General features: G+C 43.7%; 1 protein-coding gene across 2 annotated transcripts; it reads left to right on the top strand.

The window, feature by feature from the left end:
- The first annotated feature begins 25,937 nt into the window (after positions 1-25,937).
- Positions 25,938-143,773, top strand: CREBBP (CREB binding protein). 2 transcript variants are annotated; one of them, XM_031447613.2, is made up of 31 exons: positions 25,939-26,255; positions 47,011-47,723; positions 74,353-74,529; positions 90,712-90,952; positions 92,265-92,378; positions 99,691-99,933; positions 101,499-101,601; positions 101,966-102,112; positions 102,954-103,071; positions 103,588-103,759; positions 104,062-104,106; positions 106,319-106,443; positions 107,046-107,234; positions 108,628-109,044; positions 110,459-110,638; positions 111,615-111,804; positions 116,131-116,249; positions 118,392-118,631; positions 119,060-119,148; positions 124,474-124,554; positions 126,074-126,130; positions 129,032-129,109; positions 129,426-129,493; positions 131,927-132,077; positions 132,439-132,585; positions 133,208-133,321; positions 134,416-134,581; positions 134,873-135,040; positions 136,757-136,918; positions 137,162-137,443; positions 139,036-143,773. In XM_031447613.2, exons 1-31 carry the CDS (start codon positions 26,171-26,173, stop codon positions 141,211-141,213), a joined length of 7,359 nt encoding a protein of 2,452 aa, XP_031303473.2. In that variant the 5' UTR covers positions 25,939-26,170; the 3' UTR covers positions 141,214-143,773. The 2 variants fall into 2 exon arrangements, with proteins under 2 accessions (XP_064334468.1, XP_031303473.2); XM_064478398.1 differs by lacking the exon at positions 124,474-124,554 and having other exon boundaries at positions 25,938-26,255.
- Positions 143,774-144,179: the final 406 nt, after the last annotated feature.

Below are 144,179 nucleotides of genomic sequence, written 5' to 3'. Positions count from 1 at the left end.
GCGAAGCTGAGTCTTGGCGCATAGTAAGCGCTCAGTGGGCGTCAGCTGTCTGAATTCATCGTCACCATTCAAGCGGTGGCCCACTTTGTACACCTGGTCATAGGAATGTTTTTATGGGGCTGACCTGCTCTCCCTCGGCACTAGAGCTAATCCAGGGATGCTGCGATCCCGTCAGTGTTGGCTCTTACTCTAGTTGGCCTTGGTTTGCACTCTGAAGTCAGACTCCTGGGTGGTCTGGACGCAGAGGGAAGGAGGAGGTTGGGGCCCTTGCCGGGGTCAAGATAAGATCCTCTGCAGGTCAGGAGAAAGTGGGGCCGACCTGCATCAGACCTCACTTTACGTCCTGAGGGCCGGTCATGATTGTTTTCTGTGGAAACATAGCCACCCTGCAGGGAGCCTCTCACATCTAAGCAGGCCAAGCTTCTTGTCACCTGTGGGAAAGCGCATGCGTCATGGTTTACCTCTGGGATAGCTGGGAGTGTCAAGAGTAGTCAAGAGGGGACAAAGGCACCCGGGGAAGTTCATTGCTAGATGGCGGGGGGGCGGGGGGCGGGGGGCGGGGGGTAGGGAGAAGTGCTAGAGGATCCAAAGGACATAAGGAAACAGAGAGGCCACCAGGCAGCAGGGGAGCGTGACCGAGGACATGGGAGTTCTGGATCCTGGTCCGGCTCCGCCTCCTATGGAGAAGTCAAGCCCTGGGGAGACTGACTCCTTTCTACAAACCCCTGAGCAAGAAGAAAGAATGCAGCTCCACTCACACCTGATCCCCGCAAGAAACCAGCCCTCCAGCCTGAATCTGGGGCGCTGAGGCTTATCATGCCGCTAACCGAGTAGGACCTGGGCAGTCCCTGCTCCTCTGCTGCTTACCATGCAGCGCCCACTCTCCATCGCCAAGACGTGGCCGCCTGTGCGTCCGTGCGTGGACGTGTGAGTGCACAAAGCCACGTGTGCGGCTTTCTAAGAGCTTCTGCGGGTCATGAGTCATGTGGACTAAACGTAACTGTGTCCTTTATTTAGAACCTCAAGTAGACAGGACTCGGTGGTTTCAGCTGGGGCTGGCCTGAGGTAAGTTATTAAACACCTGTGTGCCTCAGAGTAAAAACCACAAATACACAGTGAAGTCATGATCCAGGCTCCTCTCACGGATTCCCAGACCCACCTGGATGCCTTGCAGCCACCCTATGGCTTCCCACCCCAGGACATGAAGACAGTACCTCCCTACTCCCACAGAGCCCTCCTGTGCTACCCAGGGGCCAGCGACCCTCAGGGAGGGAAGGAATTTGCACCCAGCTCCCACTGGGTGCCATGGGCTGAGCTAATTGCTCTCCACGATCAGGACACGCACTGTTCAGTGATGCTCTTCTAATGCACACAGCAGAGGCTCTGAGAACCCAACTTGCCCCAAGTCACCTGCGGGTGGGTGATAAAGCCGGGGATGAGCTACCCAGCCCTGCCTGAATCCACCCCCTCACCCCCCGCCACCCCCATCTCCATCACCTCATCTGTGTCTCATGACAGCCCAGGGAAGACATGGCCAGAGTGGCCTCGTCAGACAGGAGAGGAGCCACAAGTCCCAGGCTGGGGCTCAGGCTCTAATTCCACGATTCTTCCACCACCACCCCCCTGCCAATACCCGCAGACATCCCAGAGTGGGAGCGGCTGTGGGGGAGGGAGAGGGCGCCGCATACCTGACTTCACACCCTCAGTACCTCTGAGAACAAAGATTCTCTGGGGAGCCGCCTGTTAGTAGCCACTGCACCCACGTGCCAGAACACATCTCACTCTCAGCTGTCACCCTGTGTCCTCCCTGAAGGGGTTTGTCCCCCTTGCTTATTGCCGTTTGAGATCCCAGTATTTCACCTCCCGTGGCCGTGGTCCTGGGCCACATCATCTTGCTTCCTTGGAAGAAGTAGGGTCAAAAGGCCTATCTTGGCTCTGAGTTGCCCTCTGAGCATCTTGGGGTCCCTGGAGCAGAGCAGAATGGCCAGAATCCAAATACCAGCCCAAATGAGGCCCTGTTCCAAGACATCCAAGTACAGATCGACAGGGGAGGACATCCCAAGGGATAGTGCCCAACGATTCCTTTAAACACAGGTTTACAAGAAGTGGCTGGATTTACCAGGGGGTCTGGCATTGCCTGGTGCAGTCTCCCAGCTGGAAACTTCAGGGCTGTGTTACCAGGGAGGGTCCCTGAAACCAGCTAGGTCCCATGGAAGCATTTTGAGCTTTAACCGGCAAAGCGTCCCTGGAGACGGTTATTCCTTAACCTCAATGGGAAGTTCTGAAAGATGTGCAAACTGTCACACCTCCTCTCTCTCCTGTGACCACTGTTGAGGTCTCTGGGCTCCCCAGCGCTGGAGTGCTGGCACAGGTGGGACACGCTCTCCCAGTGGCTGTCTCCGTGGGGTTGCCGGCCGGGGGTAGGTCTGTATCTCCTCCAGCTCTCTGTGTTGACCTTGTGGCCACCATTATAGAGCAGTGGCGGACAGGGCTGCTCATGCTGCCTCCCAGAGATGAAAGCGACAGAGATCCTTGCCCTCCCGGGAGCTCATGGTTTGCTCTTACCGTTGTCATAGAAATGGGAACCTGGCAGCTGCAGGAGCTCTACTGGGGCCCCCCAAAAGTATGTCCACCTGGCATCTCAGATTGTGACCATATTTAGAGTAAGGATCTCTGTGGATATCATTAAGGTAAAGATCTCGAGGTGAGGTCATGCTGGATTATCCGAGTGGGCCGTAAATCCAGTAACAAATACCCTTGTAAGAAAGGAGAGGGGGATATGAGACACAGCGGAGATGGCCATGTGAAGATGGGAAGATGAAGGCGGGGATTGGCGTGGTGTGGCCACAAGCCAAGGGATACCTGGAGCCACCAGAAGCTGGAAGAAAAGGAAGGGTCCTCTCCACAAGCCTCTGGAAGGAGCATGGCACTACAGCACCTTGATTTCAGACTTCTGGCCTCTGGACTGTGAGAGAATCCATTTCTGTTGCTTTAAGCCACCCAGCTTGTGGAAATCTGTCACCAGCAGCCCCAGGACACTGACCCAAATGCTGCTGTCAGAGGCTGGGCTCTGTGGGAAGCAACTACTGAGACAGAGGGTAGCACCCAGAAGGTTTGTCAGGGATGCTCTTGTGGGGAAAGTAAGGATGCAGGACAGGCAGAGGGGCAGTGGGGCTGCGATGGTGGGATGGCAACTCAGAGTTGGGCTGGGGTGAGCGCTGAGCCTCTTAACTCGGCATCCATGCCCTTGGGTGCAGACCCCCAGGAAGGGGCGGGACCTTGGATGAGGCACATCTCCTCAGTCAAGTGGAATTCCCAGGGCATCTCTAGCAGTTGGAGGACTAGATCCTTCAACCCCAAAAGGGAACAGGGTTGGGGATTGTCGGTGAAGGATCCCTGTGGCCCTGACCACTTTGAGGCCAGCAATGGGCAGAGGGCTCCCCTCCTTCGGGAGGTGGGGACTGCCTTGACATGACCCAAGTGCAGCTTTGAACTCAGCATCTATCTAGTGCCTGTCCTAGCCCAGGGGAACAGGCCTGACCATCAGCATGAGGCTTTGGGGTCACCTGGTTTGTGGGCATCCCCTGAGAGGGTGGAGACTGAGGCCTGAGTCATACTAGGTTATAGCCACTGGGACTTAAGAGGGGCCTCAACACAAATTCCTGCTCCCCACCCTTCCCCCTCCCCATGAGTGGCCATGGAAATGCTTGGTCAACATGGCAGCAATGTCACTGATTATGTATGCTTGCCACAGATGCCAGACGGCATGGTGCCCAGCGAGGATTATGCATGGTACCAGGTAGGTGTCAGGAGAGCCTTGCCACAAGCGTGTTTGTTCATAGCTCAACTCCCTTACACGCTCAGTCTCCGTGTGTGTTGTGTGGTCATCTGCTCTCAACAACGGATGACAGGAAGCCCTGATGACAGGAAGGCTCCACTGGACCTTCCTGGGTCCCAGTGGTGGCTAAACAGAGCTGAGCCTCACGCTGGCGTCTTTCCTCCACCACTGCAGGCCCTGCGCACATGTGGGTCATCTGTAGGTGTGCGTGTGACTCCTCTGGCCCTTCCTGAAGCTTGATGGTGCTCTTCAGTACCTTTTAATCCTTAACAGACAATAGTTCCTTTGGTCATTGAGTTTTTCTCATGATTTTTAAAAATTTTTAATTTTCTAAAATTATGCAAGGGATACATCAATTTGTTTGTGTTTAGTCTATTTTTTCCCCCTTAAGTTTTTGACCCAAGCACAGAGGATTAGGTGACCCATGCTTTTTTTTTTGGTGGGGGGTGGTAATTAGGTTTACTTATTTATTTATTTTTAACGGACGTACTAGAGATTGAACCCAGGACCTCATGCATGTTAAGCATGTGCTCTACCACTGAGCTACACCCTCCCCCCGACTCATGCTCTTTGGTTCATTGTTACATCTCAACACTGGTCTGCTCAAGGCCTTTCTTTAATTTTGTAAAGATGGAGCAGACATGCAGCCTGTGGGCAGATAGCAGTGCCTTCTGCCTCTGAAGATGGTTTCCCCTTCCCCCACCGCAGAAACCCCAGTGTGGACGGTGGCCAAGATGGTGGCGTTGGCCTGGCTCCTGAGGCTGAGGCCTGGCAAGGAGGCCTGTTTCTGGGAAAGTGAGGTTCCCAGGCCACCTTTCCTATCCAGGGACTCTGACTTGACCGGGTCTCTGGCTTCAATTACCCCAGCCTGGCTGTAGACAGAACTCTGAGCCTGGCTTTCATGGTCTGTGTTGCCAGAAAAACCCCAAATGTGACAAAAGAAAGTGGATGATAACTCGTATTCTGTGCTCTCTCTCGTGCCAATAAGAAGTGGCCTATTGAAGGGACAATCTCCTCAGTACCCAACTCGGATGTTTCCACCATGGGCCATACGACCAGGATCTGAGCGAACCAAGGCTGTGGCCGATCCTTTCAGAGAGCAGAATGGGGGGTGAGGGGCAGTGAGGCCAGACCCACTGGCCAGGGCGATGTGTTGGTGAATAGTTTTAATGATACCTCCGCAGTATTTTTTAATAATTGCTCTAGGGAGTGCAATACGCATCCTTAATTTTTCCCAGTCTACTTGGAGTTAGTGTTATGCTACTGCGCCCAAAATGTAGAAACCTTGTAACTATACGGGTCCCTTAGCGCCCTACCCCTCCTTTATGCTGTGGCTGTCATAGGTGCTATACCTACATCCATTGTAAAGCTTATAATCAATCCAACCCTTTAACTTTTGCTTCAAACACTTATATGTGTTTTAACAGAATTAAGAGGAAAAGTGTTCTTTTGTAATTGCCCACATACATTCCATTTCAAAGCCATTTATTTCTTTCTGAAAATTCAATTTTCTGGGTGGTATAGTTTCTCTTTAGTCTGAAGACCTTCCTTCAGTACTTCTATAGCAAAGTGCTGCTGACAGTAGATTCTCTTAGCTTCATCTGAAAGTGTCTTTATTTCACCTTAAATATTGAAGATTTTCTCTGGACACAGAATTTGTGGTTGATAGATTTTTTTTTTCCCCTCTTAGAAATTTAAAGATGTCGTTCCATTATGCCCTAGCCTCCATTGTTTCTGATAAGAAGTCAGTATAATCCAGATCCTTGTTGCCCTGTAATGATTGTTTTGCTTTCTTTCTTTTTCTTTTTTTTTTTTTTTTTTTTTTTTTTTCGGTCTGCCTTCAAGACTGTCTCTTCATCTTTGGTTTTCAACAGTTTGACTACGAAGTGCCTGAATGCAGTTTTCTTTGTGTTTATCCAGCTTGGTTTTTCTGAGTTTCTTGATTCTGAGAGAGTCTGTCACCAAACATGGGTAAGTTCCATTCATTATTTCTTTGAAAAATTTCTTCTGTTCATTCTCTCTTTCCTCTCCTTCTAGGACTCCAAGTACTCATGTGTTAGACCATTTGATCTTGTCCCACAAGTCACTGAGGGTTTTTTTTTTTTTTTTTCATGCTTTTCTCTCTCTCTCTTTCTAAGTTTCAGTTTGGGTAGTTTTATTGTCCTGTCTTCTAGTTCACTGCTTTTCTTCTACAGTGTCTGCTCTGCTCTTAAGCCCACCCAATGAATTTTTAATTAAATTATATTTTTCTAGAATTTCCATTTAGTTCTTTTTATTGGTTTCTGTATCTGCCCTCTGTCCTGAGATACCTAAATGTCTGTGTATTTATACGTCTATATCTACCTATAGGCATCTATCTCTATCTCTGCTTATCTATCTATGTATACATATTGTCCTTGAGAACAATAATTTTGTAGACTGTATTGTGCCCCCTAATTCTTATGTTAAAGTCCTAACCCCTAATGTGACTATGTTTAGAGATAAGACCTTTAAAGAGGTAATTAAGGTTGAATGAGATCATAAGTGTGGGATCCTAATCCCGTAGGACTGGAGTCCTTATAAGGAGAGAAAGAGACATCAGGCATGTGCATGAACAGGGGAAAGGACACGTTGGGACACAGCAAAGAGGAAGTGGCCATCTGCAAGCCAAAGAGAGCAGTCTCATGAGAAACCAACCCCACTGGCACCTTGATCTTGGACTTCCAGCCTCCAGAGTTGTGAGAAAATACATCTCAGTAGTTAAAATATCCAGTCTGTGGTGTTTTGTTACAGCAGCCCTAGATGACTAATACAAGTTATAATAATTTGTGTAGCATCCTTGTCTGCTAATTCTAACGTCTTATTTGTCTTGGAGTCAGCCTGCACTGATTGCCTGTCTTTTCTCTTACGTGTGTCACATTTTCCGATGTCTTTGTATGTCTAGTAATATTGAGTTGTGAGTGATATATTGCAGAGACTCTGAATCCTTTTATCTCGCTCCCAACAGTGTTGATTTTTTAAAGCCAGCATTAACTTGGCTGGATTTTGTTTGCAAATTCTGTCTTCCCCATAGTGAGCAGCAGCTGAAACCTCAGGTCAGTTCTTTTAGCCTTAGCTTGGTGCCAATGCGTGTATTGTTCACAAGTCAGCCAGAGATTTGGGCAGTTTATACACAGAATTTGGAGTACTCCATCTCTGTTTCTGTTCTTTCCAGGTTTTCTCTCCGTTTCTCTCCAGCAGTTATGCTTATCACAAGTCATCCTCTAGTTCTTCAAACCAATAAAGCTATGAGTTTTCTACTGGAATTTTAGCCATCTGGAATGATGGTTGCTGCAGCCTTCCCTCAGGCTAGAAACCATAGAAAATGTGAAATATCTAATGCAGCTCCATTCTTTCAAGTGTTGATGACCCTCCAGGATTGCTTTTTGTTTCTCTCCAGGGCCTTTAGGTGGTTGCTTTTTAAAATACCTGGTCCAGAATTTTCAGAAGCAGTCTGCAGAAGCATTGGTCCAATAGGAGCTCCTTGTCCATACCGGGAATAGAAACCCTAAATATCCTTGGAATCAATCCAAATGTCTCTGCCTTGACTCCCTCTACCTCACAGCAGCAAGACTAAAGCAGTAACTTCCAAACCAGTTTCTCCTAATACTTTTCCCCATTAAGCTCATTCTCCGTGTGCTTAGAACACTTCCCTGGGTTGCCCTTGGACCCCCTGATCCTGCTCTGCAGGCTTCCTGGAACATTTCATCCACTTCTGTCTTCAGTTATCATCTCTTTGGTGATGAAAGTGTACCTCCAGCCCAGAGTATCACCTATATATTCAGCTCCCTGCTGTGTGTTCTTTTGTTTATGTCAAAGAATCCTTTAACTTCCCATGCTCTAAGCTGGCATCATCATTTCCCTTCTCAAGCTAGTTTTCTTGTGTCCTCTATCACAATGAACACCCCTACCATCCGTTCATTTTCCAAAATCAGAAGTCTGGAAGCCATTCTCCCCACCCCCCCCATACTTAATCTCCAAAATCTCTTGGTCTTTATCTCCTTAACCTCTCTTAAAACTGCTCATTTTTCTCCACCTTCATTACTACTGTTCCGACAGTTTCTAACGGGGTTGTTAGCAATAGTCTCCTAATTGGCTTTCCTACTATTGATCTTGAACCTCCCCTCCTTTCTCTGCACATTGGTCAGAATGACGTTTTGGCCACTACTGTGTCCCCTTACTTTTTCATAAACGTTGTTACATAGCTTGTGAGGTTTTGGGGGTTTTTTTTAAGTCCTGCTAGGATTGCACTGAATCCAGAGATCAATTGGGGGAAGATGACATGTTAGCAATATTGAGTATTCTAATTTTTGAACATGGTATCTGTTTTAGTCCACTATGTTTCCTATAACAAAACAAAAATCACAGATTGAATGGCTTATGAACAACAGAAATTTATTTCCTATAATTCTGGATGCTGGAAGTCTGAGGTCAGGGTGCCAGCATGGTCGAACGAGGGCCCTTTTCCATTTACAGACTTCTCATTGTGTCCTCACATAAAAAAGGGTTAAAGGAGCTCTCTGGGATCTCTTTTATAAGGGCACTAATCCCACATATGAGGTCTCCACCCTCATGACTTAATCACCTCCCAAAGGCCCCACCTCTTAATACCATCACATTGGGCATTAGGGTTTCATCATATGGATCTGAGGGGGGAACATTCAGATCATAGCAGTATCTCTCCTCATTTATTTGGGTCTTCAATTTTTTGGAGATGTTTTGTGGTTTACAGGGTATAGGTCTTGTACATCTCTTGTTCAATTTATTCCTAAACATTTCATATTTTAATGCTATTTTAAATATTATCATTGGGGGGAGGGTATAGCTCAAGTGGTAGAGTGCATGCTTAGCGTGCATGAGGTCCTGGGTTCAGTCCCCAGTACCTCCTTTAAAAATAAAACAATAAATAAACCTAATTACCTCCTCCCCCAAAAAATATTATTATTAATTAATATCAATTTCCAATATTTTTGTTGCTAGCATATAGAAATGCTATTGATTTTTATATATTGACCTCGTGTCCTGGAACCTTGATGAACTCACATATTAGTTCTAGTAGTTTTTCCTAGATTCCTTAGGATTCTGTGCAGAAGCAGTTATGTCGTCTGTGAATAGTTTTACTTCTTCCTTTACTATGGGTTTGCATTTTATTTCCTGCCTGTGCTTTTTTGCATTAGGTAGGACCTCTATTGAAGTGTTAAGTAAGATGGGTGAAAGTGGACATCTTTGCCTTTTTTAAAAAAAATAGAGGTATTGGGGATTGAACCCAGGACCTTGTGCATGTTAAGCATGCACTCTACCACTGACCTATACCCACCCCACCCCATCTTTGCCTTTTTTCTAATCTTAGGGAGAAAATAATTCAGTCTTTCACTATTAAATGTGATGTTAGTTGTAAGTTTTCTATAGGTACCTCTGATAAGGTTGAAGACACCCTTCTACTTCTATTCTTGTTTGCTGAGAGTTTTTTCTTTTTTAAAAAATCATGACTAGTTACTGAATTTTGTCAAACAAAATTTGGCATCAAAAGAGATGGTCTTAGGTTTTTCTTTCTTCGTCAGTGTTTGAGTTTCATGGGGCTGCCATAACAAATCACCACAAGCTTGGTGGCTTAAAACAACAGAAATTTATTCTCTCTCAGTTCTGGAGACCAGAAGTCTGAAATCAAGGTATCAGCAGGCCCACACTCCCTCTGAAGGTTCTAGGGGGGAATCTTGCTTCTTCCAGCTTCCTGTGACCCCAGGTGTTCCTTGGCTTGTAGCCATGTCAATCAAATCTCTGCCTCTGTCTCCATACCAGTTTCCCTTAGGTCTATGTCTCCTCTTATGTGTGTCTCAAATATCCCTCTGACTTTCTCTCATAAGGATGCTGTCATTGGATATAGGGTCTACCTGAACAACCCAGGATTATCTCTCCATCTCAAGTTCCTTAACTTGATCACATCTTCAAAGACCCTTCTTCTAAATGAGGTCACCTTTACAGGTCCCAGGAATTTGACGTGGGTATCTTTTAGGGAGCCCTTTTTAGGCCCACGTAGTCAGCTAACATGTTAATTGCAAGGACTGATTTTTCAAATGTTAAACTTGGCATTCCTGGGGTAAATCCCACCTGGTCATGTTGTATTAAATTTGCTTTTTGCATCTAAGTTCACTAAGAATATTGGTCTGCAAGTTTTTGTTGTTGTTGTTTTGTAATCTTTATCTGACATTGGTGTAGAGGAATGTAGACCTCATAAAATCAAGTAAGTGTTCCCTCCTCTTGTTTTCTGGAAAACCTTCTATAGAATTCTTTTTTTTCTTTAAATGTTTGGTCAAATTCATGAGTAAGGCTACCTGGGCATGGAGTGTTCTTTGTTGGAAGGTTTTTAACTACAAACATAATGTCTTGAATAGACATAGAAATTAAACCTATTTCACCTTGAGTGACCTTTGGTAGTTTGTGTCAAGGAATTTGTCCATTTCATCCAAGAGTTTTGATTTGTTGGCATAAAGTTGTTCATAATATTCTTTTATTATCCCTCCCGCTAGGGTATTTTGTTTTCTCTCTTTAATTTCTGATATTGGAAATTTTATTTTTTTCTAGCAGTTCATCAATTTTATTGATATTTTCAAAGAACCAGCTTTTGGTGTCATTGATTTTTCTCAGTTGTATTTCTGTTTTCTTCTACTGATTTCCACTCTTATCTTTATTTCATCTCCTTCTTTCTGCTTATTTTGGTATTAATTTGCTCTTTTGTTTCTAGTTTCTAAACATGTAAACTTACATCATTGATTTGAGACCCTTTTTCTTTTTTGTAAGTATAAGCACTTAATGCTAAAATTTTTTCTAGGCACTGCTTTAGATCTATCCCATACATATTGATATGTTGTGATTTTTTTTTTCACTCAGCACAAAATATTTGCAACATCCTGTTGCTTCTCTTTTGAAACAGTAGGTTATTTGGGATTGTGTTATTTAATTTACAAATGTTTGATTATTTTCCAGATATCTTTCTGTTATTTATTTCTAGTTTCCATGATGGTCAGGAAACATGCTTTATGTGATTTAAATCCTCTTATTCTAATTCAAATTTGTTTTATGACCCAGAATACAGGCTCTCTGGGTGAATGTTTCGTGCGTGTTGTAAAACAACGTGTGTTTTACAGTTGATAGAGACAGTGTTCCATAAATGCTACTGTAGTCAAATTGGTTGGCCATGTTGAATCTATATCCATATTAAGCCTCTGTCTACTTGCTCTAACAGTTACTAAGAAGTGAATGTTGAAATCTTCATGTCTAACTGGATTTTCTATTTATTCTTTCTGGTCTATCAGTTTTTGCTTCATCTGTTTTAAAGCTATGCTATGAGGTACATACACTTTTAGCTTTATTATGTATTTTTAATTAGTTGACCTCTTTATCAGTATAAAATGTTGCTCTGCGTCCCTGGTAATATTCCTGGTTCTGAAGCCTACTTTGATTGATATTAATACAGTCACTCTAGCTTTTCTTTTTTCTTTGATTTGTTTTTTTGGGTTTTTTTCCCCTTAGACATTCTAGCTTTTCTTTTGATTGGCGTTTGTATACTCTTTCCCCATTCTCCTTATTTTTAATTATCTTTGTCTTTATAACTAGAGTATAATTAGAAATTTGAAAGAAATTTTATAATTTTTGGTAGATAACATATAATTGTACCTTGCTTTTTCATCCAATATGTTAATTTCTTCCCTTTAATTGGCGTGTTTAAGGCTATTTACATTGATACAGTTATTAACATGGAGCAGAGGTTAATGAAATAGAAAACAAAGAACCAATAAAGTGGATTAACAAAAATTGGTTTTATAAAAAAATACAATAGAAAAAACTCTGGTGAGACTGATGAACATACACAAAAAAGGGAGAAAACACAATATAGCATATTTTTTTTAAATAAGAGAGCTTTGTGAATAACTTCATACTCATATTTTTTAAAAACAGGTAACAGGCAATTTTGAAAATAATTTAATACATGTATTACTTACAACCATAAAAATATTTGATTCAGTAGTTAAAATTCTATCCATAAGAAAAAAAACCAAATACAAAAACAATGCACACACACGTACACACGCACACACACACACACAAAGTTTGTCATATAGGTGAGTTCTAAATTCTCAAAGAATGAATATATCCTGTCTCTGACAAACTATTCCAGAAAGAAAAACAAGTGAGGGAAAGCAGCTTATCTAATTCTACGACACAAGGACAATTTGAATAGAAGAAGTGACAAGCCAATCTCATTTATAAAACTTGATGTAAAAATCCTGAATAAATATTAACAAACCGAGGCCAGCAATATATTAAAAATGATAACAACAGGAAAACAAATAAACTCACAATCAAATCATGATCATGTAAGGTTTATCCCAGGAGCGGAATGAAGGTTTAACATTAGAAATTTTACTTGTGTATTTCACGGCATTAATAGATGAAAGGAGAAAATGTATTTTCATTTCAAATTCAGAAAAACTACTTGATTAAAATCAATGCTCATTTGAGTAACTCTCCGTAAACAAAGATGAGATGGGTGACCACCTTAACCTGGAGAAGTAGCTCTACCCAAACCTAGATTGGTATGTTGAGACCCAAGTCCTAACAGCCACTCCCAAACTGCTTCACCTTCAGCCATCTCCATCTCAGTTGACAGCAGCTCCCATCCTCCCATTGTTCAGAATAAAATTTGGAGTCACCTTTGACCTCTCTCTTTTTCACTCACCTCCCTTCCAATTCTTTGATGTGTCTAGTTGGCCTTCAAAAGATGCCTAGAATCTAGTCATGTTTTGCCATTTTCACCATTAGCACTAGACCATGCCACTACCATGTAGCTTAAGTGTCCTTCCTGGAATTCCTACTTCTAACTCTGCCACCACCCCACCCCCATGTCTGTCCTCAGTGCAGCAAACAAAGAGATCTTTAAATACACACACACACACACAGAGCCCTATTGGTATATCATTCATTTGTAATACAATTCACTCATATAAAGTTTACAATCCAATAGTCGAGGGTGTTCACAGAACTGCGCATCCACAACCACAATCAATTTTGAAACATTTTCATTACTCAGAAAGAAACCTGTACCCCTAAACCAATAACCACTAATTTGCCATCCCCCATAACTACTGATCTACTTTCTGTCTCCATGTATTTGCCTATTGTGGATATTTCATAAAAATCGGATCATATAATACATGATGCTATGTGATCAACCTCTTTCACTTAGCACATTGCTTTCAAAGTTGATCCACTTTGTAGCAGCTATTACTATGTCATTCCTTTTATTGCTGAAAACTGTTGCATTGTATGAGTAGGCCACGTTTTGTTTACCCATTTATGGGTGGTGGACATTTGGGTTGTTTTCACTTTTTGACTATTACAAATAATGCTGCTATGAACATTTGCGTACAAGTTTTTGTGTATAGACATAGATTTTCATTTCTCTTGGGTATATATATATATGTGTGTGTGTATATATATATATATACACATACCTAGGAGTGGAATTGATGGGTCATGTGGTAACTCTCTGTTTCACCTTTTGAAGAACTTCCAGACTTTTCCAAAGTGGCTGCATGATTTTACATTTCCACCAGCAGCGTACAAGGATTCCAATTTCTCTCCATCCTCACCAACACTTGTTATTATCTGTCTTTCTGATTCAAGCCATCCTAGCGGGTGTGGAGTGGTATCTCATTGTGGTTTGGTTTGCCTTTTCCCAATGGCTAATGAAGCTGAGCATCTTTTCATGTGCTTGTTGGCCATTTGTATATGCTCTTTTCTAAAGAATTGTTGATTTAGAGCCTTTGTCCACTTCTGATTTGGATTATCTTTTAATATGGAGTTATAATATTTCTTTATATGTTCTAGATACAAGACGCTTATCTAGTATATGATTTGCAACTAAAGGGATCCTTTTAAAACTTAATTCAAGTCACATCATTATTCTGCTTTGGGATCCTCCAGTAGTTCCTATCTCAGAGTAAAAGCCAAGGTCCCCATAATGCCCTACAAGACCTACAGGGTCCATCATTATGTCTCCAACCTCATCTTCTAACATTTCTCTCTCACTTCTACCCAACCACTTGTCTCCTGGCTGCTTCTTAAACATGTCTTGTCTGCTGCTGCTTTGACCTTTGTCCATCTGTTCCCTCTGCCTGGAGGTTCATTCCTCCAGCTTCCCTCATGGCTTCCCTCCTCCTAGTCTCTGCTCAAATATCACTTTCTCAGTAAGGTCTACCTTGATGATCTTGTTTTAAAATTACCCTTGCCTCCACATTCCCAATCTGGTTTTACCCTGCTCTATATCTTATCTCAGCAGCCACTTACCCTCTTCTGAACCACTGGAGAAGTTATTTGTTCTGTTTATTACTTATTAGCTGTCTCCCTACACTAGAATCTCTCTATAAGGGTGGGTAGGGACTTTTTACTACTTTTGTTCACTGATGTATTGCAAATGCCCAGTACAGGGCTTGGCCTATAGAAAACTCACAATAAACATTTTTTCAGTAAATGAATGGATGATTGTAAAAATGGAAGAGCCATGGTTAGTTTTGAGCAGAGGAGTGTCAAGGTCTGATTTATATTTTTGAAAAGTCATTGTGAACATGGTGTTGATTATAAACAATGGTGGGGCAAATGGAAGCAAGGACACCAGTTAGGAGAGAATTGCAATAATCTAAGCAAGAGATGCTGGTGACCTGAAACAGAGAGGTGGCAGTGAAGTGACAAAGAGGGGTTGGATTTTTGGATATACTTCCAAGGGAGAGCTTAGAGGTGTTTTTTCTTGTTTTTTTTTTTTTTTTTTTAAGTTGGATATGGGTGAGAGATGTAGAAGAATCAAGAATGACTCCAAGTTTCTTTGGTCTAAGTAACTAGGAAGACTGAGTTGCAATCAACCAAGAAGGAGAAGACATTGGGTGGAACAGGTATTGTTGAGGAAATATCAGGAGGTCATTGTTGGAATATGCTCATTTTGGGATATCCTTTGGGCTGTATCTGGAGTTCAGGAGAGAGGTCTGGGATACAGATAGCAATTTGGAAGTTATGGGCATGTAGGTGATATTTGAAGCCATGGGACCAGCTAAAACTGCCAGAAGAATGAGTGAAGATAGAGAAGAAAATGAAGGAAAAACATTGAGCCTTGTGGCATTTCACTAGGAACTCAGAAGAGGAAGAATCAGCAAACTAGAAGACCAGACTAGAAGAGGAAGTCCCTGAGAAGGAGGGACTAGTAAAGCTAGGAAGCAAATGAAGACAGCTTAGTTTCTGGGAGATAAGTAAAGAAAGTAGATCAAGAAAGAGGGAGTCACTAGGTCTGTCTGATGCTGCTGACAGGCCGAGAGAGATGAGAAATGAGGATTCGCTATTGCATTTAGCAGCTTTAAGGTCATTGATGTTCTTGACAAGTGCAGTTTTCAGAGGAATGTTGGGGAGTGAAAACCTACCTGAAATGGGTTTAAGAAAAAAATGTGGAGCTTCTGCTTCCTGCCAAGATGAGGTAGATGTTTTCTGGACTAGCTCTGCCAACATAATGGACAATAAAGCTGGAGAAGTATGTGAGGCAATTATTTTCAGGCTTTGGACGTCAGGCGGTGCAAGGCTATGATCCTCCAGAGGAGGGAAGTTCATGAGTGAGCCCCACAGTTGCCCAGCTCTCTGCCCTCAGGACTGTTCCTCAACCCAGTTAAAGAGCTGGATTCTGAATGAGCATCATGGCCACACTAACATGAGGAGGCAGAATTAGGGCTCAGCAAAGCCAAGGTAGCTGAAATCTGTGGCGTGAGGCATGGAGAGGAGGGAGCTCTGGAGAGAAGGGGCCCTGTAAGTCTTAGGAAGGAGGACCCCCATGAGTCCATGGCTGAAGGCTGGGCTGTACCTGTGTAGAGTGAAATGACCCCAGGCTTATCAGAGGGTGGCTGCTCCAGACGGGGGTCAAGCAGAGCTGGAGGAAGAGAAGTGCTGGCAACACTGGAGTTCTGGCCTTGCTAGAGTCAAGAGACCACTTTAACATCTCATCAAGAGTCCTGGCATCCAGCTGAAGAATATCCTTAGGAGTAAGGACCATGCCCTAGAGCAGGTACCAGCAAAATTTCTGAAGAAGGGCAGATATTAAACATTTGAAGCATTGTGGGCTATCTAGTCTTTGCCACAACTACTCAGCTCTGCTGTTGCATTGTGAGAGCAGCCAGTGGGACACATAATGACTGAATATGGTTGTGTTTCAATAAAACTTAATTTATATGACACCGGTGATGATGGAGGATTTACTCCACAGGTTGTAGTCTGCCGAACCCCGCCCTAGAAGAATGTGTGTTCTGGACCTATTCTAACAATGTCTGACATCAAACAACAAAAAAGACCCACAGCAGAGGCAGGGTTTGAAGGTTGAGTTCTGCCAAGTCAGAGGGGCTGGAGATCTACACGAATGAGTGTGAAAAAAAGCCTATTTAAGTTCAAAGTGATCGACCAGTAGTAGAAGTGTCTGCCAGAATAAGAATCAATACTTTTCAGAGGAAGATAACAGAATCCATTATCTCTACAGTGTGTGAACCACAATATCTACTATTCAATCAAAAATTGCTAGACATACAAATAAACAGGAAAACATGATCCAAAGTCAAGGGGAAAAAAGCAGTCCACAGAAACTGAGCAAAAGATGGCCCAGATGTTTGACTCAGCAGACATATATTTTTAAGCAGCTATTATAAATATTTTTAAAGGAAAATATGTTCAAAGAATTAAAAGATGTGGTCTTAAAGAGTGAACCAATAGAGCATTTCAGCAGAGAAACAGAAAATATGAAAGAACTAAATGAAAATTTTAGAACTGAAAAGTAAAATAACTGAAGCAAAAAAAAAAAAAAAAAAATCACTAGTTGGCCTTACCAGTAGACTGGAGATGGCGGACGAGTCAATAAACTTGAAGACTCGTCAATAGAAATTATTCACTCTGAAGAAGAGAGAGAAAAATATTGAAGAAAAATGAACACAACTTTAGGGACAATGTCAAGCAATTGGACATCCATGTAATTGGAATTCCAGAGAGAAAAGAGAGTCATACTGAGATAGAAAAATTTAAGAAGTTAATGGCTGAAAATACCCCAAGTTTGATTTTTTAAAGTACCAATTTCCAGGGATAAACTTACATTTGTCCCAAGCGTGGATAAGTGAAAGGAAAACTATACCTAGTGCTCATAGTCACACTGCTAAACACCAGAGATAAAGAAAAAAAATTCTTGAAAGCATCAGGAGAACAAAAGCACATTACACATTTGGAAACAGCATTCCAAATGCCTGCTGAATGACTTATGAGTGATGACGGAGGCCAGGGTACCATGCAAGACTATGCAAAGACATCTTCAAAGGGCTGAAAGAAAAAAAACCCATTAGCCCTAAATTTTATATCTACAAAAATATCCTTCAAAAATTGAGGGTGAAATAAATTTATTTTCAGGTAAAAGCTCAGAGAATGCCTTGCCAGTAGACCTGTGATTTTAAATGCTAAATGATAACCTTCAGACTGAAGGAAAATGATTCTCATTGGGAAGTTGGATCTACAGGAAGAAACGAACAGTAGAAACAGCAAATAGAGCTTGTTTTCTTCTTATTATTTACTTAAAACCAACTGACTATTTAAAATAATAATAATAATCTTGTTGGATGAGGTCTAGTACATGTTGAAGCAGAAGATATGAAAATCACATAGGAAGGAGGGGGTGAGTAAATGAAAGTGTTTTTTTTGATTGGAGGGAAGCCATAGAAGACTACAGGAACAGACAACTCTTCAAAGGAGTTTTGCAGTAAAATGGAGCTGAGACCTGCGTAGTAACTGACAGGGAAATGGGATGAAGGGAAATGGGACCTTTTTTAAGATGGGAGAAGTACAGGGTTTTTTGTTTTTGTTTTTTTTTTCCCTTTTTTCTTCCTCCCCTCCCCCACCCTTTCCCCTAAAAGGGTTTTTATGTGCTGAGGATGATCTAGTAGAGAGGGGCAAACTGATGCCGTAGGTCAGAGGGACTTCTTGGAAAGAAGTGCTCCAACAAGCAAAAAAGAAGGTGGGTCTCGTTCAGAGGTGGAGGGATTGGTTTTTGATGTCAGCAGCAGCCAGAAGGCCAATCAGTGTTCAGACACTCAGCCATGTTCATAGGCGGATGTGTTTCAGGGAGTGTGTGCAAGTCTCTTGTGATGGGTTCAGTTTTCCCAGCAGAGTAGGAAGCAAGTCATCAGCTGGGAGTGAGGATGGGGAAGGTGGTGGTGGAGTTTTGAGGAGAGGAAAGCGGGAGTGGCCGACTATGGAATTACAGTAGGATTGCCCAGCAACATGAGTATCCCGTTAAGGCTGGTGGTCATTACTTAAAGGGACACAGGTCAGCGTGGTCATGTGCTTTTCTTCCCCAGCCACTTTCAACTCTCGGGTGCACATGAAGCATAGGCAGGGAGTTGGATTTAACCCAGGTGATGGTTTTGCCAACAAGTACAATAACGTGAGTGAGGGAAAGAAAGCGTGTGTACAGGGCAGCATTTGTGACTGTTGACTGTGGAATTTAAGCTGGGTGAGAGGGGGAGAGAGGCATCTAAGAGGATGTGGGTTGGTTGAAAGGGATATTATGGTCATGCACTGAAGGTCCACAGAGAGTCGAGATATTGTTGAAGCCAGAGTATTATAGGGAATGAGAAAAAGAAATTGGACGAGGCTCAAGAATGGAGTGAGCACCTCCACCATGGGCTCCCACCTTCATCCATCTCCTCTTCATCGCACCTTCTTCTACCTCAGCTGCTGCAGCTGCCCCAGCCTCACTTGCCCGCTTCTCTGCGGTGGATCAGGAGAGCTCTTCCTTGGATATTGACACACTCACTCCCTTCCTCCTTCAAGTCTGCTCCAATATCATTTTCTCAGCTAAGCCTGCCTCCATCACCTTATTTAAAATTGCACCTGTCCCCACACTAACACTCCAGATTCCTATTGCTTTTCTGCATAGTGTTTAACACCTTCTAACATATGCTATAGAATTTAATCATTAATTATATTAATCTTCCGTCTCTGCCTACTGGAATGTAAGGTCTGCAAGGGCGAGGACTTTTGTTTTGTTTGCTGTTGCATTCCAAGTACCTAGTACAGAGCCTGGCACATAGTGTTTGCCCAGTGAGTATTTATGGAATGAGTGAATAAACCTACAAAAAACATAATTTTTACTCCGGTTGGTAACAAGACATAGATGCACTGTTTGTATTCAGCATTAATCTGGAGGTTCTAGATGGCAGTATATAACAGGACAAAGAAATGGAAGTCATAAGCATTGGACAGGAGAAACAAAATTTCACTTTTTAAAACATGTGACCTGATGGCCTACATAGACTATCCAAGAGATTCTAAGGTGGGGGAGGGTATGGCTCAAGTGGTAGAGCGCATGCTTAGCAGGTCCTGGGTTCAATCCCCAGTACCTCCTCCAGATATAAATAAATAAATAAATAAACTCAATTACCTTCCCCCTCATAAAACAAAAGAAAAAAAAAGCAAAACGTGTACCAATTGGTGTGGACAGGAGATTCTAGAAAAAAATTACTAGTGTGATTAAGAACTAATAAGAGTTTAGTAAATTCATTGGATCAACCAAAGATGTGCAGGGCCAATTATAAAACTTTGCATGACAGAAGAAAATTCAAATAAATGAACAACTATACCATGTTTGTGAATAGAAAGACTCAATATTTCAATATTTGAGAAATGTTTTATTACGGAAATTTCAAAATACACAAAAGTATACAGAATCATATAATGAATCCTCAAGTGCCCATCACTCAACTTCTGTGACTATCAATTCTTGGCCAATCTTGTTAATTTCTTTTTCCATCTACTCCTCCCAGGCATTGTATTATCCCATCTACAAAGATTTCAGCCTATGCCTCTAAAATATTAGAGAACTATTTTAAAACATGTAACTGAAACATCATTATTACACACAAAAATTTAACATCAGTTTCTTAATATCATTTCCTTACCAGTCAGTATTTCAATTTCCAGTTGTCTCATTATTTTAATTTATTGGAATCAGGGTCCATACAACATCCACATGGCAATGGGTTGTTATGTTTCTTAAGTCTCTTAACCTGCAGGGTTTCCCTTCAACTACATTATGTTTTTTTTTTTTCTTTGAAATTTATTTGCTGAAGAAGTCCAAGTTGCGTGTCCTGCAGAGCTTTCTGGAGTTTGGATTTTGCATAGTGTTGTATGATATGCTCCTCTGTCCTCTGTTTTGCCAGCTAATTGGTAGGAGAACTCACTATTAAAAAAAAAATTTTTTTAATTGAAGTGTAGTTGATTTACAGTGTTAGTTAGGACTCACTATTTTTAAAATGGCAATTCCTCCCAAATTAACCTACAAATTCAATGCAACTCCAATAAACTATTAAATTCTTTTATGGTCCTGGAAAAACTTACCCCAAAGTTCACATGGAAGAGTAAAGGGCCGCGAATAGGCAAGACAACTTTGGAAAGGAAGAGGAATGGTGGAACTCTCCTTACTAGATATCTTCAAATTTGAAACAGTGTAATAGTGGTGGGGGACCCTTAAAAATGTAGGATGTTAGGGGTGCCCCTATAAAAAAAGACCCCAGAGAGCTCCCTCACCCCTTCCACCATGTGAGGACACCATGAGAAGACAGCCACCTGTGAACCAGAAAGCATGCTCTCACCAGACACCAAATCTGCTGGCTCCTTGGATTCGCAATAGCCAAAAGGTGGAAGCCACGTAAATGTCCATCAGTGGATAAATGGATAAACAAAGTGTGATATATAACTACCATGGAGTATTATCCAGCCTTAGAAAGGGAAGAATTTCTGATAAGTGCTACAACAAAGATGAGCCTTGGAATGGTAAAGCACCACAGATGAACCACCTAGAATGGCAGTGGCCAGGAAAGGGCAGGAAATGGGGAGTTATTGTTTAATAAATACAGTTTAAGTTTGGGAGGATGAAACAGTTGGGTGCAGATGTCATATTTAGGTGAACCATACTAAATTGTCATGGGGGGTGGTCAGAAACAGTCACATGTTGGCAATTTCATTTGGCTCAACTCAATAAAAATACACATCTTACATGGTAACCGTATACACCAACTTCAGGAAAGTCGTAACTTTAGGGGAGAGAGACAGGAAATGGGAGCTTTAGTTCTATCTCAGACATGTAATTTCTTAAATAAATAAGTAAAATAAAGATCTGAAGCTGATGTGGTGAAATGTTACTGTCACCTACCTTAATAACGTAGACATGAATGTCTATATATTATTGTCTGTGATTTATTTGAAAATTTTCACAAATAAAAATAAAAGCAGTGAGTGGGAGAAGAAAAGTGAGTCGAGCCAGTGTAGACAGCTCAGTCAAGCAGCTTGCCTGGGAATGGAAGAGATGGGGCAGGATCAGGTTTGACTGTGGGACCACGTGTTTATGGAGGAGTCCCTGGGGGAGGGGATGAACAATTAAAGGTTCAGGAAAGGCGACGGTAGGAAGCTACCCCAAGTCCTCCAGGAGAGAATCGGGGACCATTCCTGAGAAGAGGAGTGCATGAGGAGGGGCCTGAGTGGAGAGAAGGTTGTGGCCTGTGTTTGGGACCCCCTGGGGTCCGAGGCAGGAGGGAGCTGAATGTGCACCCGGAGCCTGAGTTGAACATTCCTCAACTCTCCCCCATCAAGTTCCTCTCGTTCCAGTTCGGCTTGTGAATCCGGGTCTCCGTTTTCTTCCTGCCAGCTCATCCCTCAGCCTCCACTTGGGAAATCCCAACTACATCAAATCCAAGCCCCCAGGACCATTTCTTTTGGTGCCACCAAGCAGATTCCTTTTTCACTCTCTTAACTGGACCCCTGACTTGTTCCTTTCTGCTGGGAGCACCAGCCTTTCTCCCTCCTTCCTTGTCCCTTTTCCTTCTTCCCAAATCAACCTGTTAAGAACCAGCTTGGTGGGGGAGGGCAGAGCTCAGGGGTAGAGCACATGCTCAGCACGCACGAGGTCCTGGGTCCCATCCCCAGTGCCTCCATTAAATAAATAGATAAATACTTAATTACCCCCCCCAAAAAAATTAAGAGAAAAAAAGAGAAGAACCAGCTTGATTGAGAGAGGGTTCACATACTATATAATTCACCCAAAGTGTCGATTTCATTAGTTTTTAGTATGTTCAGTGTGGTGCAACAATCACCATCAATTTTAGAACATTTTCATCACCCCAAACAGAAACCCCATATCCTTCGGCTACCATCCACTCTCTCCCCCTCTCTCCAGCCCCCCAAAACTGCTGACCTACTTTCTGTCTCTATGGGTTTGCCAATTCTGGATGTTGCATATAAATGGAATCATACAGTATGTGGTCTTTGGTGACTGTCTTCTTTCACAGAGCATCGTGGTTTTCAAGGCTCATCCATGTTATAGCATGTGTCAGTGCTTCATGCTTCATCTGGCTGAATAATATTCCATCGTGTGGCTAGAACACATTATGTTTATCCATTCATCAGTTGATGGATTCAAATGGACTTGTCTCAAGAAGTCTCTTCTGATGTATTTCTATCTCTTGCTCCTCTGCTGGCTATTGAGCATTCCATAAACGGGCTTCCTTGGTGACAAGGCCTCTGAGGCTGGAAAGAGCAGGCAGCCTTATGTTTGCAGTCTGGCAACCCTTAGTGGCTCTCCTCTGAGCCTTGTTTCCTCATCTATAAAATGAGGACAATGATATCTCCTTCCAGGATTGCGGGAAGTGCTGATCCAAGTGGAGCATGTGGCAGAGTGGCCTGGCATACAGAAGGCGCTCAGTCGTGTTGGATCTCTTCCGTCTGTGTTGGCCTTGATCCCAAGCTAAGGGTAGGCAGGCAGGAACCACAGTTTCTTCCTTGCTATTCCCCCATCAATGTCAGACCAAGGGGAGAAGACATAGAAAGGAAAGAAAAAGCAGGGATTAGGAAAAGCAGAGAAACTGAACAAAATGATACAAATGAGATAGAAGAAGGAACTCTTGAGCAGGGATGTTTTAGGGTTGAGCTTGGTGAGTGGTTTGGCATTTGAAGACTTGTGTTTCAGATCCAGTCCTGGCACGTCCATGTCATTTACCACTGAGTCATAGGGACTGGTCCCCTCAATTTCCCCCTCTGTAAAATGGGGCATGATCTATGTCATAGCTGCCCCTTGGGGGGCGATGGCATGAGCTCATGTGCCCACTGCTTTGTAAACCACTCACCCAGGGACCCCAGAGCCAGATGGTGGCCCTACTGACCCAAGGCAGGCCCTGCCTGAGGCCTCTCAGTGACCTGACACATTGTCCCCTCTGTGGAGGAGTGGCCTGGAGCTGCCTCAGGCTGAAGCCCATCCTTCTCAGTGTCCTGAGGCCTCTAGGACTCAGGGGAAGCTGACAGAGATCATTCATTCATTCATTCATTCATCAAATTTTGAAAACCTACCTCTTGCAGGACACTGTACTATGACTAAGACCTGGCCCTTGCCCTCAAGGGGCCGGCAGACTTCTGGCAAGAGGGACACACAGGCACATTCATATACAGGATGCTACTGGCCCTGTGTTACTCTGTGACTGCAAACACCTCCTGCCTTCTTGTGCAAACTGACTTCTTGAATGCTTCTTTTTATGATTTCCAGGGCTTGCTCTCTGGTCTCTTTGAATATAATAGGGGTTTCTTTCTTTATTCTTTGCCCAAGATATTAGCACACTGGCAATGCCCTCAGGAGATTTTCAAGGGATTCTGATGGATAAATAAAAACACGAAAGATGACAAGAAATGATAGTGTGTGGTGTGTGGTATGCCCTCCCAGAAGTATGCCCACAAGTGCTGTGGGAGCCCTAAACTGGGCCAAGAGGGCTTCCTGGAGTAGGTAATATTTGAGCTGGGTCTTGGAGGATGTGTTAGAGTTTGCCAGGCATATGTATTCTCAGCACAGGGAACAACATTTGCAAAAGTACGAAAGGGTCTCAATGGTGAGAACTTCCTAGCAGCTGCGTGGGTGTGGGGGAGTGAGGGTGGGATGGAAAACGGAAGGGAAGGACGCAAGGGGGGGGGCAGCCAAGATTTTGAACACTATAAATAGAAAAAAAAGTAAAAATATCACTCAGTCTTGACACTTGAAGACAATAACTCTTTTGACGTACATATATATTTAAAACAGACTATACATGTTTTTCCCCCCAGACTGTATCTATCTATCTATCTATCTATCTATCTATCTATCTATCTACCTACCTACCTACCTATCTACCTATCTAATCTATATCTTTCTTTCTTTTTCCAGGAAGTTAACTCTGGTGCTGCGTGGGGAGAAATAAGGATTGCAAGGGACACTTAAGTGGGAAGCTGCTATCTAGCCACCCGGGAGATGCGAGCCGACTTTGGGGCAGTGGGATGAGGAGGAAGAGCCGTTTGCACAGGTAAAGGACCAGGGGAGGCAGGTTGGTTGGTGGGTGGAGAGAGAGGGAGGAGCCGGCGCTGACTCACAGGTTTCTGGCTTAGGAAACAGGTTGTTGGTGATACCTTTCAGATAAGGACTTCGGATGAAGCGCCTGGCAAGTTTTGAGAAGCAGATAAGAAACTGAGATGTGTGAACACCTTAGATGTGGGGGGAACTGGGAGTGAGTGGCCGCGCGGACCAGTCACCCCGGGACCCCACACCTGTCTGGAGCACCTGCGGGGGCCAGGTGATCGTCCGGGGCGGGGAGCGCACTCAGACCGTCGAGGTCGTAAGCCCTGATGTAATAAGGGGCCTTCTGGGCCTGATGCAGGCTGAGCGCGGCCAGCTGGGGGGCAGCGCTCACCACCTCCCGGTGCAGGTGGGGGTGTCGGACCTAGGGCCCCGTCACATCGGGCTGGGGAACAAGGGCTCAGGAGTCTTGCGTCCCCCTCACTTCACATGGGGGGAGTTCGAATCCCTGCCCTGTCGCTTCCTGCCTCAGTTTCCCCATCTGCATCGCTCTCAGACGGACCCGGCAGCAGTCTGTAAGCAGAGGACACGACACATCGCTGGATCTGGCGAGGAAAAGTGGCCAAGCCTGACTACCGAGGAGGGTCGCGGGGCAGGGACGTGAGGAGTCAGGACCCCGCGGAGTCGCCCCGCGGGACAGGCGGGCCTACCCGCGCCGACTCCGTGCCTGGGGGCCCGGCTCGCGGCCAGGCCGCAGCCCTCGAGCTCGCCGCCCAGTCGCCGTCAGAACAAAAGTGGCGGCGGTGCCCAGCGTCCCGCAGGCCCGGCCCTAGCTGGGCAGCCCAGCCTCCCCACAGCGGGGCTGCACCGAGCACAGCGGCCGCGCCTTCGGTCCTTTCCGCCCGAGCGCGCTCGGCTCTTTCCGCCGCGGCCGGCGCAGGTGGAGGGGGCGGGGCGGGGGCCGTGCGTGGTGACGCCGCGGGGGGGTGACGCACCGGCGTGCCCCGCCCCCTCCCCCTCCCCGTTCAGGCTCTGGAAAGAGAAGAAAAAAAACTTTCTTTTTTTTTTAATTGAGGAATCAACAGCCGCCATCTTGTCGCGGACCCGACCGGGGCTTCGAGCGCGATCTACTCGGCCCCGCCGGTCCCGGGCCCCACAACCGCCCGCGCACCCCGCTCCGCCCGGCCGGCCCGTTCCGCCCGGCCCTCGGCGCCCGCTCCAGCGGCCCCGCTCGCCTCTCGGCTCGGCCTCCCGGAGCCGCGGCGGCGGCGGCGGCAGCGGCGGCGGCGGCGGCGGCGGCGGAACGGGGGGTGGGGGGGCCGCGGCGGCGGCGGCGGCGGCGGCCCCGCTTCGCGCATTGTTTTTTCTTACGGCGACGGCGGCGGCGGGCCGCGGGCGGAGAGCGGAGCCCGGAGCCCCCCGGTCGTCGGGCCGCGAGCGAATTAATTAAGTGGGGCGCGGGGGGGGGGAGCGAGGCGGCGGCGCGGCGGCGGCACCATGTTCCTGGGGACTGCCTGAGCCGCCCGGCCGGGCGCCGTCGCTGCCAGCCGGGCCCGGGGGGGCGGCCGGGCCGCCGGGGCGCCCCCGCCGCGGAGTGTCGCGCTCGGGAAGCGGGCAGGGGATGAGGGGGCCGCGGCCGGCGGCGGCGGCGGCGGCGGCCGGGGGCGGGCGGTGAGCGCTGCGGGGCGCTGTTGCTGTGGCTGAGATTTGGCCGCCGCCTCCCCCACCCGGCCCTGCGCCCTCCCTCTCCCTCGGCGCTCGCTCGCGGCTCGCGGCTAGCGCTCGCTCCTCTCCCCTCGCAGCCGGCCGGGGCCGGCGCCGACCCCCGCCCCGGAGCCCTCGCCGGCCCGGCCGCCCGCGCTTGGGGCTGTTTTCGCGAGCAGGTGAAAATGGCCGAGAACTTGCTGGACGGACCGCCCAACCCCAAACGAGCCAAACTCAGCTCGCCCGGCTTCTCGGCGAATGACAGCACAGGTGAGGAGGGGGCCGGGCGAGGGGCAGGGGCCCCGGGGGTCGCTGTCAGCCCCACCCGGAGGTTAGTGCCGCCGGAGGACCCGAAATCGACGGCGGGCGTGCGGGGCCCCTGGAGCGGCGGCCGGCGCAGCCCCTTTCCCGGGACCCCCGCCGCAGAGGGGGAAGTTTGTCGAAAGACTGTCATGGGGCCCGAGTAGGGCGGCATACGCCCGGGTGCATTCAGATCTCCCGGAGTTGATGAGCCCTCCTCGCGTGGAGCCCGAGCGGTACTTCCAGGGAGGAAAAGTAAAGTGAGTGGAGCGTGTTTATTCTGCGTGGTACTTCCATACGCCTCCGTTCGCCGTCGTGTGTGTCCGCACACGCGTGGCTGTCTGGAGGGATGACAGCGGAGGGTACGTTTGCTAGTGAGAGAAGGAAATCATCCAGCCGAAAGGGGACCCGAAGTGTTTTCGGAATCGGTAACACATTCTCAAGGCTGCGACCAGAAGGCACTCATAGCAGCAGGCCCGCCTATGAGTTACGACTTAGAAGTTTCTTGGAATGTGCTCCTTGGGAATATGCTTAGTAGTTATTTTGAAAACTTGTTGGTCACCTAAGTCATTCCACTTTTCACAGCCCAAAACTTAGTTAGCAAGATGTCATAAGTTACTGTGGTGTGTTTAATTTCACGTGTTAACTTCGGAAGAAAGTTAAATAGCATATTTCATCTGGGCTGCAGTCTCCATGTGAGCTTGTGTTGTTTCTACCGTGTAGCAGAATTAAAAAATTATGTTAAGGAATGTAGGAATTAAAGTCCCCCCCCCCAATTTTTTAAAGTAGGATACTGAATAAATCATTCTTTCAAACAGCTTCCCCAAAAACTTTCTTAGGTGATCGTATCAGTTACCTAAGAGAAGTATTTTAGTTCTCTGTTTCTTTAGTAATCCTAGGTTGTTCTGGGCTGGTTCATGGTAGCATTATGAACTAGCTGTATTTCCTCTCAGAGCTCTCCTTTGCAATAAAAACTTGTGCGCTGCCGCGAACGAATGGATCTCCAGCGCAGCTTGCATTGCTCTACTACAGTCTTGCAGTCGCAGCATCTGAAAATCAGTTTCTAATGAATGGGTCCAAACTGAATTATATTGCTGCAGCAGTGCCTTCAGATTTGCAGTAGACACACACAGCTGTTCAACTTGTTCACATATTTCTGTGACTGACCACTAGCATTTTTCTCCTAGTTGTTTAAAAACCTGTTTCTACTGTTGAAACAAAACTTGAATTTTGTGGCTTCAGTTTTAATACAGTTTCTGACTAGTAGTTAATGTAGAAGTGAGATAATTTTTAAAAAATCAATCATAAGGAGATTCTTGTCTAGTTGAAATGAAATTTCACAGTGGAGAGGAGTCAGTGGCAAGTCATGTCAAGTAACTAATACTGCTCTTTTTAAAAAATTGATGAAGAGTTGAATTTGATGTTAATTTTGTAAAAATCAGCTCACCAGAAGTGAGAAATGTGGAAACAACCATAATTTAAATACCCTGATTTTACAGCATGAGAAAACTATAATTTTAGTGCATAGTAGATCTCTTTTGCTTCATTAGTCTTGGCACTTTTCAGTGAAAAATCTCTAATCATATGAAACATAGATCACACTCTACAAGTTCAGCGTTGAAGCTTGTCCTTTGAAACTGGTAACTTTTGAATGGCTTTGCAGCTTTGCTATTGTTGAATGAGGTTATTGTAGATTTTGTTTTATAAAGAGGTACAAATTAGTAACATGAGACTTACCAGAAGGGCTTGTCCCACTGTATACTTTTAGCAGTTTTCAAGATAGCACCCAAAGGATGGCTTTTTTGACAGTTCCATTATTGGATGGTCAGATATTTACTTTATGTGCTGCTAATCACAGCAAAGTTTATCAGAAGGGATTTTCTACTTCTGACCACTTTTTCCCCTTTCCTATTCTGATCCTTGTAAAGCACTGGGGCTCTTTTACTTTTCCAAATGTTCAACAAAAAACTCAGTTTTTAATAGCTGTGTTTAAATAATCCAAAGAATAAATTCACCATTATATTTATATCGGGTCCTTGGTTGCACATTCATCGTCATCACGTTATTGCAAGAGGGTCTGTTAGTGTGGGGGGGCCGTGGACGGGATCATCATCGAGCATGTTAAACAACGTACAGCCTTGTCTCTGGTAACTACTAGTCTAAAACAGATCTTAAGGATGTATAGCAAAGCAAAGAAAGCACTAAAGGAATTACATTGCACACAATCAAAGGAGTGATGGCATTTGGTTAGATGGAAAAGTGAGGAGAGACCTGGGAATAATATTTCTTGAGAGAATAAACCTCATTTTAGTGAGGGGATGTTTGTTTCTGGCTTCTAGGGTAAAATTGGACCAGGCAGAGCAAGGTGTGTTCCCTGCTTATGTGATAAAATTTGAAGGGGGCGGGGAGCACTGTTCATGGGAAGAGCTGAGGGGTTAGGAGGAGGCCTTGGTGGCCTGAGAAACAGAAGAAGTGACTTGGATTGCCACGATGCAGCACATATCTCTGGGGACTGGCCTGTGGAGCCATCGGTGTCAGCTGAGTGTGCGGGGAAGGCAGTGAGCCCAGAGAACAGTACATCAGATGCTGGGGAGTAAGTAACCAGCTAGGATGCTGCCTGCAGGGCGCTTGCAGTCTAGCAGGGGGAGCACTGCTGTACATACACTCCAGTGAGGTTGGTGGCCTCTTTGATAAATGCCATCGCCACCAGTGACAGAAGGGACAGGTCACTGCAGGCTGGGGAGATCATGGAGGGTTTCTGAGGAGAGCGTGCAGAGGTGATGCCAAAATAGGGAATGCACCCCAAAGAAAGATATCAAGGGGAAGAAGGAAAAACGGTACTTTTCCCCCAACCCAGGCTTTTCTTCTGGAGTGGCGCAGAATTTGATGGTATCAGATGTTGTTGAAGTAGCATTTTCTTGTTTTACATTGAAGGCATAAATGCTTTCTTACAAATGTCATCTTCCTTTACTTGGCACCCTTTATAAGAAGTAGGACTTAGTGTTACCAGTGTATAGCTAGTTGTGTGTTTTAGAAACTTTTTATTTAATACGTCCAAATTAAAACAGCATTTTCGTGTCTTTTAGCAGCAGAGATTCATGATTTAGCAGTGTAGGAGAAATAAATATCTAGGGAAGTAGGGTTTTCTTGGTCAGCTTTATTGAGGCCAAATTTACATTCAACAAATAGACTGTAAAAAAGTTTTTTAATGCTGTCTTCTGAAAATTGAACATGGGTATATTTCATCCTGTGCCCTAAGCAACTGTGATTACATTTTATTACATAAATGTAATATGCAATAGAAAACTGTACTTACATGCAATAGAAAACTGTACTTAAAGAAACTTGGTGTTAAATAAGGTTACCAAGCAAAATGCCTTTTACAATAAAATGATGACATTTTACATTTATGTATCAGAGTGCTTTTCTCCCCATCACTTCAGTTTGGTCCTCACAGCATCCTGTGAAGGTAGGAAGGGAGGATACTGTTCCTTCCAATTCGAGGTAAGGAACCAGACTTGATAGAGGTGATCTGCCCAAAGTAACGTAAAAGGTGAAAACCAGAACCAAACCTAGATCATTAAAGTAAATAGTTCTGTATATTCATTATGTAAATCTACATCCATAAAATGGGATTTACTTGGATCATGGACCAGGAGACTGCATTACTTAGCAAGTTTCAATAGTGTCACTCCAACAAGTGAATTAAGTTCCTATGGGGAAAGTTTGTCAGCAGCTATGGAGGGAGACGGGAATGTGTTCTTCCTATCAGGGGCCTGGGGCAGGGACTCTGCCACTTCCATCTCTTTCTGATGCAGCAAGTGTTACCTGAGGCCTACACTATGTGGTCTCACCTTCCTGTTTATGACAGTGGATAGTTCAGGACCAGTCAAGTTATTTTTTTTACTGAGTTCTGGCTAAATAGGAAATGTGAGTTTTTGTAGAGACTTCTAGGGCTGGGGCTTTTCATGACTTTGCTTTTTTTGATAGAAGAATAGAGATTTTTGAATAACCATGAGAAGTGTGATAACAGTGGCCGCGTTTGAAGTTCCTAGGGAAGGTGGTAAGTATGAACCCCACCAAGAGCACCTTCACAGTGGATCAAAGGATTGAGAAGCATTCCTGTTTGGCGTTTGAATTTGACTCTATAACTCTTAAATGTGATTGGAAATGACTTATAAAGGGGCTGAGGCTTTATCCCACAGCTGGAAGTTGATGCTTAGATTGTTAGCCTGTGTCTTTACAACTTTTAACTTGTGCCACTGTAGTTATGTGACAAAATACGCGGTTACTTGGGGCTACGTAAGTGCCAACTTTGTATTTTTACTTAATGTGTTTGAAAACAAAATAGTTAAAAATGATTTTGCCGAAGTATGCCTTCCCTTGTTAAGATGAAATGTTCCTTACTGTGAGTTGTTCAAGATTAGGAAAGCTTGCTTTAAGCCACTTTTGTTCTTGGGGTAACATTAGTCAGGACCACCTCTTTTTCTCATTCAAATCAGCACTCCGAGTATATTCCAAGAGCACGGGAAGAGATGTTGCTCAATAAAGTCGTCTTGCTCGAAAGAAGTTGGGCAGAGGTGGGGCTGTTCTTGGGCCCTCCCCGAGCCTTAGAGTGCTGTTGGGCTGCGGGTCTTGGAGAGAGGGGCTGCAGTTTGCACCATTCCCAGACCGTTTTTATGTAATACATGGGTCAGCAAATTTCTTTCTGTAAAGGGCCAGAGGACATATTTTCGGCTTTACAGGCCATATGGTCTTTGTCGCAGCTGCTCAACACTGCCGTTTTGAAGGGAAAGCAGCTCTGGACAGTACTTAGGCGGGTGTGCACTGCTGTGTGTCAGTAAAACTAGTAAAACCATTGCTACAAAAATCAGCAGCCGAGGGGGTTTGGCTCTCAGGCCACAGTTTGTGAGCCTGATGTATGTGGGGCTAAGGCTTTGAGGATCCTCAGTTTTCTCATCTGAAAAATAGAGATAATGACCATTCCCATCTCAAAGGGCAATGACGAAGGTAGAATGAGATGATGAGTGAGAAGCGCCTGGTCTGGAGTGGATGCTCGGTGCCTGGTGCCTGCGCTGTCCTGACCAGGGAAAGTGGGTGCACCCTTGTAGGCCAGACCTGCTGAGAGTGCTCATCCAATTGGACCGGGACACATTTGCTGATGATTCTGGAAGTGGTAGTCATGGTGTGACTTCATGTAGGCCCACAGCAGGCTGACCTGCTGTAGTGCAGCACACTCAGAGTGTATAGCCCGGAATTCTTTAATCAATACTATTGATTATTTGCCTTTACTTTCACTTGTATTTTTTTTTAATACAAACGTGATGGCCGTGAAATTTTAAAGTTTAAAAACTTAAGGAGTGTATATGTTCTGAAAATTCTTACTCATTTTGAAGCGTATTAAGCAGTGAACAAATATGTGATTCTGTTTCTTAACTGTGTGTATTACGGTTCAGTCCGAGGTACCCCTTCTACAGCAGCAGTGTGCAAAGGATTCTGGTGATGCGTCTAAGTAGTTTAGAACTGTGTTGACAAGATAAGACTTAGAGGCAAAACTTGAGAAAAGAATACAAAATGCAATCAAGTGCCAAAATGCGAGTCAGAAAGGGCAGTCCAAGAAGATTTCATTTATCCACCTGCTGTTTACTGACTGTCCTGTGTGCAGAAGCCTATGGCTGTGTGTCCAAGTGGATGTGGCACCTGAGGCAGGCCTTGGGGGTGGGCATGGGGCCTTGACTGGGGGGCTCTTAGTGCTTCTGTATCCTGGTGCCCCCTGGGGTTCCGTCGCTGAGCCAGAGCGGGGAGCCAGACAATTGGGGAAGCTTGCTGGTTTTCTGTGCCTCTGTGTGTTGGGAAGAGCACTCTGGCCACTCAGAGAGTTTCGTCTTTGTGGGTGTGATCTCGGCACGTGGCTTGCATCTAAGTCGTTTCAGATTGTTTCAGATGGTCTCTCATAAGCTCTCCAACTCCTGGCCATGCCCTCCGTTTTTCATCACATTTGCCCCATGTTCCCTGAGCCCACTCTGCAGCCTTGAGAATACTGTCCCATACCTGATGGGCTGCCCTGGTCTGGTGTGGGTGGCATCCACAACTCCTGCATAAATCTAATTAATTACATCTAAGCTCAGTTTTCAGGAATTGTCACATTGCAGCAGATCACTGATGCAGCACATCAGCACTTGCACCAGTGCCTTTTGGGGGCTTTTGCGTGTTCAACTTTACATAGGAGCTGTGATTCGCTGACGGGAGGGTGGGAAAGAGCCATGTGCAAGGTTGTCCACCTGGAGCTTTGACTTGAGACGTGAATCAGAGATTGGGGGTGGGGGGTTCTTTAGGAAAGGCATAGAAATAAGCAAAAGTGGCTCTTTTTTTTCCCAGATTCTTAGACAATATACAGAATGATTGTTGCTGACTTAGAAAAATCTGCCTTTAGGGTGTTTTCTCGTTCTAAATTTGGGAAGCAAGGCTATTTTTGAGCTCTGTGTCTAAAAGTCAAATTCCTTTCTTTTTAAACCTTACCCTTAGAAAGACTTGGATATCATCCCGTGTGACATTTTCCCCCGTGTTTCATTTCCATTAATCAAAAGAGTATTTAGCTGAACTATTGCTAAGAATAGTAAAATCTAATGGTGAAAAAATTTTCACTTGGTTAAATCGACTTTCCTATTTCTAGATGTCCCGTCTGCTACTGTTTGAAGATGTCTTAATTTGCCAGTCTTTCTAATACACCTGTGCCTTACTGTATATAGTAGGTGTTTCTTAATAGTTGTAGCTGTTTAATGGGGTTATACAATTCTGTTGTAAGGCAATATCTTTTTATTTTTCAGAAGCTTCCCTTTGCACTGCCCCCACATATTTTGGATTTTTCTTATCAAAACTGTACTACCTATATGAGTTTTGATTTTGTAGTTAGAATAACCAGTGAAGTAGCAAGAAATAAGTTCCTATTCTTTTTTCTAGCCTATAGAGTGAAGCTTGGGCAGTGTTTAAGTAAATGGATTTTGGTATTTGATTACAAACTGAATGCTGACACTTAGGAACTGTAGAACTGTATCAAATAATTAGGGTTTGCTTTGACAATTATGGACCATACAAGTTTGACCCAGTTTCTCTGGATTAAAATATTTTGAGTATTTGTCACCTGCTTAAAAGTAGAACCTTTTAACCATGACTCAGAGTTGAAGGAAATGTCAGAGCTTTTTATACAGGGAGGCAGGCAAAGTGGTAGTAAGGAGCCTGACCTCCAGTCAGAGTGGACGCTGAATCTTAGCTTCCAGCTCATCAGCTCTGTGACTTGGGCCAGTGACTTTACATTTGAGCTTTGTTTGGGAGGGTGGATCTCATCTCTAAAAGGTATTTTTTTTTCCTCTAGAATTTTCCATTTCTTCTCACTTTGATTAGCTTTGTATATTGGGCCCCTGTGATTCCTGGCATATAGCAGGTTGTGGCAACTATTATTACTGTTTCATTGTGTGGGAAAATACTAGATGTCACCTGCCTCTTGGGCTGGTGAGGTTGGGGTTGATGTAGGGGAGGGGTCTGACTCAGAACCAAATCCATGGATGTTTCTCGCTGAGTCCATGGGAAGATGTGGCCCCTGACGGATCTGCTTCGAGCACCAAGGGCTGGTACAGTCTCAGTACCAGCTTGCAAAGGAATGAGTTAGAGGCTGAGATTCAGGAATCCCATAAAACAGGTGGTAGTTTGACACACTTTCCTCAGTTTGTGTTTGAAGTTAAAAACTGTTCCTCATTGGAAAATTTAAGTCTAAATGGAACTGTTTTTCTAGTATTGTTTCAGAACAGGGACTTGATTTAGGTTAGGACCTGCTGAAAAAAGAAAATGAGCATGGAGAAATTATAGTCTTTTCTTTTTTAGAAAACAGAGTTTGGGGAGAAGATGGCCTTGGGATCTCTATCCTGTTTGGTCAGGTTGATTGGTTGAAAGAAATACCAGTGAAGTTTAACTTCCTCTTTGGCTCAGCGACCACTGTGCTTGGAAGGAGCAGGCTCTACTCCTCACTGTACTGAGGGGATTTTCTCTTCCTGTGGATTTTCTCTTCCTGCGTTCACTGTTTTCCCGTTCTTCTGGATATTTTAGGCATGGTGATTTATGGGTTTTACTAATAAAAATGGCCCCATGGTGGACAAAGAATGCCCCCTCCCCATTTGTGGTTATCTTTACATTAAATCTTACTTACACTTTATTTAGTTGGTAATTTTTATTGAGAATAACAAAAAGGCATAAAGTATTGGTAGATTTTCTGTGTCATTTTGTTTGGGCCTCTGCTGCTGTTGTGACTGGCGTTTGTTTGAAGAGCACAACCTGCCCACAGTTGAACTTCTCTTTTAAACAATCTCTGGTGGGATTATTCAGGTTACTGAGAGAGAATTCAGTGTTTGGGCTCGCACTGGTGACTTTCTCAATCTTTGAAAGTTTAAGGAAAAATTGGTCCCATCCCAACAGTAAGAGTGGACTTGGACATTTCCTTTGAAACACCAGCATTCTCGTAGTAATCTCTAAGTCAGCGCTGTCAGTGAAACGTTCTGTGATGATGGCCATGTTCCATATCTGCGCTCCCACTACTGAAACCATTAGGCTCTTGTGGCTATTGAGTACTTGAACTGTTGCTGATGTGACCAACTGCGGGAAGTGACCTTAACCCTGAGACCTGAGGATGAATAGGAAATAGGGGTACTGTTCCAGGCACAGGGAACAGCATAAATAGCAAGTGTGAAGGTCTGGAGGTATACACTTTTGAACATGTAAAGTTTTTGCAAAAGCCAGTTTTGTTTTTGGTTTACATTCAATGGGTACCATTTAGAGGCAGTGTGGTCTTGCCTCTGGAAGGTGGAGACTGCTAGTGTCACCTTGCTCTGGGGAGTCAGGTGGGCCCGGGCTCCATCTCAGCTGTACCACTGTCCATCTGTTCTTTTGTTCAATAAATATTAAATCCTTATGTAATTCAAATTATATGTGCTTATTATGGGCGGGACACTGCAAGGCTGTGGTGATAACAGGGGTGGCTCTGACCTCTTGCAACTCAGAGTGTAGTGGTGTGGGCAGACAGTCTAGCAGTCTCACCAATGCCTGTCTAATTGCAAACTAGAATAAGTGTTGTGACGGGAAGGAACCAGGTGCTTCAGGCTGGGTGGTTAAGGAAACTTCTTAGAGGAAGGACGCTGGAGCTCGTTGCAGGACAGACTATCAGGGGGAGCCAGGCAAGCCGAGTGGAGAGCCTGCAGTGTCAAATGAGGGAGTCCAGACCATCCTTTTAGGGCTTAAAAAACAAAACAAAATTTTAATAAACCATCACTTCCAGGGTGATTGGAGGAAGCGACTGTGATTTGTTCTCCAGAAGTCTAGATCATCTTTTTCCAAGCTGTATTTTCCTGCCCAGGTTCATATCTGCAGGCAGAGTTGACACCAGCCTTCTCTCCCCCCAGCCCCCATTTGTGGGAGGAAAAAGACCCCACAGAAAGCAGCTTAAGAATCAGAACTACCATTGAACAATGCAGGAGTTGGGGCACCAGCCCCCCCCCCCAATCCACATATACTTTGCCTGCGTATAAGTGGACCCATGCAGTCCAAACCTTTGTTGTTTGAAAGTCAACTGTAGTGTTGTTATTTAAAATATCAGAAAATTTTTGTACAAACAGGAGAATTTTCTTTAAAAAGTTTTTTTTTTTAATTTTTTTGACTGGGTAACATGTTCATAGGGTTCCACAAAGTAAAAGAGAATGTTCAGTGAAAATCCTTCCTCTCCTGTTTCCAGAGCCTTCCAGTTCCCCTTCCCACAGGCAGCTAATGTTTCTTGTATATCAATCTAGAGATACGCTGTGTGTATATAAGAACATGCTTTCTCTTCTTGCTGCTGCTTCCCAAAGTGACCCATTATATATATTGTCCCACTGTAAGTGCATTTCAGGCTGCTAAATATCTTAGAGCTGTTGAACTGTTAATATTTGAAAAACAGGCTTCATTCTAAAAAAAAAAAATCCCTTTTTTTTAGTGGTGAAATGTTTTGATGCTGTACTTAAATAACATAAAATGACTTTTTTGCTTTTTCTACACTTTATAAATAGGAAGAATTGAAATTTTAGAAATTAATTTCGTGCCACATTGAAGATTATTAGCGGTTTTGTTACTGTCATCATATTGCGCATTGGGCAGCCATGGTTCACACCAAAGTTCTATTTATAGTTTCCCAGTTTCTGGAAAAGATTCTCTAAACCTCTGGTTTTTATTGACCACCTTATTAGTTGATATACAAATATCTGTAGCTTAACAACCAAATTTTATACCAAGCAGATACAGTAAAAATCAGTCTCCTGCTTGGTAGGACTTCTACGGCCTATCATATTAGCTCCACACCTTTTTGTTAGTTTGGTTGATCTAGATATTGCAGAGCACTGAAGGTGATCCAGAAGTCCTTCAGAAGAGGGGAAGCTGAGTCCTCTGCCATTGCAGCTCTGGGGAGGAAGAATGATGGTATTTAAGAGGGATGATAAGTTTGAGAATCATTAAATAAATCAGGCTGGAGAACGAAAGTGATAATTAGATCCTTTTCAGGGTTAAAAAGGTATATACTCCTGTGTGCATAGGAGATTTTCAGAAGGAAATCTCTGGAAATTGTTTTTCTTGGGCGTGAGGGGCTGGGGATGGGGTGGGTGCTCACTTCTTTCCACTTTATGTTCTTCTGAATGTTTTTTAAAAAACATAAATATATTATTTTTAAAACAAAAAAATTAGTTTAAGAGTAAACCAAAGGAAAACATCTTTAGTATTTGTGATTAGAAGAATCTGTTAAATGGTGAGAACTGGAGTTTTGGTTAATTCCTATTGTGGAACCTTTAGACCTTTGGCGAGAATTATTTGAACAAAGTGTGAATTAACTTAGAGGTGGTGTCCAGAGATAGGGAAACGTGACTGTGTTTTAGTGTGCTGTCCAACCTTCACTTCCTCTGTCACAAGCTCTGATTTTAACAGAATCCTTTTATTAGAGGTTTCTTCACTGATGTGCTGGAAGCTACAAAACCTGACATCCAACTAATGTTTCTTTGAGTATATTGAAATAATGTCAGCTTTCCTGACTTGAGCAGCATTTATCTTAAAACTACTGCATTGGGTACAAAATATGTGTAGATTGTCACATTTCTTTAGGGGAAAAAATAGTGTTTTTAAGAAATCCATCTTTAAAGTGCTTTCTATTTTGCTGCCTTTTAAGCTCATTTGAACACTAAAAATATTTTAAACTAATATTGAACCCATTTCAGATTTCATCCTCAAGCTGTAAACACTCCAACTGGAACTAGGAGCATCTGGAAGCATTCTAGGTGTTATCACCTGGGCTGAAGCTAATCACCTGGGCCAGGACACCCTCGGGGCTGCCTTTAAAAATTCAATTTCTTTAATTACTTAAATGCGTAGTTCACTCACATAGTTCAAAAATCAGAGGATACAAAACTGTAGAGTGAGAGCCCACATCCTTCCCTCCCCTTGGTCCCCCAAGTAACCACTGTGAGTAGATTGTGCTGTCCCCTGGAGCTTATCTCTTCAAGCAGACAGCCTGTTCCTAGCTCCCTTACCTGCTTCCTGCCTTTTCCTTCTTACTGGAGGTAGCGTCCTATCTGCATTGTTGTGTACCTGTACGTAGCAGCACTTGCAGAGCGTCCTCATTATCTCTTTCTGTACTTGCTAGTTTTTCATTATGTGAGATGTGCCATGATTGGTTTAATCTGCTCCCCACTGATGGACATTTAGGTTATTTCTGATCTTGTCCCCTCACAAACAGTGCTTTAATCAGTAGTTCTGCATAGTATATATATATATATGTAACAGATTCCTAAGAGTGGAGTTAATGATTAAAAGGAATATGCATTTGTAATTTTGATTGCATCATCAAATTGTCGTCCAGGAACGTATATGTTGGTGGAAGCTTTAAAAGGAGCACACTTAGAGCCAGCATAGACATCCCTGGATATTTCGTGTATTTTAGTTATTAGAATAGTTGATGAATACTTAGGTTATTTTTCTGCTTGTAATTCTCTATCATTTTGTGCCTCTCATTTGCTTGTGATTTACCTATGATTTTGTGGTATACTTTTTTTTTCCTTTAAGACTTTATTTTAGTGTACTTGCAGGTTCATAGCAAAACTGAAGGAAGGTACAGAGATTTCCCATATACTCCCTGTCCCCACACATGCATAGCCTCCCACATTAACAGCATCCCCCACCAGAGTGGTACATTTGGTTTTACTGATGAACCTACATCGATAACATCATAATTACCCAGAGTCCATAGTTTACCTTAGGGTATGTTCTGTGTACATATGGACAAATATGCAGTGGCACGTATCCATCATTATAATATCATACAGAGTATTTTCACTGTCCTTAAAATCCCCTGTGCTCCACCTAGTCATCACCCCCACCCCAAACAAACTCCTGGCAGTCATTGATTATTTTTACTGTCTCCGTAGTTTTGCCTTTTCCAGAATGTCATACAGTTGAAATTATATAGTACGTAGTCTTTTCACATTGGCTTCTTTCACTTAGTAATATGCATTTAAGGTTCCTCCGTGTCTTTTCATGGCCTGATAACTCATTTCTTTTTAGTGCTGAATAATATTCCATGTTGGTGTACTTTTCGGACTTAATGCATTCATTTCCTCTTGTGGGCTCTCTTTTTTTAATTTTATTTTTTATTGAAGTGTAGTTAATTTACAGTGTTAGTTTCCGGTGTACAGCAAAGCAATTTAGTTATACATTTACATACATATATTTTTTTCAGATTCTTTTCTATTATAGCTTATTATAAGAAATTGAATATATTTGTGCTATACAGTAGGTCCTCATTGTTTATCTGTTTTATATATAGTAATGTATATCTGTTAATCTGTGGACTCTCTTACAGACCACACACTTCCCTGTGTTGTACACTGACTCCTCTTAAGTCCAAAAGAAGGTCTCTCCACTTTCTCCTGACTTGGTGTTGCCTGCCAGCAATAGCTCCCAGCATTTGGTCAGAGGACCCAGTCTCTGGGTGTTTGCTTGCTTGTACTTATGCTGTGGCTGGGTAGTCTGAGGTGGTCGAGCACCTGCGGTTAGGGGTTGCTTCTGCAGAGGTTGAAATCTAGCTCAGCCTCCACATTCCTTCTCCTCTAGGAATTTTAATTGGGTTGCAGGATTGGATAGGCAGTGCCTCACTCAAGTCCCAGTGCCCCTCTCAGCCATGGCAGTGGAGAACAGTGAACCCCTTTCTGCTCCCTCTGATCCAAATTATCTGGTTGCTATTTAGGACTGTTGGGTGGTTTACAGTTGGTTGAGTGGTGGCTGCTGCTGTGACAGCACCTTCTTTCCCACCTCTTCCCCAGGAAGGTTTTTTTTTTTTTTTTCCATCCTTCAGAGATGAGGGGAGGCAGCAAACCAGATTTAGGAAACTAAATTGTCCTAGCTGTCTGGAAATGGCACTCCTGGGAACTTCTAAGTGCATCGGATGAAGATAAGAGGGTGGCTGTGATTGCAGGACTCTGATAGTTGAGGATCCAGCGTGGCATAGAACTTCCTTCCACTCAGGACTGTCTTATAATCCTTGGTTGGCAGACTTTTAAACAGACCTCAAGTAAGCCTGGTCAGCCCTGCACAGAGTGAAGACTGGGGAGCAGGGACTTGCTTCCGCTGAGGAGGGCCTGCGAGGAGGTGGCTTCCCCAGCTAAGCCACTTTGACTCTTGAGCAGATAGTGATCTTGAGAAGGGCATTTTGTTGTTGTTGAGTGTACTATCACTGTTCAGAATAAAGTAAAACCTCATTATTCTGTACTAATTTATGTATCTGCATGAAAGAAGCTTTTAGAAGAAATCAGAAGATTTTAGAAGGAATTTGCTCTAATGATTTCCTAATAACTATTATTAGTTAATAAATATAGGTTAATGTCTTTTAGGAACTTGATTAAATGCCTAGGTTAAATTTATTAATGGCATAAATGCTAATAATAAAATGTTGTGCTTTTTTTGTTGTTAAAATTTTTAAATTTTAATTCTCCATTGTTGGAGAGTTGTTCTATTACTTATTTACACAATCCTCAAGAATTTTCAAAGCGAAGTAAGCTTTAATTCTAGCAGAATTGTCACAGATGATTAGGGCTTTACCATACTTAAAATATGATCATTGGCATGAACTCTGTACCAGGCATGGGGTGCCACGTTCTTGATGTGCATGTGTCGTTCAGTCCTTGTGGCAGCTTTGGAAGATGGGGCGGTGACAACGATAATAATGATTGGTATTTATTGAGTCATTTCTACATGCCAGGCTAAGTGCTATATACACACTGTATGATTTAGTTCTTTCACCAGTGATGGTAGAGGCAGGTCCTATTTTCGTTTCCAGTTTAGAGCTGCAGAAGCACACATAGGGAGGAGGTAGACAGAGATGGACCTGAGTTAAGACCTGACTGGGTATACTGTTTTCTCACTACCCTAGACTGTGCTTCCTGTGTTGGCAGTGTGTAATGAGTAATATATTAATAAATGCACCAAAGAGGTCTAGAATGATCTCCAGGTCATCTAAGACTTATAACCCTGTGAAAGTGTCTACCATTTTAGGATTCCTCATCTTTGGTTGTGAGCTTTTTTGGGATGCATTGCCCTTTTGGGGTCAGGCTTTTTTGATTCCATTTTTGATTTAGGAATTAAATTCTTTTTGTAAATTTTTCCAGGGTTGATGAATAAAAGTGCTTATTAGCTTTTGAAAGGTTTAAGAGATACATTTAAATAGTCATGGTTATGGAACGAGTGATGCCAAAGAAAATCTAGATAAGATACGAAAAAAATTAAAGAAAGCAGACCTTTTTCATAGGGAATAAGGGCTGCAGAGAGACAAAGGGACTGAGGGGGGTGGGGAAGAGATGGTATCTGTAGGAGGGGAGTTTTGTGCTCAGAAGTAGAGAAACATGAACACAAAACAGCATTTAAACTCTTACGTAGATAATGTCTCACACTACCATCTCTCATTTGACCCTGTGCCGTTTAATTGTTGCATCAACCACAGGATAGAGGGTCATTGATGGTGGGGTGTAGCCAGAGAGTGAAATAGATGTGGCTGGTTTCCTGGAAGATAGAGAGGCAGCAGGAAGAGGTGTAAAGAGAGAAATGAGTAGAACAATGTAACATTTCAAGAGAATTCATTACCCAATTTTGTTCTCTTTGTTTCTGTTTTAAGAAAGTGGTAATAAATGCTAAGATTACTACTTGATATCTTTGGCTAGACAAGTAACTTGTTAAAATTGATAATGTGTATCCTCTGTAACTGTGATTCATTCACTCATTCATACCGATGTTTGTTGAGGGCCTCATACATGGTAAGCATTGTGTGGTAGGTACTAGGTAGACAAGCTCTCTGCTTTCATGGTCCTTACAACCTTGTGAGTTATAACAGGAAATTGGTAGTATGTCTGTAGAGTGTGGGAGAGTTCATCCTTCTGGCCAATACAGAATGTGAGAAACTGGTTTGTACATGTTTTGACAGAAAAATCAGTTCTATTAATACAGAGAATTTGGGGCTCTGGATGTAATTCAGAGGAGCAAATAAGGTACTATGATAGAAAGAGGAGAATTTAGAAAACCTGAGGGAAGATGTGTTTTCTGGATGATTTGTTTAGCTGATGCATTTGGAAAAAAATCTCTTCAAACAAAACTGTTTTCAGATGTTATTGGCTGGTTGGACAGTAGTGGTTAGTCACTTGCCAGGTATTTGATTTTGTAAAATGGAAAGCCTTTTTTAGTTTACTTGATAATAGTTCATCCCTTGTTTAAGGTGAAATACTGCTGATAATGATGAATAAGAGTGGGTCTTACAGCAAGTGTGGGATTGGATTCCATTTGTCTTTGAGTGTTTAGAAGTGGTCGTCCCCTGGAATGAGGTTTCAGTGTATAGTCTAGAAGGGGAACGACCCTTGTGGTCTGTGCAGTGAAGACCTTCTGTTCCTGAGGCGGGCTGAGTTTGGTGACTTTCTCCCTCCTTAGCTGCTGCTGTGGGCGCCCCATCCTTGTATGAGTGTGATAGAGACTGGGGGCTTGTAGCTTTCCTCAGGTCAGCTAATTGAAGGGGGCCCAAGTTCCTGGGTGGCAGCCAGGAGGCCTCCAGAGAGAGAACATTCCTGTTCCTGGCTGTGAAAGTGTGACAGGCCGTTTGCTGTTTGTGGTGTGAGGGCCTTGTTTCCTGCTAAAGGTGAACCCCTGGAAGCGAGGTGTCTGCAAATCTTACTCAGCCTCAGCTTTGCTCTCTCCTGGGTCCAACCACTGGTAACTTGATGGAGAGAAGGAAATTTACCTGGGATTGGAAGTGGCGGCATTCAGTCTTGAATTTTAGAACTTCCGATGATTCAGATTGGTATTGCCCAACCTATGTGTTGGGACACTTGGTGTGTAGAAAGCACAGCTGTGTTATGTTGCAATAGCCCAGCTTTCCTGCTTCAATCTCCTTTGTCAACTAGAAAGAAGGGAAAATTGACAGTAATGGTGAGAAAAAGGGTGATGGCGTGGGTATGGATATGTCTTCCGCAAGCCCTATGCAGCCCCTCTTGTCTTTTAAAAAAGCTGTATCTTGTATGTGTGGTTGTCTACATGTTTGTATGTGTTTGGACTGGTAGGTGAGGACATAGCAGAATTAGTCAACCCTTTCTGCACCCAAAGAGCTGTGAGATGTACTTGGACTGAAACAGGATGAGAAAGAGTGGTCAAGATGGACAAAATGTGGCAGACCAGTAAAATCCAAAAATGAGCCCAAGACATAATGCCCTGCTACAACCAGAAAAGTTGCACGTGCATTTGGACAAGAGTAATGAGAGTAAACCATAAAAGAGAACAGATAAATTTGAGAGTGGCAGCATGGTGGGTGAATTTTTAAAGGTAAGAAAGTTTTTGTGCGGGACAGGAGAAAACAGCCGTGTCTGTGGCACAAAACTCTCCGTTCCTGCATTCATCAGTTGCCCTGCGATACTGTTGTCCCTGCTCTACAGTTGAGGCTGTTAAGACAGAATTTGCCCAAGGACACAGCTGATTGATTCCGCCAGGATTTGAACTCATGTGTTTCACTTCCAAGTGTTATTTTGCCATTTCTGGTTCCAGTTCCTGTACTGGAGTAGGGACCCTGGCTTGGACCCTGCTGTATTTAAGTGTTCTTCTGGCTTTACCTGCTATTGTCCTGGCCTGTCTCCCCTCTCCTAGGAAAAGTGCTTCTTCAGGACATGGAAGAGCCAGTCAAGGGAGTGTCAGCAGGTTTTCCAAAATTTTAATGTGAAGTATTTGGAGCTCAATTCCTTCTGGTTTACAGTGCTTGACACCAGCTCTTCATCCCCTCCGCGGCAAATAGGAAGGAAACCTGATCTCCAGCATAATGGCTTCCATTTTCTGATATAGATGAAGTTTAATTTTTACGTTCATAGGCCAAGAAGCATTGCATTAAATATACACACAACACTGATTTTTTAAAAAAAAGAATGCTGGACAAAAACGTGTGTATATGTGGACAGAACCTGGAAGTCAACAAACAAAAATGTTAGTTATGTTTGAAGGTTGTTCTTGCTTTATTTCATGTGGCCTTTGTATCTGGAGACCTCAGTGAACCTCCAGATTCAGGACAACACAATAGGATAAAAGCTGCGGAATGGAACCCACAAAGCCACGTGGAAACACAGAAGCTGGGTCATTGCCAGTAGCAAGCCCTGGTTCTCTCCAAGCTGGCTGCTGTATCCAGGAGTCAAGTCTGTTGTCCTTTCATAATTAAGTGTCTTGTAACCATGAGGAAGCAACCCCAAATTGAGGGACATTCTACAAAAATTGCAGAGTTATGAAAGACAGTCTGAAGAACCTTTGTAGAATAAAATAAAAGACAAAGACATGACAGCTCAGTGTACTGGGATCCTGAATTGGATTTTGGATCAGGAAAAATAAACGTGATAAAGGGCATTATTGGGACAACTGGCCAGATTTGAATAAGGACAATCAATACGTTAAGTATTATATCAATGGTAAATTTCCTGAATTTGATAAATGTACCGTGTTTGTGTAAAGGGTGTCCTTAGGAGGCACATAGTGAAACACTTGGGAGGAAAGGCTCATACTGTCTGCATCTACTCTCACGGGCAAAACAGAGTGTGTATCCACTTGCAAGAAGTACGTAATTCCTTACAGTCAAGCAGGAAGATGTAGGTATTTGTTAGAGGTGGTGTATGAGGCATGTATGTACAGAGAACTTGGGAGGCTGAAGGGAGAGACTAGTCAGTTCTGCAGGGGTGCCCTATAGAAAGTCTCCTTAGTCAACGTTTCATTTGAGGGAGGGCTGGACGTGGGATTTTCTAGACCGAGAGAGAGCGCATCTCCAAGAAAGATTGATGACCGTGGGACAGCTGGCTGTGTTATGGCTGTAAGGTAGCGTACATCGGGAGGTACAGGGGAAGCAGGGCTGGGAAGGGAGCAGGGGCTGCACACTGAGGGCCGCGGGTGCCATATGAAGAGCTTGAACTTCATCTGCAGACATGATGGAGATACCAAGATGCCTTTAGCTGCAAGTTCCATAAAACTCCAGCTAGCATGGCTTAAATGATAGGGACTGTATTTTCTCTTGTGACAAGAAATCTGAAGATAGGAGAGCTCCCAGGGTTGGATAATTCAGCCTAGAGATGGCTTCACAGACACAGGAGTATGTTTTGCCGTAGCCATCCTTAGTATGTGAGCTGCGTCTCCTCCTGATTGAAGAGGGTCACCACAGTTCCAGGATGAAGTCTAGTGAAGGAAAGGAACATCTCTTTATGCCTTACAATTAGGAAGGAAAACCTTTTCCAGAACTGTCTTGGCCACCTTGCCTTCAGTTCTTTTAGCTGCTCGGATTATGTCACCTGCAAAGGGAAGGTGATTGTGGTGGTTCTTGCTGCTTGGCTAGGACCCTTCCTGAAAGGAACACCCAGGGTAGCCTGCTGAGGGGGTTGTCGGGGAAGCCGTCATGAGGGTCTGCACCATGGAGAAAACAATTTTCAGTTTTCGAAAAGTGGGGATGGGATGCCAGTGTGCTGGCTGTGTTAGATTTTTTTAAAAAGGCACATACACACATCACCCCAACATTTTACCATTATGACTCTGTTTTTGGCAAGTTACTTTCCAGCTACTGCCCACGTGCACATTATTTGGTTCTAATCATACTCTGTACCATTTTGTGTACAGTTTCCATTTGCATGTTTTTACGTAACATACGTTTTCCTATATTTCTACAGTCTTTATAATTATTTTAATAAATATATAATGTTTTATAGTATTAGGCAGCAATTTAGTAAACCTCTGTTGTTGGATAACAGCAATAATAATAGCTAATACGTCCTGAGCACTTCCCACCCACAGGCACTTTTGAAGTACTTTACATCTGTTAACTCATTTAGTCCTCACAGCAGCCCTCTGAGGTATAGCAGCCGTTATCACTCCCAGTTTCCAGATGAGGGAACTGAGGCACAGAAAGTCTTAAGTATGGAGGCAGTGGGTATAGCTCAGTGGTAGAGTGCATGCCCAGTATGCACAAGGTCCTGGGTTCAATCCCCAGTACCTTCATTAAAAACAACAACAACAACAAAAAAGTCTTAAGTGACTGACTTAAGGACACACAGCTAATAAGTGAGGAGCTAGAAGCAGAGCCGGTGTTCAAATGCAGACAGTCTGGGCCTAGAGTCTGCAATGACCACTAGGTAAACTGCCTCTGGGTATTGTTTGCACTTGTTTTGATGTTACAGATCATTCTGTGATGAATATATTTCTACATACTTGTGCTTTGCACATGCACACATAGCCAGGTTATTGTGGGTTGAACAATGCATGGTCAGTGAGGGACTAGAGATGACATATGTAGGCCTCATTAGAGAAGCGTTACTCTGAGAGGGACCAGAAAAAAAGAGTGGCTTCAATTTTCATGTCTGATTACCAGGAAGGGTCTATTTTGTTTACTGCTTTATCCTCTGTGATACTTGCCTGCTTATGTCCTTAGTATGTTTATTCCTGGGAGTCAGTGAGCTTCACATCTTTCGTTGAGATTGATTTTAACCCCTTCTGTATAATTCAAGTATTTTCCTTTACTTCTAACTATTTTTAGTTTCTGTGTATGTCTTTATTTTTATTTCCTGTAGCTTCAACACTTTGAGAAATCTCATTTTCTGTTAAGGCTAGTTTTGGTGGTGGTGGTGGGGTTTTTTTTGTTGTTTGGTGGTTTTTTTTTTTTTTTTTTTTTGATAATTTGCTTTTTAAATACGTAATCACTTAAAGTTAAGCTTTAATTTCCCTAAATTGCTACTCACTAACCTGATGCCCAGTTACTTTTTTACACATATGCATTCTTAAAAGCATTTTAACATCATAATTCAGTGAATTTAACTTTCTGTTATTTTCCTTTAACTTGTACATCTGCGTTTGCCTTATACCACACTATTTAATATTTAGAGTATACGATCAAATCTGTTCTCTTAGTCCTCCTCTCATCTCTATTCAGCATTCCCTTCTTCAGAATTTGAAAAATATTCTTCCTGTTTTATTTTCCTGAATGAAATTTCTAATCATTTTGTCATTACTCTTAAGACATCTGGTGTTCCGTGTTAAATGCCCCTTTTGGTTAAGATCATAGTAACATGTGATAGTTGGTGAGCTATTATAGTTACTTAGTTTCTCATTTCCATTTCTGTTTAATTTCTAGATTTTGGATCATTGTTTGACTTGGAAAATGATCTTCCCGATGAGCTGATCCCCAATGGAGGAGAATTAGGCCTTTTAAACAGTGGGAACCTTGTTCCAGATGCTGCTTCCAAACATAAACAACTGTCAGAGCTTCTGCGAGGAGGCAGCAGCTCTAACATCAACCCAGGAATAGGAAATGTGAGCGCCAGCAGTCCTGTGCAGCAAGGCCTTGGAGGCCAGGCCCAAGGGCAGCCGAACAGTGCGAATATGGCCGGTCTGGGTGCCATGGGCAAGAGCCCTCTGAACCAGGGAGATTCTTCAGCCCCTACCCTGCCTAAACAGGCAGCCAGCACCTCCGGGCCCACTCCCCCTGCTTCCCAAGCACTGAATCCGCAAGCACAAAAGCAAGTGGGGCTGGTGACCAGCAGCCCTGCCACGTCACAGACGGGACCTGGGATCTGCATGAATGCTAACTTTAACCAGACCCATCCAGGCCTCCTCAATAGCAACTCTGGCCATAGTTTGATGAACCAGGCCCAGCAAGGGCAGGCGCAAGTCATGAATGGATCTCTTGGGGCTGCTGGCAGAGGAAGGGGAGCCGGAATGCCATACCCTGCTCCGGCCATGCAGGGGGCCACGAGCAGCGTGCTGGCCGAGACATTAACGCAGGTTTCGCCGCAAATGACCAGTCATGCAGGACTGAACACAGCTCAGGCCGGAGGCATGACCAAGGTGAGTGAGCTCCAGTGCTTAGACTGCTTCCTGCTGACCGGGGGGCACATTCCTCTCCTCCTTCAGGCTTTCCTCCTGCCCCTCCTGCTTGTAAGAGATGAGTTTGGTATTGAGAGCCCTTCTTTCCAGGATGCAGATCTCTGCCCCGTGTCTTTAAAATGGAAATTCTTAAAGAAGTCAACGGTAGGATAGCCTGCATGTCAGACAGTTGAAAAATAGGGAATGAGTTTGGAGTGACAGCCAGTTTTCAGCCTCTGAGGAAAGTGTGAAAATAGGACCACATGGCTGAAAGAGGCAGCTTCTGCTGGGAATCAGCTTTTGCTTGCATCAGTGAATCCAGTAAAGGCTTTTTACCTCCACTTCTCCCAGCTGTGACCAAGTTCTTATTCTGTATGCCCTTCCCTTTTTACAACCAACTAGTAAAGTGTCTGTGCTTACAGTCTCCAGTTTACCAGCGAAGAAGCTGGGATCCACGCTGGTCAGCTACCTGCCAGGGTAGTTAACAGGGAAGAGGTGGCATGGCAGAGCCAGGGGCAGCTCAGGCCCACAGGTCCCAGAAGAAACTCAGAGCGGTGGTTCTCAAAGTGGGGTCCTCGGACCAGCAGCATTAGCGTCACCCGGGAGCTTGCTAGAAGTGCAGAGCTACAGACTCTAGGTGCGTGAGGCCCAAGCAGGGCTGAGACCTCTGCTCCAGGGAGGAGCCTTGCAAGTGGTGCGTAGTGTAGGAACTGGATGTGGAGAAGAGGAAGGCAGATGCTGAGGGCAGTAGGAGAGCAATGGGAGAATGAGAGGTGACCAGGGAATGAGTGTGTGGGCTGACCCCACCAAAGGGCCAAACACCAGGACGTGCTGAGACAGAGGCTTCTCAGCTGCAGCCTTTGGTGCCCCTGTTTCAGGCAGTATCTAATGCAGCAAATTCTAGAACAGTAAAACAATTTGGGCTGTTCTCTGGATTTGATTAGTCCCAAATACGAGAGAGGGAGAAACAAGAGGAGAGCATGGTTTCCCCACAAGGTTGACGTAGAGCATTAGGTAAAAGCCATGAACCCTGTGGCTGATTTAGGTAAGAAGATTTTCTTTTTTCTTTTAAGAAATGAAGATGGAGTAATTCCAGACATTAAAATTGCATTTACCCTGTTTTGAAGTGTTATTAAGGGGAAATGTGAACTTTAATTTTAGTTGTCTAAATTTTAATTTAAATTTCCATTTTAATTGTTTGAAGCAGGGTCTGTGTGTGCATGTGCCTTTTAGAGTTGGGTTGAGAAGAGATTTCTATGGGTTTAGGGTTTATGGATAGATTGATGTTTGTTCTTTCCTAATTTATTCATCACTCTGCTCCATGCTACCTAGTTACAAAAAACTATTTAGGAGAATTTAAGTCATATGCGAAAGTAGACATAGGACACCTGAATAGTCTTAAAAATTATTGAGGGCCCCAAGGAGATTTCTTTAAAATGCGGATTATAGCTGTCAACATTTGCCACATTAAATACTAAAACAGAATTTTAAAATGGAAGCACAAGCCTTTAAGCACAGTGATACCACATGCCACAGAGCCTCTGGAAAACTCCTCTGTTCTTGTGAGAGAATGAAAGCAAAAAAGGCAAATATCTTAGTATTTTATGAAGATAATTTTGACTTTCGACCCCTAAAAGGGTCTGAGCCCCTCAGCCACACTTGGAGAGCCATTATGTGTATATACATACCCTAGGAGTTAGACTTGGCATACGTGTAAGTAAGTGAACGGTTTCCTCATGTTTTCAGTGTCCACGAGATGTTCTCATTTCCCATGGTTGCGTATGTCATGATTTATTATTACAGATTTTTTTTCCAAAATCTGAACAACCTATATTTTGTTTAGTTGATATGGCTCTTAAGAATGTATTAAAGGGAGAGGGTATATAGCTCAGTGGTAGAGTGTGTGCCTAGCATGCATGAGGTCCTGGGTTCAATCGCCGGTACCTCCATTAAAAATAAATAAATAAACCTAATCACCTACCCCCGCCAAAGAATCTATTAAAAAAAAACAACTACATCTCTAGAATCCTTACAATTTATTTTTTGAAGAATCTGGCTGTTTTGCTTGTTTGTTTGTTTTGTTCTGGGAGCTTCCTGCTGTCTGGGCTTTGCCGATAATGTCTTTTCACTCCATGTTCCTCTGTCTGCCCAGGTTTTTCATTCCTTTGTACGGGGTGATTTTTCTTGCAGACAGTACTTAGTGAGTGTTCACTCTGGAAAGTAAGCCACATTAGTGTTGTGGGGGCAGCCACCTCTGTTCCCTGTAGGTATCCCAAAGAGGCCGATGGCGAAGGAGGGGCTGGCATTCTTGAAAGGTTGTCATGGCCTTTGATTGGGACAAAAGAACTAATAGTGGTGGACAAATAGTAGGAGCAAGAGACAAGTTCATTTTAAGCCAAATAAGATTTTAAAATGCACAAAGGGGAAAAGAAACTTTTTTAAAAAGTAATTTTGTTTTTAAAATTATTATTACAAAGGAAATAAAATTGCCCATAAAATAATTCAAAGAGTAAAAAGAGAACAGCCCTCTTTACAGATAACCACTTCTATACAGATATATTAACACACATTCTCTTTTAATACGAAATGGAATCATATTACATAAGCAACTTGCTGTTTTTCGTAACAGTATACTCTAGATGTCTTAACATGTCAGTGCACACAGATTTTTCCTTTTTTCCTACTGGTATTGCACTTTACGATGCACTGTAATTTCTATACCCCTCTGGTGATGAACATTTGGACTGTTTCCAATTTTTCATTGGTACAAACACTGCTGCAGTGAATATATCCTTGTGTAGGCACATCCACATGCCTCTTGGGCTAATTTTTTTTTTAAACACAAGGATAAAATATTTTATTAAACCACAAACATTGAAAATAAGATATAAATTGTAAAAGGAAAAAGTTCTGCTAAGAAGAGGATGAAAATTATCCAAGTTGGGTTTTTAAGGTTTTAGCTCATCTCATGGGATAAATTAAGAAAAATGAGGTTACTGGGTTGAAGACTTTCGTTAAAAGTTTTGTTTTTAGAAAGTAATCATGCACATGGTTTAACAACAAACAGGCGAATTAAAAAAAAATCACTAACAGTAAGAACTGAAAATTTAATCTCCCTTTATTTTTGACCTTTGTGTCTCCCAAATTCTTTCCTGAAAGGCAGTTGCTATTTCTTATTGTCCTGCTAGAGATGATCTGTGTATATAGAGGCATAGAGAGGTAGGAGTGTGTGTGTGCACGTGTGTGTGTCTGTAGGTATCACGCCTAAGCATAAGAGAGTAGTATAGCATAACCTTGCCCTCTCTCGCTCTCCTCCTCCCCCGCCTGCCACATCACGTGTCAATGTATACATGCACCTCCTTTCTGCCCCTTAATAACGGAAGTTGGATGTCAGATAGAGCTCTCAGTCCTTCTTACTAGTTATGGTATAGTAGTAGTCCTGATTTGGCTTCATCTTTTAATTTATAGGACTAGTGCCCAAATGGCTGTATATTTAGATTGTTTCCAACGTTTTGCAGATGTGATGACATTTAATTTATATATACCCCTTTGTACAGCTGAGTGTATCTGCTGGATAAATTCTTGGGGGTGAAATTTCTGGCTGAAAGGATATTGATATTTTTAACAAGCATAGATATTGCCAAATACTCTCCAAAAACATTGTGCATATTACACCTGCATTGACGTCGAGTGAGCTCCTGTGCCCCACATTCTCACCAGTACTGATTTGCCATTCTCTTAGGGAAATTGTCTCGTAGGCATAATGTCTTTTCATAAGTTCATGGGCATTTGTATTTTGCTGTTGCTCACATTTCCCTGTCAGTTTTCCTCACATTGTTTCCCATTTTTTCTTGTTGGTTTGTATTCTTAATACTCTTTGTATATTAAAAGCTAAAGTCTTTAAATGAATGAAAATTTTTCCCCCTTTTCTATTTGTTTAAGTCTGTTTTACCAGGAGAATGGCCACATAGATTTATAATATGATAACTGGTATTTTTAAATGGATGTTTTCAGTTTTTATAGAAACAGATTTACACATTTCTTTCTTTATGGCTTTTGGGTTTTATGTCATGTTTAGAAATGCTTTCTGTGTTCCAAAATTATGAAATATTCTCCTGTATTCTTTCCCCTATGCCTTGTGTCTTTAACTCAGAATTTATTTTGACTTGAGTGAGATACAGAGATTTAGCTGTACATTTTTTTCTCAAATTATAGTTATCCCAGTACCATTTATTTAGATATTACTAATCCAGCTTTTTTTTCCCCCATGGATGTGACATCATTTATTTTTCACATATGCAGGGTTGGGGTCTAATTCTGGACTATTTTCTTTTGTTTCACAGGTCTTTATTTGTTCTGTGCTGGAAACTTAGCTATCCTAGCTGTATGATTTTAATATCTGATGGAGCTAGTTGCCCTTTATTCTTTGTCAAGAATCCAGTATTTTCATCGCTTTCCTTATAAGATACTCTTCTAGATATGCAGTTAACTGTGTCTGCACATCAAAATTACCTGGGCAGTTTTTTTGTTTGTTTGTTTTTTGTTTTTTTTAATGTAATGCTTCATCCCCCCTGCAAAACAATTAAGTCAAAATCTCTGGGGCATGGCATGAGCATTAATATAGTTTATAGTTCCTCGGATGATTTCCATGGTAGCCAGGGTTGAGAACCTCTGTTCCAGATAAACTATAGGACTGTTTTTCAAATTCTTAAAAACAAACAAAAGTTGGGATTTGATTGGGGTTGTATTGAACTTTATAAATTATTTAAGGAAGAATTTGACATTTTAATAGTTTTGTGGCTTCCTGAATTGTCTTACCCTGTACATACAAGTTTTATCTTTTTATGGAGTCTAATGTTGCTCAGAAGCATACTGTAGTTTTCTCTGTATGAGTAATACACCTTTTATGTGAAGTTTGTTTCTGACTGTGTTAGTGGACCAATCGTTGCTATGTAGATGAGTTGTTCGTTGCGTCAGCTAGGTGACTGTTGGTTTTAGTATAGGAAACATTTTGGTATATATATATGTCACTTTGGTAATCTGGCCATTTTATGGAATTCTCTTATTTACTCTAACACTTTTTCAGGTGCTTCTCTGGGGTTTTCCTAGTAGACAGTTACCTTTTTGCATTACTGATACTTTTGTCTTCTCCTTGCCAGTATTTCTAACACTGTTTATGCTCTTCAGCATCCCTGTCTTGTATCTGACTTAAATAGAGATGTATGTGGTGCTTTATTATTAAGTATAATGTGGGCTTTGGTTTTTGAGTCTTTTTAAATTGGGGCATAGTCTATTCCTCATTTATTAGATGTTGGGTTTTATCTAATTCCCTTTTGACATCAATAGTGATTATGCTGTGATCTTTCTCTTTTGTTTTATTTATGTGACAGTTTATCTCAGTAGGTTTCCTAACATCCAGTTGAATTATTTCTCTAATTATGAAATTGAAAGTTAATGTTTGCTAAATTTTCATTTGCTAGCAACTAGAATTTTTGCTTCTCACTAATCAACAGTGAGCTTGATCTGTAGTTCTTTTTTGTGTTTTGTCAGGTTTTGGTATCAGGGTTGTGTTAATGTGGTCAGAGTTTGGAAGCTGTTTACATTTATTTTCTGAAACAGTTTTGAATTTGAATGATTTTGAATGAATATGAATTTGAATTTGAATGCTTGGAAGAATTAAGAAATTTCATCTGTACTTTATGGGCCTGAAGCTTTTTCCCTAGAGAGTGACTTAAGCTCTTTGACAATACTTCCACTGTTTTCTATAGATATTGGCCCTTTTAGACTGCTAGTCTCTTGAGTCAATATATTTTTCTTTTAGAAAAGTCTAAATTTATTTTTATTCTGAGGAAAAACTCAAAACATTTAACTTTCATTTTTTGCTAAAAAAATATAAAGTGGGTACTATGTATTATTCCCGTGTTACAGATTAAGAAATGGAGGCACACAGAATGGAGAGGAGAAATTTTTTCATTTTTGTTTTTAAGTCATATCGTGCCTTTTTAACATTATTGCCACCTTGTTGAAATGGCTTATGTTTTCTATTTTAAATATTTCCTTTAAGAATCACACGAAATTAGGAATGAAAAAGTGATTATAATCACATACCTTGGGAAAGTCTAAAATTATAACAATTTTTGCACAACTGTAAGTTATTTCATTTTAAAGCCTAGATAAAAAGAAGTTCTATTAAAATATAGATTGTAAGACTGATCCAAGAACAGGCTGCACAGGTTAGTGGTTAAGAGACCCTTAGCCAGACCATGTGGGATCCAACCCTGGCTCTGCTGTGTGATCTTGGGACGTTACTCAACTTCCGTTCATTCCTCTATCCTTTGTGCTTCCCTTTCAATGGTAGGAAACCTGAGATGTTATCCTTTTGGTAGCATATTCTAGTTTTCTACTGAAAATAACCCGAACACTTGTCTTTTAGAGGGAAAGTAAAAAGGATATTTAAAAATAAATATAAGTGGGAATTGGAAGCCAACTCACGTTCTTCTCGTGGCTAGAGGGGTAAAGAGTTGTTGCTCTGCACAGAAAAGGTGGCAGAGCTGGCCAGACGCTGGTAGGAAAAGGAAGGTAATGAGATATATCTGGCCAAGAGGTCCAGAATCTTTCTAATTCTAAGGTTGATAAATGCTTTCACAGCCTTAGAAATATTTTCAGTCTTTTCTTGTAAGTAATGAATTGGAAACACAGGACCAAAATAGTTTATATGGGTAAGCCTTCTTCACGGGAGGTTAGATTAGGGCTTATTTTTAATATGTTCTTTGGAATATCCTTCTTTTTTTAAGAAAGTGGTCAAAAACTGGGGAGCTGGCTTTCCCTGGAGCTCTCCCTGAGGGGTAAAGGTTTTGATTTAGATTTAGAGCCCCTGGACCCAGTGAACCAACATTTTGGTCAGATAGGATAAAGCAGTGGTTCTCAGACTTGAGATTCCAGCACAATCATTGCGGGCTTGTTATCCTGGAGAGCTGGTCCCTCCCCAAAGTTCCTGATTCAGTAGGTTTTGGGTGGGACCTGAGAATTTACATTTCTTGCCAGTTCCCAGGTGACCCTGGTTTTGCTGGTCCAGGACCACACTCTGAGAGGCAGTTTGCTGAAGAAGGATTAGCAGCATATAGTCAATAAGAAATTGTAGAGCCAGATTGGCTCTTGAAGGAATGAGCGACTCACCTTCCCTATTTTGGAATGATAATTGGAAATGTCTAAAATTTAACAGCAAAGAGAAATAATACTGTACATTTGTCTAATATTTTTCTTTTTTTATGTAATAACATCTGATCCTTGAAATGCAAAGAAAATAAAGACTTTTTTCTTAAGTAAATCCTAATTTGGCTTTTTTTTTTTTTTTAAAGATCACAATGGAAATAAATGGTCAGTTTATAGAATGATAAGACTGAAAGCTTTGAATTAATACTGTGCTATGGGGTGATTTTATAGCTCCTTTAGGCACAGGTATTTAGTAAAAATATTAAGCAATCTGGTACCAGCTCAGTAATCTTATCATGACTTTAATGGAGAATATGTGATTCAGGATGTGCCTAACTTTCCATAATAATTATTTATGTATTTATTTCTTTCTAAAATTGCTTAAATGAGATGGTATATGTATATTTAGTGGCTTACGCACAGGTAGTACTGAGCTGCTGCCTCTGCTTCCTCCTTGTCCTGTCAGCAGTAGCCGCAACTCAGACTGCCTTCCCCAGATGGAGTAGAGCCAAGTCTTCCAGAGCGGAGGTTGGGATCTGGAGTAAACTGCCTCCGTTCAAGTCCAGACTCCACTAGTTATTAGCTGTGGGAAAACTATGTAATCACTCTGGGTCTTAGTTGTTTGTCTTTTAAATGGGGATAATAATATTATCTGCCTTTGAGAATTGTATAGATTAAGAAGGGATAGTAATATTTAGCTCGTAGAATTGTGCTGATTAAATGAGATAGTGTATGTATAGTTCTTAGCACAGTGTCTGAATTTACTGAAAAACATTCAGAGGAGACCGGTTAGTTGACTAGATAGTTTTGTTTTTGTTTTTGTTTTTTTGGCAAGGGGGAGGTAATTAGGTTTTGTTTATTTATTTATTTTTAGAGGAAGTACTGGGGCTTGAACTCAGGACCTTGTGCATGCCAAGCATGCGCTCTACCGATTGAGCTATTCCCCTCCCCTCTTTGATGCTTTCTTATATAAAGGATTTGAAGTCATCACAAGACATTGGAAGTGATAAATAGACTGCTTTTCTACTGTTTTCAGAGAATTATTTTCTGATAAAAATAGTTGATTGTGGGGGAGGGTATAGCTCAAATGGTAGAATGCATGCTTAACATGCACAAAGTCCTGGGTTCAATCCCCAGTACCTCCTCTTAAAGTAAATGAATAAATAAAACTAATTACCTCCCTCCCCCAGCCAAAAAAAAGTAGTTGATTGTACAAAATTTGAAAGTCTAGAGAAGAAACCATTGCCCATAATCCTATCATCCAGTTCATAATTAGTGTTAACTTTTTTATTTTCTCCCTACCAATCTTTTATCTGTAATTGTATATCTCTTTTTAAAGTCAAAGTGGGAGTCATGTATTTCTTTTTTTCAGTTACCTTTGTAACTGATTATTTTCTGTAACTCAGACAGAATGAATGTTTTTCATAATAGCAACATTGAATACTTTGATTTGATAAGTCTCCAGGGTGACTACTTTGAAGAGTATACTTGTAAGAAAAACTAATCAACCTCGTTACTTTCTAACTAAAGGTCAACAATTAGGATCGGGGGTTAGAGACCTACATGTATTGATTTTTTTAAAAATCTTTTATTGTTTTACTTTTATTGTTTTTGAAAGTATAATTCGCGTAGAGTGAAATGCATAGATCTTAAGCGTTGCAGTTTGATTTGTCAAAAATCATGCCTGTGTAACCCATACCCCTGTCAAGATAAAGGGCATTTTCAGAATTCCAGAAAGTTCCTTTGTGTTACTCCCTTTTCCTGTTGTCTCCATCCCAATCCCTGCAGTCACTACTGATTTCTTTCACCATGGATGAGGTTTACCTGTTCTCAAACTTCATTTAAATGGAATCCTATAATGTGGGTTGGTTGGTTTGTTTTTGGTGAGGCTTCTTTTGCTGATGGCATGTTTTTAAGATTCATTCACATTGTTGACTGAATTCAGTAGTTCTTTTTATTGCTAACTAGTAGCCCATTGTATGAATATACCATGATTTACTTACCAGTCTCCTATTCATGGACATTGTGGTGGTTTCCAGTTTGGAGCTGTTAAGAATAAAGCTTCTGTGAACATTTTTGTATAAGTCTTTGTGTGAACATATAAATTTTCATTTCTCTTGGATAAATGACTAGGAATGGAATTGCCTGGATAAGGAGGGATCTGTTTCTGGACTCCAGTCCAGGAGTCAGCAAACTGTAGCCCATGAACAAGATCTGGCCCACAACCTAAGAATGGTTTTTATATTTTTAAAGGATTGGTTAAAAAGTAAACTAACATAAATAAAAGAATGAAGAATGGAAACCATAGGTCACCCACTCAAACTGAAATATTTACTAACTGGACCTTTACAGAAAAATCTGCCACTCCTGTTCTGGTCTGTTCCATTGATCTATTCATTCCTTTAGCTTTACAGGAAGTATTAACATCAGGTTGTTTAATTTCTCACTTTTGTTTCTATTTGATTTCTAAATTTTGTATCATTGTTTGACTTGCTTATTATTCATATGGAGAAATATAATTTATTTTTCTGTATTAACATTACATCCTGTAACCTTGCTAACTAACCTCACTTACTAGTTCTAACTTGTTATTTGATAGCTGCCTTAGAATTTTCTAAGTCATGTTGTCTTTGAATAAAGACAGTTTTACTTCCTTTCTAATGGTATGCCTTTTATTTTTCTGGCTGTACTGCTCTGACTGAGACCTTTAGTACAATGTTGAATAAAAGTAGTGAGGGCATACATCCCTTGTCTTATTCTTGATCTGCGGAGGAGAACATTCAGTTAGTTATGAGGTGTGGTGTTTGCTGTAGGCTTTTAAAGATACCCATCATCAGGTTGAAGAAAGCCCCTACTCAGCAAAGTCTGCTGAGGCTTTTAACCATAAGTGATTGCTGGATTCCATCAAATAATTTTTCTGCATTGTTGAGATAATCAGAGGGATTTTCCTTATTCTATTAATGTGGTAAAGTACATCTTTCTGAGTGCTGAACCAGCCGTACGTTCCTGGGATAACTTCCCTTGATCGTGATGTATTTTTATGTATTACTGAATCCAGTTTATTAAAATATTGTTTAAGATTTATGCATCAATACTTTTGAGGGATGTAGGTCTGTAGTTTTCTTGTAATGTCCTGATTTGATTTTGATATGAAGACCATACTGGTTTGTTCCCTCTTCCTTTCTTAGTGAGTTTGTCCCTTCAGTGCACCCGTGAAACCATCTGGGTCTGGAGTTTTCCTTGTGGGAAGGTTTTAAATTATGCTTCAATTAGTTTACTAGGACAGATTATTCATATTTTTCATTTCTTCTTGGGTTAATTTTGAGTAATTGTGTTTTTCATGGAAATTATCCATTTCATCTAAGGTCTTGAATTTACTTGGCATAAAGGGATTCAGTATTCCCTTAATTTCCTTTTAATGTCAACAAAATTCATAATAATATCCAGTTGCCCCCTCTTTCAATCAGGTATGTATATTTTTATATATATATATTTCTCTCATTTTTCCCTGATCAAGCTAGGTAGGAATTTGTCAACTTTATTGATGTTTTCAGACAACTTTTGATTTGCCAATATTCTCTCTTTCTATAACATTGATTCTCTTCTTGTTATTTTATTTCTTCTACTTTGGGTTTTCTTTCCTGTACCATGGGGTGGATACTTAGATCATTGATTTTAGACTTTTCCAGTATAAACATTTGAGCAATAAATTTCACCGTAAATATTACTCTACACTGTAGATCATAAATTTTGGTAGGTTTTGTTTTTATTATCATTCAGTTCAAAATATTTTTATATTTTACTTGTAATTTCTTCTTTGACTCAGTTTTATGTAGAAATGTGTTGCTTAATTTTTCAAATATTTGGAATTGCAGATATTATTTTGTTACTGATTTCCAATTTCTTTGTGGTCAGAGAACATGCTCTGTATGATTTTTGTCCTTTGAAATTTATTGAGACTTGTTTTATGGCCCAGCATATGGTCTGTCTTGATGAATATTCTGCGTATGCTCGAAAGAAATGTTCCTCTTAACCGTTGTAGGGTGTAGCACTTGTAAATGTCAATTAGAGTAGTTGGTTGTGTTCAAATCAGCTATATCGTTCCTGATTTTCTTTTTTGTCTCTGAACTACTGAGAGTATTAAAATTACTATACTATAATTATAGATTTGTCTGTTTGTCCTTTAGTCAGAATGAAATCTGATAACTTATTCCATATATTTTGAAGCCCTTTCATTAAGTGAATGTACATTTTGGATTATTATGTCTAACTCATAAATTGAGCTTTTTATCATTCTAAATGTTCCTCTATTTCTGTTAATAGTCTTTGTCTTGAAATCTACGTTGTCTTACTAACACAGCCACTCCCGCTTTCTTATGATTAATATTTGCAAAGGGTATATTTTTTACCCCTTTGTCTGAATCTTTATATGTATAGTATGTATCTTGTAAAGAACATATAGTTGGAACTTGTTTTTAATTTATTCTGACCATCTTCGTCTTCAAATGGAGGGTTTAGTTTATTTACATGAAGTGTTGATACAGTTGGAGTTAGATCCCCATCTTGCCATTTGTTTTCAAAACACCCCTTCTGTGTTTTGTTTTTTTCCTCTCTTTGTTCCTTCCCTGCTCTTCTTTTGAAGGCCAAATCCAACATCTTTGTCATCTCTGTGTTTGTTTCATTTGCAGTCTTTTGTTCATTTGTTTAGATAAACAATTCCCAGTTATGGGTCGCATTTTCCTGCCTCTTTGCATGTTCAGTAATTTTTGATTATATAGTGGACAATGTGGATATGTTGTTGAATAAGAGTTTTGTTGTCTTGCTTTAGAAAGTTGGGATTTGTTCTGGGAGACATTTGACTCACAGATCAGTTTGATCCTTTCAGGGCTTGTTTTTAAACATTCTTAAGGCAGATCTTAAGGAGCTCTGCTCCTTAGACATAGTCTTTTGGGAGCCTCAGTTCAGTTCCTGAGCTGTTCAAGCAAGGTCTTGAACCTCTGGCTGGTCAGAACCTCTGTGTCTCCAGCACCGTGCCACTTCTGGAATCTGTTCAGTACACAGTCTCTTAATTATCCTGTGCAGCTAGGTATTCACATTAAACCCAGGTTCCCTTGCTGTGCATCCAGGCCCTTGCCACACTCTTTAACTTCAGCCCTGCTGCGCTTCTGCACCGACCACAGGTTCTCTTGAACTTCTGTTTAGGCTCTACCCTGGGCCTCCTCTCTGTTGCCTGGGGATCTCTGCATTTTATTGTTTGTTGTCTATGTTTTCTTTATTGGGAAGTTTGCCTGATATGAATAAACAAGTAGAATTTCTTGAGGGGGTGGGTCTGAAACTGTGAACCTGACACTCAGGTCAGCCACCCACCGCCCCCATGGCAAGCGCCACAGCTTCAGAGATGGGCTGGAGGGACAGGCTTTCCCTGGCGCAGTGAGAGACAGTGGTGGATAAGAAAGTTTGGAAACATTGTACCTACATTTTAAAGTCACTACTCAATAGGTAAAAAATATGGAGCTCAGAAATCAAGCGTTTTATGTAGGGTCACAGTTGGGAGATGGCAGCCCAGTATTCAAACCCAGGGTCTGTCTGAAGCCTCTGCTGTTTGTATTCCTCTCAGGAGCTTTTCCATCAGTGCAAACATTTTAGGAACCATTCCTATACCTGGCCATTAACCTGTCTCTCAGACTTTAACATAGATTTGGGCAGGGCTTCCTAAACTTTAATAATTTGTGGATCACCTGGGGATCTTGTTAAGATACTTATTCTATTCAGGAGGTCTTGTGGGTGGAGTGCTGTGAGCCTGCTTTTCTAACTAGCTGCAGGAGGGATTGGTACTGTGGCTGTGCCCTCCAGGCACTGGGAGATCTCTCCATCTTGATGGTGTGAGCATAAGTTAGGGTATGTAATGAGTGCCCATTGGTGATTGGACACATCACACTTCAAAAGTTATCTGTTCTTTTCTTGTTCAGTGTAGAAAAGTGGGAAGTACTAAACCTAACGTTCTTTATGTAAATGGGTCCAAAGAATGACTTCAAGGATCAACTTCTCCAAAATGTTTCTGCAATATTTTGGAAAAAGTTACGTTTACTGTAGACAGTAATTTGCTGTCCATCTGTCACCAAGTTAAAACATTTAGGGTTTTTATGTTGATTACCGTGTAGTACTTCTGGCATTTTTCAGAATTATATAATGACTGTAACATAAGATTTCAGTATGATCCTGTTATGAACAAGAATAACAATGACTATATTCTTTCTGAGTTACGGTAAGAGAAGAGCAGGTGGGCAGTGGCACTGCTGGGGTGCCCATTGCATTGGGCACTGTGCTGGGTGCTTTGCAGCATGATCTCGAGTCATCTCTTATTTAATAATCCTGTGAGGTAGGTGCCATATCTGTTTTGCACATGGAATAAAATATTCTGAGCCACTTTTCTGCCTCCCAGGAAATTATTCAAAATGACACATGTTCGAAAGTGGCAGACTTTGACTTACAACCCATCCATGTCTGACTCCAGAGTCTGTATTTTTTCTGCTACACCATTTTGTCTGTAATATAGCAGGCTTCAAAAGGTGGGGAAGTGCATAATAACCTAATTTTCTGCGTGTGAATCAGGTTTTACCCCCATCTGCAAAGTTTATAGAGTAGATAACTTGGAGAGTCAGTCTAATTTCCCAGGAATATTTTTTTGTTGTACAAAGGGATGTGCTGCTTACTCCCTTCTAGAAACACACCCATGTGTGCTGTGAGCCTTGCCTGTGGTCTGCTTGGGCTGTAGCTCTCAGTCTGGAATAGTAATTCAGCCAAGCAAGTTTTGCAAGGCCCATAAAGAAGTTGACTTTTCTGGCTAGTGAAATTGTGTTTACCTCCCAAGCAGGAGGCCTGCATAGTTACAGTTACTTCTAATGTGATTTTTAAAAATGATCTTGCCTCTCTAAAGAAAAAACATTTTAACAGTACTACTGCTATAGTGAAGAAAGATTTGATTTGTGACTTTGAGGTTTTTTTTTTTTTTTTTTTTTTTTGTTAAACACACTGAAGAACAAAGAATAGTGTCATCAGCATCTGTGTTTTCATTAGTCAGAATTAACACGTGTTGATATTTATCACGTCTTCTTCACAGTTTTGTTTTTTTGGTTCTTTTGTTTGTTTTTTACTTTTAAAGTAGACTTTTTTTGAGAACAGTTTTAGATTTTTAGAAAAACTGGAAGGTAGTATTGAGGATTCTCATATCTCGTCCTCCCCACCTCCCCATTACATGCAGTTTCCCTTGTTATTGTATTTGTGTATAACATTTGTATATTTGTCACAATTAATGAGCCAGTGTTAATACATTATTGTTAATTGAAGTCTACACAGGTTTCCTTAATTTTCTCCTAATGTCCTTTTCCTGTTTTTTGGACCCCATCCAGGATATCACATTACATTTATTATGTCTCCGTAGGCTCCTCTTGGCTGTGACAGTTTCTCAGTCTTTCCTTGGTTTTGATGACCTTTGCAGTTTTGAGAAGGACTGGCCAGGTATATTTAGGATGCCCCTTTATTTGGATTTTTCTGATGTTTTTCTCGTGGTAAGACTGGGTTTTGGACTTTACGAGTTATGGAAGGAAGATCATAGAGAGAAAGTGTCTTCCCAAAGGGTGCCATGCCATCATCGTGGCTTGTCACTATGCTGGTGTGGCCTTGATCACCTGGGTGAATTACTGTTCCTCCTCCTTCCCCCTCCCAGCCTGTCCTCTTTGGAAAGAAGTCACCATGCACAGCCCACACTTACAGAGTGGGGTTGGGCTCTACCTAAGTCATGGTGGGGTGTCTACATAACTTACTTGGAATGCTTCTGCAGAGGAGATTTGTCTCTTCTTCATAGTTTTTTTTTTTAATAAGATCTAATGTAACTGATTTAAAAATCTAAGTATTTTATATACAATACACATGACATACCATATTCATCTCATTTTTTTTAAAACTAGTTACATGTAGATTTGATTTACTTATTTTTAACATCTATTTACATGACTTAATTTTATTTTTTCTATTATAATTTTTTTGTATTGTGCAAATTTTTTTAATTGAAGTATAGTCAGTTTACACTTTTGTGTCAGTTTCTGGTGTGCAAATTTTTGAATGTACACATAACACTGAAAACTTTGCCTTTTACAAGAACTTCAAGTAGTGGGTGTAGCTGAATCTCAGAAACAAAAGGTTTGTCTTAGTAGTTTTTAAAATAAAGATTACTCACAAATGGAGTTTCCCCCAAGCATTTTTAATTTGTCTTTGATTGTCTTTGATATACTTGGTAAAACGTATTCTCTGTGTGCAGAAAATTCCCTTTTTCCCTCTCTGGTTGTCTGCTGAGGAATGAGCACCTTTCCTGAATGTTCTAATGAACAAGCATCCAGAGTGCTCAACGCGGTGCCTGATGAGAGCTTTGAATTGATTTTTGATGACATTTTCTGTTCAGGAGGTGCAAATAATTATCACTGGATAATGTAATTCCAAGGCCATAGTTCTGGATATATATCTCTGCATACTATTATATATTTTAGGGTAAGAGTGTGGTACTTGGGTTTGTGACTTTTGAAAAATGATGTGATTATAGTGGTTGCTTCATTATTTACCAAGTGGAAACTTCATGTCCTCAATATTGAGCCATTTTATTCATTTTGTTGTTGTTGTTGAGTGTTTGAAGAACTGGAAAACAAGCCATCTTAAATCCTGGGACAAGGCAAGAGATAAATATTACTGGAAAATGCTAACTTCAGACACCATATTGGAATTATTGACTTTGTAAATTGTTAATAGTTACAATGCATGCCCGTCTATTTTCAGTATTGTAGAAGATCTATCCACTTTTTGGAGAATGCTGTCTGATGTTAGAAGTTTTCTGTTCTATTTGAGATCTTAAAGCCTTCTCAAGATTGCACAGTGCTTTGTGATTTTCAGAGTATTTTCTGCGTGCTGTACCATTTAAGTCGAAACCAGGAAGTCTGGCAGCCCTGTGTATGTGGTGTGCTGTGTGATCTCAGTGGTGAGCCCCTGTGCTGATAGGGGTGCGGGGAAAGCACTGCGGCATGAAGATAAGCGGCTGACCAAGGGGAGGTTATGGAGCATGTTTTCTCCCCAGAAAACTTGGCACATTTTGCTTGGAGATTTACTGTAGAATGGGAGTCACTGGCCTGCTCGGTGGTTGTACTTTTGAAGTTGCCAGGGTGTGGCTGCGCCTAGGCATGCTTCTGCCTGTGTGTAGGTTCATTGAAGGAAAGGTGTGTGGAGGTGGGAGTGGCTGGAAGACGAGAGGCTATGATGCTCAGGTCGAGTCTGCCAGGATCTGACTGGAGAGATCACAGCAGCTTTCTTTCCTGTCTGTTGATACAGCAAACGATGCTCTTCAGAGACAGAGCTTACCTCTTACAAGTAATTAACATAAATAACCAGCTTACTCCTGCTCTTCCTAGGCTTGTTGTTCATTTCAATTAATACCTTAGATCTGTCAGTCAACTCCCAGGCAGATGGCTGGTCATCTAGTCCCTTTATTGTGGATATTTGAGTAGAGATAGACTTTGAAACTACAGGAATAACTTCTCTAGGCCTAGTGGATAGCCAGGCCCCTTCCTGAAGTGTCTTACCGTGTTCTCATTCATGGTGATGATACAGAACAGCAGCTGCCACTGATGAATATTACTGTTACTATTTAGCCTGCTTACTATTTCTCAAGCCCCTGCAAGTTGGACCTCTTGAACTATTTGTCTGCCCCCGGGGTCTGGGCCCCTCTGTCCCTCTTCAGACTCCTTTTAGCCACTGGTATTAGGTGTCATCTGCACACATGTGTGTCTTGCCTTGGGCTTGAGAGGACATGGCCCTTTGTGCTGTGCACCTCCACCACTGATAGCATCTCCCTTCTGGAAGATACTTAATAGACATCATTCTCATGGTTGATGAGCATGTATATTGCCACAGCCTTTTCACCTTCCACTGTGCCAAGATCAGGGCATCACTGCTAAGAGCTGAGAGCTTGGAGGCAGGTGGCCTTTAGTGAAAGTTGGGCAGATGTCATAGCTGCTAAGTTATCTCCTTGCTGGGGAAGCTCTACTCCTTAAATAGGTACTTTCCAACTATAAATGCACCTCCTTATCAAAACCTGGGAGCCAGACACATCCTGGTAAATCCCTCATGATCCAGTCTCTTGCCTGTTGCTCTCCAAAGCTCAGGTACCAGACAGATTCGGATGAAACAGTGTTCCTTGCTGCCTGAACTATGAACCAGAGTACAGAAAGCAGAATAATTGTTCCTTTGTTGTCGTAAGAGTCACCCATGCAGTTTCCAAGTTGATAAACATAAGCTACTGGAGTGCTGTGTGCAGCTTTTTGCATCCTGATTGGCTCCTGGCTGCGTTTGCTTCTCCTCTCCCGCCTTTCAGCCTTCCTTGCCAGTAGTAGTGGCAGGTGTCTGGGTGGCTGAGCCTCTGTCGGGCTTTTTTTTTTTTTTTTTTTTGGTCCACATGTATAATACATTAGAGCAAAGTGTGACAACCTATAGCCATGTTATAACCAGGGTGAATTTGGTTTAAATTACTACCCAGGAGTAGTTTCTGGCAGCCATAGTCAGTTTGATCTACCTAGTTTTATTCAGTGTCTGATGACAGCTTAAATTAATATTTTAAGTACAGCTGTGGAGCCCAACAGTGGGTCATCCTGTCATTGTGGGCAGTCTGAACATTTGAGTAGAGAATGACTTTTAAAAACAGCTTTTCCTCCTTTGATGAAATAATGCTTTGTGTAGAGAATTTGAATAACATAGGAAATACTTAAAAAATAAAAATCACCTCTAAACCCTCTAGAGTCATCACCGTTAAATATTTTGGCGTACTCTCTTCCTTGCTGTGTGTGTTACGGGGATTGTATGTTTTCTGCCCTTTTTTTTTACGAACTTAATGTCCAAGGAACATTTTTCCCTTGTCAGTAATGGGTGAGTTTTTATAGTGAAAGAACTGTTTTATTTTTAATGCCACCACCATTGCCTAACATCGATCTCATACTTTCCTTTTCCAAGCGCTTTTATGTACATTATCTTCAGGAATGAGGCTCGGAGTCTACAGAGTGTTAAGGTGCCTCTGGGCACCCTCAGAGCTGTGTCTCTGCACCAGTGGACATGACTGGGAATGCTTTACTATACCAAGTATATTTTTGTTAGGACTTTACCAGCTCGGTTTTTGGTTAGAAGTAGAGCCACATGTGTTTGGAACAGTGAAAAGTCTTTGAGTGTGCTTTATGGTTTGAGATTTATGGCATGTAAGCTGGGCAGGACTTGACTTTTTCCCTCCATTCCTCCTCTTGCAGATGAGGATGCCCCAGAAAACCCTGGGTTTGTATCTTCACTCTGCTTCCTGGGACTCATCTCCATATGCTGGTCCTCCTGCCCCAGCAGTGAAGCTGTTAGCCTGTCTGTTTCAAGAACTCATTTAGTTTTCCTGCCCCAATGTAGGGGAAGAACAAAACTTGCTGAAATGTCAGTTTTCTTTCTCCTTTAAACTTTACTGGAGATAATCACCAGCTCTCTTCCCGAAAGCCTTCTTCGCACGTCAGGTCCCGTCTTTCCCTCCCCTTCCCCAGCATTCCGCATTAGCTGTGCGGACCTCACCTCGTCCCTCTCTGTTCTCCTCTGCCTGCTCTATTTCATCCTTTTTCAAGTGGATTGAGTTCAGTGCTGTTCTGTCATCTTCCCTTTACGAGTTTCTGCCGTTCTTTCTAAGTCACATTCTGGTCACACATCCAAGTGCAGCACCATGAGAGTCCATAAATACCCTTATCCATCTCCAGCTGCAATTTATTAGTGTAAAGGGAGTATTCAGACTTGGGGACCAAGTAATTCCCTGACTGCTTCCAGAGTTGGCAGCATTGTAAGAGTTGAGTTCAGTGAGGTGGGCTGCTCACGTGCCCAGGCTCTTCAGCCCAGTTCTCTTACTCCAGGTGACACTGGACGGCCAGGCAGTGTCTTTGGCATTGCGATCTGTTGTGTATTTCTGCTCTTTATTTGCCAAGTTGAGGTACTGGAAGGATTCTAGGAGCAAGCGGGTGATAGCAGACAACTGAATACAACCATGTCTTTCCATGAAAACTGCTTTTCTTGGCTTTCTCCCAACAATGTTAGGTTGCCAAGAGAAAGTGCTTTTGACTTTACAAATGATATGGCCATACTCTGGGTTAGTTCTGGGTTTGGGAGTTTTTTGTTTTGTATTGTTTTGTTTTTGTCATTGAAAAGATTGCATACTTCTGGCTCTTAAATTATTTGGCAAATTTTTATGAATTTATATGAATTTGTGGTTTTATGTATACACTGACGTGTGAAGAAAGATGCTAAAAACTTCAGGTTAATAACTACGTCAGGTTAGGTTGAAGCCACATCAGATGGAACATTTGCTGCTTTGTCGTGGCCAGCTTACGAGTGGGAGTGTCATCAGTCTCTTTTTTTGTGGGGATATTCTTGTTCAATTCTTCTATGTTTTGATTTAAATTTCAACCTAGGAAGGTTAGGCTAGAGTATTTTGATTGTATATTGATACTGCTCATGATATATTTTAAGTTTGAAGTGAACATTCTGAGTTATTTTTTAAGCTGGAAAACAATCTAGAGTGAAAACTGGAAATTTTGTGATTTACTAGAACAATTTGAACACAGTTGTCTATTAGAAGTATTTCGACAGCTAGTAAATGCACAAGATTGTTTTCTATCATAAGTTTATTCATGTTTCTCTGAAAATGCCTCATAATCAAATGAAAATGATCCCTGCTGGCTTCTCCTTCTGATCCTACCTGTTTGAACCACACCTCACCATCACACATTCTCTGAAAAAAAAAGAAGTTCATTTATTTTATTGTTACCCTAAGCATGTTAATGAAAGAAATCATACCTAGTGTGAAATGATTCTCCCCAAAGCGAAATAATAATAACATACTAGCCAGTACCGGTAGCACCTGGTACCTGTCAGTCGCTCGATATAGTGCTTCATGTGTGTGAATCCACTCAATTCTAACATAGTCCTAAGAGGAGGTGCTGTCATCTCCATCTTACAGGTAATAAAACTCAGGCACAGAGAGCTTTGAGTCAGTCGTCCAAGGTCACACACAGCTTGCAAATGGCAGGGCCACCTGCAGACCAGGTAAAATATCCCTGGGGTCCACACACTGAACCACAACAACTTGCTGCCTCTCAGAAGAAAATCTTATTTGTGGCCGTGTTCCAGTAAAACTTTTTTTCCCCCCAAAAGCAGGCATTGAGCTGGCTCTGGCCCCATGGGCCATAGTTTGCTGATGCCTGGTCTTTGTGAACTGAGCCCATCTCTGCTTAGTGGTACTCAGGCACCGGATGTGTGCAAGTCCAGGTGTGCCTGGAGGAGACACAGTTCTATTTAAGCGAGGGGGTGATGAGACTTGTGGCAGGGGGCAACTCTCTAGACTGGGGACAGGGAGAGCCTCACAGCAAGTTTGCTAACTGATCTACTGTGTTCCTAAGCTTTCTGGACCACCTTTCCTTACCCACAAAGTGTAAGTTTCAACCAAATACTCTCCGAGAACTTCTGGCTGAAAATTCTGAGCTGTCCTATTGTCCCTACTAAGCTTATCAGTGAAGGTTGTATTTTGTTTTCTTTCTGTTTCCTGACCAGCATCAGTTACACACACAGACACCAGCAGTACTTCCTCTGATTGCTCTGCTATGTAGTGTGGTTTTAAGTGTATATCAAGGTGTGAGGAAAACTGCTGAAGAATTCAGCTTTTGAAAAAACAGCGTATTTAGTGGTCTCACTGAAACCACATCAGACTCAGCATTTGTTGCCACTTGAAGCAGTTCTGAAGCCCTGGTGGACTCTCAGTAAAATCGTGAGGTGGAAGCATGTTTCTGGCTGTCCTCCTCCAGCCCTGGACATCCACCCTCTCCCCTCCCATTCCTTGTATTCTCAGCTGATCACACATTGTGTCCCCATCAAGCTTTTAGCTTATAAATGGTTAAGATCTGATCCTTCCTGTCAGTGTGCGTTTCAAGAGGGTGTTTGGAGTTGGAAGTTGGGGAGAGTTCATTTGTGAGGGCAGTTGTTACGTGAGTAGTTGACGTCTTTGGACAGGAAAGGCCTGTATTTGGCAGGGGTGTGTGAGGTCTGGGGAGAGCTAGCCCTTCCCTGAGACTTCTGAGGGAGTTACCTTCCCCAGTGGCAGGTGTCCTTAATCTTTAGGGGATCTTAGAATCCCCTCTGAGTATCTAATAGTGGATCTTTTCTCTGAAAAATTCACACCACACGAAAGGTGTGTGGGCACGACTACTGAAGCACCTGTCCCTTGTGTGGACTGCTGGGGCCATCCCCGGGCCACTGTCTCGTCCCAGGGGAGTACTGGGGCTGCGGGAACCTATGGTGGCCCTAACTGCGAAGAAGGTGTTTCTTTGTCCCTCTTTCTTACAAAGGGGCAAGAAAACGACTACTTGACTTATTACTATTGTAGAAACCTATTCTGGGGAGAAACTTCCATGATCAGAGTTACTTCTTAACAGCCCTAGTTAGTCCTTTGGTTTTCAGTTACTACCTTGTTTGATTAGATGAGTTAGGTGAGTGGTAGTAGAGATCTTCTCCGGGTTAGTGTCATGTAGTGGAGAGAATCTTCCTGTTCTTTGGGAGCCCACAGTTTGTTTTCTTATTAATATGTTGGTAGTTGTCATATCATGGCATAAGTAGAAAAGGAAAACACTTGTCCCACACTGAAGTCAGCAGAGGAGGCCGTCTGCAGCCAGAGGTGACCATGGAGGTTGGTGGGCCAGTATCCCAGCACACCAGTGGGAAGCTCTGGAGCTTGGCGCCTGGCTGAAGCCTTGCACCAAAGCCAAGGGTTTGCTGGGCCTGTGCATGTAAGCACAGAGTGCCTGTGGTACAGCCAGGCTGGGCTCCCATATATGCTACTATGGGGCACAAAACTGTCCTCATCCTGGAAAACCAACTCTTAGGGCATGTTCTCGTTGTTTCCAACCTTCCAGCACGGGCTAGTGGACTGACTGCCTGTCTGTCCACTGCGGCTAGTATCTAAGACCCTAGTGGTGGCCGTTTAGAGGACAGGAAGGAGCCTGTTGTGCTGCCCCTCCCACTACCTGCACCACCCAGCAGTGACCCTCATCTGTACCTGGCTTCAGTGACCAAGTTCTGTGATCCTCTCTGCCCTCGGGGCTGACGTTGGGGTTTCTGATGTTCTGAGAGGCTGCAGGTTGCAGTGTGTCTCTTAGAATGTTCATTTATTTGGTTCTTTCCCCTGAATACTAATCGAGTACCCACTATGTACTGGGTCCCTGGACAGAGGAGATAGATGTTCCAGGAAGACAAGAGGTTTTCATCCTGGTTTTGTGCCAAAGACAGATTTAGGACGGACTGTCATAAATATTATGACAAATAATGCCATAGAGTCGTGTCGCGTTTTGAACTCCCATAGCGTATCTGTAGTAGGTGTCTGTCAGAGTAAAGCGAGAAGCCTCGTGTGCTCTGTCCCTCTTCTGTGGATGGCTGTCACTCACCTACCCAGACAGCTCAGAGCTTCAGCAGTTTCTGATTGATGGCCCAGGTGCTGCCACCAGAATTTGCTGCAGACACTCACTTTGTTTCATAATAAGGCTAGTGTAGGCATTGTTCAGGTTTGTTTGAACTAAACCCTAAAGAGAGGTTTCCTCATCAGGTCATGCTTAGAGTCATTCCAAGGCTAATACGCAGTCCCCATCCTGGGCAGATGGTAGGCCTCAGGATCGGTCACTCGCTTTTTACCTTCTTACCTTGTTTGTTCTTCCTTGGTTCACAGAGACTGTAGTCCATGTGTCTTTATTCTCTCATTGAAGTGACAGACACAGACAAGTGGAGTAAGTAGGTTCTCAAATGATTGATTAATACACTTGGTTACAAGAAGCTTTTTCATAGGAAAACTTGATAGACCTGTAAAGCATTTAGATTTCATGATTAGAAAGCTTGCCCTTTTTTCCATACTTACTATATTTAACTTTTCCTGTTTTCCAAGATTAAGCATAAATTAAATGTTTAAAGGGGCTTTGGAAGAATAGAGTGAAAGGATATTTTAACATGTATGGACTGTTGCTGAATGAGACAGAATATAAATATTTATTCCATAGGCTTTAATTTGTTCATACACTATATATAAATTGCACCATTAACTGAACAGTTGCCCATTTCTGCTGTTCTGCTTTTTTAATTTTATTGAGATTACATGCTGATTCTTGTAGCAGCCTTAAACCAAAATCTGATGAACTTCAGTTGAAAATAAAGCAGAGTCTACTAAACTGTTATCAAGTAACCGTTGAGAAATTAGGAGACATATGTAAATTTTATTAGTTAGACGAACATCTTGATTTATACTATTTCATCATGAGCATTGGTGCTAAAAAAAAAAAAGTGTTAGCTGGATTTGGGAATGTTCAGTCTGATCAAAGGAGAATAGACGCAGACAGGAAATCAGAATCTAGACATCTCCTGGAGAAAAGGCTTCTACTCAAAACTAGGCTAGGACTGGAGAGCCTTCCTGTTCTACCGGGGGATAGTTGGGACCAGGGCGCCTACTTGGGAGATGATGGGTTGACCTGTTGGCCGGGCTGGCCCTGGACCAGGGAGCTGAGCCCTGACCTAGAGCCTGATTCCGCAGGTGACTGGGACTCACTTTCGTTCATCTTTAAAGTATGTTTACTGTCATAGGTGGCAGTGGGATTTTTCCTTGTTTTTTAAACATACAGTTCCCTGTGAGGTGGCCACTCCCTACCTGACATCTGTGATTTTTTTTTTTTTTTTTGCCTCAAAAAGTGACAGTTATTCAAATTAAAAAAAAAGACAAGATATCCATCCCTTGGCTCCCTTCCCTCACCCCTCCTTCTGCTTCTAGGGTTGATCCCTGCCTGGGACTACCATCTGTGATCTTTGACTTTACCCTGGCTCTTGCCAGGTGAAGGTTGAAACCACGTTGAATGGCCAAGAAGAAAGATGAGAACATATTTATTGTTGAAGTCTGTCAGTGTTCCATAGCACTGTGGTTCCACCAGTTAGAAAGTGCTTTGTCCCAGAGGCTTACCAGGCAAGTAGTGGCCAACTGACCAGACCACACCCACACCCACATGGTTTTCACCCTGGCAAGAAGAACGTGTGAACGTCCTTCAGATGTTCACAGAGCCTTTAGATGTTTTTAAACCGATCTGGTGAACTTTGAGTCCTCTTGGTCCCCTTTGGGAGCTCCTTGGCCTCTTGGTATTTATTTCCCTCTCTGCATTGAAGGGCTGACTGCCTTGGATGGTTGGTGTGAGTGGAAGGACAGTTACCTCTCCTTCTCCACCGCCTGCTGCCATCCGCTGTGGTTCATCGGTACTAGAAACTTCCAAAACAACATGGATTTTTCTTGTTTGCCAGATTGGTGGTTATAAGGAGCGAGCTCCATGGCAAGTAGGAAAACTGCATCTGTACGTGCTCCAAACCAGGCTTGGTGCATAGCAGGTGCACACTTGGTGAACACTGACTGACTATAAGCGCGGATTCCTGGATGGGTGAATGGATGTGCATGTCTTCTGACATATTTGGTCCTAGCAGAGAAATTTAAAATGAAATTTAGAAAATGGAAACTGTAATTATGTTTCTTCCTCAAATTCTTGGGCCTCTGAAAACAGTGTTTGAGTTTATGCAATAAAACAAAATCTGTAAGAAGCAATTGTTACATGGAGTTAACTTAGTGTAACGTTTCCTGAAAATATAAATTTTTGCTTCAGTTCTTCTGAGTTTCAAATAACAACTGAAGGAACCTAGGTAGAATCAGAAATGCCCTTTACGTTAGATTTGTTAATTAGGTCTCCCCTTGATTAAGTCATCTGAACTCAAAGTTGAGCCTAGTTAGTGGGCTTTGTAAAGAATTTGTTTTTGTTTCAGTTTACTCAAAGCAAATAGTGCAAAAGTGGCAGCCACAATGTGTTCACCTTCAAAAATGAGAAGTGTCAGCTGTGAGGGCTCTGTGTGGAAACCACCTGTACATATGAAAATGCCAGAACGAGATCTTTTTGGTTACGCTCGTTTGGTTTTATTTGTGTTTTTATGCCAACATTTCATAAGAAAAGGGCCAATTGTACAGAGCATTGATTTGTTTGCAACCTAGAATTTTAGAGCTGAAATAAATAATGCACTGTGTTGTTTAAGACACTCATCTTGCAGGTGAGATCAAGGTCTGTAGAAGAAATGTGAGTTACCCAGTGTGAACAGGCTGGCATCACAGTTACCATGTGAGGCTGTGCAGACAGCTGAGCTGTGATTTCTTGAATGGACACTTTCTCCCCAAGGGAAGGGGTCTTCCCTTTGGAGGACCTCCTTCCTCCCAGTTTCCAAACATCAAACTCACCAAGATGCCAGAAAAGTAGAGCAAGCAGTAGGCAGCGGATGGGATGTTGCAACTTTACAGGCAGACTAGAAAAGCCAGTGTCTTGGTAGTTAGTTTCTGCTCCTCCAGAGGGGGCGGGTGAGCAGCAGGGTATCACTCTGGGATTCCTGGCTTCGTGCCTGTGGAGGTTGGAGCTGAGGGGTCCAGTGGGACCCTGCCAGGGTCTTTTGACTGCAGGGGAGCCCTGACCCGAGGGATTGGTTGCTGGCCCTTCCTGAGGCATATGTGGGCTTCCTCCTTCCCATTTTTGCCTTTATCTACTGTACAGTTTATTTCACTGTAATTAAAGTAAGACTTTATTATGGAAAACTTCAAACATGTGTAATGTTAGAGGCGATAATATAACAGCCCCGCACACCTGTCCCTTGGTGAGCCTGTCACTGACGTGTGGCCAGTCGTTTTTCATTGACACCCTTTTGCCTCTACCCTTTGCCTCACTAGGTTATTTTAAAGCAAATCCCAGACATTATATCATTTCTTTATCAGTATTTCTGCTGTTCACTTTGAACTAATGGAAACTGAAATCTGACTGGGTGGGGGTAGCTGAAAGAAACTATTTGTAGAGTAATTAGGGATTAAACTGAAGGAGCTCCACTTTGTCAGTGATTCTGGAAGGTTTTGTTTTCCAGATGATCTTCACATCATTGCCACTGTCAGGGTAGGGGACTTGGGGTGAGGAGTAGCTGAGGGGTTAGGGTGGGAAAGCGCTGGCTGGTGGTATGGTATTTCGGAGGACGGGACAGATAGGGTTGTGGGGAGCTGCCTTTAGTCAGTAGCCGTTTGAGCAAGTTGCTCTGTTCATAATCCTAACAGTGAACCCTAAGAACTAACCTTTAATTTATAATTGAAATGAAGATTTTCACAGGAGTAACAGCTTGCCTCAGTGGGTCAAACTGAGCATTTCTGAGGCCCTTCCTTTCATGCATGGTTGCGTCACGACAGCTGATGTCGCTCTTTTTGTTTCAGATGGGAATGACTGGTAACACAAGTCCGTTTGGACAACCCTTCAATCAAACTGGAGGGCAGCAGATGGGAGCCCCTGGAGTGAACCCTCAGTTACCCAGCAAACAGAGTATCGTCAATAGCTTGCCTCCCTTCCCTGCAGACATCAAGAATGCTTCCGTCACCAACGTGCCAAACATGGTAAGTTGCCCTTGATCTCAGAGTCGTGGGTCTCCAGTGCGTGCTTTGGTGTGTGGATTTTATTGTGCTGACAGTGAGGATCTGCGGCTGACAGTGTGTCATGGGTGAGAGGGAAATAACTCTGTTTCTTACGAGTTCAATCTCTCGGTGAGTTTAATTTTTTGTGATGAGCTGCCAATAAAGGGGCCAGTAAAGATGACTCAGCCAGTCCTCCCCAGGTCCCTGTGTGGAGGGAGAGGGTTCGTTGTGCGTCACTTTGACTTTCTCTCCAGGGTCATCCTCTTGATTCAGTTTTAGAGCCAAGAGAATCAGGGAGATGGGCTTTTTTGCCCATCCTGTTTGTGGTTGAGGCTGTCAGTAGAAGCCCGCCGATTTCTGTTACAGTCAAACAAAGGACGTTTATTGTTAGAGAACCGTACCATGGCTGTGAGACGTGCCTGTCCTGTCTGACTTGACAGATGGTATCACATGTCTTCATTCTCCCTGAGATTTCCCACCTATAAAATAGGAACTGTCCTTGGAACCTCTTAACCTAACTAACCCAGATATTAATGGGAAAATTGCTCCATTTGTGCCCGCAAATAGAATCTCTTTTAATTCCAGTCACTAAGAGGAAGTGTGTTCTTTGTCAGACCTCACTGCGCACACAGAGCTACTGCGTCTCTGAAGTGCCTCTGGTGGTTGGTCAGCACCTGGGGTGCCAGCTCTCCTCTTCCCGGGACCTGCACTTCCTGAGCTGCTGTCCACGGAGTTGTGTGGGGCAATTTGGGAAGGCTCAGAAGAAGGCCAGTGGATTATGTTTGGAAAAAGTTGTTTTCTGTCTTTTGATTTTTAAAAAACTATTTTGAAGTATTTGTAGTAAAGATACCACAGAGAATTCCTATGTCTCCATATCCACTTCCCTTGATGGTAAGATCTCATATAACCTTGGTACATATGTCAGAACTAAGAAATTGACTACTTACAGTTCTTTGAAGTTTTGAGGCTGTTGCAAGCAGGGAGAGTTGAATCTTTTTCTCTTTGTTTCTGATAAAATCAGAAAACGGAGTAACATTGAGGGTCCTGATCAGGTGCGCTCTCTCTTTGCTACATTCTTCCTTCTTTAAAAAGAAAGGGCAGAAGTAGTCGAATCTGTTGTTCTCAAGCTACTTAAAGTTTTTACTCATTTATTTCTTCTTCTGACCATCTTCCTGTAACTTTCCTAGACCTACTTCTCTCCTTCCAGTAACTTTTTTTTGCCAAGATCGCGCTGTTCCCCGCCGTACATACAGATACAGAACCTAAATCAAAGCCCACCGCTCCTTTTGCTTGGCCCCTGGGTTAGCAGGTTGGGGTTCCCACCTGTGCTGTTCCTGGTCTCCCCTGCCTTTCCCCTTCCAGTCCTTGCTGGGAGGACAGTAGTGTGGACTTCAGTGCTGGTGATTGTCACCCAAGTTTGCTCAGTGACCTGGAGCACATTTTGGCTTCAGAGTACGAGTGTTTACTTCTCATACGCATCCTGTGTTTTGTAGTCTGGGAAACCCCAACCTAACATTCTCTTCCCTTTTCTCTTTTTGAATCCTCTCCTGCTCCACTTTTCCATCCTCTCTCCTTTAACCTTCACTGCGGGTTCCCCTGCCTGCCTCTGCTGCTCCAGGGGACTGAATTCCCAGGAGTGATGTGCTTGTCAAGGGCGGACTCAGACTGGACTGGAGACAGGCTTCTGGTTCCCTTCACCTGCGCCATGGCTGGAACCCTTTGGTCTGGGGCAGGGCTTCTCTTGCTCGGCACTGTTGACATTTGGGGTGGGATCATTCTCTGTTGTGGGGCCGTCCTGTGCACTGTGGGAAGTTGAGCAGTATCCCTGGCCTTCATCCACTGGATACTCACAGCACTCTCCCCCACCCTCCAGCCCTCCTTCCCTCCCCACGGTCGGCCCCAGTTGAGAGCCCCTGCTCAGGGGAATGGTTATGGGAGGCAGTAGCAATAGCATCTCAGCCTTCTGTCTGTGACACCTAACAAACAAAACGAGTTCTCCCCTACTCCCACCCCCCACCCCTGCCACTGGGCCTTCAGGATAGCATGGAAGCTGGGGGACTCTTGGTCTGTGGGAACTGCCCTGCATACTTAGCCACCACTTTACCACAGGGGCACACGCGGACTTTGTGAGAGATCTGCAGCTGGTGCCTTTGGAGTGAGGTACTCAGACGTGCAGCTGGGGGCACTGGGCGGGCTCTGCCAGAATGTGTGTCTGTGATGCAGCGTGACCCAGTCACTGCCTTCACGCTGCTGGGCACAGTGCAGGAAGCAGAGGGGACCAACAGAGAAGCAAATGCCAATGTTTTACCTTATTTTTGTGACAGCCTCTTAAAAGACATCGTTAACACCTCCTGTTTTACAGATGAGGAAGTTGAGGGTCTGAGGGGTTTGGGTTTGTTCAGGGCTATGTAGCTTCTTGTCCACAAAGCCCAAAGTTCTTTCTGTATGTCCTGGTGTCATGTTTTAGCAGCCCTGAGTCCTCTGGGTTGTGTTTATATCACTTGTTTGCAGTTCCTTGAGCATTTTTGTGATCTTCCTTCAATTTTCTAAATTGTATCTGGCCCCTTTGGAGTCCATAGATTTTTGCACAGTGAGGGAAAGCAGTTACAAAAATTTCGGTCTCTTTAATTAAAAAAAAATAAAATTTGGAGCCTTGAATATATTTGTGTTTTTGTCGTGCTTCGGGGAGTAATCTTTTGAAGCCCAGCTAGGTTTGGTGTACCAGCAACTCAGGTCAGGACTCTGATACCAACTCACCTGGTGCCCTGGTTGAGGTTTTTGTGAACAATTTAGAAACCCATTCATTGGCCATGGGACCCCTGCTTGTCTCCTTTCCTAGAGGATTCCCATATCACTGGGTGGTGTTGAGAAAATGAGAGGGTGTGGCCATTCCTCTAATTCACCACATTTGTTGAGCACCTTCTCTGAGCCCAGGTGCATCTGGAATGCAGGTGTGAGTGATGGAGAGCTTGCCCCTCTTTCATAAAATTGGGGGGAGGTGGTGATGGAAAGCAAAATTACAAATGTGGATTGCCCCAAAAGATCTGAGTAGCACTCAGGTTGACGGTGACGCAGGGACCTCCTTAGATGGAGCTGTCAGACAAAGCTGCACCAAGTAGGGGGATTCAAGGGCAAGATTGAGAGGATGAGCAGAAGTCATGGAGACCCCAGAGCACTGGGAGAGTTTTGGCTTGTGTAGGAACCAACAGAAGTCCAGTGGAAAAGGTAAGGGAAAAGCCATGTGAGCGGATTTGGGGGGCTGAGCAGGAGCCATCTCAGGGAGGGCCTGATGTGGCTGATCACAGTGGGGATAGGAGACCAGACAGGATTCGCTGGAGTGTATGTGTGGAGTCACTGTGTGAAACAACTTGGTGTGTGATGGCACATTTACAGAGCTGGAGGAGGAAAGACTTGGAGAAGGGTGATGAAGGGGAGGGCGTTTGTAATTGCACTTCAGACGTGCTCCTTTTGAGATGCTTGTGAGATGCCTGGGTGAAGATGTTAGGGAGATGGGCGGAAGTACAAGTAAGGCAGCTGCTGACCATCTGGGAGCTGGTTTTACCTCTTCTGTAGCAAGGGCTGTGGAGTGAACGTGATGGCTCTGGAGGAAGCCCAGGAGAGAGACCAGGCAGAGGAGGAGCTGGCAAGGGGGACAGGAAGGGAATGATGTCACCGAAGCTGAGAGAGGAGGCCATTTGAGCAGGCAGTGATGGTGGCCACTGAGATTGTGAATGAGATCAGGGCAAAGAGTGTTACTGGGATGTGCGGGTGGATCTCTGGGACAGTCCAGCAGTGTGGAACATCTTCCGAGAGAGTTAAATGTAGCTGGCAGTCATGGAGACCTGTGGATCACCCTGTTCTGCACTCACCCTCTGGGAGGTGCTGCCTGGAGCTCCGAAAGGGTCAAGACCCCCTGTTGCAAATATGTCCTTGTTGAGGGCGTATATATCCCCAGGATGATATTCAAGAGCAAATACTACATCTCCCTAAATTTTCACGTGGATCTCATTACACCTCTGTCTTTGGCCATTTTATTTATAATTTCTTAACTTTCTACAGATTTTTGAAACTTCTTAGAAATTTTATCGTATTATTACATGGTATTTCATGATTCTAAAATGCACATTTTTTTCACATCGTAGCATCTTTTAAGTGAGGTGTTTTACGAGTATGTGTCTTTATATGCATGCCTGGAACATTGTGCTGTACACCAGAAATTGACACATTATAACTGATGGTACTTCAATTAAAAAAAAAAAGAGGTGTTTTAGAAACAATCGAGTTTTAGATCTAATAAAATACAGTATGTATATACTGCTTCGTCATAATTTGAATTAAGAGTGACAACTATTAAGTGTATGTACTCACCTTATAGCTTTCTAGGACAGCTCGCGTGGATATAAGAATTTTAAACTGTGAAGTCTCACTGATGGAGAGGAGCAGGTTTTGGCAGGGGCAGAGGCAGGGCTGTCTTTCTCTTGACTGGCATCAAGGCCCCCCGAGAGCTGTCTCAGAGGGGGAGCTTTCATGAGAGTGCCTGAGGCAGAGAGGGAGACGTTTTCCAGGGCAGTCCTCTGGGAGAGGAGGCCACCTGATCCCTGGTGACATTGTCCTTCTTGCTTAAGCTTGAAGTTGGGCTTCCTGCCATTTTCACCTGAGAAAGTCGTAACACAGAGAGTGAGGAGCATGTTTGTAGGGAGGAGGAAACTTCATGCGTCAGTTGGGACTGGATTTGTCGGTTGGGTCGTTGCTGACCTCGGTGATGGGTCTGAGACTATTTTTAAAGGAGCACTTTTTAGAAGCAGGACACATCTTGGGCATATCTAATCTGAGAAAGATTACTGACCAAAGTGACCTCCTCCTCGTCAGTTTCTCTCACAGAATCTCCTGTGGGGGTTCCCCGATGTGGTCTCTCACAAGGGTTAGTTCTCTCTCTCTCTTTTTTTAACATTAAAAAAAAATGAAGTATAATTGATTTATAGTTGTATTATAGTTGTATTAATTTCTGGTGTACAGTGTAGTGATTCAGTTACACACATATATATTTTTTCATATTCTTTTTATTATATGTTTCTACAAGCCATTGAATATAGTTCCTGTACTATACATTAGGACCTTGTTGTTTATTCTATACGTAGCAGTTTGTATCAGCCAATCCCAAACTCCCCATTTATCTCTCCCTTCCCCTCTGTTAACTATAAGTTCACTTTTATGTCTGTGAGTCTCTCTCTGGTAAATAAGTTCATTTGTGTCATTTTTTTAGATTTTACTTTTAAGTGATATCATATATTTGTCTTTGACTTACTTCACTTAGTATGATAATCTCTAGGTTCATCTGTGTTGCTGCAAATGGCATTATGTCATTCCTTTTTAAGGCTGAGTGGTGTTCTGTTGTGTGTATATACCACATTTTCTTTATCCGTTCTTCTGTCAATGGACATTTAGGTAGCTTCCATGTCTTGACTGTTGTTAAGTAGTGATGCTGTGAACATTGGAGTGCATGTATCTTTTTGAATTAGAGTTTTCTCCAGATACATGCCCAAGAGTGAGATTGCTGGATTGTATGGTAACTCTATTTTTAGTTTTTTAAGGAACCTCTGTACTGTTCCTTAAAAACAGTGGCTGCACCAGTTTACATTCCCACCAACAGTGTGTTTCCTTTTCTCCACACCCTCTCCAGCATTTATTATTTGTAGACTCTTTGATGTTGGCCATTCTGACCTGTGTGAGGTGATACCTCATTGTAGTTTTAATTTGCATTTCTCGAATAATCTGTGATGTTGAGCATCTTTTCATATGCCTGTTGGCCATCTGTGTCTTCTTTGGAGAAATGTCTCTTTAGATCCTCTACCCATTTTTTGATTGGGTTGTTTGGGTTTCTTTTGATACTGAGCTGTGTGAGTTGCTTGTATACTTTGGAAGTTAATCCCTTGTCGGTCACATTTGCAAAGGTTTTCTCTCAGTCTGTAGGTTGTCTTTCCGTTTTGTTCATGGATGAGGGTTATTTCTAACAGGAAGTTTGTATATGTGGGGATTTGTTTTGTTGTTGTTTTGAGAAAAACTAAGAACTGTCCTGTGGAGACTTTGCCCTTCTTAAAATTGTAATGGAGGAAAATCGTCAGGAGTGCTACGTATTTTAAATTGCTCATGAAAGTAGTGTTAGGATTCTTTTGGTTGTGTGTCAGAGAATTTTAACACAGAGGCTTTGGACTAGGTCCCCAGGCAGCTGCTGAGCCACGGCTCTAAGGTGAAGGAAAGTGCACCTGGTACAGGACTATTTGTGCAGTGGAGGGCTGTAGCGTCGTCTTCTGTGTCCTGCCAGAATAACAGAGATGTGGGGTAGCGCATGTGGACGGCTAGTCACCTACTCTGGCCCTTGCAGGGTGAGCTGTGTGTCGTAGAGTTATTTCTGCCTGTTGCTCACAGTGTGTCAGTGGACCTACTGTATCACAGTGACTGGTTCCAAGGCCCCACCCCGACCTCTTGGTCCAGATTCTCTTAGAGGAAGGGTAAGGAATCTGTGTTTTTGTTGTCACTATTATTTGTGAAACTTGAGGTTTTTCTTCCTTTCGCTTCCAGTGTTTACCGCCTACTTCCCTCTAATGCAGTTCAGGATGACAGCCAAGTAGATGGGCTTGTTGTTCTTTCTCTTGGAATCTGCAGTTTTAAACAAGCTCCTCCAGTCATTCTGATGTAGATCAGTTTTCAAGAGTCACTGTCCCCTGCAGTGTCACTGACCTGATGCCCAGCTGTTCCACTGTGGAGTGGGCTGCTTTGTTGGTCTTTGTGTCCACTTCAGAAGGCTTCCCTGTCTCCCCGCCCCTTTTGTCTTATTCTCATAGTTTTCTGTCCCCCACGTCCAGTTTCTGATCACTGAGGGATGGAGACTTGAACTGACAGAGCTTTGTGAACCCGAAGTCTCACTCTGTCGTTGTCTTTGATTGGCTGGTCTCATGGTTTTAATTTCCCTGCAGAGATGCTCACGTTCCCATACCGTTGCACACTAGCTCCTTGTACTTCACAAGCATGAATTTAAAAATCACTGGTTGTGTAATATTTTCCTCTATCCTAGGACTGAGGAAAGTGCTTTTGTGGTTCTCTGGAAATAACAAGTGAGTAGTCATGTCAGCTCTTCACCATCAGAACAGTTTCTGTAGAAAATCACTCTGTGGCTATGAATTATGCCTCAGTAATTGAATTGGAAAATGACGCAAGGTAGGCAAGTAACTGTTTGCCTGCAATTATTAGTAATTCAAGTGTTTTTGTAATTTTAGGAGTTTACCTTTCTTATTGTCATCTTATTACCTCCACCTATAATTTAAAGATCTCTGAGAAAATGTGTATGTGGGGTCTTTGAAGAATAACTTAGTCTGAAATTCTTATCAGTACCTATATAAATCCTTTCTGTTGTTTAAACTCATCCCCTTTTGTTTTGACAATAAATATCAGCGGGGAAACATAGCTTCAGCAAATATGGTATGTTGCAAATAACAGGAAACTAGAAACTGAGAAAAATGAACAGTGTTTTTTTTCCCCTGAACTAGTTGACTGTTTATTGGAAACCAGGTCTGCCAGTTTGGGCTGACACCTTTGACCCCCACAAGGCTGCGGTCCCTGAGAACAGAGACCATCCTGAGCTGTTAACAGTGTTCTTTAATACCAGAAACAACTGTAGTACTGCAAGTGCTCAATCAAGATCAAAGATGAGTTTCCGGTAACCAGCAGTGTCTTCTCTGGAGTCTGATTAGCATAGCCCTTTCCTCAGTGAAACCTTCTGGGTAAAACAACATGAATTCTCCAGAGACATTCATCTCTCTCACTCCATGTAGAGTAGAGATCCCGTTGGAAGGTTCTTTGGAGCTAAACAAGCTGTGCCGAACTACTGACAACTAGAGCCAGAACTTGTGCCTGCCTGTTACCCGAAAATACAGGGGATGTTTACCAGGTGTTTCTGGAAAATGAAGTGACCATTAAAAAGAACTGAGTAGATAGCACATTTACTGGATCTGGATGGAGACAGTTGTGGCTACCGAAGACATAAATGCAGTGCCGTGTCTGAAGAGGCATGAACCACAACAGTCTTTTTCACGGACCTAATTACCCTATCCTCTTTTTACCTTTTCCACAATTATCTGAAATGGCCCTCAGGTCACCAGAAACTAATTGGTCAGTCAGATGACTAATTTGCCAAGCTATCAAAAGCTTAATGTAGTAAATGTTCTTGAAGAGTATTTTCATATATATTGACGTCTTCAAGAAGACTGTCCCTTAGTCATCAGTAGATCGGTAATCCTGGTGAACTGATCGTTCAGTGAATGGGCCTGATGCTGCTTAAGACCCCTTAAGTCAGTTGAGACCTGCTGCTCTGGTCAGCCTGTCACCTTGGCTGTTGGAATAGATCCAACACCTTTTACCCTTTAGAGTTTCTTTGTGTGGTTTCATTTGACCGCTCACCCCTCCTTGGCAGAATGACCCTCCAGTCAGAAGGAGTGAAGGTAGGGCAGGGGAGTGGGTGGGTCTGTCCAGTTGTCAGTCCCTGTGCCTTTGCCCTCTAGCTTGCCCAGTGAGTTTTCTGTCTTTTCTTAGCCGTTTCTTTCCCGCTGTGGAAGATTGCTTAGAAATCATTCTGGTCCAGCTTGCTTATTTTAAATTATTGTCCTATTGAATTTAAATCTTAAATTGTAAGGTAATCTTATTTTTCAAAAATCGACAAACACCAGGCAAAAAGAAGAAAACACAAGAAACATTATTCCATCTATCTAAACAGTTATGTTCTGTTTCTTACTAGTTGATCCTTATCATCTCAGAGGTAATTATCACTTCTTCTCAGTTTGATAGCCGTGTGCATTTAATGAGCATTTTCTTCATTTTATGACTTCAAAGCTTTGCACACCCAGCTGTTCTAGGGCCCTTCTGGGGGAATTAAAACAAGCAAATATTGCAGAATGATCCTTTGTCCCACCTGGTGTTCACTCTGGTGTCATTTTCTGACTTTAAGTGGAGGCTGGGGAGAAGTTTCCAGGTGGGCCAGGGGAGGGATGTCAGAGGAGTGGGGGTCTGAACTCTGTTAGTAATGTGGAAGGTTTGGGCCAAGTTTATCTGAAGGGCCATCTCCAGGAATCCCAGCCTGATGGGAACTGGGGACAGTGGTTGTGTGGCAGGAGGAAGCCTTTTCATCCCCTGTTCTGTCTTGGTCAGTTTCTGCTTCTTACCGTTTGCACTACAGAGTCCTTTGCAGACAGTATAACTTATTCTTAGACACTTCATAGAAAAATAACTTCTTTTTCTAGGAAGAATGCCAGGATAAACTTTATTATACATACTCTTTGTGCACATCTGTGAATATATCCTTAGGATAGAATATAGGGCATTTAAAAAGTGGGTTGGTACTGATTATTCAAACCTGTGTAACAATAACAATCCTAATAGAAGTACATATTAAACTACTTTAAAAATTAAGAAATATACCAGAATAAATATAAAAGGTTTGCCTTTCCAGGTCGTTTGATGGACAAAGGTATAAACGGGGGTTGAGTTATGATGACAAGCACTGCATGCACAGAGCATGCAACCAGATCTAGCAAAGACTGAAGTAGGGGGAGTGGACTGTACCCTCCGCAGCACTTGGGTCAGTGTGCTTTGTGCTCACCTGCTGTTACTGATGGATCACAATGTTGACATGCAGGGGTGGGCTGGTCATGATTGATCCAGTGTGACTCCTATGCCACAGTAACCTCTTCCTTCTGTGATTAGGAATTGTATGTGAGCTGATTGGAGTTACAGAAGTGCATATAGCATATATTTTAAGGCTTTTGATGGATCCTATTATATTGTCTTCCAACAAAAGCCGTGTATCAGGTCACCAGTATGACACAGTGCTCCCAAAGCTGAGGATTATCACTGTCCTTTGGTAGGAGGAAATGGTGTCTCATTATTTTGGTTTGTATTCCTTGATTACTGGTAAGAATTAAACTACTTATGTTTGGAGAAGTGTGCTTTTCTGTTTTGAGTTGCTTGATTCCTGTCTTGGTCAGTTTTTCTGTCAGATTCTTTTAGAATGCTTTATAATACAAGGTGGTCAGCCCTTTGACAATGGGAGCTGCAAAAGGGTTTAGGTGGGGACACTACTGCTAGGCCACCCACTTTCCCACCACCCAGTGCCACGTGAGCCTCAGTCACTCCTCTCACAAGAGGCTGGGAGGGCCCTGGGTTAGTTCTCCCTTAGGGGTAGGTGGGTGGATATTAAATGAGTTACTGCTTTTGGACACTGAACACAGAGCCTGGCACAAAGTCCTTGAAAAATAAAGACTGGCTTTCTCTTGTGTGTTTCAGATACTTTTCCTAGTTAGTTGGTTGCCATTACAGTGGTCTGGCCCTGGTGCTTTCCCTTTATGTGTGACTGCCACTGAGTCAGAATCACCCGGGCCTTTCTCTCTTAAATGTTTTATTATATTCTAACTGTGAAAGTGCATACATGTTTGTCTTAGAAAACCTGGAAAAAGTATACAGCTAAATATAATAAAGCACCCTCTGTGGAACTTAAACAAATAGAAATAGCTCTGGCTCCACCGCAGATTTGTGAATCATGATCTCTGGGAGGGAGGAACGGGGAATTTGTGTTGGAAGAGCTTCACTGGGGATTGGTTAGGAACCACTGCTTTATATAGTTTTCTGAAGGCCTTTACCAGTTTTGCATTACAAAATATTCGTCTTAATACCTTCTAGTGCCTTTACAGTTTTATTTTTTATATTTAATTGTTCATTATTTTTTTACTGATTCTTCTGGTCCCTCCTCTCCATGATGGAATACATGACCCCACCCCTGTCCAGAGATAACCATTAAATAATCTTAACAAGGTTTTTTCTAAGAACAGATACAAAATATGAAGTTAATAAGGAAAAACAGAATGACTTGCTGGTACTATTCTACAACTTCTTTTGTAGCTTAATATGTTATAGACAGCTTCTCGTAAAAGCATAAATATCTACATTATTGTTGTTATTGCTTTTTTTTTGTAGCCTCAAATAACCGTATTTTATTATATCTCATAATTTTCCGTGGGTCCAGAGTCTGGGTAGGGCTTGGCTGGGCCTTTCTGTTCCATATGACTTTGACTGGGGTCACTTGAGGGCTGCCTTACTTTTCAGGACTGCATATGATTTCATGGGGTCTGTAGCCATAATTTAATTCAGCCACCTTTGATATAGGCATTTAGGAGTTTTCCAGTTTTTAATCATTTAATCAAGGTGTGGTGCCTATCTTTGTGGCTACTTTTTAGCGCACTAGTCTGGTTACTTCCATAATTAGATTATAGAAAGTAGAACTCTGGATCAAAAGAAACGTATGTTTTCCTTTTTGACATGTGTTGCTTTCCAAAGTCTTCCTAAATTGCATTATCACCAAAGTCCCTGAGAATTGCTGTTTCTATCCTCATCGATACCAGTTTTTTGTTTTTTGTTTTTTGTCTTGGTCGTATTTGTAAGTGAAAGGTGCCTCTTTGTTCTAATTTAATTTCTTCAATGAACTCATTTTAAAACAGCTTTATTGAGATATAATTAATCTGCTGTACAATCCCCCCCCCCAGAACATTTTCATCACCCCAAAAGAAACTGTACTATTAGCAAGTTATTCCCCATTTCTGCTGGACCTTCATCCAGAGGCAGTCAGTAATCTGTTTTCTGCCCCTATGGATTCACCTATTCTGGACATTTCATAGAAATGGAATTACGTATGTGATAATTTGTGACTTAGCCTAATGTTTTTGAAGTTCATTCATGTTGTAGCATGTATCAGTACTTCCTTTTTTATGGTTGGAGTATATTCCATTTTGGAAATAGCGTATTTTTCCATTCATCATTTGATGGGCATTTAAATTGTTTCCACTTTTTGGCTGCTAGGAATAGTGCTGCTACAAATATTTGTGTACACGTTTTTGTGTGAACATATGTTTTCAATTCTCTTGAGTATATGCTTAGGCGGGAAATTGCTGGGCCATATGGCAACTCTAGGTTTAACCTTTTGAGGAACTGCCAGAATGTTTTCCAAAGTGGCGGCACCATTTGCCATTCTCACCAGTAGAGTGTGAGGGTTTCAGTTTTCCCATGTGCTTACCCACCCTTGTTCTGTCTGGGTGTCTTCAATTGTGTAGCTGTGCTGGTGGGTGTAGAATGGTATTGCACTGTGGTTCCACTGAGGACTAATGGTGCTGTGGATCTTTTCCTGTGCTTATTGACCATATCTTCTTTGGGAAAATATCTATTCATGTTCTTTGTTCATTTTTAAAAATTTGATTGTCGTTTTATCTTTGAGTTTTTAGAGTTCTGTTTGTTTTAAATACAAGTCCTGTATCACACCTATGATTTGCAAATATTTTCTCTGATTCTTTGGGTTGTCTTTCACTTTCTCAGTGGTGTCCTTTGAACATAACAGTTTTTAGTTTTAATGAGGTCCGGTGAGGTCCAGTGTATCCTTTTTGCCCTTGTTGTGTGTGCTCTTGGTGACGTATCTAAGACTCCATTGCCTGAGCTGAGGTAATGAAGGCTTACTCCTATGATTTTTTCTGAAGAATTTTATAGTTTTAACTCTCACGTTTAGGTCTTTGATTCATTTCAGGTTGATTTTTTTAGTGTAATGTGAAGAAGGGGTCCACCTTTGTTCTTTGGCATGTGGACATCCAGCTGTCCTGCCATTTTTATCATCATTAGTTTTGGGAAGACTTCCTCCTTCCGTTGAGTTGCCCAGGCAGTAAAGTGTAGAACATTTTTTATGTTTGTTGTTTATTTGTATTTCTTTTGTGGGGTGTCTATCCTTTTTTTTTTTTTATCCAACTTTTTAGTGGAGTAGCATCTTTTTTTTCCCCCTGAGAGTTCTTTATATAGTTAATAGTACCACAGTCTTTCCAGAAAAGATTTGGCAACATATATAATGTTCCTATCTTTTGACTCACTATTTCTACTTTTCAAAAACAACCATTTTTCTTTCAATTTTTCACTTTTAAATTTTAATCTGTTTTTCTTTATATTAAGAAGTTTTTTTCTTATCCTTATACTAAAACTACTATTTTTTCTAGTATTTTTATCCATTTTAATTTACTTCAATTCATCTGGAATTTATTTTTTAAGGTGATACAAGGATCAAAGATTGCTGCCACCACCCTCTACATTGAAACACCATCTTTATAATACACTAATCTCATATGTATATGTATCTTTTTCTAGACCTATGTAAAGAAGTCTATAGTTTTTATAGTTTTGGTATCTGGCAAGATAGATGCCTCCTTTATTCTTACTGTTTTTCAAAAATTTTTTTGGCTATTGCAAAAACAAATGAAGTTGCATAAAATTTATACATTACTTTTGGGAGAATATTCAGGCCTTGTTCTGTATGTTTAAAGGGAAGTTCTTGTCTAAGCTTTTTTTTTTTTTTTTCCATTCTTGGTGCCTGCCTGGACAGTGGGGACTGAGTAGGGCTATTAGTAGAATCTGAAGGCTGCTTCTGACAGTTTTCTGCAAGAGTTCATGCAGCTCTGTCATCTCATTGAGCACCAGTCTGAGAGAGGAGGAAATTAAAGGCACCCTAAGTTTGTAAGCACTTTGCAAACTGAACTAGCCCCGTGCAAGTTCTGTGGGGAAGGCCAGTTACAGGGACACAAGACACTCAGTTTCACCCTCCAAATTGTTTTTGAGACACATGTAAACAATGTGTAGAGCTAATTAAACATCTACAGATAGACAGAGAATAGACCAAGGTTTGAATGTGCTGTACAGTTTCCAACCATGCTGTTTCTATGTGTTGAGGTTTCAACATATGGTCAGAAGATGCTTTAAGGACATCCCAGATGAGAAGCAGTGTGTTGATTTTTAACAACTTAAAAACAGTCTTCTATGATTTAATCATAAGGTTAGGGGTTTTTACCTGATTTTTATATGATAGATTTTTTTGTATATAACATTTCTGTATTTGAAGAAACATCAGGAGGACAGCTGGCTTGATCTCCTCAACAAGTCAGTGTCTTGAGAAAATAAAGAAGGGAGGGTGGCAGGAGGTGAAGAACTTTTAAAGACAAGAACCAGATGTAGTGTTGGGTCCTGATTTGTGCAGACCAGCTCTAAAAAACAATTTAGGGATAAGTAGAGGAATTTGTACGTGGATTAGGTATTATTAGCAGATATGAAAGAATCATTCATTTTGTTGGATGTGATCATGGTATCCTTTCCTCTGTACTTTTCCATGTGTTTGAAATTTTCATAAATGCAAAAGCAACCTAGACAAGGATCATCTTATGTTTCTCACGTTCTTCTATTCCTGTTCCTGTTGATTTCTGCTTGGACTTTCCAGTCTGTGAGAATAAGCTGATTGATGCAGAAACATTTAACACAGATAGTGCATGCTGCCAGGGCATAGTCACAGGCTGTTTGTTTGCTGGGGCTTTATTTGAGAGTGCCAGGAAAACAGCGGGGGTGCAGTTTATGCCCAGCCATGGGAGATCGGATAAACGAATATATGGTCACATGTTCAGTACACATCATGCTCTAACATAATGGTATGGGACAGACCTGGAGTAAATACCAAGCCAAATTTATGATAGAAGACTATTGATGATGGTTAATACATATGCATGTACATAGAAAAAAAACTGGATGAAGAAAAACCTGTCTAGACTTTAATAGTAGATTCCTGGATATCAGAATTTCAGGTGTTAATTATCTCCTTAGTAGTTCTTTTGCTTTCCAGAATTTCTACAGGATGCATATATTGCTTTTATAATCAGGGGAAAAAATAAACATAAGGAAAAGAGATTCTTTTCTCTTAGGAGCTAAGTACTTCTCCAGTCAGGACACACAGCCTCTTGACTTGGACTTTGCTTTTGCATTGGGTCCTGTTAGGTTTCCAGGGATTGTGCTCCTGAGTGAAGCCAGGTGGCTTTTCTGCACACCTCTTTTCTGAGTTCTCGTCAAAATACAAAACCCTGTAACTTTTAAAAATGATCTTTGGCTCATTAAGAAATATTTTTTTGTACATGGTTTTCTCCTAATTGCAAGTGTATAGTTTTGATTCTTAATTTGGAAAATCAGAGTGGTGGTGTACTTTGTGGGAGGTACTGAGTGTTGTGAAATCAAGCCAGGAGTGTGAATGTCAGAACAGAAGATTAGAAATCCCTGAACGATGGATTATTTTATTGCATATTAGAAATACTACATTTCTCTTACTTCACAAGTTTCTGTAGTAAGTTTGTCTGAAGCACGTTGGTAGTTGGTAAAGAGTAAGAAGACTCCATGGGTCACCTTTTCCATTTTCTTTGCAGTTAAGAGATATGTTTGGAGGGGGTGGCAATTGCTTAATGGTAGAGTGCGTGCTTAGCCTGCATGAGGTTCTGGGTTCAACCCTAGTACCTTCATTAAAAAAAAAAAAAAAGAGGTATGGTTGGTCTGGATTGTTATTTTGAAAGGATGAAAGCAATTAAACTCTGTATTTTTGTATCTTTAGCAGGTCATCAAATACTTTTAGAAAAAAATATTGTCAGATGTCTGAGTGGAAATTTTAATGGAAGGCAGAGCATTTTTTTAAGCATTAACAATTGTACTGGATGGTTGTATTCAAGCTAAGTGCTATATTATTCTTTTAGGAGAGGTAATGAATGAGGCAAGTGTTGTCCTTCTGGTCACAAGATCATGAAATCCAGAGGGTGGCTCCAATTCTTCTGCTGCATCAGATATTTGCAGTGGGTTGCGATTGGTCAGGCCTTGGCAATCTTTTTAATTAGGTTGAACCATATGAAAATGCCAACATTTGGTCATTTGGGCTATATTATAAAAACAATAATTTCATATGGTTCAACCTAATATAATAAGTTTCTCCAGCTCTTATATGTTCTGTAGCGTGAATTAGGGTTTGGTTAGTACCTTTAAGAATGTGCATTGCTTTCTTGTTCTAAGACAATCATACACAAGTGAACTTTAATCAGACTTGCTTCTGAGGTGGTTTGTTTCTGTGCTTCTGAATCCTCCTTAAAGTTGCTGATGAATTAGAACCACTTCAGCTGACTTCTGTCTGTGGCCAGTATCATCCGTCAGCTTTAACATTAATTTGAAAAATAATTAATGAACATGAATTGGAACTCTGAAAGTTTATTAAAATGTTTTTATTAATTTGTTTTATTTTAGTCTCAGATGCAAACATCTGTGGGAATTGTACCCACACAGGCAATTGCAACGGGCCCCACTGCAGATCCCGAAAAGCGCAAACTGATACAGCAGCAGCTGGTTCTACTGCTTCACGCTCATAAATGTCAGAGGCGGGAACAAGCCAATGGAGAGGTTCGGGCCTGCTCTCTCCCGCATTGTCGAACCATGAAAAATGTTTTGAATCACATGACACATTGTCAGGCTGGGAAAGCCTGTCAAGGTAAGTGCCATTTTCTGAAGTCCTGATGGCAGAGCTTAGGGTGAAATTTGTCTTTGTTGTTCTCAGGCACCTCTCTTGTTCCTGCAGCCTGCGTCCCCACACACTGACCAGTCAGGTGCCTCTGGAGCATCTGCTGAGGAGAAAGGCGATTTGCTTCTGTAATGTTCTGTGAACTTCTGCTGGTTGGGGCTGTGCCCTGCGTTTGCTCTTTTCTGCTTCCCTCTGTCACAAAAGACATTTGTCCCTTCTTGAGCACTGTCTTCCTCGTAAATTCTTAGATCATGGTTTTCTTTTGGACAGTGTAGCGCACACACGTGCATGCACACGCCCTTCCCTAAGCCTAGAGCATCTGTCTTGCAGTCGTTCTGTGTGCCCAGACTGCCAGGTCCCACCACCTTGCTTCTCCACCTTTCCATCTTGAGGCTAATCAGGATACCAGCAAAGTTGTCCTGGGGGGCTGTCTGTGATGTGGAGAGCTGCACACTGCCTCATCCCTGCCCCTCCTTCTTTCCCTCCAGGAGGGGGTGAATCAGGCACATTACGTGCCCCACTCTCTGCTCTTCTATGGCAGACACCTCGATTCTCCTGAAGAAAGTGTTTCTTACTGACAGCTCTCCTTCCTTTAATCTTTATCCTCTTTCCTTCTCTTCTTACTTGTGCTTCTAAACCTTGAGGAGAGTCTCTCTGATCTCCCTCTTTCCCTTTGTGACAGTCCCCAGTGTAATTGTGATCCTGATGGAGAAGCAGAGGGTCATGCTAGACCTTTAGAGAGAAATGACAGCACCTCGATGTGGAAGTGAAGATAAAGACTGAGAGGAACCAGGTTCAGTTACCCTCTCAAGTCTTTGGAAAGTGCTCGGGGACCCTTTCCCAATCCCCACAGACCAACCATTTGCTTCTCTGTCTGTATTTCTTCAACTGTAGCATTTAGATGGTTTCATCTTGAAACATAGCTTAATTTTTTTTATTGTAAATAGTGACATTACAGAATTATTATTTGTTCTACCTTTCATCCCAGCTGTACAGTATTTCAGGTCGAGTAGTTTTTGTTTTGTTTTTGTTTTGTGGGCTGAACCTTAATCACCATCATTCATAACATTGCTTCTATGGGAAGTTTTTGTTTGGAATTCTCAACAGTCGACTTACAAACTTTTTGGAAAACAGCCTGTTTGTAAGTTGAGGACTGCCCGCACTGTGCTATGGTTACACTTGTTACCATTTTCTTATGGAAGCTGGCATTATGATTTAGGTGTAATTGAAAGTGTGACGATTTGGATAGAAAAATAACATCTCGTTGTTTTTCTGGTCATAGTTGCCCATTGTGCATCTTCACGACAAATCATCTCTCATTGGAAGAACTGCACACGACATGACTGTCCTGTTTGCCTCCCTTTGAAAAATGCCAGTGACAAGCGAAACCAACAAAGTAAGTGAGCGTTGGGGGTAGAGAAGCTTGGAGATGAGAAAATAAGCTATTTCTAAAGAGAATACAGAAGAGTAGGTAGGAAGCAGGGCAGAAATTACTAACCACAAAGTTAGTGGTTCAGTGGGAGCCGAGATACCTAGGTGGAGACGTGCAGGGACCTGAGGGTGAAGCTGAGCTTAGCAAGTAGACGGGTTCTCAACGTGCTCAGTGGACGTGGTCGTTTTGGAATCCACCCCCTCCCCCGCCTCCACACTAGAATTGTCCACAGCAGAGCAGAGAGTGCAAAAGAGGAGAGTCACTTTGATCAAAGAGCCTACTTGAGGACTCTTTGTATTTCTTGAGAGATATTCAGTATCTACAGATTTGAATGTCATGTCACTGTAATGGTGGCGACTTCGGGGTGAGGGGTGAATAGAATGGACACTTCTTTTGAAATTATCCTAAAGTAAGTTTTGAGGACTCTGTGTTCTAGAAGAGTCAGTCAGTCTGGGTCGGTATAAAATTCCACGTGCAGACATCTGGGAGGTTTTCCTCCTCGGAGATGTAGTTCCCAGACCTAGTTGCATAACTAACAATTTATTCCGCCCGGATCGAGAGTCTCTGCCACAGGACTGGCTGCATCCTGATCATTCCCATCGTTTTGTCATCTTTCACGTCGATCTGTGTACCCTTAGCTGATCGCTTAAGCAGTGCCCTGCTCAGGAGGCCTGCATGTGGCCCCCGGGGCTTCCCTGTAGGCATCAGAGCAGGGAATGGGTGAGCATCTCTCCCCAGTTTTCAGTCCTCTCCTGTCATTTCAGAGGGAAAACTGTGGTCTTTGGGTGTGTCCCTCAGTGTGGACATTCAGGACGTGCCCTTCGATCTCATGTTGCCCCGAGGGCTGGAGCCGCTCCCCATGACTCCAGCACTGTCTTCATCTTCCTCCATCTCGTCTGTTCCATCTTGCCACCCTCCCCTGTTTGTGGTTATGTGTTCATTACTCTCATTCTTCTTGATCATCTTCCTCCAGACCCCACTGCTGCCTGGAGAACGTGTGCTGCTTTTCTTTCTGGTTGTTTCCAAGTGGCACCAGGAAAGATGGACAAGCACACTGTTCCTCAGAGCACTGTGCAGCCTGAGTGCCTTCCTCTCAACAAGCCCAACTCCCTCCCTCACACAGCGGAGTGTCCACGTCACCAGAGAGACGTTCCAGGGTCACTGTCATCCTGCCTCCCTCCCTGCAGGAGTTATACTAAGTTTCCTTTAAAAATCACTTTCCTAAATCAGTTAAATTATACTTTGATTAACCAAAAATTGAGTTAATACATGATTTTCAAGGTCATCTCTTATATAAAGTGAAATTCTAGGAATCTAGATCTTCTAGAACCAAATATTTGGGACAGTAGTTCTGGTGGAATACAGTCTGGTTTTCTTCTTTGTTGGTATAAAACTTTTTTTAACAAGTATGTTGTGATGGTTATAATTTGTTGTGTTTTAGAATGTATTTCAGTCATAGGCTCTTCAAGTGCCAAAATATTCATTGTCGGGTTTGTGGTTGCACAGTATTAATTTCATGAATAATGAATTTTAGGACATTTTTAACTTGTAATTTGGGGGGGTGTGGCTCTTCTGGAATCTTTTGGTTTTTAATATGTATTGCCATAGCAATTGTAAACTTTTGTGATTTCACTTTTTAAGAAACACTTTGTGTGGTTTTTGTTTAAAAAAAGAAAAGCATTAAATGTGGTTTTTTTTTTTTTTTAACATCCTTGTAACTGCCTGACTTGTAACAATTGATCCAGTGCGTGCTCTCAGAAGTGGTAAACCACAGTGTTTCTTCTAGTCATAATGTAAGGTGTTACCAGGGTAATTTTATAATACAGAGTCACAGAGAATATGTAGATTAACTTTGTGCAAGTTTTGGCAATTTTTCATGAAAGAAATGCAAGCTTTTTTTTTTTTTTAATGCTTCTCAAATTAGGTTTCCACTTGAGTGTATTCCTTTGGCTTTAGCACTATAGTTTTGTGACTACAAAGGAATTTGATGAGTGAGAAAGCTTTAGCGATTTATTTTCTGTAAAATTTTTTTGTTGTTTCTCCTCTCCTAAAGCAAATTGTGCTTAACATGTGTGAACACTGAGCTTAAACAATAGAGAGGAATATTGGTCTGACCCTCCGATAGCTTAAAGTCAGTTCCACTGTTAGAATATATACAGCTGACCCTTGAACAACTCAGGGGTTGAGGCGCCATTGCCCTGCACAGACAAAATTCTACACGATTCCACATCTGCAGATTCAACCAACATGAGCAATGTGTTACTATAGTATTTACTATTGAAAAAAATCCATGTATAAGTGGACCTGTGCAGTTCAGACTTGTGTTGTTTCAGGGTCAGCTGTACCTGTACCTCACAGGAGTGAGGTAGAGACAGGTCAATAGTGTAGATATCCCTGGAATGGTGTATCAGATTGTGCTGGAGGGCGGGGCTTGATGAAGCCCAATTTTAATAAAGTAACAATGGAAGAGCATTTTAGACAGCACCAGCAGTGGCTGCACAGCTGTCCTGCCTGCAGGGCACGCATCTGACTGCACTCAGAGGTCCCTGTGCAAGCCAGGTGATTCGGGGAGACAGGGACCCCTGGGGACCGTCGGAGACGCACCTGTGCCCACCGAGGCTGTGCTTTCCAGGCAGGATTCCCCACAGATGCTCACCCCACCCGGTGCACACGTCTCATTGTCTAACTTGTCTCGTTGATACGTCTGTTGAGTGAACCTGCCAGAATCCCCTGTGGAGCTTACCCAATGGTCATTGAAATGAAATCCAGTTACTTTTTTGCCCTGTATTGAGGTTTTGTTTGATTTTTCTTTGAGTTGTTTTCCAGAGATTCTGTAACCACTGATCTTGAGTTATCCATCCTTTATAGAGATGATCAGATTTTATTGAATAATTAAGATTTTGAAAGGTATATATCTCATATCAGTCCTCGCACCTGACTCCCAGTTAATTTCAGTACACAGGATGGCACGGGGAATGGGAACTGTGTGAACACATGGCTGAATTCCCTATTTGAACTCATGTTGCCTCGTCAGTACGATTTTTGGTACTCAAAGTGTGGTTCTCAAACCAACTACATAGGCACCCGCAGGATGCTTGTTAGAAATGCAGAAACTTGAATCCTGTCCCAGACCTCCTGTGCTGTTAGACTGCATTTTCACAGATTCCCAGGTGATTGGGATGCACATTAATGGCTGAGACGCACTGCTTTGGGTGCCCTGAAGGGTGGACTGTCTGTTCCAGAGCTCTTGAGAAGGTGTAAGTCATTTTCTGAGGGAACCCTGGGTTTCCCAACTCAGACCAGAAGAACTGTGAAAACAGATGCTACATGGTCAGAGCCAGACCAGACCTGCTCACTGCCTACAGCTAGCTGTCTTGGACCCAGGCTGCCACACGTGAGCCTCAGCAGTCCTCAGACCCATTGCTTGAATACCTCTATTGGCTTAACGCTCTCTGCCTGTCCTACTGTGTGTTTCAGTATTGGGCACCTCTTACTGAGATGCATTCCTTCATGATATTGAGTCCAGATCTACCTCCTCAAAACTTGCACTCAGGACGCCTGCTGGGCGCTTAGTGGGTGCTTGTTGAACAGGCGCTCGACCCGCCCGAGGGCTCTTCAGACTCTCAGACACCTCTCCTGACAGCCTGTGTTTGGGGCCGGAACAGAGGGGCAGTGGAATCTCAGTGGCCATAGGGACAGCATTGAGCTTGTTTGCCCTGATTTAAGTACCAGACAATCACTGTTGATCTACTTCATTGAAATGGCTTTGTCCTTGCTCTTCTGGGTGATACGGTGTTGCCTTTCTGAGTCATTTGGCTTCTGAGGAAAACGCCCTGAAGAGTGTGCATTCTGGCTTGCTGACGGCTGTGATGGGAGGCCTGGCACTGGGGCCTGGCTGTTCCCCTTTGCTCTCTTGCCCTGTACTGTGCACATGAAGATGCTGGAAAAGAGGGCAGTCCTGGTGCACAGCGTATGCGGAGCCATGTGCTGTGGGAGCAGCCCTGCAGAGACATTTGCAGGTCTGAGTCAATTCCAGCCTGACTTTCTCAGTAGAAATCTTAGATAGTTGCTGCTTTGACTGCTTCATGGTATGTCTCCCACCATCTGACAAAGCTCTGGGATTCAGTGTGTCTGCTTTCATTGGATTTCCATATTGAGTACAATTTTACTGAGTTTCTGGTGAGTTGAATGTTGCAAGTTAGCAACGTGTATTATACATGGAACTTCTTAGTAGGACAGTCTTTGTGCCCACTGGGGAAGGACTGCCTTGAAAAGTGATGGGCGAGTCCTGGACAGAGCCCACTGTAAAACTCGGCCTTTTATATTCTGGGTCATGGGCTCCTGATTTGGCTGCAACAGAAGGGGAAGGGTGAGGCAGTGGAGGGTTGGGGGTGCTTTGAAGACGTGCTGAGAGCAGGAGTGCCCAGCTGGTGCTCAGGGGAAAGGAGCCCACACTTTACTGAGATGTTTGGGGACACTGTGTGACACCCATAGCTTAAGGACTGATTGTTCATGAAACATAGCATTAAGCTCCAAGAGAGGAGACAAGATATAAACATGGCCAAAAGAACAGGAGCTTTTGACATTTAAAGAAGTAAATGTCAATAATGTGTAAAAGTGATTGACTTAGAAAGCTGCATGCTCAGTGATGCCGGGTGAACGAAGTGCTGCTGCTTTTAGCGCTCCTTTATGTCTTGTTCAGTCTCCAAGGCCTCAGTGCGGCGGCGCCAGGTGGGCGCGCGGGATGCCGGGCGCGCTGCTGGCGGCGGCCGCTCCCGTGGGCTGGGCACCTCGCCGGGAGAATGTAGAGGAGTCACACGTCCACCCGCCTTCAGGGGGTGTGCAGGGAGAGAGATGGGCGCGGCTGTCTCCAGCACAGGGTCCGGAGCTGCAGGCCCCGTGGTTAGGTGATGATTAGGGACATTTGTTGCTCTTCCAGAAGACCCTGTGCTCCATGTGTGCAGACTTTTGTGCTCACACTGTATCCTGGAGCCCAGCAGAGGGAGTGAGGGAGGGTAACCAACGGCCCAAAGAGGAGCCGAGACCAGCAGGCACTGTGGGAATTTAGGGGACAGTGACTGGTGCCCGAGGGTTGATGGAGAGGTAGAGTTACGGTTGCGTTTACCTCGTAACTCCTCTTTCAGTCAGCCATCAACCGCGTAGGAAACGCACCCGTCCCCTCACTCCGAAGTAGTTGTGTTATCCGCAGTAGATTTGGACTCAAGTTGGGCCATGCCTAAATGTCAGAGACCTTTTTTTCGTTTGTATTTTGTTTTCCTTATTTCCAAATTGTTAGGAATGTCAAGTACCAAATGGTTACTTGTCTTTATATAGGTATGATTTCTTTTAAAATAAAAAAATATGCTAATGTTTACATTTAGGAAATAAGTGCTTTTAACACAAACACAAAATACTCTGACCATGTCAGCAGCTTCCCTGGGAAGTGCTGGCTGCCCCATAAGTAGCCTTGGGCTTGGGAATGGCATTCATCCTAGGGTGGAGAGTTTTGGCTAGAAGGATGGCATTTGGGGAAGTGTAGTTGCAGCAGATTATAGTAGGAAGAAGTTGTCGTTAAAGCACAGCTAGCTATTACCTCTTCACACAGAAACGGAAGGCCACCTAGACCTTGTTTCTTTAAATTCCTCTCCATAGTGGACCATTCTGTATATCCAGCGTAGTCTGGGCCTGTTCTTTCTTGTACCGCAAGGTGACAGAAAAGTAAACCTACCATTAGAACTTCACATATCATAGTTCTTTTGGAAAATTAAGCATGTCAGTTTTAGGAGTATAATAGAATGTGTTTAAGTTTTGGGGACAGTTTTACCTATTAGGGAAAAAAAATACTTTTAAAGGTATTATACATGAGTTATTTTAGCTACACACTTGTCATAAAGTATACCTTGGGAATTGCTTTTCATTTATAATAATTAGGTGCTCGGTGTGTGTAATTGTGTCTAATGAGCACTAATGAGTTTGAGATCTGAATATCCTTATTAGAAAAGTTAATAGAATGAAATGTGTAATTATCAAGTTTTTTTTACACATTTCAGTTTAATTTTCTCTGATAAGTATTTGAGTTGTTTATGTTATAGTGCACTTATGATAATGTAAGAATACTACTATTACATATAATAGTACGAATTTTAAAGAAAGGCTTTGTGATAGTGTTTTATGTATCAAAGATCATGGTTTCATATCAGTTTTATAAGCTGCTATTTATGACATGACTGTAAAGTTTGAGGAAACTGGAAAGAGAGGAACTGTTAGGAATAAGTGGTATGACGTAAAACTTCTGCCATCTGGTGAGTGCTTGCCAAATAAGGACATTTGGATGGATAGACAGATGGACAGATGGAAGTTTGGAGTCATCTCTGTTAACTTTGAAGCCTTTGGGAATGGGGCTCTTTATGTTGCCATAGACTTTCTTTAGTCTTCTGGGATTAGCCTGGAAGATAGGGTAGCTAGAGGGAGTACCCCGCATGCTCACCGCAGGCTGGGCTGGGGGAGTCAGCTCTGATTATCAGTGGTGCTGAGGTGGCGCCTGGATGAACGAATATCCATGCACAGTTGCCAAGCCTTGGTCCATCAGCTTGACCAGTCACTCCGTCAATTACAGTATTTCTTGAACAGCTTTACGTGGCAGAGCTCAGCATGGCACCCTCCTGCATAGGAAATTTATAGGAAAGAAAACTGTAAGTTACATGGTCACTGAATACCGAAGATTTCAAGGAAGTTTAGTTTTGTCATTTGGGAGATCGTGTCATAGATCTTAATTAAGTTATTAATTAGTAACAAAACTGACCCAACTGGGTATCGCCTCTGCTCCTTCTGTTAGGCCTTCTGTACATGTGCTGGTGAGCAGTGAAGGACCGGGGGCTCCTTAGCTCATCTCGGAGGTGGCTGATGACCCCCAAAGAATCACAGGCTTTCTGTTGTCATATGTTTGCCATTCCTCCAGAACTGACATCTTACGAGGCTGTAGTGTAATGCACACTAATTTTGATGAAGTAATTGCTAATTTCGTCCGTTGCTTTCTAACACAGAAGCTTGAATTTTCTTTAGCTTTTTGCTCCTCAGCTACTGCCATGAAGATTAGATGAATAGAATAGGAGCCTTCTCTCTGCACATCTCTCCTTTCTTGGTAGCCTTGTTCCAGCACTCATGACATATATAGGTGGTCTTCTGATAAAATTTTACTTGCTTTTCAGTAGTTTTTAAACCATTCTTGACTTCTCCCTTTTACTTAACTTTCTTGTTTGTCTGTTTGTTGTTGTAGCCATCCTGGGGTCGCCAGCTAGTGGAATTCAAAACACAATTGGTTCTGTTGGCACAGGCCAACAGAATGCCACTTCTTTAAGTAACCCAAATCCCATAGACCCCAGCTCCATGCAACGAGCGTATGCTGCTCTTGGACTCCCCTACCTGAACCAGCCTCAGACCCAGCTGCAGCCTCAGGTTCCTGGCCAGCAACCAGCACAGCCTCAAACTCACCAGCAGATGAGGACTCTGAACCCCCTGGGTAGGTGAAGGAACTCTCGGGAATTTCTTTGTCCAAATGCAGCACTGGGAATGGCAAGTCTTCCTGGAACCCAAGGCTGTTTCAGTTATTGTCTTTACTTTAAATTCGAATTAATATATGCATATACCACGGTGATAGTATCCTTTAAATGTGAAATTAAAAACTTCCAGGAAAAGGCTAAAATGTTGGGTGCATGGAATATGTTAGAGGCTTATAAGATGAATAGTATTTGCAAATGAATCAACTTTTTGGTCATTTCTCTCTGGACAGTTTCCATAAATGGCATTTCACATGGCTCAGACTGCAAAATCTCACAAGTTAGTAGTCATTGTACAGCTTGTATCGACTCTCAGTAGACCATTTGTTTGTTGGAGAACTTGAGGGTGGGCTGCAGTTGCTAGCACATCTTGGTTATGGGCTACCTCATGGCTGGAAGTGACTGGCCTGGACATGGGCAGGTTAACAGGAGTCTCAGAATCTCTCTTGTCTTAGACTTCTCTATAAATTAGTATTTCCTAGTGTTATCTTAACCCATTGATTGCCAGTGTTTGGTCATTTGCACATGTATCTCCACAATTTTTGCCATCTCTGCATATTGTTTCCTTAATATTTTTCTTTAAATTGACATAGTCTTTTTAAGCTTAGGCTTAGGCCAGGCAGTTACATCAGTCAAGTCAAGTCAAGGCTGTTATACTAATTTTGTTCTTTCCCTAATAGAGTATTTTAACCTTAAAAATGACTCTTAAAAATGACCAATTAAAGACATCACGTTTGTTGCTTTTTGGAAAGCAATTGTCTTCATGTATCTCTGACTCCTGCTGGCTAGGAGACTGGGTTGGAGTCCTGAAACTTGAGTTCTAATCTGACTCCACTTCTATTGATGGTAGAATCTGGGACAAGACTGTTAACCTCTCTGTGTTCCAACTTTTTCTTACTTTAATATGAAGACTAGACAAATTGACCTTTTATGTTTTTACCTGCACTTAATTTCTATGATTTTATTTTCTGATAATGCCCCCAAGAAGCCAAGACCCCCCCAAAACAAAAGATGATGCAAATATATGTGACAAGTCAGCTTACTTGTTTAGGGCATGATATTAATGAAGCCAGAATCAAGATCTGAAGTTGCAGCAGGGAGGGTAGAGCTCAGTGGTAGAGGATGTGCTTAGCATACACAGGGTCCTGGGTTCAATCCCCAGTGCCTCCTCCAAAAATAAATAAATAAATAAACCTAATTACCTCCCCCCTAAAATTAAAAAAAAATTTTTTTAAATCTGAGTTGCAGATGGATCATTTCTGATTTTTTTCCACAGCCATGGAGTGCTTATGTCTCCATAAAAATGCCCTATTTTGGTTATAAAGTACAATGGGAAGGAGCCTGCAACTGAATTTACACATCGATCACTGTTACTGAAAATATAACTCCCAGAGTTCCTGCTATAGTGTTAATATTGTAACTCCTAAGAATCACTTATTTATATGTGATTTGTTTATCTGTTATCAGGACTTTAAAATGTGTATTATAAATTAGGAGTTGGTTGATTTTTTTTTTTCTGTCTTTAAAGGAAATAACCCAATGAACATTCCAGCAGGAGGAATCACAACAGATCAGCAACCACCAAACTTGATTTCAGAATCAGCTCTTCCAACTTCCCTCGGGGCCACAAAGTAAGACCCATGTTCCATTTGGCTCTTGTCTGAGTGAAACTAGCACTGAAAGTGGACTGGGGTGCTGTACACCAGGAATTGACACAACATTGTAAACTGACTGTACTTCAATAAAAACATAGCTTAAAAAAAAAAGTGGACTGGGACTCACACGAAACTCTTGATTCTTTCTAAATGTGTGGCAGAGAAAGTAGTTTAAACAGGGCGGGTGGGTACTGTTTCTCTTTCTTCCTTTCTTTTCAAAATCATAAATGTAGAACAGAGAGTAAAGTTTAAAGTCACACGTGGTTGAAGAACCTTAGTTGGATGAAGTGCATTTGAGCCACTTCAGCGGCTGGATGAAGTGTTCTTATCCTTCCCTCAGCCCACTGATGAATGACGGCTCCAACTCGGGCAACATTGGCACCCTCAGCACCATACCGACAGCAGCACCTCCTTCCAGCACTGGTGTTCGGAAAGGCTGGCACGAACACGTCACTCAGGACCTGCGGAGCCATCTGGTGCATAAACTGTACGTGGCCACCTCACCCATCATTCACATGTGATGGAAGCATTTTGTGGCTAATGGCGATGTGACAGTTTTACAGGTTCATCAGTGTCTGATTTACTTCCTAAGTGGTGTCCTGGGCCCCAGGTGACAGTACCCTAACAGCTAATGCATGTCACATGCTTGTTAAGGGAGGCCAGAGAATCCTAGACCCTGTATCCCTGGTGGGTGGCACCAGAGCTTCTGTGGCTCTGCCCTGCAGAGGAGCATGAACCATGTCTCAAAGGACCAGACCTGTTTTCGGAGCTCTGGGATACACTTTGGGAGCTGGGATTAGCTCAGAAGCCTTGCATTATTTTATGGCTCAAAATTATAGTTGTGGAGACCATGAGAATTGGCAGGATTTGGGCCTCATGAATGCAGACAGCACGACAATACCATCATACAGTCACTTAACATACAGGAAGTTAGTAGTTAACTTTCTCTGGCTAGTTAAGCTGAATTGAAGATGTGGTTAATCAACTCAGTTCCCTTAGGGGTTCCCCCCACCACCACTATTTTAATCAAAATTTTTATAAGAAATAGTTTAATACTAGAAATTCTTTAAATGATCTGGCAGCTATTGTTAATAGCAAAATATTGGTATGTTTGACTTGGAGATAAATTGGCAGGTCAGTATTGTCTCTAGAGAGTGGCTTCACTTGTGTAATCGTAAACTAGGAGAAAGAGATTTGGGGGTTCTCTCAACAAGGTGTCGTCCCCATAGGTAGATGGTTCTGTTTCGTTTCTTTCCGTGTAACGTACAAAATGGCAGGATATTGATGTTGTTTTGAAAGTAAATTGAGAGGGTGCATTGTCCTTTCAGTGTCCAAGCCATCTTCCCGACACCTGACCCCGCAGCCCTGAAGGACCGGCGCATGGAGAACCTGGTGGCCTATGCCAAGAAAGTGGAAGGGGACATGTATGAGTCCGCCAACAGCAGGGTAGGTGCCACCTGTGTTCCTGCCCGTGCAGCACCTGTGGGAGCTGCCACTGCACCTGTCTGGCTTGTTGTCTGGAAAGGGGGGTATGTATTAGTCTGGTAGACTCATCACTTGAGGGCACTGACCAGGGAAACTTCCCAGTTAAGACATGAGGCCCCTTCACAGCTCTCTCGGCTTATTACAAATGTCTCCACAACAGCAGTAAATGAGGTATATGGAATTGTGTTTCATCCATGGGTATACTCTATAGTGGGCCTTGTTTTCCGTGCTTGTAGTCTGTTACTGTCAGCGTCAGTGAAGAGGTTCAACTGTGGAATGAACTGTAATGAGCACTTAGTGCCTACTGTGTGATAAGTCCTGTTAACATCACTGGGCATGGATTTATCAGTTAGAAGTGCTGAATGTACTTAATTAAATGTACTTAATTAAAAAGTTCATTAGTTTGTTAGAACATACAAAAACATCATTTGTTTGTTTTTAACAAGTAACTAGTATTGAATGTTAACTGTTTTTTAGGATGAATACTATCACTTATTAGCAGAGAAAATCTACAAGATACAAAAGGAACTAGAGGAAAAACGGAGGTCGCGTTTACACAAACAAGGCATCTTGGGTAACCAGCCAGCCTTACCAGCCCCCGGGACGCAGCCCCCTGGGATACCACAGGCACAACCTGTGAGACCTCCGAGTAAGGAATTCATTTCCTTTACTAGCCCTTAGTCTGTTTCCTTGTTTTTCCTTCTGTGTTTGGGGTGTATTTCTAAGCATGAAGAATTACATTCTCAGGAAGCCTGCACTTTGGAAACTGTATGGTAATGACCATGACCTTCTCCAGTGGCCTGTGGTTTAGCCATTGAGTCTCCCTCCTGCAAAGGCCCTTTAAGGGTGTGCTGGCATCAGAATGCACAGTGCTTTTGGACCTGTGGACTGGTTTTCTGTTTAAGTTTGAAGGATTGTTTTAAATAACTCATTTTTTTCCTGCTGTTTTAGATGGGCCCATGTCCCTGCCAGTGAATCGCATGCAGGTTTCTCAAGGTATTTAACTACTGTTGTGAATTCATGTTTTGGTTTAACACTCAACAGCCACACAGTTTATTGGTTTGTTTTCTTCCCTCTGTAGTTCTTTGTAGCTCCTTCTCTTATTCCTCCCATTCCTTTTTGCTGTTGAGCAGAGTTCATGTCCGTTGACATATGAATATTTGTTGCATGTGAAGGTTTTGGAGATCATAGGAAAGCTCTCCAGGGAGATCAGAAGTAGGAGTTAACTTTTTTTTTTTTTTTTTTGGATGATAGAAGATATTGTTCTGAGGAAGAATCTCCAAAGAAAACCTTGTAGGTGGGAAAAGAAACATTTCTGAATGCTTGAAAAGAGAGCATCAAGCCCATCTTGGGGCAGGAGCACTGCTGGGGGGGCGGGGAGGCCACGGTGCCTGCTCTGGGCCCTCAGAGCACAGGAGCCACGCCTGCCGGGGTCGGCAGAGGGGAGTTTGTGCTCAGAGAATCCTCATCAGGCTGGGCTACTGGCAGCTGAACAGCTTTCAGAGGTTCTTCCTCAAGTCAAAATTCTCTCTGTTGTTGATGGTTCAAGCAGTCATTTGAGTTTAGGGGTGAGGGTCGCTTCACAGCTTTTACTGCTCTTGAACAGTAGTATGTTTTTACAGGCTGTGAAATCAGGTGGTGACATTATCTAGAAGATTCCAAAGCATGGCCTTGCTACTGTGTGTAGAGTAGTTTGGGAGGGGAGAAGAGATCATTTTAAAAGTTGTGGTAATCACAGGGGGAGGCTGTAGCTGTGTGGTAGAGCGCCTGCTTAGCATGCACAAGGTCCTGGGTTCAGTCCCCAGTGCCGCCATTAATTAATTAATTAATTAAACCTAATCCCCCCCAAAATAAAAAAAAATTTTTTTTAAGTTGTGGTAATTATATTGCATACTGAATAAAAGCTTGTAGATAAACTGATACTGTGAAGGAAACTTCTCAGGGACTTGGTTAGGTGGATTGGAGGCGTGAAAGAAATCAAGAAGTCAGAGAAAGAGAGCCTTAGGAAAGGGGCAAGTCCTGTGTCCGGGATGACGTGGAAGCTTCTGCTGGTCTGGGATCTGATGAGGTGGCTGCTGAGCAGAGTGCTGAGGAGGGGTCTTATAACGAAGTGCTCACATGCCCCCTACCCACACACACACATCTAGGTCTTTTCATGGTTCCGTTTCTTCGTACATCTTTTTCTTAAAATCTTCTCGTTAATAAAATCCTCAAGGAGAGGGGACACTTTTGTACTGTAGGCTTCCTGGCAAGTCCTGGGCCTGTGCTGGCACCTAGTTACATAGGGTGACATTTCCAGGTGGTGCTGAGGGAGGCACACGTTGCCACCCTCTCACACTATACCAGCATTGAGGCAGCACCTCAGGGATTCTGTTAAATGCCAGTGTCAGTCCTGAGACTCAGTAAAACCAGCATTTATTTTAAGTAGAGCTTGGAGTTAACAAAGTATCATGGGAAATGACGAAGAATGAGACTCTATGGTCTTGGAGACGCTTAGCGGCTGTGAGGTGTCTTTCATGGTGTGACATTCCGGCGGACTGCAGGCACCCCTGGGAAGGCGAGGGGAGCCGAGAAAATGAGATCTTTCCAGTCTGAAGAGGAGGCTGAGGTTGAGAACTGCTGACCCTTGGGCACTTTCTAAACATTTAACATACTTGCAAAATTAAAACCCCATTTTGAGTCTTACCCCAAATTCTGATAATAAACATAAACCCAGCTGAAGAGCTGGAAGGCCTGAGGTGATGGGAACAGGCTTCCTGCAGGAGAGGAGACAGGAGTCAGGGTCTCCAGAAGGCTTTGAGGGGTTGGTTCAGACGGGTGCCCTGGCCTTAGTTGACCTCCTCCAGCAATGGTGGGAGCCCCTTCCCCACACCGCCTCCCTCTGCTTTGTCACTTTGAAGCTTTGGTGCCGAGTGACCCGAGCTCCCCAGCCTTGTCGGCTCTCACTTACCTGACTTTCTGCCTTCATCTCCTCATGCTCCCTACCTCCCGCCCCACCATCTTGTCCTCACCATCACTGCATTGCTGCCATTTTTCCTGGACATGAAAAGTCTATTTCTGAACCATCTTTTCTGATTAACTGTTTGCCTTTCAATCGTATATGCAGTGTGTGTGTTCCATCTTGTTTTGCTTAGAGTTTATTGGGTGAGTTGTAATTTGTTTTCCTGTGGGTGCTCTTCCTAATGAACCATTGTGGGTACATTTACAGGGATGAATTCATTTAACCCAATGTCCTTGGGGAATGTACAGTTGCCACAAGCTCCCATGGGACCGCGTTCAGCGTCCCCCATGAACCACTCTGTCCCGATGAACAGCATGGGCTCCGTTCCAGGGGTAAGTGCCTCTGCTGCCTTGGCTGTGCCGAGGAGGCCTGGCTGCAAGGAGGGAGATTGTCTAAGCGGTGCAAGTTGAAGGCTGTCGGGGAATCCTGCAGTCCTTGTTCCTTTGGATTTGGGTTTTGCTTTATTTCCATCATCTCTTTCTCTCTTTGGTCTTTATTACTGCAAGAATTATTTGACCGTTATTTTTTTATTGAAATGACAAATTCATAGGAACCTGTGACTCTGTGAGAAGATGGGAGTTCTGAGGATGGGGTAGGCAGATACGCGGCCGAGAGGGGTGTGTCAGCGTCTGTTGACTCCTGGAGCTCACTCTCCTGAGGCTGCTTTCTAAATGCTTCAGAGAGCTCATAAAAGGCCTGCTTGAACTTGAAACTGTGGCACACTATTGATTTCTGTTCAGAGGACTCTGTGGCACTGGCTCACGAGAGACCTAGTGTGAGAAAGCATGCCGAGTGCCTCGGAGCCAGACGCCTTATCCAGTGGTGGCTCTCTTCCTGCGAGAGAGGACGATTTGAAGATTTCTGTCTCCTAGTTTGTCTTGAATACTGGTGCTCGAACCCCTCTGAACTCGCAATGATGCTTGTTGTCTTGTAGATGGCCATTTCTCCTTCCCGAATGCCTCAGCCTCCGAACATGATGGGTGCGCATGCCAACAACATGATGGCCCAGGCGCCTGCACAGAACCAGTTCCTGCCACAGAACCAGTTCCCGTCATCCAGCGGGGCGATGAGTGTGAACAGTGTGGGCATGGGGCAGCCGGCGGCGCAGGCCGGAGTGTCACAGGTACTGTTCCCGTTGGAGCTGTGAGCCACCTACACGGATGCAGCCCCAGCTCCCTGCTGCCCTGAGCATGTCTCAGTTCATGGGTATTAGAACTCTAGACTAAACATTTTCTGTACTAGCATCTCTTGATTTTTTCCCCTTTCTGTCCCATCATTTTTACCTTGTTTGAAATTACTCTTACTGTCTTGGGGTAAACTTCATGCAGAAGTGGAATGGATTATGGTTTTTTGATTTGTGTGCTTTTGTGTTTTGGTTTGGAGTTTTTAGTTGTCACTTTCTTGGTCTTTATTTATGTGTTTTAAATTCTAAGTTTCACATGTGATCCTGAGAGACATTGGATTTTAAGGATGGAGTGGAGAAGGGCCCCATGAATTCACTCCTAGTGATTTGGTCTTTGTATCTGATTGCCTGTCTATGTGAACTGCCTAGGTGGAATCCAGCTAACTGGATCATTTGAGTATTTCTTTTCTTGTTGAATTTTTTTAATTATTCAGTCTAATGCTGGGGAGAACTATTTTCCATTCATTTTACTGCCTTTTCCCCCTTTTGTTGGAGTACATCAGATTTCCGCTGTATATAAATGTACATGTATTCAAAATAGGCCAAATATTCCCCCCAAAGACAAGATTCATTATTTAATTTTTAACATAAAATAACATTAAATAAAAGACATTGATTACATTAGATTTACATACTAAGTATTTATTAATTAATTCTTAATTTCCGTAACATTTCATTGCTCTGAAACAGGGGTCAGCAGGTTTGTCCTATAAATATTTTCAGCTTTGTAGACCATGAAGTCTTGGCTTTACATACTCTACTCCACTGTGGTGGTGCAAAGGCACCCATAGACAGTACATTCACATAAGTGGATGGGCAGAGCTGCGTGCCAGTGAAACTTTATTGACAGAAGCTAGCAGCTGGCTGGACTTGGCCTTGGGCTGTATGTAGTTTGCAGATCTCCACCTTAGACCAGTGATTCAGAATAGCTCTGTATAGGTCCGCAAATAATTCTAAAGCGGGTCCCTAGTTGAGAACCACTGCATTGAAACATTTCAGTGTTTGAATAAGTAATTTTTAGAGAAGGCTCAGACCTTTTCCAGTGGTCTGAGCTGTGGGTGAATGTTGTGGAGCACGAAACTAGTAATTGAAGTGTGTATGTGTTTGTTTAAGCCAGAGATTTCCGCACTTGTGTAAATCAAAGCATGAGAAACAAGTGCACATTACTGTAAGTGTACAGATTGATGAATTTTTATGAATGGAACGTTGCTGTACAGTCAGCAGACCTCATCAAGATACCATGATTAGATTTCATATATTTAATTCTTTAAATTCTGTTACCACATTTTCAAATGGAGGAAATAATTTTAACATACTCTGTTCCATCTGTTAGGGACAAGTGCCTGGTGCTGCTCTTCCTAACCCTCTGAACATGCTTGGGCCCCAGGCCAGCCAGCTGCCTTGCCCACCAGTGACACAGTCACCTTTGCATCAGACGCCACCTCCTGCTTCCACGGCCGCGGGCATGCCATCTCTCCAGCATCCAGCAGCACCTGGGATGACTCCTCCCCAGCCAGCAGCTCCCACCCAGCCATCGACTCCTGTGTCGTCTTCCGGGCAGACCCCTACCCCGACTCCTGGCTCAGTGCCCAGTGCTAGCCAAACCCAGAGCACCCCTACGGTCCAGGCAGCAGCCCAGGCCCAGGTGACAACACAGCCTCAGACCCCAGTCCAGCCTCCGTCCGTGGCCACCCCTCAGTCGTCACAGCAGCAGCCGACACCTGTTCATACCCAGCCCCCTGGCACACCGGTGAGCCCCTCAGTCTGTCATCTTCTGGCCAAGACTCTTAGATGAGAACTTTCCCGTTAAAGCAGTGGCATAAAGTCACTGAAAGTCTTGGTACAGTCACAAGACCAGCACCCTAATCGAACCATAATGAGCTGTTCTATTCCAACATTGGCTCCAGACGCTGTGTCCAGCAGGACGTGACTTATGATTATCTTCTCTAATTAAATGGGTTTATAGAAATCAGCCAGTAAAAGGATTCATACGTGGGTCCTCTGTAGAATTTTTAAGCTGTCTGTCCATAGGAGCAGTGTGTTCCCCATTATCTGTCCTAGACTGACGCCTGCTGAGTTTGCATAGTTTTTCTCCTTTGTCTTGAGAACTAGGTACACGAGTCAAGTTCCTAATTATATGTACTTTGACCTATATTCAGGCTAGAAGCCTTTTCTTTTTCATGACAAAAGGCACACCCAGGCTAACGGTTCCTGTGGCTCAGATCTACCCATCCCTCCAGAGAGGGGAAAGTGGCAGGATCACTTCGCGTCCCATGTCCCACGTCCCATGCTCTGCTGATGATGCCTGGCCTGGTGCTCTCCCAGACTGAGCTGTCCCCACTGACGCAGGGGCCTGAGGCTGCCTTTGCTCACCTCCGCATTCCTTCCACAGTTATCACTGAAATCTCACGGTCTGTTTTCTTATCAGTCCAACTTGAAAACCTCCTTCCCCCCGAAATACATTATTTGTGGGGACTAAGGATATTTATAAAATGTCGAAATTAATCGCAACAGCAACCCCAAGATGACATTACTGTTTATAGTTCTCCATAGGGAGTGTGCTTATTTATCCTTATTTTATACTTCTTATCTCTAAATAAGACCCTTTTGTAATTTTACATTTTCTTTTGTTTGTTTACTTTAAACTACTTTGGGTAAATCTTTGAAAATTTAGAATTCTTTTAGGAATTCCTTCTCTGAATATTTGTTTACTTCTCTGCCCCTCTTCCCTACAGTTAACAGGCCAGTTGTACATTCTTGCCCCAGGTAGGCACTTTATGCCTTCCTGCAGTATATAGACTTACATGTTTATAATTCAGCCTTTTACTGTAACCATTAGTGTCATTATTGGAGGGGATTAAATTTAAAATTGGAAATTCTGTGACTTGCATAGAAAACTCCCCCAGAATAATTTTATATCAAAGTGTTGAAAGCTCTGCTCTTCTGTCTTTGCATTATTGGCAAGAAGTCAGTTGTTTTTCTGCCTAACGTTGACTTCCTCTGGAGCCCCTATTTAACTCCTGTTCTTCAGGTGTCTCAGATCGGGGTGCCTGTTAGCTTAGTAATGAGAAAGTTACAATGAAACTATATTGGATGTGCATCAGGCTTTGAGATCATTTATAGTCTCTTGTTTACCAAGATAAATGATTTGGGTTTCTCCACAGCTTTCCCAGGCAGCAGCCAGCATTGATAACAGGGTCCCCACTCCATCCTCAGTGGCCAGTACCGAAACCAACTCCCAGCAGCCAGGACCTGACGTACCAATGCTGGAAATGAAAGCTGAAGTCAAGACCGAGGACACCGAGCCTGATGCCAGCGAACCCAAGGGAGAGCCTGGGTCTGCGGTAGGTGCCTTTCCTGAGAGTGACAGATGTGCTGCGCACATGGAGGCCCGAGGGTCCACCATAGATGTCCCTGCTTTTTGTTTCAGTGTCCTGTTTGATTATGCTTCATGTAGGAAATCAATTAAAAACAGATCACCTACTTATTTTTAGATATTAGTTACAGGTTTTTTAAATTTTGCCAGCAGTGAAGAGCACTGGCATGTATTTTAATTGTTTGAATTATCCGACAGCTTTTTATAGTCATTTCTCATTATTTTATAGTTCTACAGAATTAGACTATGCAAGGGATGTATTCTTTTACTAATTAATCTGTGGCAGAAGTTGGAAACTGACTGACTGTGGGTTGAATCCAGCCTATAAGTCTGTTTTGGTTGACCCACACAATATTTTTAAAGTCAGAAATTACAAGAGTCTAAATTTCTGGCTTTTCTTGAAAAATGAGAAGCTCTGCCACCACTGTGTTTGCATTCCTGTGTGGCTGCAGTCTGGATGGGAGCACCAGCCGTGGCTATTAGATGGGTCATGGGCCCTCTGGTTCACTGGAGTCTCCACTCCTCCCTACTGCCTCACTCCACGCCTCCTGCTGCTCTCATTTACTTCACCTTCCTGGCCCTCTGAGCAGTTGGAGTTCTGATCCCTCCCCCAATATTTGAGGTGATTCTTGTTCCAAACTAGAAATACCTGTATGTAAAACCTCTGAGGAGATAATAATGTATATACAGTGTATATACGAGTTTTTTAAGCACTCTAGCATGTAAATTTTATTTAATTTTTAAGACTATAGTTACACTGGTATTGTGTTAAAAGTGACTCCACCCCTTCTTGTGGGAGAGAAAAGAAATAATCAGTGCAGCTCTGACTAGGGAAGGGCTTTAACAAGCCCAGGTAGATTTTTAAGAGTCTTCCAGTAAGGCTGAGTTAAAATACAGGTCTTTGATTTTCATATATCATTATCTGTAATTTGGTTTTTCTCAAGATGATGGAGGAGGATTTACAAGGATCTTCTCAAGTTAAAGAAGAAACAGACCCAGCAGAGCAGAAATCGGAACCAATGGAAGTGGATGAAAAGAAACCTGAAGTGAAAGTCGAAGCTAAAGAGGAAGAAGAGAGCAGCGCAAATGGGACGGCCTCTCAGTCAACTTCTCCTTCGCAGCCTCGCAAAAAGAGTATGTCGTGTTCTTTGAGCTTCCTAAACAGTGCTGCTTTTCTATTGTGTTGTGATTCTATACTGTGGATTAAAAGCTAAAGCAGAAGAAAAAGCTAAAGCAGGAAAAAAAAAATTCCATCCCTCCTTTTACCCTTGCCTGCCATTCCCTGAGTTTTAGAAATGGTGGCAGTAAGCTGACTCCCGGGCGAGGGCCCATGGGGTCTATGCTAGGGACGAGAAGCGAGCTGAGTCTCCAAGGGGCAGCGCGCAAGCAGCCTGTCTGGGTTGGTGCTGACTGTACTTGGCAGGCCACGGACAACCACTGATGTATTCAAGCGAGAAGGTGATCGGAAGCTTGAGGTTAGGGAAATTATCACCATGGCAACGTGTATGCACTGGAGTTTGTAGGTTTCTTCTGATACGGACAGAAAACTAGGTGCCCAAAGTCACGGGATAGGAGAGAGAATCTGACTAGTGCAGCAAGAAGGGGCGACAGGATAAGCCAGCCTCACAGTGGAAGTTGGATAGAATCCATTTGAGATGTGTCCAAAGTAAGGAGGTAACAGGGAGTCAGAAATTTGTCAAGAGACCCTTGGAAATGTGAGACGGGGCTCAGGTAGTTGAGGGCTGCTGGTGATGCACTTAGGAAGGATGGCAGAATAATGTTAAAGGCTCATACCGTGTAGATTTGCTGCTAGAAGAGACCCTGGAGATCATGATACGGCAGGTCTCAGACCTCTTTATATTCCTAAAAATTGAGGACGCCAGAGAAGTTTTTGTTTGTATGGATTATCTGTCACTATTTATCCTATTAGATTTTTTTAAATATTTAATCTATATAAATGCAAATCTGTTACATGGCATTCATAAATAACACATTTTTATGTAAAATAACTTTCAAAACAAAAATAGAGTAGTGACATTTTCTGTTACAGTTTTATTACTCAGGGAGTTAAGTGGGCACAGCTGGGTTCTGTATCTGCCTCTGCTTTCGCTCTTGTGTTACGTTGTTTGGGTGAAGTACATGAAGAGAATCCTGCCCCATTCAGGTAAGTAGTTGATAAAGAGAAGAGCACTTTAGTAGCCTTCTCAGGTCGTTGTGGATATTCTTTTTTGATACTATACCACCACTCAACAATTGGAGGTTTACTAAAGGTTAGTTGCAGTGTGAAATCTGAATCCGTAGCACTGAATTTTTCGTCCTCTGGCATTAGAATCTGTTTGTTTTTTATCTTGAACGGATCTTTTGCCCTTGCATGATTTTTCTTTTTTTTTAATAACATAGTCCTTTGGTCATCTAGGAATTTGACTCACTGAGTTATGCACATCTTCCAAATGACATAACTTCATTATGTGAAATTTTGAAAAACCACATTCATTAATATCACTATGAAATCTCTTCAAAAAAATCTTGTAAATTTTGACAAGCTGTCAAGCTCATGTGGCATAAGTTTTCAAAATTCTAATCTTTGATCAAAATCCAGATTTTATCACTGGCAGAAAATAGAGAGTTGTCCTGGAGGGAACTGGCTTACGTTGTTCATTTTTGAGAAAATGTCTGTCCCATACTGAGACCTAAATAACCACAGCTTGTCTGTGAGACATGTTTTCTAGTTTTATGTGTTCCACGAAGAAAAGCAGTTACGTCCGCTCTCAGCACTCACACCAGTGCATCCTCTCCACACAACCACGGCGTGCAGCAGAGGTGCTTTATGACAGCTTCCCAGTTTGTCGTACAGAATAAAGGACATGTAGCCAAGGGCTGAGATTTAATAAAAGTAAGAATTTTCAGTCCTTCATCAAGGACATCCATCCCTGCAGTTGACATCCTTGTCTTGTGTGTGCAGAGCAGCAGCATAGAGTGGGGTGGCCGCCGAGTCAAGTCTCGTGTTGCGGGGCTAGTGATTTACTCACTGCTGCTTTTGCCCTATCGTGTGAATGTCAGCACAGCGCAAAAGGCAAATGACGACATAGTGGTAACATGAAAATTGTTTTATATTATGGAATAAATTTGATTTCACAGAGCCCAAGAAAGGGCCTCTGGCGCGATGGAAGTGTTACATATCTGCACGTTCCATATGGCAGTCACGTGGCTCCTGAGCACTTGAAATGTTGCATGTGTGACTGTGGAAGTAGATTTTTAATTTTATTTAATATCAATTCGTTTTGATTCAGGTAACCACATATGGCCGGTGGCTACTGTATTAGACAGCACCGGGGTCTGCAAGGCCTCCGTGGGCAGTGCTCGGAGGACTGCTGATGTAGTACACCATCCTGATTGTTTGCAAAAGATCTGGAGGCCCGAGAAGTGCAGTGACTTACTCCTAAGCACACCGTATGAGTCACTGGCAGAGAACCTGTTTCAAACACAGCTTCTGACTGCTACTTCCACTCACTCAGTCTTATTCCATCAATATGGTGGTTAAAGAGTTTGAAAATGACTTTTCCTCAGCATAGGTATTACACAGATGTTTCATGAACGAATGAACAGTCATCCAAAGTGAGACGCATGGTGGGGAGGGTGTAGCTCAGTGGTAGAGCACGTGCTTAGCATGCACAAGGTCCTGGGTTCAGTACCTCCATTAATAAATAAATAAGTAAATAAATAAACCTAACCCCCCCCAAACAAAAACAAAAACAAAAAAAACAAAGTGAGATGCAAGTAAGGCCATATTACTTTTTATTACCACTAGGGAGATGAAAGGGGCTGGAGCAGGACATCAGCAAACTTCAGGGCCAGAAAGTACATACTTTAGCCCTAGTGTGTCATAAGGTTTTGTTGCAGCTACTCAGCTCTGTGATGTGGGAAAGCAGCCACAGACAACATGTGCACAGATGAGCTTGGCCGTATTCTAATAAAGCTTTAGTTTTACAGACCAAAATTTGATTTTGTGTAATTTGCATATCATGAAATACTTTTTCCCTAACCATTAAAAAACTTAAAAACCATTCTTAGCTCAAGGCCATACAAAGGCAGGCATCTGGCCAGATTTGGTCCGTGGGTCATGGTTTGCTGACCCTTGGTCTAGAAGAATGAAAAAGCTATTGATTAACTAAAGAATTGTTTTCTTATAGTTATTCAAAGAAAACCAAGCGCGGCTTCATCTCTGTGAAAAGCCTAGAAGACTAGAAGAAAAGGGGTTAGCTGAAGGCAGGATTTGTGTGTGTTTCAGGGGCCTCCACAGGGCACTTCTGATCCCTAGACCAGGCCTTTGTGCCTGCCGGGGAGTGTCTTGGGGAGCGTCTGCTGGGGAGCGCTGTACTGGGTGTCACATGCTTGCTGACCTCCAGCAGCCAGCCCCGGTCTAGTGTGCCAGGTGTCCTGGAGCGTAGGAGGCTGTTCCGTCAGGAGGTCAGGCAGTCGCTGGCTCTGATGGCAATAAACTCTCTGGAAACTTCCCAGCCAGTGTTTTCATCTCTCAATATACTTGATGCATGCCACTTCCCAACTGGAACTTTAAATGTTTACGGTTATTTTAATCTGATTTATAAATTACAGTTTACCACATGTGTGTTGTAGGAAACCTTTTCACAATCCAAAAAACCACAAAGAGGAAACCTCTTATCACTTATGACCTAAGTCATCAGAACTCTTTTGTGCTGTTTGCCTCTGGTCATTTTACCGTGTGTAGAAGCATATGTGAGCTTTGCGGGATGCGGGTTTCCCATGTCGTTAGAACTCACTAGGGTTTTGTATAAATGTACCATCCTGAATGTATTTGGCAGCCATATTTGTCCTTACATTGGTGACGACAGAAAGTGCAGTAGGAATTGTCTGGCCTAGAAGTTGGAGAACGGGCATTGCTACATGTGGGAGGGTATAGTACAGAATTGGGGGGGGTCTTGTTTTTCTAGCTCTGTTACTGTATACATTTGTTTGTGAGTTTGTAATACAAAACCATCATCTCAAGTGGTCTGAGTTTACTTCAGCCAAGGACAGACAAGTTTCTTCAGAGGAGGAAAGGCCCCGTCCAGTGAACTGACTTTATTTACACCCACTTGATCAATGAAGCAGATTTGGGAGTTAGCATCATTTTCTATTCCAAGGAAGTTTTAACATTGGAAGCCTTTACGTTGAACAAGCAAACTTCTCAGTTTGCTTTTTTTGCCTCATGATGTGAGTGCAGTTTTTAAAAACCCTAGTCTGGCTGTGTTTTCCCAGTCCCTGAATTGCGGCTTTAGAACACCCATGGACCCCACGGTGAATGAGCCCTCAGAAGCTTCACGGCTGGAAGGGAAATGATTTGTACCTTCTCAGCAGCAGCCTGGGCTTCCTTTTGAAATGTTTTGGAGAAGGAGTCTGGGTGCCTTGTAAACAGTGTCGTTTCCTATTTCCTAACTGCAGTCTTTAAGCCGGAGGAGTTACGCCAGGCTCTGATGCCAACCCTAGAAGCACTGTATCGACAGGATCCGGAGTCCTTACCTTTTCGGCAGCCTGTAGATCCCCAGCTCCTAGGAATTCCAGTAAGTTGATGCTTTAAAAACATGTGGTAACATCACCAGTGTAATTCATGAGTATCCATTGTTTTATCTTTTAAAGTCAGGTAAAATAAAGCCCCTTGTTTTGAAGATTTTTTTTTCCCCAATATAAAAAATTTTTTTCTGTCAAAACAATAATACACTTTTGTCTTAGTGATTGAAATGTGTGTTTCCAGCTGGTTCTGTTAAGCTCAAGGGTCCATGGAGTGGGTAACAGTGAGATGTGGGGAGCATACCCTGGAGCACGTGGCCTCTGTAGCCTTGATATTTGGGCTCTGGGTAAGGCTTTGTCTGCAAGAATGGATTTAAAGAATTGATGAACAAGAGAACATAGATAAAACATTCTCTGACATAAATTGTAGCAATGTTTTCCTAGGTCAGTCTCCCAAGGCAATAGAAATAAAAGTAAAAATAAAATGGGACCTACTCAAACTTACAAGCTTTTGCACAGCAAAGGAAACCATAAACAAAATGAAAAGACAGCCTATGGACTGGAAGAAAATATTTGCAAATGATGCATGCAGTTGACAAAGGCTTAATTTCCAGAATAGACAAACAGCTCATACAACCCAATAACAAACAAATGATGCCCAATCAAAAAATGAGCAGAAGACCTAAATAGCCATTTCTCCAGAGAAGACATATAGATGGCCAGTAGGCACTTGAAAAGATGCTCAACACTGCTAATTATCAAGAAATGCAAACCAAAACCACAATGAGGTATTACCTCACCAGTCAGAATGGCCATCATTAGAAAGTCCACAAACAATAAATGCTGGAGAGGATGTGGAGGAAAGGGAACCCTCCTACACTGTAAGTAGGAATGTAACTTGGTGCAGCCGCCATGGAAAACAGCATTGAGATTCTTTAGAAAAACTAAAAAATAGAGTTAACCATATGATCCAGCAATCCCACTCCTGGGCATATACCCAGAGAAAACTTTCATTTGGAAAGATACCTGCACTCCAGTGTTCATAGCAGCACCATTTACAGTAGCCAAGACAAGGAGGCAACCTAAACGTCCATCGACAGATGACTAGATAAAGAAATTGTATCTATGTGTGCGCATGTGCGCGCGCGCACACACACACACACACACACACACACACACACACACACACACACACACACACAATGGAATACTACTCAGCCGTTAAAAAGAATGAAATAATACCATTTGCAGCAACATGGATGGATCTAGAGATTATCATACTAAATGAAGTAAGACAAAGAAAAAAATAATCATGATATCACTTTTATATGGAATTTTAAAAAAATGATACAAATGAACATATTTACAAAACAGAAACACACTCACAGGCATAGAAAACAAATTTATGGTTACCAAAGGGGATGGGGGAGGGATAAATTAGGAGTTTGGGATTAGCAGATACAAACTACTATATATAAAATAGATGAACAACAAGGTGCTAATGTGTAGCACAGGAAACTGCGTTCAATATTTTGTAATAACCTATAAGGAAAAAGAATATGAAAAAGATCATGTATAATTTTAAATATATATTATATATAACTGAATCACTATGCTGTACACCAGAAACTAACAACCTTGTAAATCAACTAAGCTTTGATTAAAAAAGAAAAAAAAAAATTGGTGAACATCAGTTGTAAAACACAGGCCTCCCACTTTGCTATCCCTGGATGCTATTGCAAAGGCCATGGTGACCCAACAGATTCTGTTCAGCAGTGTTACTATTTTTGGTTTGTGTTTGTGTTTGTCTTGGAATGTCATTTTGCTTGCTAGAAGTGAATCTCTAGAAAAACATTTTATTTGGTAAATATGCTGATGATTTTAATTCAGTGGGTCAAAACCCTTATTTTTAAAAAAGTTTACATTAAAAAACATCTTTTATTAAATAATTATTTTAATACTATTTTTACTTTGCCTTTGTAATAATTTGATCACACTTGAAAATATTAATTACAATTTCAGGTAGTAAAATCAGAGGAATATCAGAGGTTCTTTTTCAATTCCAATTTCTCACTATTAGAAATGAAATTTTACTGTTGCTTTCTACTGCTGTTTTACTTTAAGATAAGCTGCCAGATAAGACCGGCATTCAGAATTTGGGGGATCCACTAAACTGAGATTGTTTTGTCTTTAAGGATTATTTTGACATTGTGAAGAATCCCATGGACCTTTCCACCATCAAGCGGAAGCTGGATACAGGGCAGTACCAGGAACCCTGGCAGTATGTGGACGATGTCTGGCTCATGTTCAACAACGCCTGGCTCTATAATCGGAAGACGTCCCGGGTCTACAAGTTCTGCAGTAAACTCGCAGAGGTCTTTGAGCAAGAAATTGACCCTGTTATGCAGTCCCTTGGATATTGCTGTGGACGCAAGGTACAGTTGAAAGTTTTCCTGGAAAATAAACTTCCCTTGTTAATCTAGCCAAAAAGAATTTTATGATGATATGAGAGACTCAATATTTTGGCCACACTTGTGTACTGAGAAGTACCCAGTGGATGCTGGTCTTTTGTAAACCAGTTGATTGTCTGAAGCTAGAGGTACTTATGGGGGAAGATCTTGGGTTAAGCATTTCTGGCTGCCCCTATGTCCATTCCTCTATCTGTAGTAAATGTCTCTTAGACGCTAATTCTGTCCCATTGTATCCCCCCAAAAAAGTCTAAATAGCTATGAAAATTGTTAAGACTATCCAGTGTACTAATAAAAAGAATTTACTAGCTAAAGCTAACACTCAATATTGGACTAGACCATTACATGACAGTAAGTGGAGTACATTTTTAGTATTTTCTCCTTTGTTTTTGCAGTATGAGTTTTCCCCTCAGACTTTGTGCTGCTACGGGAAGCAGCTGTGTACAATTCCTCGCGATGCTGCGTACTACAGCTATCAGAACAGGTGAGCACTGAGCAATTTCTTGAATTACAGGACAAAAGGAAGGTCTTAGGGCAAGTTATGCTCATCTGATGACAGCCTGGGTACGTTATTTCTTTCCTGAAGTTTCAGTGAAAAGAGCTGAAATTTCATTGCTTCTCAGTATTCAGATAGGCCTATGGTCTCTTAACTTAAAAGCAGGCTTTTATAGTGTAAAATTTTAAGTTCAAAACTGCTTGCTGCAGTGGTTGGATCAGGTACATGTATCAAGCCAAAATGTGCCAAACCAACATGAGAAACTCTGGAGTTAAGAGTAACTCTAATAAAGGTTGACATCCTTTTTTAAAGATATTAATAAAGTTGAAGCATTATATTTTACCAATCAGTGTATAAATATTTGCCTAGCTAATTTGGCCTGGACAGTCTGATAGAAGGACTTGTGTTAGTGCTAATTCATTAAAAAAAAAAAAAAAATTCAGGCCATAGACTTTTTAACTGGTAGCACAATACAGAATGAAATTAGTGTTTTTGTTGAGTTTAAGATCAATTTTCCTATCATGAGATAGCCTTTTCGAGGTTTTGTGAGTGGTAGGTATGCTTGAGAAATATTTGCTATTCTTTTGAAATGTGGAGATGGCTTAAGAATAGATTCCATGTCTTGAGTAGAAGGAGAATGAAAATAATTTTTGTTATAGGTGATTCCCCCATGGAAGTACAACTTCCTGGTTTGGGGGTTGTTTTGAAAATTAAGCTACTTTGTATCCATTGCTTTAGTGGCCACATGTCACCATAGCATGGAGGGCATCTTGCCCTGAAACACAGGCTGTAATTCTTTGTCAGATTCAATTACATTGCCTCCATTTTGTGAATCAGCAGCTAAATTCTTTATGTGACCAAGATGGAGCTTCATGCCTGTTCTGTGTCCTCAGGTTCAAATATTAAATATCACCATTTAGAGTTTGGTGTTTTGATTATTTTGATCTTATGTTTGCTTGGAGTAATTATATATGTCCTTATATTTCAAAGAAGTTAAGTACAGGGCTTTTTATTTGTTCAAAGGTACATGCACAGGCATGAATAATTTGAAATTTTGCAATTATTTTTTTCCAGCTATGTTTTTTAAATTATTTTAGTTTTTTAAAAATGTCTAACCATATTCAAGATAATTGACAGCTCCCATCAAAATCCTATTTAAAAAAAAAAAAGAACTGTTGACCTATGAATATCTTAAGACAAGATTTCCAAGCCTTATTCAGCTCACTTATCCTAGTGAAATGCTGGTTCGAGGGGAAAGATGGGTGTCCCCAGAAAGAACCTCTGTTGGAAGTACAGCCAGCACAACCGTCCTGCTGAAGATATTTTAACATTTGGAATTTAATTTCTATCTTGGCTTGCCCTTGTAGCAATAAAAGTGTTTTAAATCTGAAAGTTTGAAATGGTACCATAGCCCTTTTGTAATGGAGTCCTTCCTATAGTGACAAGTGTTGTTCTGGAGGTTCTGGCCCCTCCGTTTACACACCCCATAACATACCAAGCTTAACCTTCTTATCCAACAAATGGGCATGGTAACAACTTCCCTGATAGCCTTAGTTATCAGCCTCCAAAGAGATAATGAATAGGATTTCACTTTGGAAACTGTTATGTGCCAAGCAAAATAAAGTTACGAACTTTTAAGAGAATAGGCTAAAACTAACTATACCCTGAAAAATGCCCCCACTGCTGAGTGCCCCAAACAGTTCGCGTTTAGAAGGAAGAGCAGACAGTGGGTTGCTTGTCACCATATCTTAAGTTTGAGGGCCTTTCATTGTTGATTTCACTGTTTCTGGGTCCTTTGGGACCCTGCCTTTGCCGATTGGCACAGATTTTAGCCATGCTTAAGTTGAGAGCAGTTAAAGTTCAGTGGAGTCGATGGCATGAGCACGCACTGCTGCCCCACGGAGGAGGTTGTCGACGGAGTGCAAACATGGGATTGTTTTGAAAGTTCCGAAATGTCCCATTTTATTTCTATAGAGGACTTAATTTTTATTGAACAAAAATAATGTGTTTTCCTTAAGAGTAGAACCATGAATAAAGGCATTCTCTTTTACTCATAATACATTTTAAGAGTGTAAGCATGCTGCTCCTCAGCTGAGTCTCACAAGGTGTGCTTCCTAGAATACTGACCTCGAAGAGATAACCACCTTGTGAGTCTAGGAAAGCAGTGGTCTGATTCACGATGGACATTTTAAGTGCTTACATTCTTAATCTCAACTTTGACTATTGATGGACACTGTGGTGTTCTTTTGAATAACTTATGGCACTTATAGTCCTAAACTGTTTGGGCACTTAGAATAGGCAATTCTACAGACCGTTTAAACAAGTGAATCTAATACATAAACTAGTGTATGGTTACATTTTTCACTTGTTTCCATACTTCGACATTTTGAAAGTAAGTCATGTTGGGGAAACTGTTCTATAGATTTTTCCATTTATTGTCTATAGATAAGATAGGTATTATCTATAGACATTTGAATTCTTTGTATATACTGATATGGTACTTAACAACAATCTGCATTTGAAAATTTACTCCATACATTACCCTTACAGATAAACTGTGCAGTTACATTGTGTTAACCTTAGGTACCCAGATGTACATCATCATCAGATTATGTGAAGTACTTCTCCTTTACAATTCCATATTCATCATACTGCTTCCTTCACACAAGGCAGAAGGTCATCCAGAGTCTTTAGGTTGAAAAGTGAATCTCTGAACCGTTGTGTTTCCAGGGTGAATAAAGTTTGGACTCGATTGTAAGATAGGGACAGCCCAGCATTAGCATCTGTCACCCACTGATTGCCAGGGTGGTTTCAACCTGCTTGACCAGATGGGTGGCTGCACCCCTCCTGTGGGCTGTCGTCACCTCAGTAAGGTGCTGCAGGGAGGCCCAGGCGCCTTCCTCTCCCTTTGCACCTGAACACGTTTCATTCTCCACCGTCTCTGGCATTGATTGCTCTGAACAGGCACTGGAGCGTGCTCACTGTGTGTCCCTCCCAGTTTCTGACCCTGGGGTTCTTGGGGACAGGAGTTATACACAGAGAGCACAGGTTCCCGTGGCCACTCTGAGGGCTGCCGTTGGGCCATCAGTGGTTTGCTCTGGGCCAGCTTCCTCCAGTGGAACGTGGTGGGTTTGTGATTCTTGTTTCCCAGGTGTTGCTGGGCTCAATGTCCCGCTTGAATAAAAACTAAGAATTTGTCCAAGATTTTAAAAACTAGTGTGTAATTATCATGGCAATTTCATTTGAAAATGTATTCGGTAGTCCTCTTTTAGCTAGCCCACAGTGGCTGTCCTATCATAATGAACTGGACCATTCCATCCCAAGTTCCATTTTTAAAAGGGAAGCAATTTGGCATTGAGGAGCTATCTTTTTTGCATATTGTTCTGGTTAACACTTAATTGGTTTATAGTTTATGTACTTTTCTTTCTTGCCAATGATGATCATGCCCTCCTGCACATGGAAGTTCTACTACATGATTTCAAGGCTCCATAAGAATATTTACAAAATAGTGAATGGTCAGAATATTACTGTAGTTCATTCAGAGAAAAACGATACATATTTTTTAAAAAACAGCAGTGTTAATCTGTTCCTGGTCAGTTTTTAATCTTGGCAGACTTTGTTGATTGAATTAATCCTAAATATACTGGTCCCAGCAAGAAGCTTTTATTAATCCATTTGCTACCCACAGTGACTCTGTCATGTTCTTCATCAACAATCTGAAAAATTGAATAAGCTTGAGATGTGTGCATGCTCTGAAGTTATATGCTTTTGATTCACTGTATGTGTTTAGTCAGTGAAATACAGCCGACAAAATGCTCAAGTGTGCTTAATTAAGATTAGAATTAGAACCTGTGGGGGCCTATTTTAGTGTTAATGAAGACATTCTGGCCAGGCAGTGGCCTGAATCCCAGTCCTTTATAGCTGTGTGCGTGCGTGTGTGTGTGTGTGTGACTGCCGCATCTCCTTCTGCCTGTGTGGTTCAGTGTGACGGTCCAAGTCTCGTCACAGTGTCTTTAACACTAATCCTCTTGGCATCTCGTAGACGTAGTTTTGAGCGCTAAAACCGCATTCCATTGTGCTGCCGCCGCTGCCTTGCACTCATCCTTTTTGCTTGTGTAGTTCGCCTCATTCAGCTCGTTTACTTCTGCAGTATTCTCGTGTGCCCATCTTGTTTTATGCAGCATCAGCCTACATTTTTGTTGATTTCTCACTTGTGTCCTTTCCAAACATTTAATAGTTCTTATTTTAATTGTTCTTATTTGATAGCTTGAGCCCAGGCTCTATATAATCAGAAATTGGGGTGATGGATAATTTCTCAAATGCAGATTGTGCTGTAAAGATTAACTTCCTAAATTTGCTTAACTTGGATTGTCACCCAAGTCAGAGCAATCACTATCTTAGATTGATGAATGATTGGTCCCAGTACCAAAAAGTTTAAATCAAAGCTTAGAATTGAATTTTAAAAGTCTTTAAGATTGTTCGTGGATTTACATATATTGTATTGTTTATACAATATATCACAGTTTTTTCTCTGTGTATTCTTACTGATAAATGGCTGGAAAGTCTTTGACCCCGATTGCATTTCTGTTAAATGTTTGTCTAGAATATGGATTTGGTTTCATTTCTATTGTAACCCAGTTAACTAAGTGATTAACATGAGAAAAATGACAGAAGAAGATTAAAAACAGTTCTGGGTGCTCAACATTTTCATACCTTTAAAGATCTGGCTTAATAACATAAGTAAAATCTGTGAATCGCTGTCAAGCATAAATTTACTGTTTCGAAAAATAAAGCTATTACAGTTTAAATTGCTTTTTTAAGATCTTTTGTCAGACTGTTTTATTCAGAGTAAATTTTTTCCATCTCAGACCCTGGAGTTATATTTGATTTTTCTCTAAGTTAATAAAATTCAAACTCTAAAATTTAGGCTCCTTGCAATTCTAGTATTAACAACTCCTTGAAAACATTTGCATCTTGGAGCTGGACGAGCCCACTATTAGTCATGATGGCCTGTGATGTGTGCAGTGAGACCGGATGCTAATCAATGCTTTGCCTTGGCTTTCTGCTCTGTGTTGTCTTGGTGTTTGCGTCTTACCTTTATGTCTGTGCTATTTGTTCCCTCCCCTGTTCTCTAATCCTGCCCTTCCCCACCTACCCCTGTTCCTTTCATTGTCCTCACTGACCCATCAATCAACCAACAACGCCCCCCCTTCGTCGTGGTGATCTGCCCTGCTCTGATTGGTGGCTTCGTTGCTTGGGTGGCTGTGTGTTATGATGGACCAGTTCACCCAAGTATGGCCTTCTTGCTGACAGGTATCATTTCTGTGAGAAGTGTTTCACAGAGATCCAGGGGGAGAATGTTACCCTGGGTGACGACCCTTCACAACCCCAGACGTAAGTACCATCCTGTCATTTTGTTCGGAGATGACTCTTAATTGCTGTTTTCCTCCTGTCTATGATTAAAAGGGGAGCACCACTGCCATTTTGACGTTTGTGTGGTGTGTTTTTTCATACTCACTGAACCCAAACTGACACTTCAAAGCGTGGCTGTTGTAGCTGAGTCCCAGAGCCACACCCACTCTCTCCTCCATACCAAGCGTCTAGACACCGCGGTGCTCTGGCACCCGCGCAGCTCAGCAGTCCCTCTTGACCTTGCTCTGTCTCTTGTTTTAAAACACTTGCTTTTTCCTAGTGGCTGTCAACTTACATTGGGGGAAATTATAAATTTTCAGATACACCTCTTCACAGAACTGGTGGGAACAGGAACAAGTCTTGTGTACATACCTTGTCCATAGCATTTGGTTGATCTTCGACTGAAACCTCTGTCCTTTAAGTTGTGGAGTTAACAGAACCCAGATGAGACCCAGCGAGCAAGCATATCTTCTTCCTTGTTGGAAGCTGGACTCTTGCTCACTAGCTCCAGTGTGGACAGGCCTGAATGTTAGTTCATTAATTCCTTCACTGAGTTCACCATTTCCTCCCCAAAGCTTATTACCTTTGAGTAGGCTGATGGCCAGAATGTGGCAGGAAAAAAGCAAGTCCACAAGTTCAGTGAATTGAAGCGTTTACATGCTTGGGATACCCAAAAACCTGCCAGCCACCACAGGTGCCTAGGACTGCCAGCATTTTGTGGTTCTTTATTTTCTCCTGACTCTGCCATGATTCCTACCACTCTGGGAAGTCTACTGGTGTGACTGTCCTCCCTAGAGGCAGGAAAGGCTTCCCACCGAAGCAGTTTCCAGCAGGCACAGACAGTTACTCTGCAACTCAAGTTTACTTTCTTCAAATGCAGAACAAACCATGGCCACCCGTAAGACATACAGACCAAAACGACAAAATTTTTCATATTTGGTTTATTTTTCTATCCCATGTCATCTTAATTCTTTGATCCAATTATGTGACTAATAATTGGATTGTATAATTCTATGATTCAAGCAGTTCACATATACACTGATCGTTAATAAAGGAACAGCAGAAAAGAAATACTTAGCTCTTTAAGAATAAGTGAAATAGCCCCAAGTACATGCTGCCTTGTGTTGGTGAGGGAATTGTAATGAGAAGAATTGGTTACACCAGTGTTGGTCAGATTCAGTAGCCGTTAAACATACATTTGTTTGAAAATTGATTTGAATCGCAACATAATTTTTCCATCATATTTTGACTGACCTTAATTAAATCTTATAATAAGTGCTGATGATAGTTTGGAGGAAGTAAGATAGAGAAAAATAAATGGTAGTGCTTTTGTAGAATTACATTTTATGCCATCATTACCTCCACTGAGATTTCAGCTGACCATTTATTTTTTATGTGAATTAGTTACAAAATAATACCCCAGAGACCCTATAGTTTATACTCAACAGATAAATTTAATTAACGTTTTTCCTTTTTTTTTTTTTCTGCTGAAAAAATAAAGGACAATTTCAAAGGATCAGTTTGAAAAGAAGAAAAATGATACCTTGGATCCTGAACCGTGAGTATACAGCTATTTCTGAATTTTAGGATTTTGGTTTCATATCAGGAAAGTTCCTCCTTATGATTGGGTTATGGGAGAAGACATTGGAAATAAATATATTACCTTGAGTGGAATTTTTTGTGTGACGTTATTTCAGATGTGGATTCTGTTTAGACTCTCACAAAATATATATGTCTCTATAGCATGGTATGCATGTACTGAATGTTAATAAAGATCAGATCAGGTGGATGTTTGGGTTGTATTAGAGCCTCTCTGATGACCTGGTCACTGGTGTCTTTAAGAAGCTGTTTTGTGAGACTCTTTAGACACCAAAGGTAGGACTGTTTGGTGGCAGGGTGCTAGTATCACTTAGAGGGACATTTGAGAAAGAAAACTCCTAGAAACTACTTTTTAAAAATAATGGGAAGCCTAGTGCTATGTGTTCTTGCCACCATATTTTCAAAGGTCATTGTCAAATATTTTCCTTTCCCCCAGTGATCAGTGAGAATACTGTGTGTGCAGAGTTCACTTTGTAATAGCTTCTAAAGAGGCCTCAGAGCTCTTTTCATGTGGTGGCCCTGCTCAGGTCCCTAACTCTGAGTCCTGAGGGCACCCCAGTCACTGTGGGGAGTGCCCGTCCAGGGCTGCGTGGGGTGTCTGGGAAATGTGACTGTGGTGCATCCAGAGCTGAGCAACAGGTCCTCCCCTTCCGTGGCCCAACGTCCCAGCTCCAAGGGGGCCATCGCTGCAGTGGAAGACACAAGGGCTGTTGGGGCTGACTCAGTCTCCCTGCCTGCAGTTCCCTGGGCGGGACGGGGTGGGGCAGGGGCATATTGATTCCTTAGCAAAGTGCCTGGTGTGTGAGGAGGCTGCTCACACACGTCTCGTCAGTGACCAGGGGATTGTTTGTCCTGATCGGCCACCTCCCTGCTCACAATGTGTCCTCACCCACAGTTTTTCAGTTTCTCAACGACTTATATTCACTTTTCAATTTGAAAATACATTACTTTGAAGTAGTAAGTGCCAGGCAGTGGGGAATACACGGATGAATAAAGGGGGCTTGGCCCTTCGGCTGTTCATCTTCTAGTAGGAGAGACAGAGAGATGGTAGCATAGACAGCAGGAGGCAGTAAGGTGGTCCAGAGGGAGGGGCCCCAGTTCAGGCAGAGTGGCATCCCGGAGAAAGTGACATTCATCTGGAAGCAGGTGTAGGGGATGGGCAGAGAATTCTAGACACAAAGAAGTGACACAGGTCACTGGGCAACAGTGCAGGTAAGCTCGAGTGGTGGGCAAGTAGGGAGCATGGATGGAGCCCTACAGGACGAAGAGGCAGAGGGTGCTGGGTGAAGGGCCATGTACGCCCTTCTCTGGCATGGAGATTTCCTCCTGTGTGAGCTGCGGAGGTTTACAAGGACATGGTGGGTTTCTGTTATGGAAGGATCACTCTGGATCTGGAAGATGGATTCACTAGGAGAGGAGGAAGTATTGCTCCCCAGTAGGGAAATCAGGTGGAGACTTAGAGCAGCAGCTCAGGGAGGAAGAGGAAGCAGACCTGAAGGAGGGCCTTCTGGTAGAAGAGGCCATGCCAGGGGGTGGGTGAGGAGGGGGCCAGACTTGGTGTTGGCTGAGGTGCAGAAGTGCGTGAGCGAGAAGCACAGGGTCGGAGCCAGCCCCGTGGTTAGACAGAGGCAGGAGGAGGGAGGCTGAATTCAAAATCGATAGAATCGGTTCTAGAACATGTGTATTTTTTTGACCTTCCTCTTCCCTAACATAGGGAAGAGTTGAGAATGGCCTGTCTTCAGAGGGAGCACGGAAACTAAGGGAGTTACTGCCTACTGAGCTTTCAAGTTCTTGACCCAGGGGTTGAGCTCAGCTGCTAAGATTTCAGAGAAGGAGCTGGTTGGGGGTGACATGGCCCTTGAAGAAGGAGCGAAGGTTCAGAACAGCCACCGTATAGAGTAGGTGGGGTGGTGGCAAAGGGCAGGACTACCGGGGAACTGGAGGGCAGCAGGTGAGGGCTGCTGTTGTTCTGCACGCTTTTTTCCTCCAGCAGAGCAGGAACAGAGAAGCTGGGTTGGGCTCCAGGTGTGGTTGAAGGCTTGCTCAGCAAGGGCAGTGGGAAGTTCGGGGTCAGGGACTCGACTGACAGCAATGAGAGTGTGCATCTGCTTGTGGGGCTCAGCTTCCTCAGATAGGAAGAGCCTGGACTTGGGACAGTTTGGAGAAATGTCGTACTTTCTCGTCCCTTCAGTCTTCCATGAGGTGTAAGTTGTGGTGGCGGTAGGAGAATGGCTGAAGAAATAGAAGGTTTTGACCTTCAAGCATGTTGGCGATTAAGATTCCTAGGTGAGGTGACAGGGCCCAGGCGAACCACAGTGGAAGCTGCACAGTGTGGTGCATCCCAGTCTCGCTAGTGTTTGCTGGAATAAAGACCATCATTTACCAGTTGGCTTGGTCCCCACCCTTGTAACTGATGCAGAGCAGACGTTTCCTGTGCCTAGGCTTACGGACACACGTGTTTGCAACACTGACAGTATTGTTCTCTGTTATTCAAGTTTGTTAAGGTATGTGCAGTCACCTACAGCAAATGCTGGTATTGAAAATGAGTGGTAATATCTGATACTGACCCGTAAGCTGTGCGTTTATCATAGCAATTTTTAGAAGTAAATTTTCATTTCTGACTGCAAAGGAGATTGAGAGAAGAGAGGAATGAGGCACTTGTACAGAGAAGGGGAGAAAACCAGCTTTTCCTGTAGGAAGTATCATATACTGATGCATTTTTAGAACACGGCTCAGTCAGTCAGCAGATGCATTAATGCTGCAGATTCTCAAAGTCATCAAGGGGACGAGGTGCGAGTGTGGCTCAGGGACTCCGAGTGTGGCTCCCCATGTGTTACAGCACGCTCTCTCTGTCTTACAGTTTCGTTGACTGCAAGGAGTGTGGCCGGAAGATGCATCAGATCTGTGTTCTCCACTATGATATCATTTGGCCTTCAGGGTGAGTGATTTCCTGTGATGTGGGGAAGGGAGAGCATCCTGCACAGAGCAGAGGGGAGGGTGCCGGCTGCTGCTGCGTTTCATTCATTGTTGTCAGCAGGAATCCGGCAATTAGATCGATGGCAGTTGGTTCTAAATTTAAGTCTTAAGTGTTTGCCCGCTTTAGGAATTGTAGAATCAAAGCAGTCTGCCTCTTCACTTTTGTATAATGATGAGATTTAAATTGCCAACAAAGTACTTGAGTGCTGCATTTCACTGGTTTGGCAACATATACTGTTTTATATAATCTGATCACACCCATTATTTTTTTTTTGCAGCTTTGTGTGTGACAACTGCTTGAAGAAAACTGGCAGGACTCGAAAAGAAAACAAATTCAGTGCTAAGAGTAAGTTGTGGAAGAATTTCTGTTTTGTAGTCTGTACGTTTTAGAAATGTGTGGATTTTCCCAGTCCTCCTTTGGTTCCTCTAACCCATGGCTTTGGAGCCCACTTGCCTCAGGTTTTCATCTGTAAGTTTGTTTTCTAATACTTTGCATTTTTCTTGTCTTACCCTTGAAGAGAATCATTTGCCTGAATCTGTGTGTGAAAGTCAGCTTTATGATCAGTCTGTGTCTCAGATGAACACTTAGAAAGCTTGGGCATATAGTGAACTCTATAAATTCTGAGAGAGAAGATTTTTCAACAGATCCTTCTCAAGTAGCTTAGAAATAAGACATGCTCCCAGCATACATGCACACATGTGTCCTGTGTGACCAGCGCACTGAGCCCTGAGCACATGGTGGGGCAGCTGTTGTGAGGAGTGGCCCTCTGGGGCCCACTGGGAACCGGCCAGCTGCGCCCAGGACTGGCAGGAGCTGGGTCTGCACAGAGGCTTGCTGGGCATGTCACTGCAGCACTGAGAGCGGCTGCTGGTGTCTGTGTAGAGCAGGGTGAGCACCCTCTTGCTATGGAAGTAACTTTTCATAGGTAGTCTGGATGTTTTTAGAGATGACACACTTTTCAGAAGTGTACGGTGTGTCATCGTTGTCAACTTGGCACTGAGACCACCTTCACGGCGTTCACGGCTGTCCTGCTGAGCTGACAGCAAACCTGAATGAAACAATCCCCCGCAGCAGTGCCGTACAGCTCGCTGACCCAGGGCTCCCTCCGCGCCCCCTCTTCTCCAGCAAGACGGTGACTAGTGCACTGCAGAGGGGTTCCCAGCAAGAGGTAGGCTGTCTGAGGAGCTGGAGTGCAAGAGAGATGGAATGTAGGGAGAGATCCCCAGGCAGAAGGAGGAAAGGCGGCAGGCAAGGAGGAGAGACCCCTCTGAAGGCTTTCAAGTCAATGTTAATTCAAGTTCTAACACTGTCACTACCAAAATCCAGTTACCCTATCACTTAAACTCATTATTGTAAAACCTGAAATATTAATGAATTCACTGACTGTTGTAGTATTTCTCTTTAGATCAGAGTTTCTAAACTGACATTCAGGCCAGATAAGTCTTTATTGTGGGGGGTGTCCTGTGCTTTGTAGAATTCTAGCATTCCAGGAAGGGAGGCCACCTTATGAGGGAACAGAACTTGCTCAGCGGCATGAGGGGGAGCACATGGGGATGAGAATGTGAGGATTTTTTTCATGGGCTGAGTTGATTAGATGGGTCAATTGTAAGTCCCTTACACCTAATTCTGTATTTCTCAGGATGGTTATCTCAGCTGTGGGGAGTGTGAAGTAAGAAGGGGTCCAGGGCATGATGGCACAGCTGAGTAAAGTGTACATCTGTGTCAGAGTGTGGAACAGATTGTAAATGCACTTCACCTCACTTTTATAGTTTTGCAAGTTTTCATTTTTCTACGGGGTTTTTATTTTATTGCCATTTTAAGTTTTTTTTAAGTATTTTATTGAGGTATAACTTAAATACAAAAGTAACTCCACCATCAGTATGCTTATTGCAGAGGAACTAAGTTTAGAAAGTTAGTCTAAATTTTGCAAATACCTTATAACCTCAGTAAGGAATCTTCTAAAATCCTATCATCTATAAATATTCAGTGTTAACCTGTCACAGTTTTCCCATCTAATCTTTTTTTCCCTTACGCAAGTTTTTTATGTTATGACTGTGTGTGTACTTCCATGCTGTGTAACTGGTGTCACAGTGGCCATGTGCGGAGTGGCGGGCTGGAGTAGCCCACCAGGAATGATGCTGGGTGGGTCTGGGTACTGGGACGGTGTTCCTAGCCTCCCAGGATTGGGACACTGGCCGTGTGCTTGCTTAACCATCTCAGACTGCAGGACGACTCTCCTCGGAGCTTGGTGGGAGGAGGCATTTGTGCCGTCCTGTCCTGGAGGAAAAGCAGTGGCAGTCTCCCCACCAGAGGAATTCCTCCCGTGTGGGTTCCAGCCTCAGAACCCAGCTATGACCCTAGGCAGCCATGTAGGCGCAGCTGGGACCAGATCTCAGGCTCACCGGGGCCTGGGTGCGGGGCAGGAGGCAGGGTGGACATGGTGCGGCTTCCCCATGCCTGCTCCTCTGCTTTAACCGAGAGCCCCTCTATTTTCAGCTTTCATCTTTGTGGCTCTTCTGCCCCTTACATTTAGAAACAGATGGAAATATTTGAGCATTTGACGGCAGTTCTCACTGTGTGGAATGCCTGAGCTTCCAGGCCCCACCTTTCTCCTGTAAAACGTCCTTTATGGGACAGACTAGATCCCTTCTGTGTCTGGAGAATGTTACTCCTAAAAATATTGGACCGCACTGAGAGAAAAAGGTGGATTCTGTGGCTTCAGCACCTTCTCCACAGCCTTTCCACAGCCCTGTCACCTCCTTGTTCTGGGCTTTCCAGGACTGCAGACCACACGATTGGGAAACCACTTAGAAGACCGAGTGAACAAGTTTTTGCGGCGACAGAATCATCCTGAAGCTGGGGAGGTCTTTGTCCGCGTGGTGGCCAGCTCAGACAAGACGGTGGAGGTCAAGCCGGGGATGAAGTCACGGTTCGTGTGCAGACATTAGTCCAGTGGGCCCCCCACCTGCTTACTCAAAGCCCTGCTTTCTGGCAAGGCTGTAGAGTTTGCACAATTTGAACGCTTTGCATCACTTAGTGTGTAGCCAGCCCTTCTTTCAGTCTCCCAAATTCATCAGGGGAGGTGGAATTCCTGGCCAGGTGAAACTGTCTCAGAGAATGGGTTCGCAGCTCCAAGCTGCGCAGGCCAGTGGAGGAGCTCCAGGCCAGCAGTCAGAAGAGGCTGCCGCGCCTCCGCTCCTCCGCACTGAGCAGGTTTAAAGGAGCAGGGCTCCTCCGTCAAGCACTGTGTAAACAGTGACGTGCGCAAACATCAGGCTCTTTTATTTCAGGTTTGTGGATTCAGGGGAAATGTCTGAATCTTTCCCATATCGAACCAAAGCACTCTTTGCCTTTGAGGAAATTGACGGAGTGGATGTGTGCTTCTTTGGGATGCACGTCCAGGAGTATGGCTCTGACTGCCCCCCTCCAAACACAAGGTAATCCTCCACTCCTTTCGGGTGTGTGTCATGTGCTGCGCTGTGTTACAGCGGCCGCGGCTCTAACCGTCTTGGAGGACTGCTTAACCAACCAAACTAGTTAATTTAGTTTTCCACTCAGACGGTGGGAAGTGAAGAGTTTTGATGACTATTCTTAGCGTGTTGTCTGTTGTGTGTTCACGTGGGTTCAGGGCCTGCTCTTGCTGTTGTCCATGTCTTACCTGGAGCAGGTAAACCTGCAGGGGGTGGGGTGGAGACTGCTTTGTGGGCCCAGGCATTCTTTGATGCACCTGTATAAATGAAGATTCTCTGCCAAGAGTTACTTCACATCAGTCAGAATCCAGGTGAGGGAGGTGCAAGGGGCTGTTCTGAGCTTGCCCTGATCTCTCCATAGTTCTCCGTGGTAAGTGACAGTATTGTTTCTTAGTTCAGGGATGAATTGAATTCCACTTGATTGATCTACAGTAGTAGTGGTTGGTGATGGGAGATCCTGTTTGTGGCCAGTGTAAATGCTATCAAAACAGAACTTATTTCTGGAGCTTTTTTTGGATCCTGATGTTTGGTTTCAAGTTTAGGGGATAACCTGAGCTTTCGATTAATTTCTCTCCTGCCCCATCCCCAGGCGTGTGTACATATCTTATCTGGACAGTATTCATTTCTTCCGACCCCGATGTCTCCGAACAGCCGTTTACCATGAGATCCTTATTGGATATTTAGAGTATGTGAAGAAATTGGGGTGAGTTTGATTCAAATTATTCAGAACTAATAAAAACTCCATTTTTAATTTTCACCGTATATTTACTTTATGAAATAACAGAAGTATTTTTTAAGGTTTTATGTATTTTCATTTTAATATCCTTAGATGGATTCAGACGTCTCTATCCAGACCCCCCCCTTTCCAGATGCTCTTTTGTGTCACGATGGTCTAGGGTCCCCAGCACAGCATGTGTGCTTTCCTTGCCTTCTGTGTTCTTTTCCACTCCAGTTTATTGTTTTTAACTTTACTGAGGTGTATTTTATGTACCATAAAATTCACTTATTTTAGGTGCACATTTCAGTGATTTTTAGTAACTTTGCCAAGTGATGCCACCATTACCATAAATCAGTTTCAGACCGTTGTCATCCCTCCAGTAAGAGTACTGTGCCCATTTGCTGTTCATCCTTGTTCAACCCCTGTCCCCAGTGACTACTAATCCACTTGTCTCTGTAAATTTGCCTTTACTGGACAGTTCATGTGAATACAATCCTACCAGATGTGGTCTCTTGTGTCCGACTTCTTTTTCTATCTCTTTTTTTATGTTCTAGATCACATTTCTTTCCCAAATTTGAAAAAGAGGTATTTGATTAAAGTGTCTTGAACAGAATGAATGAGATCTATTCTGACTTTAACACGTTAGAGAGAAATACTGAGCTGCCTTTCCAGTGTGCAGGAGAAAGTACGTAGGAAGTTCATTGCACCCATCCCTGGTGTAAGCCCCCGATACACTGCTGAGACGCCGTCTTCTCAGGCTCTCTCTTGTGCCACAGGTTCCCTTGCAGTCTCAGCCGCTACCTGATGTGCCCACTCAAAAGGGTGGTCTCTTGGCCAGTGTCCAGGCTGTGATTGCACACTCTAGAGACTGGGCTTCACCCTCACCACCTGCTCCTTCACACTAGTTTGGAACCTCATTAGCCTGTTACACATTCGGCCAGAAGTGCTTTGTAATTCCCTTGTTTTTCTTTATATTTATTTCCGTGCTTGCTTTGATCCCTGTTCCTCAGCTGTTACTCCTTGAAGGCAGGGACGACTCCACTCACTGCCTCAGTCTGAGTTGTGTGTGTGTCTTGCAGGTATGTAACAGGGCACATCTGGGCCTGTCCCCCAAGTGAGGGAGACGACTACATCTTCCACTGCCACCCCCCTGATCAGAAAATCCCGAAGCCGAAGCGCCTGCAGGAGTGGTACAAGAAGATGTTGGACAAGGCCTTCGCCGAGCGGATCATCCATGACTACAAGGTGCCCACGCGAAGTGGGGGCGGGGGGCTCCATCACCACCACTCCCACATCCTGCTCACACGTGGTAGAATTGCGTTCACTTAGGATTGGAAGGCAGAAATTTAAAAATTTAGGAAGCATAAACTAAGAAGCATCGTACCTGCCATTGTCCATTGAGACTTTCGGTTGGCAGTCTGGAGGCAGTTCTGTCACGGGGCCTGTGACACCGGGCACCGCAGGAGTGGGTGGTCCCGTCCCGGAGTCGCGGCCCCCAGGCCCCTCGGCTCACCACTGTGCTTGTTCACCCTCCAGGACATTTTCAAACAAGCAACTGAAGATAGGCTTACCAGCGCCAAGGAGCTGCCCTATTTTGAGGGTGACTTCTGGCCCAACGTGCTGGAGGAGAGCATTAAGGAGCTGGAGCAGGAGGAAGAGGAGAGGAAGAAGGAGGAGAGCACCGCGGCCAGCGAGACCACGGAGGTGAGGCTGGGCCCGGGCGCGCATGCTGAAGGGAGGGAGTGCGGGCTTCTCGGTGCACAGGACGTGGCTCCTTTGTCTGCGGTGGTGTTTTCATACATGACCTCACCTTGTCACTGCCTACACACTGGGTGTGGGGTGAGCTGGAGGCAAGTCACCTGCTAGAAGAGTGTCATGGTCAGGGACCAGTCACGTCACCTGGAAAACTACTTGAGGAGGAGACCCTTGTGTGCCAGGCCTCGTCGCAGACTCCCCCACCCCCGCCGTGTACAGGTGCCGTCCTCAGTGGTGCAGTGGGGAACTGAGGAAAACCCCATCCCTGCCCTCACGGGGTGTACGTTCTAGTAAGAGAAACAAGAAAATGAATGCATGGGTGGTCCTCTCTGAGAGGATCTAGGAGCCTGGAAGAAAAGACGCATGGGGAAGTGGCATCTGAGCAAAGATGGACTGGTGAGGGAACCCAGAAGATCCAGGGGAAGAGCTTCCTGCAGGAAGAGGAGGACATAAGAGTCTGAGTTGGGAGCGAGTGTCCTGTGTTTCCAGTGTTCAGTGATGGTGGTTTAGTTGGATTTGTAGCTGCATGAGGCGATGAGAAGGATGTGTAATGTTTTGAGAGTAACAGCCCCAGAACTTTGTGGCATGTGAGGAAAATCCTGTTGAAGTCTGCCTGCTGGGTCTGGGGCCTGAGACCTGAATCAGTGTTCCCGCCTCTCCCTGAGGGGCAGGCAGAGGGGAGAGCAGCAGGGAGAAGTCAAGAATTGACTGCGGGTGTGTGGATCTTGAGATGCCTGTTAACAGCTGTGCAGGCTTGGGGCCCTCGGAGGAGAGCTTGGGGCCGGGCATGGAGCCAGGGGTCTGGAGCTGAATGTCTGCCTGACTGCTTTGTGCCGAGCAGAGTGCACTTCGGAGTGTGTCCTTTTTGCCAGAGAGTATCCCTAACCCCTTCCAGAAGGGAGAAAACGTGGATGAGGATGTGACAAGTACCCGTGGGCACTGAGGAGAGCTCGTGGGCTGTGGTCATCATTCTCTGCCTGCCTTTTGCTGGGCCTCCCTGGAGGTGGGACCCATCATCCCCCGGAGCGTGGGGTGGTAGAGGGCTGGAGATGCCGCTCCTCTGGGCTGGAGCTGACCTAGAAGAGTGGGCCGGATTTCAGTGGAAACTCGGAGTGCCTGCGGGAGAGGGACAACAGCCAATTTGTGAACCCAGGTCCCTCTGGGTGTCAGCCACCGCCGGGCACCTCGGGAGGTGGTCTGAGTCAGCTCCTGTGTCCAGGGCTCATGGAGGGTGGTGGGAGCAGAGAGTGCCCTGCCAGCTGAGCTCCCTCAGGGAGGGGCTCTGAGGGGGCGGCCGCCAGCCATGTGACCGTCAAGGAGGAGTGCCTGCCTCTGACCAGTAGAAGATGTGGAATAAGGAGAAATGGTTTCCACCCCCTCAGCTATTAGACCCCAACTAGTGTCACATGTGTGTTCTTCCCTCTAGAGGTAACATGGTGTGTGGCTGGGGTGGCACAGGCAGCATTTGCTTTATGTCTCTGTCACCGTGGTGCCTCTTTAGCAGCAGTGTTTCCAGCCATGCAGCTGGTGCTCAGGTCGGGGCCTGCTCGGGTCTCCTGCCTCAGGCCTGGCTTCCTGGAGCCCCACAGCCGGGAGCTGGTGGCCTCGCTGCCGGGCAAGGAGGAGGACACGGCATGGGGCTGACAGCCTTGAGTCTTGTTGCAGGGCAGCCAGGGCGACAGCAAGAATGCCAAGAAAAAGAACAACAAGAAAACCAATAAGAATAAGAGCAGCATCAGCCGAGCCAACAAGAAGAAGCCCACCATGCCCAACGTGTCCAACGACCTGTCCCAGAAGCTCTACGCCACCATGGAGAAGCACAAAGAGGTAGCAGCCAGGGCGGGGGGCAGGGAAGGCCTGGCGGCTCTGTGGTACCCACCGCGGGCCCAGTGGGAGAGCCCCCCCCCGGGAGGCAGAGCTGGCTGGCCAGGCAGCACCACTTGGCTTGTCACCAACTCACCTCAGCCCCAGGGCAGCAGGAGTCAGGTCGGCTGGGTCCTGCAGGCTGGGCCGGCTGACACTTTCCTCCTCTGCACGGGACTGACGCCGCCCCGCTCTGCTGTCCCCCAGGTCTTCTTTGTGATCCACCTCCATGCCGGACCTGTCATCAACACGCTGCCCCCCATCGTTGACCCCGACCCCCTGCTCAGCTGTGACCTCATGGATGGGCGGGACGCCTTCCTCACCCTGGCCAGGGACAAGCACTGGGAGTTCTCCTCCCTGCGGCGCTCCAAATGGTCCACGCTCTGCATGCTGGTGGAGCTGCACACCCAGGGCCAGGACCGCTTCGTCTACACCTGCAACGAGTGCAAGCACCATGTGGAGACGCGCTGGCACTGCACCGTGTGTGAGGTGAGCCCTGGGCACCCCAACCCTAGCGGAGCTGGCAAGGTCCACGGGCACCCTTTGTGCATTTGCGTTTCAGGTGAACTCTTAAACAGTGGCATTTTCCAGGGGAAAAGTGAAGAATAACTATCTGTCCGCTGGTTCTCTCAGTACCATTGGTTACGAGGTTGTGTTTTGGGGTTCATTTCCATGTTGGTTAGGTTCCCGCTGTGTTCCTGCTCTGGGGCTCATCGCCAGACCTCCAGGACAAGAAGCAGCTGGTCTCCCCTCAGGCAGGCCGCTGGTCCTGACCGAGCTGAGCATTACACTGGGGTCTTCAACAAGTGTCCGCAGTGCTGTCAGCACCTCACCAGGCAGGGCTGGTCTTCGGAGATGGAGGGAAGTCAGTGAGCTTCCCTGGGAGGCGTGTTTGTGCTGACCTTTCCAGGACGAGGAGATGGGTGATCACAGAGTACTTTGACATTTTATTCCCTATGCTCGGTCAGCACCGGCTCTGTGTTGGGCCATCCATAGGCCTCATGGTACAGGTGGGAGCACGGAGAGGGAAGAGGCACAATGGTGCTTTGGTTCCACTGGCATTCTGACTGGTTCCTCTTCTGGTGCCCTCAGGTCTAGCCTTGCAGAGAAGTTGGGGGTGCCCTGCCGTTGTCAGGCTAGGCTCCTTTGGCCAGGGGTCTTGGCCCTGTGTAAGGGCTGTGGGCTATCCCTTGCACAGAAGGGTCCCTGGCTTGGAGTGTCTCGGACCCTCCGCCTTCCCATCCACAGGCTCTGTTCTCCCGCCCAGCCCTTGCCTTGTTGATGAGGGCACCTGAGACAGTCCCTGTAGCCACGTGCACCCAGAGCAGCCTCTGCCTGGGGCAGAGTAGAGCACTTGTAGTGCCCTCGTCCTTCCCCACTGCTCTCCGCAGCCTCCTTTGGGCCTCTCATTCCCTCTTGCAGGGATTTCCACGTCCTTTCTGTGAGAAGGTCAGCGGTCCTGGTTGCAGGGCTTCATCTCCAGATCCACTGCTTTGTCAGCTCTCAGGGCAGCGTTCAGAAACCTGGGGAGGGGGCATTATGTTGCCATGGTGTGAGCCCTGGGCCTCCCTCCTGGTGGTGGCTTCTCAGCCCCAGTGTCCCCTGGCACCCCGCAGCAGCCCCAGAGAGTGGGGACTGGCCCCTGGTACTTCAGCAGTCTCAGGGGCACTTGAGAGGGAAGGGGCACGGCCTCAGCCATTCCTTCACTGTCAGGCTTCCTAGGCCGGGCACGGGAGCAGGACACAGTGGGTCTAGATGCCCTTCCCAGGGAGCAGAGGAAGGATGGGAAGGGGCGCATTGCCCACCGGCACACCTGAGAGCCTGGGGCAAATGCAGAGCCTCACACTGTGCATGCGTGAGCCCGTGCACTGTGCACATGCTGGGGGCCGGCTGGTGAGCGAGGCCAAGTAGATGCATCAGTGGTTTTCGGAGCTTTCTGGGCTGCAGAGTGTTCCCAGGAGTTGAGGTTCTGGGGGGCAGACGTGTTTGGCATCTGTGAGTCTGCCGGGCGCAGACCCAGTGGCAGGGGCCTGGTCTGGGCCGCGTGCTGACACTGGCTTCTTCTCTTTCCTCACCCGCAGGACTATGACCTTTGCATCAACTGCTACAACACAAAGAGCCACACCCACAAGATGGTGAAGTGGGGGCTGGGCCTGGACGACGAGGGCAGCAGCCAAGGCGAGCCCCAGTCCAAGAGCCCCCAGGAGTCGCGGCGCCTGAGCATCCAGCGCTGCATCCAGTCCCTGGTGCACGCCTGCCAGTGCCGCAATGCCAACTGCTCGCTGCCGTCCTGCCAGAAGATGAAGCGGGTGGTGCAGCACACCAAGGGCTGCAAGCGCAAGACCAACGGCGGATGCCCGGTGTGCAAGCAGCTCATTGCCCTCTGCTGCTACCACGCCAAACACTGCCAAGAAAACAAGTGCCCCGTACCCTTCTGCCTCAACATCAAACACAAGCTCCGCCAGCAGCAGATCCAGCACCGCCTGCAGCAGGCCCAGCTCATGCGCCGGCGGATGGCCACCATGAACACCCGCAACGTGCCTCAGCAGAGCCTGCCTTCCCCTACCTCAGCACCGCCCGGGACCCCCACACAGCAGCCCAGCACGCCCCAGACACCGCAGCCTCCCGCCCAGCCCCAGCCCTCACCTGTCAGCATGTCACCAGCTGGCTTCCCCAACGTGGCGCGGACTCAGCCCCCCACGACGGTGTCCACCGGGAAGCCCACCAACCAGGTGCCGGCCCCGCCGCCCCCTGCCCAGCCCCCACCCGCGGCGGTGGAGGCCGCCAGGCAGATCGAGCGGGAAGCCCAGCAGCAGCAGCACCTGTACCGGGTGAACATCAACAATGGCATGCCCCCGGGGCGCACGGGCATGGTGACCCCGGTGAGCCAGATGGCCCCTGTGGGCCTGAACGTGCCCCGACCCAACCAGGTCAGTGGGCCCGTCGTGCCCAACCTGCCGCCTGGGCAGTGGCAGCAAGCGCCCATCCCCCAGCAGCAGCCAATGCCGGGCATGCCCCGTCCTGTGATGTCCATGCAGGCCCAGCCGGCTGTGGCCGGGCCACGGATGCCCAGTGTGCAGCCACCCCGGAGCATCTCGCCCGGGGCCTTGCAGGACCTGCTGCGGACCCTGAAGTCACCCAGCTCCCCACAGCAGCAGCAGCAGGTGCTCAACATCCTCAAGTCCAACCCTCAGCTGATGGCAGCTTTCATCAAACAGCGCACGGCCAAGTACGTGGCCAGCCAGCCTGGCCTGCAGCCCCAGCCTGGCCTCCAGGCCCAGCCCGGCCTTCAGCCCCAGCCCAGCCTGCACCAGCAGCCCAGCCTGCAGAACCTGAACACCATGCAAGCCGGCGGGCCTCGGCCGGGCGTGCCTCCACAGCAGCAGGCAATGGGTGGCCTCAACCCCCAGGGCCAGGCCCTGAACATCATGAACCCGGGGCACAACCCCAGCATGGCGAGTATGAACCCACAGTACCGAGAGATGCTGCGAAGGCAGCTCCTGCAGCAGCAGCAGCAGCAGCAGCAACAGCAGCAGCAGCAGCAGCAGCAGCAACAGCAGCAACAGCAGCAGCAGCCACCGGGTGGCGCAGGCATGGCCGGGGGCATGGCAGGGCACAGCCAGTTCCAGCAGCCTCAAGGACCCGGAGGCTACCCGCCGGCCATGCAGCAGCAGCGGATGCAGCAGCACCTCCCCATCCAGGGCAGCTCCATGGGCCAGATGGCAGCTCAGATGGGACAGCTTGGCCAGATGGGGCAGCCGGGGCTGGGTGCAGACAGCGCCCCCAACATCCAGCAGGCCCTGCAGCAGCGGATTCTGCAGCAGCAGCAGATGAAGCAGCAGATCGGGTCCCCAGGCCAGCCGAACCCCATGAGCCCCCAGCAGCACATGCTCTCAGGACAGCCACAGGCCTCGCACCTCCCCGGCCAGCAGATGGCCACGTCCCTTAGTAGCCAGGTGCGGTCTCCGGCCCCTGTCCAGTCTCCACGGCCCCAGTCCCAGCCTCCACATTCCAGCCCGTCGCCACGGATACAGCCCCAGCCTTCACCGCACCATGTCTCGCCCCAGACTGGTTCTCCCCACCCAGGACTCGCAGTCACCATGGCCAGCTCCATAGATCAGGGACACTTGGGGAACCCCGAACAGAGTGCAATGCTCCCCCAGCTGAACACCCCCAACAGGAGTGCGTTGTCCAGTGAGCTGTCCCTGGTCGGCGACACCACAGGAGATACCCTAGAAAAGTTTGTGGAGGGTTTGTAGCATTGTGAGAGCATCATTTTTTTTTTCCCTTTCATGTTCTTGGACCTTTTGTACTGAAATCCAGGCATCTAGGCTCTTTTTATTCCTAGATGGAACTGCTACTTCCAAGCCGTGGAAGGGTAGATTGCTGTTTAAAAAAACAATACAAAGAATATATTTTTTTGTTAAAAACCAGTTGATTTAAATATCTGGTCTCTCTCTCTCTCTCTCTCTCTCTCTTTTTGTTTTTGGTTTTGTTTTTTTTTTTTTCTTTTTTTTTTTTTTTTTGGTTTTCGTTTTGTTTTGGGGGGAGGGGGGTTTTGTTTGGATTCTTTTTGTCGTCATTGCTGGTGACTCATGCCTTTTTTTAACGGGAAAAACAAGTTCATTATATTCATATTTTTTATTTGTATTTTCAAGACTTTAAACATTTATGTTTAAAAGTGAGAAGAAAAATAATATTCAGAAACTGATTCCTGAAATAATGCAAGCTTATAATGTATCCCGGTAACTTTCTGATGTTGCGGGAAGATTTTTTTCTATAGTGAACTCTGTGGGCGTTCTCCAAGTATTAACCCTGGACGATAGGAATTGGCTCCTGCGTGCACACACACACACCCACACACATCTATCTATACATCCTGGCTTAAGCCAAACTCTTGTCTTGCAGATGTAGAAATTGTTGCTTTGTTTCTCTGATAAAACTGGTTTTAGACAAAAATAGGGATGATCACTCTCTTAGACCATGCTAATGTTAATAGAGAAGAAGCATCCTTTTCTTTCTTCTATGTGAAACTTGAAATGAGGAAAAGCAATTCTAGTGTAAATCATGCAAGCGCTATAATTACTATAAATAAGAAAATTCAAGAAGATTCAATCACTGTATAGAATGGTAAAGTACCAACTCATTTCTTATATCATATTGTTAAATAAACTGTGTGCAACAGACAAAAAGGGTGGTCCTTGAATTCATGTACATGGTATTAACACTTCGTGTTCGGGGTCTTTTGTTATGAAAATGCTGTTTTCAACATTGTATTTGGACTATGCATGTGTTTTTTTTTTCTCCCATTGTATATAAAGTATCGCTTAAAATTGATATAAATTACTGAAGTTTTTAACATGTATTCTGTTCTTTAAGATCCCTGTAAGAATGTCTAAGGTTTTTATTTATTTATATATATTTTTGGAGTCTGTTCTTTGTAAGACATGATTCTGCTTGTTTGCTCATAGAGGAGAAGTGGGGGCCGCGGTCCTGATGGCTGTGGGGGTGGCAGCCAGGCTCAGCCGAGGCCTGGAAGGTCCTGGTTCACTGCTCACGGGAGAAGCCCACCCAGAGTCAGGGACACGAGTGGGCCTGAAACAGCCCTTTGTCTCCCATCCACTCCCCGTCTCAGCCACCCCCGCCCACCCACGGCCTATATACCAACCCCGGAATTGCTGCAAAGGGTGCTCCGGGGACAGGAGGTGCTTCCTGGCCTACCCCCAATCCTGGCTCAGTAGGGGAGGATGCCGCCACAGCCTCTGGTCCTTTCTTCTCCACTCCATTCTACAAACAGCGAGGTGCTTCCCTGGAGGCCGCCGGGGGGACGATGTGGAGTCCTGGCCACCAGCCCTGCTGTGATGAGAACAGGCCTCCAGCTTCGAGCAACACTTGTTCACTTGGCCGCCTGGTCCCACCCCTCCTCTCTGGGTCCAGTTCCAGAGGCCCTTACTGAGGGGGTGACACTCGAGGTCCTGAACGCTACAAGAATCACATCTGAGAGGAGCGTCACCACCACAAGAGCCGAAGCGAATTTCCTAGTCTGCACACCCCTTCCCAGGCACAGGCGGGTCGAGTCCGGTCCTACTTCCTTGCTCCCCAACCAGAGTGTGGTCTAAGTCGAGGGGTTGAGGTGTTAAACTTAGAAATCATGACCCAAATAGCTTTCCTTTTGGCTCCATGTTCCCAGAGATATTTTCAAAATACTTGACTTGGGAGTCTAAATTTGATAAAAAGTTCTCAGAAATTGGTTTTAACAGAGCTTCAAATGTTCTAATATAGGTTAAGCCAGGTAAGACTAAGACCACCAGCCAATCCGCATCCCTAAGACCATCCCCAAGAGGGAGGCAGGGCTGTGCCCTCCTCGGCCACACACCATCCTTGCTCAGTGTGCTTGAGTCTCACATCCCTGACCCTCTTCCCAGTCGCCTTTTGCACTGAGGGGAAAGCTCTGAGCTGAGCCCGTGTTCAGACCAGGAGTGTGGGCCATCTGGGGCCCAGAGAAGCAGCTGCAGTCCAGCCTCCAGACAGGCAGCCCTTTAACCCGGCCAGTAGGGAGTCTCTTTCAGGTTATCCTGGAATCCAAATCTCTGTGTACCAACTTCATCCTCTTGGAGTCCCATGCAATCCAGATGCCAGAGGGTGTGGCCTGGATGCTAACCTGGCACTTGGCGGAAAGAAGTTTCTGTGAAAGCTGGAAAGCCCTGACATGGTGTCTCACACGCAGTCTACTTAAGAGAAGGAAAAAGTCCTATATTTGTGATCAAAACGAGGAAACTTTGAATGTGCTGGTGTTTATAATAAAAGCTGGTAAAACTGCTTGGATTCAGAGATGGTTCCAGTTGGCTAACAACCCTTGGCATTAGCCTAGCAAACAGTTGTAAGATGAAGGGGCTCAGTTGATTCTGTCTAGTGTGTGTCTTTATGTATTTGAGCATTTAGCATGTTTTAAAAAAAAAGTGGACTGCAGCAGCTGGGTAACGTGAGATGAAGAGGCTGCTAAGATCTCAGGCTGAAGACTCCTAACCTTTTGATTGCTATAAAGTGGAACCAAAGATTTCATTTGAACCTAAATATGCTTTTAGAGCTGCATGGGAAAATAAGCTACTGTGAAGAAGGAAAGGAGCTGAGTGTTGGGTGCAGCGAGGGGGTAGCCAGGGAGGACTTCACCCAAGGGCAGTGCTGGGGTGCAGATGCCCTAGCGGTGCCACCGTAGCAAGGAGAT

Source organism: Camelus dromedarius, chromosome 24, assembly GCF_036321535.1.
Source record: "Camelus dromedarius isolate mCamDro1 chromosome 24, mCamDro1.pat, whole genome shotgun sequence".
NCBI classification, from domain to species: Eukaryota; Metazoa; Chordata; class Mammalia; order Artiodactyla; family Camelidae; genus Camelus; species Camelus dromedarius.
Note: the sequence above shows the minus strand (reverse complement) of the source record. Positions and strands in the feature narration are given on the sequence as shown.

Coding starts and splice junctions, on each gene's coding strand:
- CREBBP (XM_031447613.2), top strand. CDS start 26,171: ATGGCCGAGAACTTGCTGGACGGACCGCCCAACCCCAAACGAGCCAAA. Junction 74,530..90,711: donor TCACCAACGTGCCAAACATG/GTAAGTTGCCCT, acceptor GTTTTATTTTAG/TCTCAGATGCAAACATCTGT. Junction 135,041..136,756: donor CGGCCAGCGAGACCACGGAG/GTGAGGCTGGGC, acceptor GTCTTGTTGCAG/GGCAGCCAGGGCGACAGCAA.